This window comes from Panthera leo, chromosome C1 (genome assembly GCF_018350215.1).
Source record: "Panthera leo isolate Ple1 chromosome C1, P.leo_Ple1_pat1.1, whole genome shotgun sequence".
In the NCBI taxonomy this organism is placed as follows: domain Eukaryota; kingdom Metazoa; phylum Chordata; class Mammalia; order Carnivora; family Felidae; genus Panthera; species Panthera leo.
In genome coordinates, this window is record NC_056686.1 from 42,660,710 (window position 1) to 42,801,888 (window position 141,179).

The 141,179-nt window shown below is 49.5% G+C and overlaps 3 protein-coding genes, 1 long non-coding RNA gene and 1 other non-coding gene across 16 annotated transcripts; 1 reads left to right on the plus strand and 4 right to left on the minus strand.

Annotated features, from left to right (window-relative positions):
• Positions 1-5,038: 5,038 nt before the first annotated feature.
• Positions 5,039-11,076, minus strand: CZIB (CXXC motif containing zinc binding protein). Of its 3 annotated transcripts, XM_042951364.1 has the most exons (8): positions 10,946-11,076; positions 10,674-10,757; positions 9,497-9,553; positions 9,048-9,129; positions 8,808-8,839; positions 6,953-7,030; positions 6,167-6,232; positions 5,039-5,301 (listed from the first exon to the last, which is right to left on the minus strand). In XM_042951364.1, the coding sequence occupies exons 1-8, from the start codon at positions 10,949-10,951 to the stop codon at positions 5,224-5,226; spliced, it is 483 nt and encodes a 160-aa protein (XP_042807298.1). In that variant the 5' UTR covers positions 10,952-11,076; the 3' UTR covers positions 5,039-5,223. The 3 variants fall into 3 exon arrangements, with proteins under 3 accessions (XP_042807298.1, XP_042807299.1, XP_042807300.1); XM_042951365.1 differs by lacking the exon at positions 10,946-11,076 and having other exon boundaries at positions 9,497-9,606; positions 10,674-10,758; XM_042951366.1 differs by lacking the exons at positions 10,674-10,757; positions 10,946-11,076 and adding an exon at positions 10,482-10,595.
• A 2,157-nt stretch (positions 11,077-13,233) lies between these two features.
• On the minus strand, positions 13,234-22,125 carry MAGOH (mago homolog, exon junction complex subunit). The gene is made up of 5 exons (XM_042951367.1): positions 21,947-22,125; positions 19,762-19,820; positions 19,026-19,136; positions 14,579-14,661; positions 13,234-13,468 (listed from the first exon to the last, which is right to left on the minus strand). Exons 1-5 carry the CDS (start codon positions 22,032-22,034, stop codon positions 13,369-13,371), a joined length of 441 nt encoding a protein of 146 aa, XP_042807301.1. The 5' UTR covers positions 22,035-22,125; the 3' UTR covers positions 13,234-13,368.
• Positions 22,126-22,351: 226 nt separating this feature from the next.
• Positions 22,352-29,382, plus strand: LOC122227116. Of its 3 annotated transcripts, XR_006205898.1 has the most exons (5): positions 22,352-22,424; positions 26,049-26,177; positions 28,307-28,391; positions 28,534-28,744; positions 29,295-29,382. It is a non-coding gene; the product is annotated as an uncharacterized LOC122227116 (long non-coding RNA). The 3 variants fall into 3 exon arrangements; XR_006205897.1 differs by lacking the exon at positions 22,352-22,424 and having other exon boundaries at positions 25,969-26,177; XR_006205899.1 differs by lacking the exons at positions 22,352-22,424; positions 28,307-28,391 and having other exon boundaries at positions 25,969-26,177.
• TRNAK-CUU lies at positions 25,760-25,832 on the minus strand. Its single transcript has one exon. It is a non-coding gene; the product is annotated as a tRNA-Lys (tRNA).
• A 509-nt stretch (positions 29,383-29,891) lies between the features above and the next one.
• Positions 29,892-105,696, minus strand: LRP8 (LDL receptor related protein 8). Of its 8 annotated transcripts, none has more exons than XM_042951356.1 (20): positions 105,585-105,696; positions 104,691-104,810; positions 70,673-70,795; positions 62,955-63,083; positions 59,437-59,832; positions 58,397-58,519; positions 55,446-55,484; positions 53,851-53,970; positions 53,640-53,765; positions 50,426-50,600; positions 47,907-48,134; positions 44,993-45,111; positions 44,599-44,738; positions 43,038-43,179; positions 41,400-41,552; positions 40,303-40,527; positions 38,101-38,169; positions 34,036-34,208; positions 32,829-33,005; positions 29,892-30,554 (listed from the first exon to the last, which is right to left on the minus strand). In XM_042951356.1, the coding sequence occupies exons 1-20, from the start codon at positions 105,694-105,696 to the stop codon at positions 30,516-30,518; spliced, it is 2,928 nt and encodes a 975-aa protein (XP_042807290.1). In that variant the 3' UTR covers positions 29,892-30,515. The 8 variants fall into 8 exon arrangements, with proteins under 8 accessions (XP_042807290.1, XP_042807289.1, XP_042807294.1 ...); XM_042951355.1 differs by lacking the exon at positions 55,446-55,484 and adding an exon at positions 57,496-57,618; XM_042951360.1 differs by lacking the exons at positions 55,446-55,484; positions 59,437-59,832 and adding an exon at positions 57,496-57,618.
• Positions 105,697-141,179: the final 35,483 nt, after the last annotated feature.

The following is a 141,179-nucleotide window of genomic DNA, read 5'->3' on the forward strand; positions in this document are numbered from 1 at the left end:
GTGTCTTGAGGGCTATATCATCATCCCCATGTTCAACACAATGCGTGGCATCTGAGCCTTTGTAGTCCGTGGAACAGCAAGATGGTCACTGTAGGTAGAGGTTCTGAGCTGGGCAAGAGAGAGTGGACAACAGTGCTTACAGTTCAGTATGCCGAAGGTACTGAAGCAGCCTCTCCATACTAACTCCAAGCAAATCAGAAGAGTGGCAACAACCCAGCGAGAGCCCAGGTTTTTCAGGGGAGCTAGCTCATTGAATTACATTGGTTGCAAATTCATTTTCCTCTTCAGTTATTGTTAAAACTTTGTTATTAGGATATTTCAGAAGAGAAACAAGTCTTTGGTTTTCTCACCGATTAGCCTTGACAGTTGACAGTTCAACTCCGTATATTTGTCTGTAGTAGTGATTCTTAAGGTTGTAAAATTCCTAGTATTGTCTAGCCCAGTAATTCCTGCCTGGATGCATCAAAATAGAAATTCTGATACGATAAATCTGGTCTTGTGTTAAGTTAGAGGCCTGAATCCTCATAGTCTTTTCTTGAAAGCCTCCAGGGATTGGGAGCTCATGAAGTAAAATGTATCACATTCCAATTCTGGATAGACATTAGGAGAATCTCCTTTATATTGAACTGAAATCCCCCTGAAACTCTACACTTGGTGCTAGTTTGCCCCTATGGAGTATAATTTGTCTTTGCACTTTTCCATATGTCAGTCCTTCAGCTCTGTAGAGGCTGATCACCTCTGCCCCTTCCCCCCAACCCCCTTCCTAATGTTTTCTCCTAGAGAAACCTCTCCTGTTCTCACACTATACCTCACAGGAATGATCTCCAGGCCTACTGAGTTTTGTTTGTAATTGCATTAAAGTGCAGAGCGCCAAATGAGACAGTTCACTACAGCATGGACTAACCAATCAGGGGCTGAGAGAGGGCCTGCTCTCATCCTATTTCTTGCCATTATTTCTTTTGATCTAGCCTGTGATCACTTTTAATTCACAGTGAATTTGCAGTTGTCATAGGGTGAGCTTATTATGATTAACCCAAAGCCAGGTCTTTTCTCACCTGTAACTCAGCCCATGTCTGCTATAAATCTAAGTAATTGGCTTTTATAAGCAACAGCTGGTGTTTGTCTTGTCTTGTTAGATTGTGTCTTTCCAGTCCAAACCAATTCTTTCTAAGCAGGAAGCGATAGGCTCAGAAGAGGGAGCTGTAGCAGCAGTACAGTACTTGGGGAACTAGGGCAAGGTTGGCTATCTACTGCTGTTTCCCAGTTTAGGGAGCAGCTCCATGTGGGTACTTAGTCATTAGAGAACAGCCCAGACTGTCTGCATTTCTTTATCGTTTATTTACTTATTGAAAGAGCATCTGCGCGTGTGAGAGCAGGGGAGGGGCAGAGAGAGAGAATCCCAAGCAGGCTCTGTGCTGTCAGCACAAAGCCCAACAAGGGGCTTAGTCTCTCAAACTGTGAGATCATGACCTGAGCTGAAATCAAGAGTCCAGACACTTAACCGACTGAGCCACCCAGGTGTCCTAGACTGTCTGCATTTCTAACAAAATTGGAACTGCCTCCATTTCTTCCTGTGTGCTGTGCCCCCGACATTGCGCTGAACATGTTGCCTTCATTATCTCATTTAGTCCCTGCAGCGGCCCAGAGCACATCCTGCTATGAAATCTCTTCTAGTGATACTGGTGATCTAGAAACGTCAGATTCATCTCAGGTTTTAGCCCAGAGATTCTAATTCAGTGGGAATGACGTGGGGCCAGGAAATTTACCCTTTTCAAGTAATCCCAGTGATCCAATGCATATGTATGTTTGGCAGTGACTATTTTAATTAGTGGCTTAGTTACTTGGCTCTTGAACAAGACAGCGTGGGTCTGATTCATCTTTCTCCCTCTAGAGCTTGCTGCAGCAGAAACCCTCAGGGAAGATGGCCGAATGAAAATTCAGATGCATGGTAAGTGTCAGGAGAGTGAAGATATCCAGTGTTGTGGGTCCTGAGCTTTCTGAAGGCCAGCCAGGTAGGCAGCCTTCTCTGGAGCTCTAATGGCTAATGAGGGAAAGGGCTCAGTCCAGGGGAACTTGGCTCACACAGGAATGAGGACAGCATTGTGAGATGATCACCAGGCTGCCTAGCCAGGCAGAGATTCTGGGTGACTCTGCCCTTTCTGGGAAACAACAGAAATGACTGTTGTACACGAGGATGCAGCCTAATGTTACCCAACCTTCATCTCATTGCTATTCAGAAAAAGCCAAGTGTTTACACACACATGCCTACTTTAAAAAAATGCTACTGGATAAAGATGGTTACCTTTTAAACAGCTGTTCAGGGATCATGTAAGAGCATACTGAGGACCTTTGCAGAATGTCCAAATTAAGATGGTAGGGAACTTAGGCCTCAAATGGTCCCCACATCTGGCTGCTTTAACTTCCACTACCTGGACAGGAGACCACAGTCCTGGAGTGTGGGGCCAGGAACTAACTTTCCTGGTGGTGATGAGGGGCAGGCCTCAGACATGCTGCCACCATTTTGACTAATCTTATTGAGCAACAGAATGTCAGAGGTCAAAGTGCCCTTTTCTTTTAGATGGCGAAAATGGGGTCCTGAGAGGAAACGTACTTGCCCAGGGTTTACAGTAAGCAAGACACTGAGCCCAGGATTCTTCTTCTACCCAGCATAATGCTGTATCAAAGCACCCAAGAGAACTAACCTTGGAATAGACTTATATGCCAGTGAAATAACGTCCCAGTTTCATTTAATGGGCAAATGTAAACAATTGCCCCAGCACCACTTATTGGCAAGTTAATAATTTCCAAACTGGCAATACCATCTGTCTTAAACCATGCAGTTTTCATACATGCAGGGGTCTGTCTACTGTTCCACTGTTCTATTTGTATATCACAATATACAAATACTATATCATGGAGGCTAACTGCCATTGCTTTATAACTACATCATGGTATCTGGTAGAGGGAGTATCCCACCTGCGTCATATCATGGATTTCAGAATTTACATTCTGTTAAAGTTGAGATTACAACAAGAACTTTATAGATACATTTGTTGAGAAGGATCTTTATAATTTCAAGTTTTCCTATCCATCAATAATAGTATAGGTCTCCATTTAGGCTTTAACACCTTTCAGCAAAGTTTGGTAATTTTCTCTAATATCATGGTGGCTTAACTGCCATTGCTTTGTAACTACATCGTGGTATCTGGTAGAGGGAGTCTCCCACCTGTGTCATATCATGGATTTCAGAATTAATTTACATTCTGTTAAAAAAAAAGTTGAGATTTCCATAAGAACTTTATAGATACATTTGTTGAGAAGGATCTTTACAATTTCAAGTTTTCCTATCAATCAACAATAGCATAGGTCTCTATTTAGGCTTTAGCACCTTTCAGCAAAGTTTAATAATTTCGTCCAATAAGGTCATAAACATTTTTGATAGATTTAGTTCCTAGTTACTTTTGGAGGTATTTTTTGTTGTTACTATTATAAATGGCACTTTTTTCTTGAATTAGATTTTGCATATTGCCATCGTACTGAAATGCATTTGGTTTCTGGGTATTGATCATAATTCCAGTACCTGTTCATGCTTTTGGATTTTCTAAGTGGAAAATCACAATCTGTGAAAATGAGTTGTTTCTTCCTTTTCGAGACTTACCCTTATTTTCTTTTTGCTGTCAGATCTCAAGCACAAGGAAGAGTAGCAGTGATCAAGGGGATCCACATCTTACCATGACCTTGCATGGAATACTTCACACATTTCCTTTGCTCTAGGTTTTCTGTAGATCTCCTTTGTGAGATGAGGGTAGTTCCTTTCTACTTGTGGTCTGCTAAGAGTTTCTATGGTTTGTTGTTTCTGTTGAATCGGCGTTAAATTTTACTGAATATTTTTTCTGCATCTGTTGGCATAATCTATTTTTCCTTTAATCTGTTAGTGATCATTTGGTTTCTTCTACCTCCCTGAGAAATGAGAAAATAATCTAAAATATAAAGAAAACATTGAGATCCTTTTAGTGTTTGTTTTTATGAGCAAACACACACTGGATATTACAGAGGCCAAAACCTAGAAAGGCTGCTTACTCAGGCTTCTTCCACTTATTTGCTTTCATGCCAGGCAGTAGACTTGGACCCTGTGGGTGACACACTTCATAGACCTGCTGAGGGAGGGCCAAAGAAGCCCTGCTTTATCAGGTACAAAAAAAGAGGTCCAGGGGCCAGGAACCAGAACCTGGAGGAAACATGATGTATGTGCCATACTAGAGAATGGACAAGGTAGGAATCTCTTCACCACCCTTGGATACAGCCAGCTTTACGTGAACTCTGAGGTAGTGCCCCCCACAACTGGTCTGGAAGTAGGCAGGCTCTTCCCCTAAGGGCCTCTCAGAAATTGCAGTAATTTTTATTCCAAAGAATTCCTGGTTTCAGCAGAACACTAGAGCAATAAGGTCACACAGCAGGTTTTCCAGATGGTGGATTTACCAGTGTGAAGGCATGAGCATGTCCTCCTGACCTTACTGTGCACTGAACTCCTCTTTCTACTCTGCAGGGGGATCTTCAGACCTCCACAGGGCTGCATGACCACACAGTGACAACCCAGGACCAGCAGGAGCTGTAGGGAGCACAGAGGCTGACTTAGCAGAAAGAAGAACTTTCATACTGACTCCCCTGATGGGAGAGGATTGCCCCATCACAGCAAGTGGGCACAGACCTGATGACTGTCTGGCAGGAATTTTACAGAGCAGATTCATGCCAGGACTGAAGTGTTGACTCCAAAGTCCCTACCAGCCCTGGAACATGACGTGACACCAGCTAGAGATGCCTGGATTTACCTGAGAGCAAGGTGGTCAGTGCAGTGTTTTGGTTCAGGACGTAGGTCCTCTGGGTTGACCTGCCCCCTCCCCAAGAGCTGGAGAGCCCTGAGAAGTACAGAATGGATCCTGTGCTGTGGGAATGTGCCAGGAAGCAATCAGAGACTCCCAACATGAACTGTCATTTGTGGAGGGAGTGGCTGTTACCTGACTCTGTCTTCATGCACCAGTGTAGCACAAACAGCGGCTTTATTGGTGATGCTTGGGAAGCTGTGGCAGAGCCCAGCATGCAGGCTGTGAGGGCTCAGACAGCTTCCAGCAGACAGGGGATGAGGGGATTAGCCTCAGTGGGCTCTGCTGCTTGGGGCACATTGTCCCTTCTCAGTTCTTTGAGGCAAGTGTGCAGGAAGAGGGTTCAGCACTTCACAAACTGGTGGGTGACCTCGTAGATTCCCACAGATTCCTGAGCTTTTTCGTCATAGTCAGTCCAGTCCTGTGGGGGAAAATGGCCGTTATTAGCCTCATGAGATGGGACAGTGTGCACAGTGGTCATGAACTGGGACTTGAAACATGTATGACCCAGAACAGAGCCAGACTGCGTTTTGGGCAAGTCACTTAACTTCTCTGAGTCTCAGTTCTATTTAAAAAAAAGAAAAAGGGGGGGGGGGGGGGACAGTAGCAGATCTCCATCTTGAAAGAATCAAATGAGGTAACACATGTAAAAGTATTCAGCATAGTACTGGGTGCATATAAGAGCTCAGTAAATTTCAGTTACTGTTGTTATTAGGTGCTATGCAAACTGAAGTTTCTGTTCTTTTGAAGCCTGACCACAAGGCCTATGTAAGACAGTAATGTGGCCAGTAATACAGTTGATTCTTGTTATTCATGGTAGTTACAATCTACATAATCACTACAAACACTGAATTAGCAAACAGTGAACCACTATTCCCAGGGAAAATATAAAGTTAGGTTCTCAGAAGCATCTGATCATTTTCTTCAATCAATATATAACCTTGTTTTGGGTAGGTTTTTGTTAAAAAAAAAAAAAACAAAAAAAACCCACCTTATTTAATATATATAGTTGATTCATTAATATTGAACTCCTAGCTGACAGCACTGTTACTCCTGCCTAAACAAAGCTGATCTAACATGCATTTTCTCCATTAGGCACACCCCAGACTTCTTGCTTGTGGAACACTAGACAGCACTTTAGCACTACACTTGGGGCCATTTTAAACACCAAAATCATCAGCAAAAAAAATGTGGAGTCAGCTTTGTATTGATGGTCTTTGTTCACCAGAAGGGTAATTCCCACCAGGTACCCTCCAGCACCCTGCAAGACCCCCCAAGTCCTGTACCTTCTCCTGAAGATTAATATCACTGAAGACCGTCCCGGATTCCACGCCCTCGGCAGCAAACCCAGCCTATAGGTGACAGGACGGCAGCTGTTAGTCTGGGGAAAGGAGGCACCAGTCTGGCATGTGAGGCCTGGCCAGGGAAATGGCTCTCTTCCCACCACCCTTGGGATAGGAGGACAGAGACGCAGTGGGGGCACCTGCTCTGGAATAACTACTGCACTTCCAGGGCCTGGCAGCTGCCCCAGGAGTATAGTAGTTCCTCCAAACTAGAGCCTTGGACCAGAGGCAGGAGGTGGGGGGTAAACCTTTCCATTACCCAATTTTCTGAGATCCTAGGCATGTCACTCCCCTATCTGGACCTGAGTCGTATTGTTTATGAAATGGGGATGACAAGACTGTCTCATCTCCCTGCCTCACAGATTTGTTGTGAGGTCAAAATGCTGCACAACTAAAGTGGGATAAGCACTGGCTCTGGAGTCTGACAGACCTGGGTTCAAATAACAGTACCAGTGTTTATGAACTCTGTCACCCTGGGCAAGTTGCAAAATCTGAAATTCTTTCCTTGTCTGAAAAATAGGGTGAATAACTTCACAAGGTCACTGTGAGGATTAAACGAAGTAACACGTAAAAGTGACCAGCCATCATATGGTAGGCACTTAATAAATAACAATTATTATTCTGAGAAGGAAGTCCTAGTCCATGGTCTCTGCATGAAGCAGAGTTCTGTTGTCACTTTCTATATGTCCCCCCGCCAAAGATACAGGTTCCCTGGGAAGATACACACACCTGAGGCTGGAAATCAACTGGTTCAAGGCCCCGACACTCAAACTCTACAATTGTCTTGAACTTCTCATTGTCTTCAGCCTAGAAAGGAAGTGTGTTGAGGGGGCAGGCCCAACTGGGCCCTTAGGATGATCCCACTGCCCCTGCTCTTCCTGCCAAGTGGGCCCAACTGCCCTTGTGAGCCCAGAATGGGACTCAGGAGCAACCCATTCCCTTCCGGAAGAAGTCTGCACTGGTCACCTGCTCCCTGTGAGACCTTCTTGTACACAGATGCTGTAGAAGAAACACTGTGGGTTCTAGAGTCAGCCTGCCTGGATATGAGCTCAGACAGAGCTCTGCCTTCTGCCTCTCTTCCCATCTAAGATGGTCAGACTGGGCTGAAGAAACCACTGCAGGTTTGTTGTGAGAATCTGAACTATGTGTAAAGTGCCCAGCTATAGTCCCTGACTATGCTCAATAAATGATAAAATTCTCAAAAAATATGAACAAGAATGTTAAGCTATAAAGTCTCCAGATCTTCCAAATGGCCCAGTACACTTAACTGCAGCCTTTTGCTAACCATCTGCCATGCTGTGAGACAGGAGGCTTGGAGGGGTGCCCGGGGGGACACAGTTAAGTGTCTGACTTTTGATTTCAGCTCAGGTCATGATCTCACGGTTTGTGAGTTCAAGCCCCTCATTGGGCTCTGCACTGACAGTGCAGAGCCTGCTTGGGATTCTCTCTCCTTCTCCCTCTCTCTGCCCCTCCCCTGTTCATGTTCTCTCTTTCAAAATAAATAAACTGTAAAAAAAAAAAAGCCTTTGAAATGGAATTTTCACATGAAGGGGGCACCCTGAGAGGGGTGGGTTAGTGAGGAAACTCATGCCTACCTCACCCATGGGCTCAGAGATGCCAGGCACCACACCCACACATTCAATCACATTGTGTCATTCACTATAAAATCTATACATTAACCATGTGCCTAGCACTGATAAGACACTCTGTTGGCTCTGGTTTGTTTTTGTTTGTTAATCTGTCTCTTCCACTACATTATCAATTACTTGGAAGCAAATCCTCATGACTTCTCCCTTAAACTTCAGGAAAAAGCTGAGAATTTGGCAAAAATCAGACATGTTTCAAAAATATTAAACAAGGGAGGGGCACCTGGGTAGCTCAGCCTGTCAAGCATCTGACTTTGGCTCAGGTCATGATCTCATGGTTCATGAGTTTGAGCCCCACCTTGGGCTCTGTGCTGACAGCTTGGAGTCTTGGAGCCTGCTTCAGATTACGTGTCTTCCTCCCTCCCTCTACCCCTCCCCCACACATGGTCCCTCTCAAAAATAAACATTAAAAAAAATTTTTTTTAAATACTAAATAAGGGATAGATGAATACAAATAACTACCTTTTAAACAGAGACCCAAAGCACATACTCCCTCCCTCCCCTTTAGACTACTTTGTTAACACAGTAATGTATAACTAGTTATAACGTCAATATCAAGGATGGGATGCACCAAAGGACTGTCCCACCCATGGTTTCAGAGAAGGCTCACTAGTCCCCCAGGGTAGACAAAGTGCTCTCAATGATGGAAACTGAGTGGCCAGGTTGGGTCAGATGTACACTGAGATCCACAGCCTAGTGCTTATAAAGAAAACACTGTAATAGCCTGTTCATGAATCTCTTTCCTACCAAGCACTCAGCCAGTATATCGTGAATAGACGACTAATACCATGACAGACTGAGTGAATGAGTGAACAAGTATATGAATGAATGTCCCATGGCAAGTCACTCTGGTACAGACAGAACTCTAGAACCCAGGCCTCTTAGCTTCCAGCTTAGATTTAATCCCACCACACCTGCCACCACAGCAGGAAACTTACATTGTAAGATTTGATGGTGCTGCTCAAAATCTCTGAAACATAAGAGAAGACAAAAGTTGACGAGTCCATACCCTGGCCCTGTCCAGGTGCCCAGATGTGGCTCTGGGAAAAAGAGTCTGCTGCAATCGCTTGGGCACCTCAGGCCTGGGTCCACCCACAGTAACATGAGCTTGCCTTTGGTCTGGTACCAGGAAGATATGGGCCTGGTTGGGGGAGCTCAGGATTCACAACCTGACCTACCGATGGAGTTTTCCCTTGCACACAGCTTGCACTTCTGGACCATGGAGGCGCTGCCACGACCTCCCTTCAGTGCCACACTGTCCTGGCAAGGGTAAAAAGAACCTCTAGTCAAATATCAATTAGTTGTAAAGGTCTCAAAGAGACGCATTCCTACCACTTATTAGCTAAAGAGACCAAGATCGAGAGAGGGAGAGCCACCTGCTACAACAAGAATCCTGGGGAGGCTTTTTGAGACTGAGAAAAAGACTCTTTTCGGTTTTGAGCTCTGCCTCACATCCCAAAGAAGCCTGGTCTTCCCAGTGTTGATCACACTAGTGCCTGCCCTCCCAAACTACAGAAAGTAGGGTGCAAAGACCTGCGAGATTAGGGCCACAGGTTCTCTCCCTAAATCCCTGCCCAGAGGCATATGTGTGTTTGTGTTTGGGTATGGTGGTAGGGGGAGTAGTTACCATCAGCCGAATATATTGCCACTTCTCTGAAATCTCACCACAGTTGCCACATTTCATCTTGGGGGAGGAAAAAGAAGATCAGTAAAATAGCTGGTTCAGCTGGGCAGACACTAAAGGAAGGGTAAGAACAGTGAGAGGTGGGCATGCTCAACCTACCCTCTTGTCCACAGTCTCACCTCATCCTTACAACTGGCCCCACCAAGGATGTAATTGAATTTCTCTCCGGGCAAAGAACAGGTCAAGTGTTTTTTGTGCTGGCATGCACCTGTCCTAGAAGCACCCAGTCTAGCTGGAAATTCAAGGCTAATATAGTACAGAAATGGCTTCAACAGCCCTCACCCCCATCCCCCCATTAGGTCTGGAGCTTTCCTTGTGTTCTCACAGGCCTTGTAGGTTCCTAGTAAAAGTACTCGTCACTCTGTCGTTACTCTATTTCTCTGTCTCCTTAACTAGACTGTGTGCTTTTTGAAGCAGAAGGGCATCAATTCCTCAAATAAGCTCTGGTACTCGGGTTTCAAAGTATTTGGTAATAAAGGTGCCAACAAAGCTTCCTGAAAGAGACAGAGCTTTTGCCAGGTTCTGAAGGATGCTGGGATTTAGACAACGAGGGAAATAAAGCAGAAGTTCTGAGATCTGGCAGAGTGAAGGACCTCAAACTGCTCAGGTAAGAGGGGGGCCTCTGTAGACCCAGTCACCAGAGTACCAGATTCACCAGTATAGGGTAGAGAAGGAAGGGGGAAGCCACGCACAAAATTAAAACGCTTTCACGATAAAGCCTAATCAACAAACAAAACAGCGAAATTCTCCTCCTTACTAAATAACCCCAAGCCCTCTTCAGGTAGCCTTTCGGTGTTTACACAACATGAAATATTTCACGGAGAGAAAATTACAAAAGGAACTCCAAAAGACTACCAATTAAGAATTAACCAATACATTTTAAAAAAAGAACAAAATTCTATCCAGGAAAATAACATTTAATGGCTACATATTTCCGATCTTGCTGGACACAAAGCTCCCGTTGGACCGGCAATTCGGGACTGGAAAACTATCCTGGGGATGGGCCTGTGGCGCCCCGCCCCCTTCCGGAGTCGCTCCGGGGCCCGGAACCTCACCGCGCCTACGGGCTCCACGATGCTCCTCCCTTCTCCCGCCTAGGGCCCCTCCCATCAAGCCGTACCTTAAGGTACCACCGGAAGTCCTCGCCCAAGGGCCGGAGGTTGGTGACATTCTCCAGCGTGGCTTTGAGCTGCAGCGCAATTTTCTGTGAGGGAGGGCCACCGCAATTGCAACAACGGCGCCTGCGCAGCCCTATCTAGCCCCAGTCCCTCCCCTCCCGGTACGAGCCTCCCCGCTCCTTCTCAGTGCGGGCCCACTTCTCTCATTCCCTCCTGGCACAAGCTCCCGCCACCTTCCCGTCCCTGTCCCGGCGGCAGTCCGCCCTCGCCTTACCCCCATACTGGCCCGGCTCGGCCCGACCAGGCCCGGCACTGGCTGCGGCCGCTACTTTCCGGCCCGTCGTAAACGGTGGGCGCCGCTAGCGCACCCGGGTGCAGACCTCCGGCGTGCGTGGGGCGGAGCGGAGGGCGGGGTCTTCACGCGCCGTGGCTTCCGGGGCATGCCGGGCTTTTTCTTCGATCAGGTGGACCTGTGTAGGTGTCGTGAGTCCGCAATTAGCCTGAACTCAGACCCGCCGAATCCTTCCTCCAGCAGTCAGCAATTTGCTGATTGCCAATCTCGTGCCAGCACTATGCTAGTTTGAGGGATACCGTAGCAAACAAGATAGTCCCTACACGAAATTTCGGCCAGGGCTTTTTCCTGCTCCTCAGTTCTTTCCCGGCTCCTAACTAGTCTGGTCTCTCACCCAACAACCACTTGGTTCCTGCTTGCCTTTTGAGGCTTTTTAGATCACGTCAGTTCCCCTTGCCCACAGCCAGCTTCGCTGATTTTGGGGGATGGAGCCTTTCATCTCTAAACTGCTCTTTCCTCTTTTCCCCCGGAGACCTGCCTTCAGAAGGTTGCCCCGTGTACACATCTCTCACTGCAGTCTCCAAGAGGAGCCACTCCCTTTCAAGGGCTCTTCTTTGGGCTCCGTGTACATTTACTGAACCTTGCCTTAACTGTCCTCTTACCCAGGGCACATCTGAGACCATACAAAAGCTGTGAGTGTCCCAAGGAACAGCCCATTTGAGACCTAGAGCCTTTGGGGTTCTCATGGCCATTTAAAATTTGGAGTGACTGTGCTTGGCTACTTTACCACCAACTTGATTCATTGCCCTGGGGAACCCTTCTATAGTGGGGATATACACTGGAGTTAGGAGCCCTGATATCTCTGGTCCCAGATCTGCACCTAAGTTGCTGGCCCGTAATCTTTGAAGGAGGCACTGTGTGTGTTGGAGGAGGGTTCAGGGGGAGACACTGGCCTAGGAGTCAGAAGACTTGGGACCTGTCCCAAGCTGGCCTGTCTTAAGGGACCTGAGCTTATCCTAATCACTTCCCCTCAAATGAGATTTGTTAAGCCCAGCTCCTTTCAGCACCCACAATCTGTTCAACCAGCAAGGAAGCTTCCTTGGCTAAGGAAGCAGTGCGATTTAACATCAAGAAAACGTTCCTACAAATACACCTGCTGAACAAATTCCCACAGTATCCATATCAGTTAGGTATCAGTTGTTAATGGGTGTTGGTATTTCTGATTTTATTTATTTTTTTTAATTTTAACGTTTATTTATTTTTGAGACAGAGAGAGACAGAGCATGAACGGGGGAGGGTCAGAGAGAGAGGGAGACACAGAATCTGAAACAGGCTCCAGGCTCTGAGCAGTCAGCACAGAGCCCGACGCGGGGCTCGAACTCAGGGACAGTGAGATCATGACCTGAGCCGAAGTAGGCCGCTTAACCGACTGAGCCACCCAGGCGCCCCGGTATTTCTGATTTTAAAATGGATTATTGGAAAACTTTTCTGAGACCAGGCATTTTATCCCTTGTAATGTATTAAACCAAAATGTTTTCCTCCATACTGAAATACCTGCAGATGTATCTATAAAAGATGATTTAAAAAACCCCAACCTCAATTATATCTCAATAAAGCTGGAGGAAAAAAATACCACTTCACACCTAAAAAATTTAGCAATACTTCATTAATATAAAATATCCAGTGTTCAAATTTCCTCAATGATGTCAATTTTGTTTTTTGAATCATGACCCAAATAGGGTCAAATAGTGTACTAATTATGTGGTTTTTTTCTAATGTGTGTTTATTTTTGAGAGCGTGAGTGGGGGAGGGGCAGAGAGAGAGGGAGACAGAATCTGCAGCAGGCTCTAGGCTCTGAGCTGTCAGCACACAGCCCATCGCAGAGCTTGAACTCACAAGCCGTGAGATCATGACCTGAGCTGAAGTTGGATGCTTAACCAACTGAGCCACCCAGGTGCCCCAAATTATGTGCCTCTTAAATCATCTTTAATCTCCTTAAATCTGGTTCTCACCCCATCTCTATTTTATGTTTGCAATTTGTTTATTGAAAAAACCAGATCCTCTGCCCTGGAATTTCCTCTGGATATTGGTGATTGGATTTCTATTGTATTTGATAACTTTTTTCTCTATTCTCTTATTCCTATAAATTGTTAGTTGTATCTAGAGTTGATTAGATTTTTGGCCACACTTCACATATGATAGTAGTGTTTTAAAAAAATAACAGAAAAGTTCACATGCTCAGGTCTTTATGAAATAATAAAAAAACTGCATTTTGTTAATGTATTTATTAAAGACGTTTATAGTTTATAAAAAAAATATTGCCCTGATATACACAAAAATTTCCTGATAATGGTAATTAAAAATAGGTACTCCCAACCCCCCGTGTGTCCACACCAATATTCAATCTAGATTGGCTTAATCTTGAAGTGTAATCCAATAAGACTGAAGACCAAACACTTTAGGTCCTGGACAAGATAATAAAATACTCGTAGGCCTTCTGGATCCCTATAATGCAAGAGGAAAAATATGTTTAAAAAGCTGAAAAAACTGGCCAAAACACCCCATGCATTAAAAAACCCATATTATTTATGTACCAAGATATTCTTCATAAAGATATATACAAAATTAAAACTTTAAAAATAACCAAGTGTTATTGAAGGAAAAGGCTATGTGTTATATATTAAAATAGACTATTATGAGGTCATTTAAAATGTTAACGTTTTTAATAGGGAAATATTTATATTAAATGAAAAAAATCATGATTAAAATAGATTGTTGATCTCAAATATATTTTTTGTACTTTTTAAAATATAGTTTTTAATGCACAGAAAATAGACAAGAAATACTTCGAGATATAATGGTTGTTTAATTGGTAAGTTTATGCGTGATTTCCCCCTTATTTTTCTGTATTTTCTACAGTGAGCATGTATTACTTTCAGAATTAGGAAAACTTTTTAAAAAAGTAGTAGTACTAAGCAGGACCAAGAGGCTGAAGATTACTATGAAACAACTAGCTAAGAACAAGAGGACTGTCCAAGGGAAGACAGTTATGTGTGACATGTACTAAAAGTGAGGCATATATAATTCTAAATCCTCAAAACACAGGAGCCACAGAGGTTGCCAAATTCTAAGGGCTCTTTGTAGCATGCAAACTCATGTATTAACTCTATAATCTGCCCTACTGACAACATGATTTTTAAATTTGTATTCTAAACAGTTGCAAGTTTCACCATAGACTGTAAGATGTGCTAGTCTGAATGGCCAACACTGAGGAAGGTGTTCAGATCGATCCACTGACTGTACAGTTTATCTCAAGCTCCTTTTTGGTATATTTCATTTTCTGTTCTGGCCAGATTCCTACCTACTTTGGCTGCTCCTATGACATTACTCCATTCGTGTCACTGAGAAGCTGTATGTACCAATGACTGAATAAAACATCAAAAGCAACAGGAGCAAGCCCCTGAAAATAATGTGGAGTCTCTATGAGAACAAAGCTGACCCCTTCTGTATTGCATTTGTACAAGATCTTACCATGATGGTCCCAATTTGGTTAAGGCTTCTTATCAATCTGCTTTAAAACACACACATCTGGATATAAGGATCATGTACACTTACTTGGATTGATTGACATCGATAAGAGAACCAATTTTTGATGTTGTGAAAGAAATGTGTTCATCTCCAATGACAATTTCAAGCTCCTAGAAACATTTAAAAAAAACTAGGTCAAGCCAAGTTGGATTTTTCATCAACCCCGCAGAAGATGCATCATCTGTCAAGTCATACAAACTCGATGACAGATGGTCACATAAACAAGACCAGTTCACTCTGATCACTAAACTGTGCTGGATACTAGAAACAAAGAAATTAAATACTGGTTTCATCCTTGTATGCTCTTGGGTCTCAATTTCTAAATTTCCCAATTTCTAAATCTTTAAAAACTATCTACGGGGGAATGCTCACTGTGTGCTAGCTATTGTTCTTGGTGCTTGGGACAGATCAGCAAAACCAAACAAAGGTCTCTGCCCTTGTGGAATTTACAATCTAGTGAGCCCTACTTCTTTTTTCTTAAATTTTTCTATTTCTTTTGCTTTATAGTTTTCAATTATGAAAAGACTTCGAACAGAAAATATAGAAAACTATGAGACTGATGTTCTTAACACCCAGATGTGAAAATGTTAATAGTATGTCAAACTTGTGTCAGATTTTTTTTTTTTTAAAGAAATAAAACATTACACCTACAAAGTTTAGGTCCACCTCCCCATTCCATTCTCCTTCCTGCATCCCAGAAGTTGAGGCGTATTCTTTCCACTCATGTTTTTTGATTTGGTGGTATGTTTTTCCATTTTTACGTAAATGATCATACTATATGCATCTTTTTGCTTTTTTCATCAACACTGTTTTTGTATGTGACCTAGTTCATTAGTTTTAAATGCTTTAGAATATTCCAATCATAGCCCTATTGAAGCAGACTTAAATTCCCAATTTATTTTACTGTAACCAATGTGGCAAGAATATTCTTTCATGCATCTCCTTATATGTATGTGAAAATGTCTCTAGGAAAATTCCTAGAAGCAAGGTATAAGGTTTTTCAGTTTTGCCAGATACTATCAAATTATTTCCTAAAATGCCTGTACTGATGTTATTCCCACTACCATGTAAGATCTTTTTCTTTCTCATATCCTTTTTTTAATTACTTTATTTATTTTGAAGAGAGATCACATGCAGAGAGGGAGAGACAGAGACAGAAAGAATCCCAAGCAGGCCTGGCACTGTCAGTGCAGAGCCCAATGTAGGGCTTAATATACATTAAGGGCTGGATATAAAAACCCTTTACCAGATGTTTTGCAAACATCCTCCTTCAGTCTGTGGCCTTTCAACTTTATCATGATGTCTTAAAACAGAAGTTTTAACTTTAAAGAAGTCAAATTTATCAGTCTTTTCCCTTGAAGAATTTAAAATATTCCTGCTCTACTCAGAAATAAGAAGATTAAGTTTTCTTTTATGTTTTACAATCTTGCTTTGTTTCTATAAATGGTCTAACTTAAAAATATTCTGTAAACATACTGCAAATTGTACCGGTATAACTGTTAAACAATCCATCCTACTTCTATTAATTTGAAAGCTCACCTCTGTTGTACACTGTTCTGAGTTCCCATAATCTTCATGGGTTTGTTTCTGGGCTCTATTCGTTCCAATGGTTTACTGGCCAATTCTGAGGCAATACCACAGTACAAATGACTATACCTTTTCAAGAAATCTTTAAAATTATCTTGGTTACTCTTGTCCCTTTGATCTTCCATGAATTTTTTTTTAATGTTTATTTATTTTTGAGAGAGAGAAACAGAGTGTGAGAGGGGGAGAGGCAGAGAGGGAGACACAGAATTGGATATAGGCTCCAAGCTGTCAGCGCAGAGCCTGATGGGGGGCTCGAACCCATGAGCCATGAGATCATGACCTGAGCTGAAGTCAGACGCTCAACCAACTGAGCCAGGCACCCCTGATCTTCCATGAATTTAATGCTCTCTTAGGTCTTAGGAAAAATCCTGTTGTGATTTTGATTTGAATTGCAATGAATTTATAAATTATTATGATTTTTTGAATTTATAAATTTTAATGAAATTGATACAATATTGAATCTTTCCGTCCATAAAAATGATACATATTTTTGTCCTTCATAAAGCCCTTTCCCGTAAGTTTTATACATCTTGTTAAATTTACTAAGTTCTTTTTTTTTTTGTTTATTTGTGAGAGAAAGAGAGAGCGTGAGTGGGGGAGGGGCAGAGAGAGAGGGAGACAGAATCCAAAGCAGGCTCCAGGCTCCAAGCTGTCAGCACAGTGCCCAACGTGGGGTTCGAACCCATGAACCTTGAGATCATGACATGAGCCAAAGTCAGACGCTTAACCGACTGAGCCACCCAGATGCCCCCCAAGTTCTTTTTTAGAGAAAGCATGAGAGCATGCGAGCAGGAGGGCAGGGGCAGAGACAGAGGGGGCAGAGAGAACCCCAAGCAGGCTCTTTGCTGTCATCGTGAAGCCAGATGTGGGCTCTATCCCACAAACTGTGAGATCATGACCTAAGCTGACATCAAGAGTTAGGTGCTTAACTGAGCCAGCAAGTTTAAAAAAAGAAATTTTTAAAAAAATTTTTTTACTCCCAAGTTCTTTATAGCTTTTGCTGGGATGACAAATGGAATTTCGTCATAATTACCCTATCCGACAGGTTGTTGCTAGTGCCTAGAGTATGCCATGTCCTCTTCACAGGACTATTGTGATTGTTGAGTGAGTTAATAGAGCTGAAAATGTTACAAATGGTAAAGCAAAATGTGTACATATGATTCTACTGAGATCCTATGTACATAAATTAAAAATCAACTTTAGAAATTAACGTTAGAAAGTACTGAGGATTTTTTTTCACTCTTCCTCAAGAGCTGCCCATCATTTTGAGGTGATTTACAAATGAACTTATCTGGGTTTTTACATTAATTTAATAAATGTAATTATTACTGAGCTTTTACTACACACTAGTACTACTTTAGTCACTAGAGATACAGCAGTGAAAAAAAAATAGGCAAAATCCTTGTACTCAAGGAGCTTGTGTGGGTATATGTGTGTCTCTTGTAGTGGGGGAGGAAAAGGGATACATGACAGCAAACAAGACAATTTCAGACAGTAATAAATGCTAGGAGGAAAATAAACAGATCTTATTTTAAAAAAATGGGGAGGGACATTTTAGATTGGATGGATAGGCAAGACATCACTGAGGAAGTGATGTTTGAAGCCTGCAATAATAAAGACAGTCTTGGATAGAACATTCCAGATAGCATGTAGCAAATGTAAATGTCCTAAATTAAGAACAACCTAGTTGTGTCTTGAGGAACAGAAATTAGGTCAGTAAGGTCTGAACACAGTAAGAGATTGTGTGAATGGTCGAAGATAAGGCAGGAGTTTGGATTTTATTATTCATTTATTTACTTAATAAATGTTTATTCATTTTTGAGAGAGAGCGTAAGCAGTGGGTAGGGAGAGGGGGACACAGGATCTGAATTGGGTTCTGCACTAACAGCAGTGAGCCCGTGCAGGGTTCAAACTCACCAACTGTGAGATCACCACCTGAGCCGAAGTCAGAGCTCAACCAACTGAACCACCCAGGTACCCCTGGATTTTATTTATTTAAAAAAAAAAAAAAAAAAAAAAATTTTTTTTTTTAATGTTTATTATTTTGGGGAGAGAAAGAGAGACAGAGCATGAGCAAGGGAGGGGCAGAGAGAGGGAGACACAGAATCTTAAGCAGGCTCCAGGCCCTGAGCTGCCAGTACAGAGCCCCACACAGGGCTTGAACTCACAAACCGTGAGACCATGACCTGAACCGAAGTCGGACGCTCAACCGACTGAGCCACCCGGGTGCCCCCCGTGGATTTTATTTTAAATGGAATGAAGGTAGTGGCGAATTTAAAATTAGTGGAATACATACATTTACATTTTAAAAGATTAGTCTGGCTTCAGGATGGAAAAATGGGCTATACAGGACAAGAAACAAAGAAATCAGTTAGACGTCTGGATTAGGAAGGGAGCAGCTGAGGCAGAGAGAAATAGCTTTCCTATTAACACAGTCAAATATGACACTGGCTTTTATTTTAATTACCATAAGTCTTCAGAATAAATGTATAAGCCATGAATTTAAACACACATACTTAGTTTGCTGAAATAGCCATGTTCTATTTATCTTTGTATCTTCACACTGCTTTGTCCATAGTCGTTACTCAGTAAGTGAGGTGGGCAGTGAAAACTCTGAGAAGGGCTGTGGGGAGAGTTACATGGAGAAATCCAGGGCTGGGCTCTAGGTGGTCAGAAACACCACTTGCTATCTCTGTATCCTCCCTGTGGGATTACTGCCTCCTTAAGACAAAGTGCTGGTAATCTGCTTTGTGTTGGGTTCCGTAACACACACACACACACACACACACACACACACACACACACACACAACACAGCTTCAATGTCATATGCAGAGCACCTTATTTGTAAGATTTCTGCAATACAGGATAGTTGCTAAAACACTCACCTGCCGGCCTACTCGGTCAGGAGGAGGCCACAAAGCATCATCCTCTTTGGTAATTTCACTGTCATCAATTATTCTCTTCAGTTCCTCCATTACACTTTTATGTACATAAGCCTGAAAGCAAATTGAAAAATGGAATTTAAGTTGCAAGTGTTCTGACTCAGATAGTGATGAAAGATTAGGCTTACAATCAGTTAAACAAAATCGTGTGTAAAATACCAAGTGCCATGCCTGGCATCTAACATGTGTTCAATGATGTTAATAAGTAGCAGATTCAGAGTTTAAACCAACATTTGCAAGACTTTAAATGATTACCAGTAATTGATTCAGCACTGTGAAAGAAAATATAAACTAAAAGAAGATGTGAGAAAAACTTTAGGTGTCTATAGATATATCTACGCTTCTCTATTCTTTTTTTTTTTTTAGTTTTTTTTTTTTTTTTAACGTTTATTTATTTTGGGGACAGAGAGAGACAGAGCATGAACAGGGGAGGGGCAGAGAGAGAGGGAGACACAGAATCTGAAACAGGCTCCAGGCTCTGAGCCATCAGCCCAGAGCCCGACGCGGGGCTCGAACTCACAGACTGCGAGATCGTGACCTGGGCTGAAGTCGGACGCTTAACCGACTGAGCCACCCAGGTGCCCCTCTCTATTCTTTTTCAATACTACTCCCAGAAAGAACAAAAATAAGACAAAAGGCTAAACTGCAGTGAACGAAAGGCTCTCAGAAGGCTCATTACCTCTTTTCTGATCATGACGTCATTTTTGTAATTGCTGTTGTTGGCATATCTCAATTTCCCTGCGAGGAGTAAAAAACATTCAATGTATAATAAAAACATATGAATAAAGCATCATTAGCTCACCCAGACTATCACCTGTTGCTTAAAATGTATACCAGCTTTCCCTTCAGTGTCTAACAGATTTACTATTTATATTTTTGGGGTTCCAACAATAGCAGTCTTTTCAGTTCTTCACTTTAGGCTATTAGATAGCCTCAAAGCCAAAAGTACTGCTGACACTGAATTATAATTCTTGCAAAGGCGGCTCACGTGTGGTAAAAGAACAAAAGCAAATCCTATCTCTGCAAATTAATGTCCTCAGCTGAAAACAGGGATAATAATTGGTAATTTCCTTGCACACAGGGCCTCCTGAGGCTCAAATGAGTTGAAAGCAGCCTGAAAACTGTAAAATGCTGTTTACGTATATTGATGTGACCATGCAACATTCTGATCTACTCCCGTGATGGAAAAGTTGTGATTTTATTATTGAGCATATTTGGCATATAAGGCCCTCTGTGTATATGTGCATCCCAAAGACTAATCGGGTATATGGTGGGTATGAAGGTTTTGTTTTGTTTTTACCTATAGAATAGAAGGCACACATGTAAAAAGAGCCAAATTAATTGATGCCTCACTGCCTTGTCTCTCTTTTGGTTCAGTTCATTCTCCATACAGTAGACAAAGTGATGAAGTAACAGACCAATCTAAATAGGCTACTCTGGTACTGACAATAGTTTCTCACTGCCTTCTTGATAAAATCCAAATTCTTCAACATGGCAAACTGCTAAACTGAGCCCCTGCCTGCCTTTCAGGCTCACTCCTGCAACAGCCCTCTCTTACATAGCTGGAGTTAATCACACTACTTGGTTTCTGCTTGGAACATCCCATGCTCTTTTTGGTTTTCAGCCTCTATGATGTCAATGCTGTCCAAATGCCTTGACTCATCTGCCTAACCAACTCCTACACAGTACTCAAGACTAAACTCCTCCTTTCATCAAGTCATTGTATGCCGGAAGCTTCCTCTGACTCTCAGGCTAGGTTAGGTGCCTTCTTTCTGTTCCAGAGTCCGATCTGTTTCTACCACAGCACCCAAAACACTGTCTTGTCATTGTTTGTTTACAGCTGGGGTTTGTCTGATTCATCTTTGTGCCCCCCTTTAGTGGGAGTTTTCTTTCATTTTTGATTCCTTTTCCTTCACCACGGTGGCCCTTCTCCCAAATCCTATCAAACAGCAACGTCCTATTGGTTCTGCCTCCAATAGTATCCTAAATCCTTCTGTCCACTTTTACTAGCACCCTAGTCCCAACCAACATCCTTTTGTCTGGAACACGTAACTGTCTCCTAATAAGTACCCGTTCCCACTCCTGCCCATAAGTAGAATGCTTTTTCAGGAAAAGATCACAACTCTTCTCTCCTTAAATCTTTCCAACTGCTTCTTGCTGCACTTAGAATAAAATCCAAACTCTTTACCATGGCCTATAAAGACCTACATGGTGTGCCCCAGGCTACTTATCTGACACTGTCTCCTGCTCTTCTTTCCAGAGCTCTCTACTCTTCAGCCATACTAGCCACCTGAAACATGCCTAGCTCATTCATGCCCTGCAGCCTTAACACTTGTTACTCCCTCTGTCCAGAACTGCTCATTCTTCCTGAGCTTCACAAGGCTGGCTCCTTCCTGTCAATCAGAGTTCGGTTTAAATATTACCTTTTCAGAGAGCACGCCAGTGGCTATCCCGCTTAGAAGCAGCCCACCAGCAATTATTCCATCATTTTACGTTCTGACCACTCTGTCACTATCTGGAGTCTCTTTTAGGATATCTCTCCCAGCACCAGAATACAAGTTCCACGAGAGGAAGCTTGTCTGTCATTCACTCCTATATCCCAGAATGTGAAAGAGAGCCTGGCAAAGTAGGCACTCAATCAATGTTTGCTGAATGAAGCATTCTGGGCAAAAATGTCACCAAACAGAAGTCCCTGCATATGGAAAGAACCAGCGGAGCGGACACAGGAGTGATCCTTTCAGATCCGAGCCGCAGGCAACAGTCCCTTCCTTTTCTAGCTCCTCGCACGTTCCGGAACCCCGGCCTCCCCATTCGCCCGACCCCAGGCCCAGTCCTCGCTCCCGGGGGCCAGAGGCCTCTCTTACCGTCTGGTCGGAACTCAAACTCCAGGAACTCGTGGCCGAACTTGCCCTTGTGACCCACGTAGTAACGCAGATAAAAGTCACTCTCCATGGCTCGCAAGGAAGCAACCAAACTTTACCCGCAAACCTCACCGCCACTGTTTGCGCCCAGCACTGACGTTTACCAGGGCGCGCGGAAGTGACGTAAAGGCAACACGGTCCGCCTTAGCGCAGCGCCTCGGTCGCCCCCCAATCCCGGAAGTGGGGGCAAGTCTGGCCAGTTCCCCAGCGGAAACAAGGCTTCTTCCACCTGCCCCGCCTCCTCGACCAGAGGCGGGAACGAGGCTGGGGCTCGCTTTCCAGGGTTTTCTTAACGCCTCAGGCCAGTAGCAGCTCCAGTGCCTCTGGGTTTCCTTGGAAGGTGGGGGCGTTGTTTCGATTTCGGGCTGAGCATCCCGAGTGCTGCGCCCTTCCAGGCTGCGCCCTTCCAGCTTCGACTTGTGTGAGTCGAACAATCTATTCACCATCTCTGGATCTAGGTCTCAGTAGTAAAACGTGGTTAAACGACCTGACTCCCTAGAATTCACACAATGGTACATGTGTCAAAAGTTGGCTCCAACTGAACTTTACTGTTCACAGACCAGTTCAAGAAAACCGTTCCCAGAGACGCTTTTCCAGAATCCAGGGTGGAGATTGCCATTTCCCTGGAACTAACTTACCTCCCATTTTATCTCTTAATACTTTTTATTTCTTTTTCCCTTTCCCTTTCTACCTCACTGGCCTCTAGAGAAGGTGCTGTGAGTAGAACTTTAATTTGAATATTTGATCTCCTACTCTTGTTTTCTATACATTTTTTACCCAGCAGTGATTCTCAACCCTGGCCGCGCAATGGAGTCATTTGGGAGCATCTAAAAAATACTGATGCCTGAGCCCCACCCCAAACCAATTAATCAAGCTCTCTCACGGTAGACATTGGTGTTTTTTTTGTTTTTTGTTTTTTGTTTTTGTTTTTTTGTTTTTGTTTTTTTTTTTTTTTTTTTTTTTTTTTTTTTTTTTTTTTTTTTTTTTTTTGCAAAGCACCCCAGATAAGCCATGTCTGAAGACAAATGCCCAAAAGGCCCTTGTCTCTTCAGGTCAAAGTGGTTGACCTCAGTGAAAGTTTTCCGGCTGTGGAAAAATTTTCCTCCGTGAGTAGGTAAAGGACAATCAAAATCCTAATTATTAGAAGCCTGCTTAGGCTCATCTAAGTTCCAGCCAGAGAAGGTAATGAAATCGGTTCTAGAGACAGTGCTGAGATGGCATCATTCTTGGGACCTGGCTACTATAACTGTATACTATTCTGTATTCAGGTAGGGGTGTCTGATTCTCATTCCCAGTCTTACCATTACTCCCTTTCTTCCTGAAAAAAATAATCGGCAGCCGAGTATAGAGTGCGTGGGATGGGGAAAAATCACTGGAGGCTTGTGTTAATGACTGTGATTCACTGTGACTGAAGGTGAACTGATTAACTTTTTGGACCTCAAGTTTATTTTTTAAATAAGCAAAATAATGTTTTACATCTGGCAGGACTGTTGTAAGGATAGGAAACAATATTCTGGAAACTGGTAAAATACTTTGCAAACTGTAAATTGCTATAAAACCATAAGGCATTTTTTTAAAAAACACTGGATATGGGTGGTAACAAGGGAATTGTATGAAAAAGAGACGGGCTCCGTTTTGACAGCTCAGAGCCTGGAGCCTGCTTCAAATTCTGTGTCTCCCTCTCTCTCTGCCCCTCCCTCCCCTGCTCACACTCTGTCTCTCTCTCAAAAATAAACATCTTTAAAAAAATTTTTTAAGGGGCGCCTGGGTGGCTCAGTCGGTGTCTGACTTCAGCTCAGGGAATGGTCTCACAGTCCGTGAATTCAAGCCCCGCGTTGGGCTCTGTGCTAACAGCTCAGAGCCTGGAGCCTGCTTCCGATTCTGTGTCTCCCTCTCTCTGGCCTTCCCCTGCTCACACTCTGTCTCTGTCTCTCTCTCAAATATAAATAAACATTTAAAAAAAAATTTTTTTAAATAAAATTTTTTTTAAAAAGGCGAGGAGCACCTGGATGGCTCAGTCGGTTAAGCAACTGACTTCGGTTCAGGTAATGATCTTGCAGTGAGTTCAAGCCCCAAATCTGGCTCTGTGCTGACAGCTAAGAGCCTGGGGCCTGCTTCTGATTCTGTGTCTCCTCTCTGTCCCCTCCCCTGCTCATGCTCTGTCTTTCTTTCTCTCAAAAATAAACAAATATTAAAAAAAATTTTTTTTAAAGAGAAGGGAATCACCAGGTATTAAGCACCTAATAAATGTGAACCCTTTAATAAGTGCTTGTTCTTTGCATCCTCACAACAATCTTGAGGTGGTAATTGAAATTAAGTATATAGAAACATCAGGTAATCACCATGAGGTTATTTTCCAAGAGTGAAATTATAAAAATTATAGTGTAACTGCTGAATCCAGGCATCTGCAGATGTGGTAAATAACAAAAGTTTTGAGAAAATTTAAAGGACACTGGACTCCAGTCAGGCTGTAAAGTGATCCAGGTTTGGGGGCATGAGACAACATGGTGTAGCTCAAAGAATAGGGTCTGTGTATTTGATGTGCCTGAATTCAGCATGATTCACTGAGCATTTACTGTGCTATGTGCTGGGAATACAACAGTGAGCAAGACAGACCTTTATAGAACTTGCAGACGAGGCAATTAAGGAGCATACGAGTGATTATTATGTAGAGATAAAGGTTACAAATAGGGGAAACACAGAATACTATGGAAGCACATAGGATGGCTCCTAATCCAGTCTAGGGGCTTAAGGGCTGCCTTCCTGAAGGAAATGTTGCACACAGAGGGCCCAGAACTGTGTGGTTAGAATACAGAATGAGGTTGTGTATATAGTAATGAGGTTGGAGACGGGGCAGAAGACAAGTGGCTTACAAGCCATATTAAGGAGTGTGAGCTACAACCCAAAGGTATTGGATTTTAATGCAAGGGAAACCGAGGAAGAGCTTTAAGCAGCGAAGTAGAAAGGGTGGTGGTGATGCAACCTATTCCATTCTAGAAAAAAATCACCCTGGCTGCAATATTGTAGATTGGAAAATGGAAAGAATTAGAAATATGAACTTCAGATAAGTAGTTGTTAATCTACGATCATGATTACCCAAGATAATGGTGACCTGTACTCAGGTAGTGGCAATGGAGATAATAAAAGCGGATGGATTTGAGACAGAATACCATAACGGAAAGGGTGAAGGAGAAGATGTGGCCAGAGAAAAACCAGGAATATGCTGTCATGTGAGCCAAAATAAGAGTGATCCAAGGAGTGTCAGCAGTGTTAAATACCGCTTCCAGGTCAAGGGAGATAAAGACTGAAAGTATTTATAAGATTTATAATCAAGGAGGTCCTGGGTGACCTTGGTAAAAGCAACCTCAGTGGCTTGGAAGCAGAGGTGGGGCAGAAGTATTGGTATGCAAACAGGCAAATTTGCTGTGGAAGCCTAACCCTAGGAGTTGGGTCTAAGAGAATGGAGAAAGGTTTGTGGAGGAATGGTCCTAAAAGGAATATCAAGGACAAACAGGAGTTAGCCAGATGAAGAGGCAGAGAAGGAAAATCTAGGCAGAGAACGCCATGTGTCCAGAAGGGCTACATGTGCTACGTGTACTTTGGGGATACTAAATGTAACGGTGTGACTTCAGGCAGTTCCTTCACCTATTTCCTCATCTATAAAATTGGAATGATAATATTGATAGTATTTATCTCACAGGACTTAAAATCATTTTTAAATGTATTTTTTATTTTTATTTTTTAAAGTAGGCACCATGCCCAACATGGGGCTTGAACTCACGACCCTGAAATTAAGAGTCTCATGCTCTACCAACTGAGCCAGCCAGGCAGCCCGATCTCACAAGATTGTTGAAGTCTAAAATAATTTGTGTAGAATACCGGGTACACATTAGGGACTCAATCAATGATAGTTCACCGCCCGCCCCCCCGATTAAAGCATCACCATGAAACAATACTTTCAGATTTTAAAAAATGAATTTAATCTCTCTCTAGAAACAGTGCACCCATTTTACAAATGTTCACATTTGGTTTTTCGTTCACCAAGATGATGTCAGTACAGCTAGTGAGATGCAGCACACCACCCTTTGCTTCTGGAACAGAAACCAGACTGCAAAGGGCACTGGGCACAGAAGCTAATGGGACTCGGAATGACAAGACAAAAAGAGCAGTAACGGTTAGTGTGACCCAACATTCTAACATGCCTGTTACATCAAATATGGTCATTCGAGGGTGGGGGGCGGGGGTGGGGGGGAAGACAAACAAGGATAATTCATTTGGGTACAATGTGATGCAATCTGCAAACCAGTACTTCACCCCCAAATTAACAACGGCTGTATAGAACAAAATGCTATTTTAAAACACATGGTTTGTACAGGTATGTTTTCTCTTGTAGTTTTTGTAAAAAAGTATCAAAACCTTCATGTCTTTAAATATATATATATACATATACAGGTGGCTTTTTTAAAATTACTTTTTATAGCACAAAGTGTTTGCAAATGCAGAGGGTTTCTGCTGATTCTTGACTATGCACATGGTGCATAGCCTGAATGAACAGAGCTTCCTGATTTCTTATATTAACTGAAAATTTGAAGCTGTAATTCCTCCACCTCTAAGTTCTCTGTGTCCTGAAAATCCCCAATACCCTAAAAAATACAGCGTGAGAAGACTCCGATACTCTATCTTCATGCATTGATGGGAAAGGAAGTTATTTACTCTGAATGTTTAATTGCTAACACATTTAAATTCTGTGAAATAAAGAGTGTGTGGCTGGAGTTAGGGAGAGGAGTGAGGCTCACATTCCTGTGCTCTCTCCCGACTCCCACCAGCGCCTGACTAGACAGTGCTCGGGGTTCCCTCTGCAGACTACACATCTCCAAAATTTCATTTTCTCACTGTTGAGAAAAATCTCAGAGGCTCTTGACAACATGGAATGCTTCTGTGACAATTCCATTGCCCTTATATTCAAAAAAAGTCAACTCGAACGTATGAAATGCAGTCACTATTTCCCTTTGGCCACTGGAAAGCTTGAGGCTAAAGACTGTCCTGTCGGCAAAGTGCTGGAGATGCATCCTGATGAATTTTCCATGATGCACTTGGTGCCTCGTACACAATAAATGTCTTAGAAATGTTTGCATAATTGAATCAGAAATTAAACATAAGTATTCTATAAAGTGCTTACGTTGAACCTGTCTTTCCATCCAGCCTCATTTCTTGCTAAGTCCCCCTTGAACCTTTTGCTCTTTATGATGAATTACATGCAGCTCTGTAAAGTCCCCGTGCTGTTTCATGCCCTTGTGTCTCCTCTGCCCGAAGCAGCCTGGACACCCCTATTTAGTTTTCAAGACTTAGCGCAAGGTCACTTCTACAATGCCCTTCTTGACCCCATTCCTCATCTCCTTGTGTAGAAGTGACCTCTCTCTCCTTTGTGCCTTAATAATACTCTGGAAAGAATCTATTCTTTTTGTTTCCGCATGACTTACTCTATTGTTACCGTGAACTCCTCCGTAAGGACAGAAAACATCTGCTTGACCTGTACATCTGCAGTGCCTGGCACTTAGTTGGTACCTAGCAAATGGTTTCAGTGAATGAATATACTGCAATCACAGAGAAAACTGGAAGGACCGATAGTACTTATTGCCATAAACTGAATTCCCATCTCATCTTGAGGTTAAAGGTCACGTCAACCTATTTTATAAATAATCATGCTATCAAGAGTAAATAAATAAAATTTTCGTTTTCTGTTTCTGGAAGGCTCTTTCTGCCAGTGTCTTCATAATTCCTCTGGAAAGATAGGCCATAAGATAGGTAGCAGGTTTGGTATAATATTCAGGCAGTTCAAAGTGGTCTCTTGGAGAAGGAAAAGGCCTGGGACCAGTTTCTTTTAAACAAAGAAGAAATTGTCTGATAAATCTTCTACCCGCCTGGCATTATCTCTAGGCTTCCTTCCAGCTCTAAAATCCAATGACTCTATGATCTGGGTATTGGCTGTAGATACATGGTAGCACTGGGGCAAAAGGCAACAGAAACGCAACTACACCTCAGAATGAGGCTCAGAAGCCTCCAAGACTAGAGAGGGAGGACGGACATGACCTCCTCAGACTTCATCTTATTGACTACCATCCCACACGTGAGGATTCTGCAACTTGTCTTCTGTAGGTTGCTCCCATGGGCGTCTCTTTCAAACTGCACTTGTAACATATTCAGGAAACATGGATGTCTCTGAGAAAGTTGTGTTTCGCCATCATTTTGAAGTCTCAGGCTGAGCCATCCTGACTTTTCTCATTTTTTTTTGTGTGTGTGAAGACCAGGCTCTGACTGAAACTACGCATCATTTCCCCAGGAAATTGTTTCTTTGGAGGCAGGCTATCGAACAAGTTGCTTGTTTTGTGTAAGTCTCAATATTTCTTGTCATTTTTATTCAGTCAAAAATAATTTTACTTTTCATTCTTGAAAGAGTAGTAGTGACTAATTAAGCTCCATAGGAGTTGGCCACCTGTTTTTAAAATCCTATTTGGTATTGGTCATTCTAGGTCCAGTGCCTCTCAATGAATATTTCAGGACTATCAACACATGCTTATCATGAGGAAATTGCTTGTTTATGCAGAGCATGGTGCCGACGCTCCAGAACACAGCTGTTTTTGTCAGAAGTTAGGAGACCGTGAGTGACGTGGAGAAAGGTCCTAGGAACAGGGTTCTAGAACTCCAGAGTGCCTGCCTGGAAATTTGAAGGGTATCACGCTGGTAAGACATCCAAACTTCACTGAGTTGGGGGCAGCTGGGGGTGGGTGGTGTCAGAATTTGCTTACGTGTCTTGTTCCTGGCTGTCTGGTGGGAGTGACGTGGCAGAACAGCAGAGTTAAAAGATCAGACCTTGGATAAGAGAGCCAGTGGGGACAGAATTCCTCTGGGACTATAGGATTATGTTTTCAATGGTAGACCCCGCAAAGAGAAAAGAGCATTTCTCCCGCCTCTCCCAAGGCCCAGGAAAAACAAAAGTGTCCATGATGAAAAAAAAAAAAAAAATCTATACATATACCCAGAGTTTTTCCTTTTATTTACAAAGCAGTAAACCAAATCCCTGTTTGAACATATACATCCAATATACTATAATGTGGTGTATGCCATGTCTCCCTCAGTAGGACTTCAAGTTTGGCCACTTTCATCGATATGAACACATGATGGTAGCAAACCTATGTTGTATTCCCCACCTAAAGGAAATGGTAGAGAGTAAAGGAAGGGAGAAATAGAGATGTAACAAAACCTATTCCATTGTCCTTATCCTTGCTCACAGCATATCTCAGAGGCTGAGCATATCTCGGTGCCTGCACCAGTCTCTACAGTAAACTTGGGCTGTTCTAGAAATGCCTCCACTTAGCTCTCTACAAGAAAGGATGGCAGTAGGAGTGCTTCAGAGGAAACATAATGAAGTCAACCCAAGCATCCTGAAGGAAAATGCAGTTACTTGAAACGCTGAGCTTTACAACAAGGAGTAGCCGAGGTTCAGGCATGTTCTCATGTGAGCTCATGAGACCTCCTGGCGCCGTGCAAAGCCTGTGCACTGGCCTCAGTCACAGAAGAGAAAGCCCAAGTGGGAGTCACGGCAGCCACAGGTGAACTGCAAGGCCTTTCATGACTGACTGGGGTCCTAGAAATTGCCAGAGGTGGAAAAGATCTGCTTCTCCCACCACATGTTTGCCCAAACCATGGCATCTGTTTTTTGAGCCAAATTTCCAAAGGCTTCTCTGAAAACCACAGATACCCCTCTGTGGACTGTTTTACAATATACTTATCGTTATGTACTTGAACAACAGCCACAGGTGCGCCTCTTCTCTACAGATTTCTCTCTCTCACACACATACACATATAAACGTAAATGCACACAGAGTCTGTATGGTGGGCCAATCATACCAAAAATAAATACTCTCGTGTCTCTAAATTATTTATAGAACTAATCTTCTTTTTGAAATATGTTAATAAATAATCTAAATGGGGGAGGGAGTTGAAGTATTTTTTTCTTCTTCTTCGTCTTTTTTTTTTTACTTATGTTGATGGATAGCCACAAAGCATAATCATTTTATATGCCAAAAAAAAAAAAAAAAAATCAAACCCCAAACTCCAAAACCTAAAAAATCCCCCCCAAACCAAATACCCTCTGTAAATATAGTTTTAAAATGATGAGTAAGCTACTGGACCGTCAGCCCCATTTGGTTATGTACATCATGTTAGTCACTCAGCAGTAGCCATTCCATGAACTCCTCATGGGTAGTGCAACCAGTTAAAAAGTGTATAAAACATTATACATATAAAAACTCTCACATCCTTTGGATGTTTGCAGTTCATCATAACTTTGTGGTTACCTTTCTGCAACATAAATTAAAAAAAAAATTACACATACACACACTCACTCACACAGACCCATATACAGAAAACCCTTTCATCCAGGCATACACCATCCAGAGAGTGTAGTGCATGGGACCGAATTCCATGAGGCACGAAGGGAGTGGTCCCATCCTCAGGGCAGTCCATCATCTTCAAGGCTTAATGCCACTCGCTGGGGAGACAGAGCAAAGAAATCACCATTAGACCCACAGGAGCTATTTATTGAGTGCCCACAAAGCACCAGACATTCTATTACTTTATAGGCATTAGCTCACATAATCTTCATACTACCCCAAGAGACAGGTTTGTCATATTTATTTTATAGATGAGGAAACTGAGACTCGATGAGCTTTAACAACATTTGTCCTGGATCACATAGCACATGGGTGAACTAAAATTTGAACTCAGATCTGTATGAATCCAGAGTTGTAGCTTTTGCCTCTTTGTAAAGGATCCCTGCAGAGATCTCAACTTCCTCGGTCCTTCCTTATAGGATTTTAGATTTGTTCAGCTTCAGTGGCTTAGCTTTGGCAAATGTTTAATCCCAGGCCATTAGCCGCTTGTCTCTAGCTTGTGAGTCACAATTAGGAAGGCAATCTGTCGCACCCCTCCTGATTATACAGAATCAGAATGTGATACAAGTTGATTACATTCAATTCCTTTTTCCCTCAACCTTACTTTCTAGTCATTAGATAGACTAGACTTAGCTAGACTAGTCTAGCTAGACTTACCTGCCCACAAATGGCTGACTGTACTGGACTGAACCCATTAGCCCCTGAGGTGGTCTATTCCATTGGAACAGTGGACAGTGGACTTAACTTCTTTCCTATACTGACATGAAATCTGTTTCTTTAAATATTCTGATGTTCCCTGATTCTCTTAGACCCAGAGGGTTCTATACAGACAACCTTTGAAATATGAGGATAGTGTTTGAGTTCTCTTCCTTTCCTTCTGAGTGTTTTCTCCTCTGGGTTACACATCAAGCTTTCCCCAACTGGGCCTGATGTAATCCTGCTTGCCACTCTTCCATTTCCTGGATACACTCCTTGGGCAGACCCCAGTGTTTTGCTATCTTTCTCATAGCTAAGTGAATTTGGGCTAACCACTTCACCCCTCAGAGCCTTGGTTTTCTCATCTGTCAGATGGGAATAACAGGACTTACCACATAGAGTCGTTGAGAAAGCAGATGAGGTAATGTCTATAGAGTGCTTAATACAGTAACACACATGAGGTCTAGAGTATTCTAGACCAACTTGACCAGCAGAATAAAATAGAACCAGACTAGCATTTCCCATCTCTGGACAGCCTACAGACGATCAAAAGTGACCCCCCTGCCTTTCAGATCATCTTTGGGCTTTGCAAGAATACCATGGCCTTGCTCTACTAGCACTGACACTTGAGACTCTCTTCTGGTCCTGTTATCCTCCCACTCTCTCCAAGACAGATCTCTAGGCCAAAGGTAGGTCCCAGAAGTGATGGTGGAGTAAGACAAGGACAGGGGGGAGAACGGGTTGTTGAGGATACTGAACAAGATTCCAGGCCATCTGCCCCATGATGTAAGTGGAAAGAGCACCGACTGTTGTGTACATACAGACTGGAGTTTTTATCCTGGTCCTTCTGCTTCTTAGTTGTGACCCTAGGCCAGTTATTCAGATTCTCTGACTCTCAGTTTCCTCATCTGCAAAATGCAGCTAATCACATCAACTTTATAAAGTTACTGTGAAGACAATACAAGGAAGTGTATGTAAAACAGAGTAGTGTCTGACACACAGGAGGTCTCACTAAATATCTCCTATTTCTCTGCAACTGGCAAGAGCTTATTCCTCAGGCCCTCGAGGCATCAGGAATAGCTCCTCCAGAGTGGTTATTTGTTCTACACATCTACTTTACGCGTGTAGAGTGCTTTATAACTCACAAAGCTCTCTCGCGTGAGCTGTCTCACCCAAACACTATGAATTTAGGAGGCAGACAGAATGGGGGTTATCATTCCAATTTTACAAATAGAAGTGAGCAGAGAGAAGTGACTGAGACCACAAGGCTACAGAGCAGTGACACTGGGAGCCACCTCCTCAGGCTAAGCTCAACGCTTCGTCCACTGTGTCCCCCACCCCCGCCCAAGTCTTTAAAACTTGGTCAAACACCTGTTTGTGTGATTGGCCAAGGGGAAGGCTCAAGGCCATCTGCTGACCCTCCTCACTTGCTCAACTTCATTTCCCATGTCTCCCTTATGAATAATGTACAATGCACACTGCCCTGCCCCATACTTGATGATTTCTTCCACACACCCTTTCCTTGGTCAGCAACGAGCTCATCTTTCCTCTGCCCCGACACCCAGCTTACAATCTGCAGCCTTCCAGGACCAGAAAGCCGCCTGGGATTGGCTGCACCTGCCTAAGCTCACGCCCTCACTCACCAGCCCCTCAGACTCAAAGTGGCACTGCCCTACCTTGCACTTGACGACAGGCAGCTCGGAAAGAGGGTTCTTCGGGAGTTGGTGCAGCTGTGACCTTGGTTCCCCCGGCAAGACAAAAAGCTCCTTGAGGGCAGGGGCTGGGTCTTCCAGTTCTCTGGTCTCCCCAAGACAGGGCTCTGCCCACAGTGGGTGATCAAAGCTGCTGATCGCCTGACAGGGGGATGGACTGGATGACCTATGAGGTCACACTCAGCCCCCTGACTCTGCTATACAACCATGACATCTGCTCCAGACACTTTGCGGTCCTTGCTCCCCCAACAAGCCATGCCCTATTGTACCCCTCAGCGTTTGCACATGCTTCTTTCTGGAATGCCATTTTTCTCCTCCTCTCGCTGGATAATTGCTATTAACCTTTCAAGGACACAGATCATCTGTCACAGCCTCTGTGAGGCATTCCCTGCCTGATCTCCCAAACTGAATGAATAGCTCCCCTGTTGGTGTTTCCATAGCATTTGTTCAGCAAATATGTACTGGGAGCCACCTAATTCTGTGCTAGGCACCAGGGAAACAGATTAATCAGACAATCCGGCCCTCAAGGAGTTCCCGGTCTAGTGGGGAGACCAATGTGCAAAAAGACAAGTTGACTACAGTGTGACAGGTGCTGTGATGGACAGAGGCTGTGGGAGAACAAAGAAACCAGGGAAAGCTTCCTGGAAGAGAGACTCCTGAGCTCCACCGTGGCATGACACACACAGCCGTACAATAATAAGTGACTCTCTCTCACCCCCCACCAGCAACTTGGAAGAGAGTAGGTTTCTTTCTTACTTGTGAACACGTCACATCCAGTGTGGTGCTTGGCTCACGGCCAGCATACAGTGTTTGCTGAAACAAATACATTTGAATTGCACGGCCACAGTTACCCTTCCAGGCCAAAGGTTCTGAAAATGTACTCAGCAGAAAGACATTTGGCTTCTTTACCCTAAGGAAGAGCCTCTAGCTACAAGGTGGCCCTTATACACTTCTACCCCAAACACCTGTCCCAGCATTTCTGTGTCCCCAGGGCCTAGAGGAGTGCCTGGCACATGGTAGGTTCTTGATAAAGTTGGAAGGAAGGAAGGAAGGAAGGAAGGAAGGAAGGAAGGAAGGAAGGAAAGGAAGGGGAGGAAGGAGGGGTGAGGAAGGGGGGAAGAGAGGGAAGGATGGAAGGAAGGAAGGAATTCTTCCAGCAAGGGATACTTACTGCAGGATAGACATGGCCGATCTGAGCAGTCCTCCCTATGTGGAGCTCATCTTCTTCTTCTTCTTCTGTTGTTTTCCTGTACACTGGGTTGTCAAAATTCATGCTTTTGGTGTTCTTCCGCTTCCAGTTTCTCCAGATCAGGTAGCCACTCATGCACAGCAGGGCTATTACCGCTGGAGGAAGGGACACATTACACTGAACTTGCAGAGGCTCTAGCCCACTGCTCAGACGTCAGTACACTTCTCGCCGCCTCTCTAACTTTCCTGCCCCTTGTTCCTCAGGCTGTTGTGCTGTGTTCTTCTTCTGCTGCTTGGAAGCCCTTCTCCTATCTCTTCCTTTATTAACTGCTCATCCCTTGAGATTCAGCTCAAATGTGAAGTCTTCTCAACTTCTCAAGGAAGAGTCAGTTGCTCTCTCATATGTGTTCTGAGCCTACGGTACTATACTTTATATACCTGTACCCCCAACTAGATTGCGCTCTTTGTGGGCAGGGACTGTGTCTTCTTTATCTCTCTATGCCTGGTGCCTTGCTCAGCAACATGTACTGAGTGAATGAGTGAATTTCTTCACCACACCATTGTCCTAATGCTGCTGCTTCCTTGGATTTCTCTGAGAAAACCATTCTCTCCTCCAATGGAGGGTGGATGGTGGGGGTGGGGTGTTTCTTCCCAAAGCTGGGACTCTGCAAGAAGAGAAGCATCTCTAGAGGGGGACACAGCGGGAAAACACAAGCTCTGAGTTGGAATCGATGAATATATTAATGAGTAAAGGAGGAAGTTCTCAAACAGAGCTGGGCAAAACGGGCGCAAGCAGCTTCATAAGAGAGTAGACAATCATCATGAGCATTCAAGTGGAGGCTGATGACAGCATCCAGGATGCTAGAGAGGGGGTTTTTACTTCAGTTAGACTGTAATAATCAAGACCCATTAAAGATAGGAACAAGGCAAGGATACCTGTTACCATTGCTAGTATTTATTATTCCAGAGACCTATCTATGCAGTAAGAACAAAGAATTGAAGGGTACACACAGGGGAAAGGGGGAATACCAAACTTATCAGTTTTGTATGCTTAGAAGATCTTAGAAAACCAGATGAAAAACTATTATAAATAATTTTAGTTCATCAACAGTTCATATAAGGGGTGCTGGGGTGACTCAGTTAAACATCCAGCTCCTGGTTTTGGCTCAGGTCATGGTCTCATGTCTCATGGGATCAAACCCTGGGCTTGAGATTTTCTCTCTCTCTCTACCTCTCCCTCGCTCATGCTCTCTCTCTCTCTCAAAATGAATAAAGATTTTTTTTTTAATTTTTTTTTTTTAACGTTTATTTATTTTTGAGACAGAGAGAGACAGAGCATGAATGGGGGAGGGTCAGAGAGAGGGAGACACAGAACCTGAAACAGGCTCCGGGCTCTGAGCTGTCAGCACAGGGGCCCGATGCGGGGCTCGAACTCACGGACCGCGAGATCGTGACCTGAGCCGAAGTCGGCGCTCAACCGACTGAGCCACCCAGGCGCCCCAAAGATTTTTAAAAAATTAACAAAAAGTCAATAGCTTTCTTATTAATTAGCAATAACCAATTCGAAAATGGAATGGAAGAAGAACAGAACACATTCACAGCAGCCCAACAAAAACCATAAAATACCTGGAATAACCTAGCAGGAAATGTGCAACTCCTATATGATCTACAAAATTTTATAAAAGGACACAAAAGACTCAAATAAATAGGGAGATGTGTTAAGTTCCTGGATGGGAAGCTTCAATATTGTAAAAACATGAATTCTCCCCATATCAATTTATATATCCAAAGCATACAATTCCACCATAGTTTTTGTAAAGATGATTCTAAAGTTCATCTAGAAGAGAAGTTGGAAAAAACAGCTAAGAAAATATTGCAAGAATAATGATGCCCTATTAGAAGCTAAAGCACAGCACGGAGTTGTTCTTCTGGTATGTAGGAACAGAGAATAAAGAGGCTAGCAGCAGATCAAAGTCTAGAGAGCCATGTAGTTTAATATAAAGATGACAGTTCAAGTCAGAAGGATGAATTATTCAATAAGGGTCTTGGGAAAACTAAACAGGCCTATAGAAAAAAAAAAATAGTTCAGTCTCTACCTCACACCATACTCTATAATAAATTCCAAATAGATTGCTATCTAAATATAAAACAATGTTTAGCAGAAGAATGTATAGGGAGATATTTTAATAATTTATAGTGAGGCAGACCTTCCTATGTAAAACACAAAACCCGGAAGTCATAACACAAACGATGAACAGATCTGATACTTAAAATTTTTAAGTTTATGCATGGCAAAAGATACCATGAACACATTTATAAATCAAGAGGCAGTATGGGAGAAAATATTTGTCACATATATTACAAAGGTTTAATATTCATCATGTATAAATATTTCTACAAATAAGTAAGAATAAGAACCAGAACCAACAGAAAAACAAGACTGTGAATAAGCAATTCATTAAGGATGAAATATAAATGGCCATTAAGCTTATGAAAAGATACTCTACCTCATAGGGAAATATCAGGGAAAGAATATTCATCTTTAACCTCTCAGATGAGCAGAAATTAAAAATATTAATCATATCAGAGTGTATTGTATCAGGGAAGGCGCATATACAAGCCCTTCTATAGAACAGAATATGTCAGGAAAGGGCTTGATTTCTCTTTCACTAAGCGACGTTCAGAGTATTTTCCACTCACTCTACTCCAAATTGGCCTGAAGTAGTCTCTCCATCATCTTTAGTGTTGAAGACTTTCAAGGCCAATTCAAATGGCATCTTCTCCAGAAGGACCATCCCCTCTCCTCTGCCGGGCATCCCGCTTCTATTACAGCACATTGTGATACGTGTTAACACCTCTCTTGTATCACTTTTTATGACTAAGTCTGACTACAGACCGAAAGCTCTTAAAGTCTTTTTTATCTTTTTCTTCCCTGGGTCCTTGGCACTTGGCACAGTCCCTTGCCCAGAGTAGAAGTTTTTAAAACTTTCACTCACTAGCTCACCACCATACTGAGGACTCCCAGGATAAATGGGCAAAGTCCCTGTCCTTGAGGTGCTTGTGGGCAAGCCAGGGAGATCAACTTGCGAATGGACAGTTGCAATTCAAAGATCCCACCAAGAGATGAGACTGGTATAAGACACGGCATATTCAGGATGCTATGTGAACAGCGGGAGGCGAGAGAATAAATCGGCCTCCGTGGTTCTCCGTGAGGTTTAAATGTTATATTTTGGCCATATCGAACTTCTAGTTCCAAACCCACTCTCTCCCCTCCCCACGCTATTTCCCGGTGCTGGTTTTACTTCATGCTGTTATCACTGCTCAGGTTGCTCTGGATTCTTCTTCATTTGGCTGACTCAGCTCACATTATCATTTCCACTAGGAAACCTTCCCTACCGATTCCAAGTTAAGCACTTCTTCAGCACTTCCAATGGACCACATATGGCTTTGTTTTAGGACTTCCCCTGACATAATCAAAATTATCTGTTATGTGTATCTCTCCGACAAGACTAAACTTTTGGAGGACGAGAACCATGTTTTAGTCATTTTTAATCACCTTCCTTCCACCTCACAGAGGCTGGTACCTCGCAGCTGCTTGATAAAAGTTTGTTGAAAACCAAACAGAAAGAAAGCAAAATAGCATGATCTACTAAAGGAATGGCAAGCAGCTCTCCTCATTCATTCAACAAATACTTTATTTCCTACCACGTGCCAGCCACTGCGAGCAGCTGGGGAGAGTGGCGAGCAAGAGAAGCTCCAGCCCTGTCCCCATGGAGCCTATGGTCTGCCTTCACATGGCTGGCATGCAGAGTGTGAATAGTGGGGAGCAGGGGTGCACTGGGGGCTGCCTGGGGTCAGGTCCTGAGGGGCCTTGTGTGCCAAGCTAAGAAACTAAATTATAGGACTGGGAAGTGGGTGGGAAGGCTGCCGGGACAGAAAAAGTCAATGAGACAGGTCCGTGTGCTAAGTGCTTGGCCTTTCTAGTGCTTTTCCCCAGACCCCGAGCATCAGTTCTCTCTTTTCCACAGTAACTCGGGGCCACACTCACCCATGGGCACGATGATCCCAATGACAGCAGCAGTGACTGTTGAGCCCATCTTGCCACCTTCATTCCCATCTGCAAAACACAAATGTGCAGAACGATGCTCTGTCACCCAAGTCCTTGCTGGCCTCACGCTGTAAGAATTGCCCAACTGCTTCCTGCCCTCATTCCAAAGCGATGATCCTGGCTAATGCCGAACAATGCAGTCTTTCCAGATCCTATCAAAACTCCCTTGAGGTGAGCAGGACAGAGGTTATCTCCCTTTCACACATGGGGAAACAGAGTCTTACTGGGGTTCTAGGGACTCAAGAGAGAGTGACTGTCCAGCAGAGCTGGGACCCAAACCCAGGACTTGTGCCCCAAGTCTGTTACCCTTTCCACAGTATCACAGTATAGGAAGCTGGGGGGTGTGCCTGGCAGAGTGAGCACTTAGGTCTCCATGTTGCAGACTGACTGGGGCAACTGCCTTTGCCAGCCGGTATCTGTTCCTTGGTCTCTGTTGTTTCGGTGGTCTGTTTGTCCATCTGCATTGCCAGCTTATTTTCAATAAGGAATTAAATTGGGATGCGACATAACATAGTGGAATCAACGGCACAGACTCCTGGGTTTGGGCAGGTTACCTACTTGTGTGGGCAAGTTACCTACCTCCTCTGGATGCTGCGAAGATTAAGTGAGAGAATTCATGTAGAATCCTTACTTAGCACAATGCCTGGCACAGCCTTGCCTGGTTCAAAGTGGGTGGGGGGCGGGGTGGGGGTGTTTCGAGGCCTAAATAAGGTATATAAAAGCACGTTCTAAACTGAAAAGGGCTAGAAAATGTACTGTATTTTTAAATTTTTTTTTACGTTTATTTATTTTTGGGACAGAGAGAGACAGAGCATGAACGGGGGAGGGGCAGAGAGAGAGGGAGACACAGAATCGGAAGCAGGCACCAGGCTCTGAGCCATCAGCCCAGAGCCCGACGCGGGGCTCGAACTCACGGACCGCGAGATCGTGACCTGAGCTGAAGTCGGACGCTCAACCGACTGAGCCACCCAGGCGCCCCTGTACTGTATTTTTAAAGTATGCTGTGCCATCTTTTCCACTCTTAAAACTGTCTTCATGATAACATCTCTATAGCACTTTTTAGTTTACAAAGCAGTTTTTTCGGATCCACTGACGGCCGTCTGAGGTGTGAAGAGGGCCTTCACCAGCTACACTCGCTCCAAGAGGGCAGACGATTGTTCCGGCAATGGCCCGGATGCCACCCTCGCAGCACACCCGTTTCTCCAAGTTACTCTAAGGCAACCTAAGTGTTACGGGGAGAAAAGAGGGGGTAGCACTGCTTGGAAGGGCTGCCACCCCCTTGCTGCACATGAGCAAGCGCCCGGCGGCCACAGCAAATCCAGAGCGGCGTGAAGCCAGTGGGGAGACTCTCTGCTCGGAGGCTGTGCCCCAGGTGACAGGAACTGGAATTCACCCAGGTGTCACGTGCCTCTCCAAACTTCAAGATGAGTGCTCTGCTCTGGAAACCCAGCTTCTGCTGGCAAAATGGGTCCGATGAGAAAGGTGCTGCCGAGCCGCCTGGCTTCCGGGCCACGTGTGGGATGAGAATTTAAAAGATGGTTTATCTTAAATGAACTCCCCCTGGCAGGTGACTCAATTAAAAAGGTATTTGCTGGCCAATGAGACAGAACATTTCTAGCAGTGACAATTACTGCTCCCAATGATTTAATAAGTGCTAAACTTACTTATTTTCATGCCAGGGTTTGGAAAGAGGCACAAGCAGGCCATAGTTATGGATATTACTATCTGGGGAACCTGCCGAGAGGGCTAAGAACCGAGACCAGAGCTTCTGAGGTTTCCAAATCTGGGGGACACCCCCTCATACACGTCAGTAACGCATGAAACACACACCCAGTGACAGAAGAGACTGTGTACGTGAGCACTTCTGTTTACACCGCCTTCTTTGTCTGTCCTAGTGGTCTTGTGAAGCATGTAGGGTAAGGGTAATTATTCTTCCCACTTTGTAGGTGAGGAAACTGAGGCTCAGAGATAGGAAGTGGCTTCTTGCAAGACCCTCTACAAGTTAGTGGCACCTAAGACTTTTAAATTGTAGGTGGGCACCTCCACCTGCTTCCTCAGCGAGGTCCAATATTCTGTTCTGATATGATCTCGTCTTCCCACATATCGCCCCATCATGAAAGAACACAGAACTCATTTACTTACAGTGCTGGGAGTGGTTGCTGGTCGCAGGGCTTGGGGTAGATGGTCTGATGCTTGGAGCCCTGGGGACACTAACTGAGCTGGGGACCACAGCTGCCAGGCTTGGTGTCTCTGTGCTGTGGTTCTGGGAGGTGAGGCTGTGGACGGTGGTCCCAGGGGCTCTTGCGGTGTCGGCTAGTGTCCTCGTTGTGGTAGGAGCTAACATCGTAGTTGAGGTAGATTGAGGTGCTGGAGGGGAAACACCGTGGAGGTCACTTGGACAGAGAGTTTTTGTTGCTTTATGTCTAACTTTTTGCCTCTATGAATTATACTTATGAACTCATCCTCATGGCTCAGCTCAAATGCCACTTCTGGGAAGCCTTCCCTAAACCTCCTGAATGGACTATGACCTTTTCTTTAGCTGAATCCCAAGCACTTTGGGTTTATACTGCACACTGATTTGATGAAGACAAGTCATTAAAGCAAGACTATAGAATTAGGTGTGGGAAGACCACTGTAAAAGATTGGGAGTAGGGGAAATCACACAAATCTACAAGGATCTTACATGCATATTATTACCCTGCTAGGTCGAAATTCTCACTCCACTTTAAACAAAGTGGAACATGGAAATCCCAAATGATGCAGCAGATTTATGTTCAAACAAAAGGCCTTGGCCCTGTGTCAACACTGAACGATGAATATAAACTTGTATGGTCAAAGTCATGACTATTAGTCTCAATCGTATCACAAAAGGGCTTCTTTTTGTGTTAAGTTCTAGGTGAGGAAGAGGCAAGCTCAGAGTCACCTGCATATAAACAGTAACTGAAGCCATAGGGGTCAAGGGTTCTTAATTTCAGGTCTTTAAGGGGTTCCAGAAACCCCCTGAAACTGAATTTAAAATGTCGTATGTATACGTGCATTTTTCTTGGAAGTAAGAGGAGAAAGCCTCAGACGGACCCTGGGGAAAACCAGCATACAAGGAAGGTAAAGAAGAGACAATAAGTAGCCAGAAAAGACAGAGGAAAACCAGGAGCATATGTCATCCCAGAAGCCCATGGAGGGTGTCAGCAGGAGGGGGTCTCGCACTGCCAGGGGCCAGCCCTCCTGGTAGGTCTGCTTACCTCGGTAGCACCTCTTCATGTCTGGGCCCAGCCACATTGTGTCAGGACAGGCACATGTGTACTTGGGAGAGGGGCTGGAGATCTGAGGAGCAGGAAGGCACAGGTACTCACAGCCTCCATTGGGCTGGGCACTCAGCTCACAGGCATCTGCAGCTAATGGCACAGAGACAGAGACAGAGTTGGAGCAAAGGTAAGGCATGCCAGTTCCTCCCTTCTCCTGAGGATGAGCCCCTTCCCACTCAGCTTGATCAAAAAGCTTTCTCTCCTTTTACTGGACACCTTCCAGCAGTGTGTCTGGTGTTTTACCCCCACACTTTCATTCAATCCTGATGACAACTCAGAGAGGTGGGTGTACGCCCCAGACTGACAGATAAAAGACACCCAGTTTCAAAGAGAAAAAAATCGTCTAAGTTATAACTCTAGGGATTTTAGAGATAGGATTTAAACTGAGGTCTATCAGGGTGCCTGGGTGCCTCAGTAGGTTGAGCGTCCGACTTTGGCTTAGGTCCTGATCTCGCGGTTTGTGGGTTCGAGCCCCGTGTCGGGCTGTGCCGACAGCTCAGAGCCTGGAGTCTGCTTCGGATTCTGTGTCTCCCTCTCTCTCTCTCTCTCTCTGTCCCTCACCCACTCATGCCCTCTGTCTCTTTCTCTCAAAAATGAATAAACATTAAAAAAAAATTTTTTAAATAAATAAATAAACTGAAGTCTGTCAAATTCCAAAGCCTGTTTCCCCCCTCTGCCACATGCCACGTCTATTTCTTTTTCTTCTTTTTAAATGTTTTATTTATTTATTTTTGAGGGAGAGTGTGTGTACAAGCGGGGGAGGGGCAGAGAGAGAGAGAGAGAGAGAGAGAGAGAGAGAGAGAGAGACAGAATCTGAAGCAGGCTCCAGGCTCCGAGCTGTCAGCAGAGAGCCCGATTCAGGGCTTGACCTCACAAACCGTGAGATCATGCACGGTCTGAAGCCGAAATTGGATGCTTAACCCGACTGAACCACCCAGGCGTCCCATGTCTATTTCTTACTTAAATTTCTAGGTCTAGAATCAGGCACCAAGCTTATCTCCTTTCCCCACTGTGCCTTCCCACTGTCACCTGGCACCCACACCTCAGTTACAGTTAGACTTAGTACTATATCCTAGTGATAGAGGATGGGACAACCTAGTAGCAGGATTCCTGGCTTCTATTCCCAACGAACAAGCTGGACTGCTATGGCCCTAGGATACGTTAGCTCACACTACTGCAAAATGGGTACACATAATAAATGAAAAGCAATGTGTTCCTTCATGGCATAAGGAGCTCTTGAAATCAGATAGACCTGAGTTTGGGTTTCAGTTGTGCCACCCGCTAAAATTATTTTGCCTCTCTGAGCCAGTTTCCTCCGTTGTTAAATGAGAAAAGTAATACCTGTTCTTTGTAGGCAAAAATAGGGCTTTATATATTTTTTATGCCCAGCCTTATTTCACCAAGAGCTGAAGGAAATGAGAGAAAATATGTAACAGCAAAGTACTCTACCAATGAGAGGGACTGTTGCTATATCTTTTGGGTGTGCTGAGACATTACATTACATGAACATGAATGCAGCCTACCTAGGGGAGGGAGAGGACAAGGGCAGGGGACCTGGGACCAGGGAAGGCTCACCTCTTGGCTGCTTCAGCTCATGGAAGATGACAATGTCATGTGGGTTATTGAGGTTCTCAGCTAGGATGGAGATTTCCAGGCCATTGAGCCGATTTGCACTGAAAATGGCCTCATTCTCCAGGTCTGTCCAGAACACCTTGTCCTGTAGGGTACAGATGCAGAGGATGGGAGGCTAGAGCGTAAGTCTGAGGGCCTGGCCCCAAATCACAGTCACAAGAACTGCTCTGCCATCTCCCCTGAGCTCTCCTGCCCACAGATTCGCAGGGGGACACTCAGCCTCTAGTGTGTGGCATATACTCTGGTTCCCTTCTGTCACAGAGGGCTATTTGTTGATTCTGGGCCTTGGCCTGGAGACTGCTCATTAATGCTGAGCTAGGTCTGCTTCCTGGAGTCCAGAAGAAACTGAAGGTTGGGTCTTTACAGCTGTTACCATTACTGGGGCCTGGGACCAAGATTGGAGGGGATGTATGAGCTGCTGAGGACTTATTCCCTGCAAGGCTGTCCTACGGCTTCTGGTTATACACACATACACATCCAGTGCTTAGTTCATATAAGACTACAGGTGCATCTATAGGCAAATCCATATTTATAGGTATAACCATGCAGCCTCATGCACAGATCTGGACACATACCCCTATGTTCATCTACACACACAAAGGCACGCTTGTACCTACATAAACACTTAACTAAGTATTGGTATACATATTTACATATTCACAAGCATGAGCACATAGAGAAAGGCACAATTTTAAGTGGATGCATTCATATACGTATGCACATACACCATACATGTACATGCCACATATATACACAAGCACATACATGTCTGAACACACCTGTCTTTCGAAGCAGGGGCTGGACTTGAAGGTGGGGCTTTGCCCACAATTTCAGAGCAGTGCTGAGTGAGGTCACTCCAAGCAGATATTGCCAATCCCCACCATAGACCAGTGTCCCCTTGCTTTCCCTCCCCTTGGTGGCAGAATTAGTTTAGGGGAAGAAATAGGTGTGTGAGACCTTGGTTGGTTCTGGCTTCCTCGTTCCCCGAGGAGAAAGGTTGTTAGGGTCAGAACACAGGTTCAGGAGGGTCTTGACTCTTCACCCTCTGGGGAGCTTTGTGAGGGCCGAGATGGTGTCCGACTCACTTCTGTGACCCCAGGGCCCAGCAAAGGTCAGTGAAAGTGTGCTGAACTGAACAGCACCTCTCAGGCTATTTCTAACAGTAGGTTTTATGGAAATGTATATTCCTTCTTCCCTCTCTCCCTTTATTGGGTACTTCTGTATATGGGGGTTACAGTGCCAGGTGCTGAGGGTACAGAGAGGAAACACACATGGTCTAGCAACTTACCCATGAGAAGGGCTCTGAAAGAGGTCTTGGGAAGGGAGCACAGGACAAGAGGCTGCGAGGCCTTTGTCTGCAGGGAGGTCACACATTGTGTACACATTTGGCTTCCCTATCCCTTTGTCTCCATTTAGATAAGTCTCAGAGAGCTGATCGGTTTGAGTAAGCCTTTTCTAGGCTTCAGTTTCCTGATAGGGCCACGTCTCCTGTCACGGGGCTCACCTCAAACACAGCTATCCCAAAAGGGTGGCTCAGGAAGTCAGGGGAGGAAATCAGCATCTTTCTGTTGCCTCCGCTGAGGTCAATGCTGGAGAGTTGGTGCAGCTTGGAGTCTACCCAGTATAAGCGCTGGTTCAGCAAATCTTGGGGAGGAGAAAGGGGACAGAGGATGGGGTCTTGAGTTTGGGACCCCAACCAGGATCTCTGCTCCTCTGTGCCCTCTTCCCTACCCATATTTCTGGGCCTGGCCTCAGACTGAGGCCAGCCTGGGGCAACCGTCAGGAAATACAGGCACTGGCACTATTAGCGGGTACAGAAACAAAACCCATGGAGCTCCAGACGGTGGTCAGGATCAGGTAGTAGGACAGGCCCCCAATCCAGGGAAGGCAGGGCTCACCCAGGGTGATTCCATTGGGCCACTCAATGTTGTCTGACACCAGCGTTTGCCGGTCTACACCATTGAGCCCAGACTTCTCGATCTTGGCCTGGTACCCCCAGTCAGACCAATACATGAACCTAGAAGAAAGAAGAACTCAATTGTGCTTGTTGTCAGGGGACAGGGTTAGGGCTGTCTATGTCACGGCACTCAATGACCCACTGAATGTTGAAGATTGCACGTGATGGGAACTGGGAAGGGCTCTGAAATCCACTGGAACCATCATCAAATCTAACAGGTAGCAGATGCGTTAGCTTCCCCTCATCTGAGAGCCTGGGGAAGTCTGTATTCACGGAGAGCTCATCTGGCCTCCGTTGCACCCCTGTGAGCCCCTTTCTCCTTCTGGCAGCTCTAACCAGAGTCCAAGAGGCCAAAGCGAAAAAGGCCCTTGTCAACCCTCTCTTACTTTCCTGGTGTGCAGAGGAGAAAGTGGACAGCTTACCCAGGGTCACACAGCTAGAACTCTGTCCAGGGTTTCTCTCTCTTCTTTCTTGAACATTTATTGAGTACCTACTCTGTGCTGTTTATGGAGTACCTACTTGTGTGGCAGGCACTGAGCTGAGTGGTTTCACCTCACATACTTACAAATGCAGTCACTGCCCCTCTAATCCAGTCCCCACAGAGCAGGCAAATGAGCCTTCAAAAATGTAAACAAGTTGTCACTCTCCAGTTTTTAAACTTTACGGCAGCTTCTCCTATTGCCCTTAAAATAAAACCCCAAATCCTTACCACAGCTGACAGAGCTCTGCATCATCAGGCCCCTGCCTACCTCTTTGATTGTCTCTTCTGCCATCATCCCCACCCCTCCAAACCCCACACCTCCCCACGGGGCTCCTTAGTTCCTCCAGGGCAGGAACTAAGTTTCTTTGTCAGACAGGCCATCACAGAGCCTCGGGCCTCCTCCACTCTTCCCCTGGTTACTTCTCAGTTACACATCTCTTCAGTACAAAACCTTTCTCTGTGAGTAGGCTTACCCTGTTATTATCTCTCAAAGCACAGGATCTTTCCTTCCTAGCACTTACCCAATCAGTTTATTTATGTACACATTTGAGTAGTTTGGTGTATTTCACTGTCTATTTTCCTCACTAGTCTATAAGCTCCACTGAGGGCAGGCTCGTCTGTCTTGTGCCTCATTGTGTACCCGGCAGGTGGCTCATGCGTGATACAGAACAAGCTCTTATTTAATATTTGCTGAATAAAGTAAAGTTTTCATTATTAGTTCCATTTTATAGATGAGTAAATTGTGGCTCAGAGGGGCTGACTTACCTCGGATCATACTGCTCATGAGCAGTGGAACCAGCCTTCACATTTAAATACAAACTCAAGTGGAACTCGAGAGCCTGTGTGCTTAATTCTCCCCAAAACTGCCTTTGCTGAAACCAGGTGTCAAGCCAAGGCCGACTCTGGGCTCAGGGGGCTGAGTGGTTGCCCTGGATATTTTCTGTCAGCCACTTTGGATTCGCTCTTCACTCATCCCCGTTCTGCTCTGTACACCAAAAAACTGACCCATGTGCGAACCACATCAGTGGGCCTGGCTCCCTAGCCTCCTGGCTTCCAGGTGCATTCGGCAAAATATTTGAGCAGAGGGAGGGAGACACTGAGATCAGGATATTTTTTCTGGACTCCTCTCTACAAAGTTGCCTCCAGCTGGCTACTGCTCTGAAGGTGACCCTCTTTCCTTCCTGGACCAAGTACTCCTCCCTGCTCCTGCCCCTCAGTGCACTGTTAGGGACAGTGCATTAGATCTCATCCATGCCTCTGTAAAATAATTCCCTTGTTAAGCCCTCCTCAAATGATCTTAATTTGAGTATGCGGTGGGTTTCCTGCTGGGACCCTGACAGATCCATAATGGGCCGGAGATGAGCTAGGTATAACTATGTCGGGGGGAAGCATACAGGGAGCAGGGCTGAAGTGGGGGCTACGTGAGACAGCTGAGCATCTATAGGGTGCCTGGTCCTGTGTGGGGTCCACCTATGCGTGTTCATTAAATGGTGGCTGTCAAGTCACTGCCCGGGGCCTCACACATTCTCTCAAGTGGCCACCCTGGCCCCCAGCTGTCCTCACTGGAAGAAGAGGATTTTCTTATCCCTGTTTAACAATTAAGGAATCAGTAATTGGAAGAAGCTAGCGATCCTTGTAAACTTAATATGACACAGCTGCCGAAAACCATGCCCTCTCAGGACATCCCCACTGAGGAAGGGAGGGAGGAGGCCTGCTCTGCTCAGAATCTCTACCCCCAAAAGGGAGGTGTGGCCAGATCAGGGCAGCCTGGGTGGTGAGGGGCCCAGGGCACTCTGGGCACAGGGGTGGGCAGCCTGGAGCAGAGCAGAGCCAGTGATCTTGGTCCTCCTGTCTTGCTGGCTGTCATGCAGGGTAGGGAGTAGACATGTTTGATGTAACTCCAGAGGCCAATGCAGAAAGTCAAAGTTAGGCAGATTTGGGAATGTGAGAAAAGATCCGAAACACTCTAGTGGGCAGAGCTGTCTTGAAATGAAACAGCCCCAGTGGGAAACCCTGTTCCTGGGAGCAAGGGAGCAGACACCAGATGCCCACCTGTGGCATGCAGCAGCCTGAGGAAAGACTTCCCGCCCCAGGAGCTTCTACTAGGCAATCTCTGGAGCCCGATTCTGCTCTGAAATGCTCTGATTCTATGATATGATGGGCAAGCAGTGGAGTCCAGGAGAAACCTGGGACTGATGCCCAAGGAACCCCTGGTCAGGGGTTAATAGTCTGAGGGACCCACACGGGCTTTCTTCCCTTGGGATGCCTGAGCGGCTCAGGGCCGTCCAAAGTCTTCAAGAAAGCTCTTGTGACAGACACACCAGGACTCAGTGCCACTGGTGGGGGAATGGGAAGTCTGGGTGGGGACACTCACCCTCTCAGGGGGTCGACCGCGATGGCCCGGGGTTCACTGAGGTCACGGCTGAAGAGAGTACATCGGCGGCTTCCATCAATTGTGGCCACTGAGATGGTCTTGTTGCCCGAGTCAGTCCAGTAGATGTGCTTGTGGACCCAGTCCACCGCCAGGCCCTCTGGAGAGTGCAGCTGCTTGTCAATGAGGACCTCCTGCTCTGCCAGGTCGCTGGCCTTGTCCATGTAGGCGCTAGGAGCAACCAGAGCTAGCCGTGGGGCAGGTGTTCCAGCCACGGGTCCATCTGGAGCTGCCTGGGTGCCCTCTCCCTCTCTCAATTCCCTCTAGGCCATGGCAGTGGATTTGAGAGGAACTTGGCTACTTCCTATTCAACACATTTCCTGGGCCACCAAGGCAAGCCTACGGGCTTGAGTCAGCCACAGCCTCTGGGCTGGAGGAGCTCAGGTTAGTGGGGGACGGGAATTTACAGACAGGTAATTACAGTGCAATGTGACTACGGAAAGCATCAGAGACTAGAGCAGCAGAGAAATGGAGACTCCATTATCCTGGAGGGCTGCAGAAGGCTCTGTAGTTGAGTCCTGAAAGACTAGTTCGCTAGGAGCGCAAGGAACAGAAAGCAGAAGGAATAGCATGTTCAAGTGCCCAGAGGTATGTGTTCTGGAATAGTGAGGTATTCGGTGGGGGTAGAGCTGAGTATGTGGGATACAGACTGGAAGTACATGTAGGCAGGGGCCACAACCTGACAGGCTCTGTAGGCCATGCTAAGCAGTGAGGATTTTATTCTGGAGGGAGTAATTGAAAAGGTCAGAGGACATGGCCAGAGAGGCATGTTAGATCACTGTGGCACTGATGCACTGGAAAGGGAGGGAGTGAAGGCGGGGAGACTGGCTAGGAGGCCATTACAGCAGCCGGGTGAGACATGAAGAGTCTGCAGAAAGGCTGTGCCAGTGAGAATGGAGAATAGGGGCTGAGAACACAGTAGACACTCAAGAGGCAACACTAACAGGACTCTCTGTCTCCCAAATGCTGTTCTTCCCAAGGCTCTCTTCTCCCCCATGTCCTCTCTCTAGTTAATTAGTTCCATAGTGCCCACTGCCACCCAGAACTCTGGCTCTCCCATTGTGACAACTCTCTTAAGCTCCAGACTATAAAGGCAGATGGCTCCTCTCAGATGTCCCATGGACACCTGGAACTCATGTCCAAAACTGCCCACCCCATTCCCCTCCCCTCAGCCATCCTGAATGGGCAACCCCCCCGACCCCATCCTCCTCTACTGCTAAGATCTCAGAGAATGGCATCACTGCCCACAAAACCTTCCAAGCCAGAAACTGGAAACCCCCAGAATAGGTAGTCTGTCATCAAATCCTGCCTCTTCCAGGCATAACTGTTGGACAGGCACGGCTCTAGCTGCTTCTGTGTGTGTGAAGTGAGTATGTGTCTGTATGTTGGGGGTGTGGTAGGCATCAAATTGTCTGTGAGTAGGAACTGATAGATCTGCCTCCATCCATCCATCCATCCATCCATCCATCCATCCATCCAATCGTTCTTTCAACAGTCTACCCCATGCCTGGTCATCAGCAGTTCTGCCATGTGGATCTCAGGACAAAGGACATGACGTCTAAAGGGGAGCCCAGGCATGCAGGGAGGCAGGCTTGTGGTATTTGAGAAAGACCTATGAGAGGACCTCCTCATGTTGTGTGAGGACTTCTGGAGAGCCAAAGTCCACTGACTATGGCATCAGACTGGGGGTAGTGCCAGCCAGGAAGGGTTCCCTGATGCCCCATATTGGATAAGAGGCCCCCCTCTGTACTTTTCTCTCAAGATCACCACAAGAGACGTCACTATGTTATGGGTATGATCCTCCAGGCAGGACCAGGTTGAAGTCATCTTTGACTGAGTCAACCTCAGTCATCCCCAGAATCCAACACACAGATACACGAGTTGCTTTTAAAAGTCCTCACCAGGGGCGCCTGGGTGGCTCAGTCAGTTAAGGGTCCTACTTCAGCTCAGGTCATGATCTTGCAGTCTGTGAGTTCGAGCCCCATGTTGAGCTCTGTGCGGTCAGCTCAGAGCCTGGACCCTGCTTCGAATTCTGTGTCCGCCCCCCCTCTTTGCACTTCCCTGCTTGCATTCTGTCTGTCTCTCTCAAAAATAAATAAACATTAAAAAAAAAAAAAAGTCCTCACCAAAGTCAGAAAGTCTTCCTTTCTGCCCCAGTGGAACATTTCTTGTGTCTTGCTCTGCCCCACCAGGCCACCAGAGGTCAGTCAGGCCCAGGTGCCTGGGGCTCTGAGCTGTTCTCCCAACAGAGCTCTCAGCCCAGGCCAGCCCAGGCCAGCCCAGGAGAAGAAGGTCTGGCAGCTCCGTATCCATGGTGATCGCATGTCCTTTCCCAAGTCCCAGTCCGTCCTGAGGGATACTCAAGGTGGGGGTGGGCAGGGCACAGAGGCTACCATTCCTCTCCCCCTCTCAGGCCCCCCACTCCTGCCCAGGCCTGGCTACAGGACACCGGCACTGCTCACCTGTAGATCTTGCGGTAGGAGAGGTCACACCAGTAGATGCGATTGGTGGCAACTTCCACATCCAGCGCCACGACATTCTTGAGCATGGGGATGAGGCGGGAGTAGTCCCGCTTCACCAGATCGATCCTCCGCACTTCATGCCGGTTAGTGAAGATCAGGGACGGGCTTCTGCCGGCTGCCGTGCAGGAAGGTTGAGAGAAACGGTCAGTGCAAAAGGCAGGGAACTGCCACTCGATGGCTTGGGTGAGGCCTAATTTTCCTATAAAATGGGGCGAGGGGTGCAATTCCTACCTCACAGCTCAGAGGAGCAGATGAAATATAGGTATGAAGAGCATAGGTACAAAGTACCATGTATAACAGAAGGATTTTCCTTCTCTTTATTAGACACAAACCCCCCCCCCAAATCTTCTATGACTGCCCACTTCGTTAGGCTCACACTGAAGGCCTTCTGTGGTGTGACCCCGAGCTCCCCTTCCAGCCTCATCAATCACCCCCTAACACACCTTGATTCCAGCCACCAGACCACCCGTCATTACCGAGCCATGGCCGAGTTTGGCCACCTCGGGCCTTTGCTAAAGTGGTCCCCTCTACCTAGCACGCGCTGCTCCCCAACTCCCCTGTGTAGGGCCCCACTGCAATAGTTCAAGGGGCAACATGAGCATTAAGTGTTCTAGAAAGAAGACTGAGGCTACAGTGTGAGGACAGACGTCAGAACTAGGGGGAGAGTTGGAAGAGGTGAGACTCGGGGAGGTCATCGTGAGTCTTCAGTTTAGGCACAGTGTGTGTGGGGACGTGGCAAGAGATGAAGCTTCAGCGGTTGCCGGGGGCCAGATTTCGAAGAGTCCTGTGAGCTGGGTGTAGAGTTTGTACTTTATTCTGAGCCGGAGTGTTATGGCACAGATCATATACGTGCAACAGAGACAACACATGACAGCCCGTGCACACACAAAACCCACTTTTAGATTTAGGATTATATTTTAGGAAGCTCGCTAGTGACCCAGACATTACTGGCTACTCAGTGTGAGGACCGCTGTGCCACAGGCCTGTTAGGACTAGCACCTAACTCTGGCTGCCACTTCTCCAGCCTGTTTTTAGATGTATCCGGCCACTCTCAGGTACCAGCACTGTCTGAGCGGCAACACGTGTCCCTGGAGTTGCCTGGGCCTTCTGTGTTTCAGCTGACACTTCTGCAGGCCACCCGGTCCCTGTCACTGTGCATCTGTGCCAAGCTGATATGTTCCCTGGGGGCAGGGCAGGACTGGCATGGAGCCACATGGGGCCTGGGCCCGTGACCCATGTGTGGATGGAGCAGGGTGGGAGTGAGAGGGAGGGTGCGGTACTGAAAGAGAGCGCAGAAAAACAGGACTCCAGGTGCAGGAAGGAGAAAGAAGGAAAGCCAACCTCAAGGACCTGCCATCGACTGTGCGATTTTCCTCATCCCAAAACGAGAGCAGGGACACTATGCTGCGGAAGGCAGGAGCGGGCTTACGAGGTTATCTTGAGGTGATTTTTACTGAGAGCTGCATCCGTGACAGGAATCCAGTGTGCTGATGATCTGAGTTTTGTGTGACTGCACTTGAGATGCTCATTTCCGGGGGTCTGTGATTACGCGGCAGTTGGGTGGCGTTGCCACTGTACGTATACAATTCAGGGTGTGGGTTACGTGCATCCCACGTGGGGTGAGAACAGGCCACACGTTACGTGTGATGTGATGTGCGTGTTGCATACTGTGCAGTTGGGGTGGTATGTTTTTGGGTTTGCTGACTCCAGGTCCATTACTGTGGCTGCTGTGGTGTTACAGTCTCTACACCGTGCATCGTATTAGTGCATCTGAACTCCAGACTCCTGTGTCCAACTGTCTCCTCACAACCTCTGCTTAGATGTCTAAGCAGTTTTCTTATACTTAACATGCTGAAATCAGTCTAATATTCCCCCGAACCTGCTTCTCTCACCGTCTTTCCCAGCTCTGTAAATAGCAGTCCTGTTTTCCCAGTTGTTTGGCCAAAAACCTCAGCGTCATCTTTGACTCTTTTTTTCTCTCACGTCCCACATTCGATTGGTAAGTCCTGTCGTTCCAAAGAAACCCGGACCTTCAAAGTATGTCCAGTCTGTCTGCTTCTCGTTATTTGCACTGCAACATCCTGGTCCAAGCCACGCTCACCTCTCTTCTGGGTTATGGCAAAACCCACTTACATGGTTTCCCTGCTTCTTCCCTTGCCCCCTACAGTGTCCTCCTAGCACGGCAGCCAGAGGAAGCCTGTGAAAGTGTAAGGCACACCGTGTCCCTCCTCGACTCAAACCCCTCAAAAGTTTCCCCCAGACTTGGACTGAAATCAAGAGTCAGCCCTTACAACGGTCTAGAAGGCCTTTGTGATGTGCCCCGAGTCACCTCTCCAAATTTATCCCCTATGCTCCCTGCTCTACCTGCACTGGCTTCCATGCTGTTATCTGAACACACCAGGCGTGCTCCTGAATTAGGGCCTTTGCACTTTCTGTTCCTTCGGCCTGAAATGCAGTTCCTGCAGATACATGCATGGCTCCTTCCTTCACCTGCTCCAGGTCTTGACTCAAATGTCACCTCCTCATGAAGCAGAGGGCGTCCCTGACCACTCTACCTGAAACTGTAACCCACTGCCCTCCTGGGCCTCCCTCCCCCCTTCCCCACTTCGTATTTCTCTTTCACTGGTAGCCCCATCTGTCACGCACTGTATTTACTTATCAGATTTCTTGTCTGTCTCACTCACTAGGATGTAAGTCCCATGAGGGCAGACAGGGATCTGTGTCTGTTTTGCTTCCTGCCAAATCCCCAATGCCTACAAGAATGTTAGGTGTTCACTATAAAGAATGGAATAGGATGGATTCAGCTGGCTGAGCTGACCCACGGGTAGCTCTGCCCAGGTCATGCTCTTTATGTGGACTACCCGTGTTGTGTGTGTAGTCTGCATGGTCCAGCTGGGGTCTATACGTCGTGAGTGGTGCATGTGCAGTCTCTGTGGGCTACACTGGGTGGCTCTGTGCGGGGTCTGTGTGGGTGTTAGTGTGGAATGCGTTGTGTGGATGACGTATACTTACAGTCTGAGCACTGTGTGTCACCTGCTTTCTGTGTGTGTATATGCACATGTGTACCCATCTGCTCCTCACAAATGTGCAAGCACATTGCTTTCCGTATCCTCGCAGAGCTGCCCTCTTGTCCCCCACCTTAGGGTGCCCATACCGACGGCCTTGCAGTTCTTGGTCAGCGTGTCCATCTCGTAACCCGGGTGGCACTCGCACTTAAAGTAGCCTTTGTAATTGACACAGATCTGGCTGCAGGCGTCTGGATCCTTACACTCGTCGATGTCTGTGGGGAGGAGCCCAGGTCAGAACTGGCAGGAGGATCTGCCTCCGCTTGGTGGGGGGGGGGGTGGGTGACAGGAGGGTCTCACCGCCACAGGTCTTCTGGTCCAGGAGCTGGTAGCCTGCTGGGCACGTGCACTCAAAGCCAATCTTGAGGTCAGTGCAGATGTGGGAGCAGCCGCCATTGTTGTGCAGACACTCGTTCAGCCCTGGGGAAGGGACACAGGCTCCTGAGGGTCCAGGAGCCCAGGCTAGGGTGGGGGCAGGACAGGGGTAGGGCCTAGAGCTGAAGCAGAGACTCAGGGCAGCGGGACTCCCACAGAACCAGGATGCTCTCCAACCTCACTGAGCCTCAGTCTCAAGAACCGGGTGACTAGGGAAGAGGAGGCTCAGAGAGGGGGCAGGTCCTTGGTCAAGGCCAGACACAAAGACAGGGACAAAGTGGAAGCAGAACGCAGGTCCTTTGCCTCCCAGACCAGAGCTCTGTCTACCAGAGGCAGCTTGGCTGCCTGAGTTCTTTCCTTTCACAAACATGTTTCTTACAAATCCTTCTTCCTTGTGACCTCATCGTACATGGACCACATCCAACTCTCAAGATACCCCAAGAACCCCTTCTGAAATGCCCTTGCTTAAATATCTCCAGCCTCATGGAGCCCACTTTCCTCCTAGGTAGCTGGTTCCACCTGGAACAGACCATTATAAAGCTCCTCCTCACTGGACTGGCCTTCCTGAAGCTTCTGCTTCCACTCCAGCTCTACTGGGTGGGATTGGCCAGAGTCTGACGGCTCCCTCAGAATCTCCTTTAAAGTGCTAATTTGTGGGGGTGCCTGGTGGCTCAGTCGGTTAAGTGTCTGACTTAAGCTCAGGTCATGAACTCACGGTTTGTGAGTTCAAGCCCCATGTTGGGCTCTGTGCTGACAGCTCAGAGCCTGGAGCCTGCTTTGGATTCTGTGTCTCCCTCTCTCTGTTCCTCCCCATTCTCACTTTGTGTGTGTGTCTCTCTCTCAATAAAGATTAAAAAAAATTTTAAGTGCTAATTTCTGGTGCCCTGCCATTCAAGTGCCTTCTTCTGGACACATTCCTTCTGTCCATGTCCCTCCCTGGACAGGGCCCAGTAGTCTGCCGTCCAGAGGGAGTCTGAACAACAAAGGCTGCCCCTACTGAGCTTGTGGTTATCTAAGACCCCAGGCTTTTTCTACATAGAGCTGCTGCTTGGTCAGTTCTCTCCCACCATGAAATACAATAGATTATTTCCACCTGCTCTCCTCTCAGCACCCGTCCCTCTTCCTACACTTAGCCACAGGCCTGGTCCCAGGAATACCAACTGCTACAAAGGGTGAAGGGATGCCAGGAGGTTACCTGGTCTCCTCGTCCTCCACCCCCTCATCCCCTCTGGCAGAATCCTAGAGGACGTCAAGGAGGCCAGGACCAGGGCTCACCATGTTCTCATAGCATCTTCTGAGCTTTGGAATCCCAGAAGGTGAATTCTGCAAGCCAAGAGAAGGTGCCATGCCACCCTTCTACCCACCAGGCTCGTGCACTGCCGCTCCAGCCAAGCCAAGCAGAGCTGAGCCCGCCATGGCCATGCACATGGCTGGTCTGAGCTGCCCACCCCAGGCCATGCACAGCTGTGGGTGCCCCCGCTCCAGCCTGAGCCATGCTTAGGGAATAGGGACCCCTTTACCCCTGGGCCTCCTCCTGTTTCCCGGGGACGTTGGTGGAACTGAAAGAACAAGATGACAGCAACCCCATGACTGGAGGATCTCGGGGTGACTCAGCCAGGCCCAGCCCTGGGAAGGCCCAGCCCAGTGGGGTGGGCGGTACCATGGCGGCTTTGGGGTGGTCTGTGTGGGGATCCACCCCCGGGAATCCTCTGTCATTCCAAACCTTCCCTGCCCTCTCCCATACCGTATTATCCCCCCAGTGCTGTCCATCCATCTGCTCACCACTCACCCACTGCCTCATCCATGCCCCCACTTGCTGCCCCCCTCTCCCTCTCTAGGAAGCTCCAGGTAGCAGCAACTTAACAGCTGTATTTACGGAGCACTTGCCAGACTGGCATGTGTCGGATGGCCCGGAAAAGGGAAAGCTCAAAGTGGCTCAGGCTTCTATGAAAGAGGAAAGCACAGAGTCCTCCAGGGCCGAGGTGCCTGGGGGAAAGAGAACGGGTCGTGGGTCCGGACTCTGTGGCCCCTGCTCTGGAAAAGCCAGAGCCGAGGCAGAGGCTGAAGGGCATGTCTGGGCCTTCCCAATTCTATCTAGCCTGGAGGCGATTGATTCTGCTGGGGGCCTGCAGGGGAGGAGGGCTGGTGGTCCAGAGGCCTGAGCGGCATCTGAGGCCCAGCAGGGAAGGAAGGGGCAGTGTCACCTTCCCCAGCACGTGCGCCTACCTGCATGCTCACACACACCAGCTCATGTGCAAAGGCACCGACAGGCCCATGGAATCCACAGACACATTCACACAGATGCGGGGACACGCAGAGACACGAGATGCGGTTCCCTTGCCTCACTCAGAGGAGGAGCCACGGACACAGATACTGGGCTCTCACCAGCACAGAGACACAAATACATGCGTACACACTTCTCTCAGGTATGTCATGCAAAAGACCAGAAAGAAGAGATTTAGTTGGTTAGTGTCCCTGGTGAACTCCAAATCTGGGCGGGGTGGGGGGTTAGGCTCCGTTGCTCCCACTTCTCTATCCTCTTTTCCCTAGGCTTCTTCTGGAACTCTACCCGGCAGGGCCCTTGGCGGAGGGGTGGGGGCAGGAGGGCCCGAGAGGAGAATCTGTCCTGCAAGCTTAGGTGGAGCCTGAGTGACCTTCACCCAACCACTCTTCCATTCAAAATCAAGTTTTAAATCTCAAAAAGGAGTGGAAATATGCCACTCCTGGGGAGTTCTAGAGAATGGAACCCCCCTGAGTGCCCAGGATGGGAGGTGCTGGGTAGAAATGAGTCTGCCAGGAAGGAAGGGTCCGATCTAGGCTCTGTCCTCCCAGGAACTCTCTGTTCAAACCCCTGACCTTGGCAATAAACCCTCCTGGAGCCCACATTGGGTTTCCAGCATGTTCAGTGGGATGTTCACTTCACCTACAGCCCAGACCCTCCTGTTCTTTTTCGCCTGGAACACACCCTGACAGCTGTAGTTATTAGGACTATTGCCTCATTCTGCCCCTCACTCACGCCCAGCCTGTTAAGTCTTGTCTCCCAGATTGTCTGAGCTCCTCCTCGGGGTCAGGTTGGTGCCACCTTCTGCTGATAGGTCTGCCTTATCCTCACCCCAGGCCTGGACTGAGCCAGGTGGCCCTGGGATCCACTTCAGTTGGCCACCTGCCTGCTGTCCCCTACCTCTCCCTCTGCAGGGGGCTGGCTGGGAGGCCTCAGAGGCCAGGGCCCTGGCTAAGTCAGGAGGGCAGAATTACTGAGGAAGAAAGTTTCAGAGTGAGCACATACTCAGAGGTCTGAACGCGGAAGGAGTGAGGAGGAGAGTCCGAGTTTGTGAGAGGAAGCATAATTGAGCATCCGGATTGGAAAGAAAAGGCAGTTCGATTTGTAGAGATGCAGAACGAGGCCCCAAAGGCAAAGAGCCCCGTCTGAGGCCACAGGACAGCCCACGAGTCCAGAGAGGGTGAGAACAGAACGTGTGCAGTATGGCAGGCACGGGCCTCCACCGGGATGCCAGGAGGGGGTGGGGGTGGGGGGTTAGTCCAGCATCCAGAAGTAGACAGGTACTGTACCACACTCTTTCAGAGGCTCATCCGACCAGTCCTGGCAGTCCCTTTGAGCATCACACACTTTCCCGCCGTCCACGCACTCGCCACTCTTACACTGAAATCTGCGGGGACCCTCACATGTTGACTCTGTCGGGCCGGACAAGAGAGTGGACAGGATCTGTGAGACCTTGGGCAGGGAGGGCTGGGCTGGGCCAGGTCCCTGGGAGGTGAGCAGAGCTCCAGCCCCAGTCCTCCTCGTCTCTACAGGGCCCAGGACAGACAGTTGAATACAGGGCTGGTGGGAGCTCTGTTCATAGAAGTACAGGACCCCAGGGATAATCAGGACGCCTAAGCGTCATCTAGCTGGGCAGGGCCAGAAGGTGGCGGTGTCTGCACCTGATCTGGCAGTGCTGGGGCCCTGAGAGGGAAAAATGGGAGCCCTGTGGAGATCCTGGGGGCTAGACTGACCATCTGAAGGAGACCTGTGCCCTAGAGACTCTGCATCGGGGAGGCTGCCTCACTGCCCAACCCTTTATCCATTTCCCCAGATGACCCAGGGTCAGGGTCCCAGAGAGTCATCTGAGAATTAAGGAGGCTCCCAGCAGGGGACTGAGCTTCTTCTCACTCTGGGAAGGAGGAGGCTTGGGTGTGGACAAATGGTGGGGGCTGGACTTCCTGCAGTGTCTTTTCACATCCCCCTAGGCCTCTTTCAGCTTTTTGCCAAGTCCTTTAAAATCTGGTTCTGGGGCCAGTAGGCCTCCAGGGAGTAAATCTGGGTAATTTAGGGGGCAAGGGATGCTCCAAGGGAAGACACAGCTCAGGGACCGAGGGGAGATCTCTCCAAACTCTGCTCTCTCTGGAGCCTGGGAATGCTCAGGCCTCTTCTTCGAGGAGGATGTTCCCCTTTGCCTCCAACTCCACGCACCCTGCAAGCAGCCAGCTTCGTCACTCCCGTCCAGACAGTCCTGTTCCTGGTTGCAGCGCTTGATTGTAGGGACACACGTCCCATCCCCACACTGGAACTCATCCCCACGGCAGGTCCCCAGTGCTGCCAGGAGAGGGCAAGGAAGGAGCGTTAGGGCCAACATGGGGTTGGAAAAGCTCTCCTCCCCCAGCCCCAGCCCCCATCCACCCCTGGCAAGAACAGAACCGGTGGCTGAGCTTGGGAGTCCTGACAGGACACCTGGCCAAGGCACTTCCAGTATACAGATGGGGAGACTGAAGCTCAGAGAGGGGGAAGGCCTCACCCAGGATCACACAGCACTCTGACTGGCAGAGCCAGTCTAAAACTCAGGTCTCCTGTTTTCCCATCCACTGCCTCTCCCCAGGGCCACCCATCTACAGCCAACACGTGGCCTTTTTTTGAGTGTTGGTGTTCATTGGTTAATGACTTCATCCCTTCAGCAAACCCTTCCTGAGTGCCCACTGCATGCGGGGCACTATGTGGGGTGTGGGGAACCCAGAAGCTACTGAGAGGCTCTCCATCCTCTAGGAGCTCAAGGGTGCCGAGGTGGGGGTGGGGGCTGAGGAATGCACAGACGACATCACAGAGTCGACCACGCTGTAGGATAGGGTGGTTCAGGGTAGCCCAGGGGGAAAGACCTAGCCCAGCTGGGAGGATTGAGGCCTTGAAGGACAAGCAAGCCCAGCAGGTAAGGAGGGTTGGGGGAGCTCCTGAGTGTATCAAGGTCTCGGGCATTGGAGCCAGCGGGCAGGGAAGGGCAGGGGTGGGAGGCATGACAGGAAGGGCAAGACCAGAGAAGACCCTTGGCCTGTGGGGTTAGACCTGAGCCGCGCACCTTTAGAGCCTTGGGGACCTCAAACAAGACTCCACCTTCCCCAAGCCCACGCCCCACCGTAACCCAGGTAACCCGGGCGGGCGGGGCAGGCGCCCCGGAGGCCCGCACTTCTGGCCGGCCGGAAGGGGGCGGCGGGGCCGCGCAGTACGGGGGGGCGGGGGCTTACGGCAGTCGGCCTCGTCCGACTTGTCCTTGCAGTCGCGGTCGCCGTCGCAGCGCCAGCCCAGGTGCACGCACTCGCCGCTGCGGCAGGCGAACTGGGCGGCCGCGGCGCAGGAGGCGGGCGCGGCGGTGGCCCCGGGGCCCGCACGGCCGCACAGCTCGGCCGCCTCGTCCGAGCGGTCCTCGCAGTCGAACTGACGGTCGCAGACCCAGCGCTCGGGGATGCAGGCGCCGCCACCGCCGCCACCACCGCCCCCGCAGCGGAACTCGCGGGGCCCGCAGGCCGGGTCGGCGCAGCCGCGCTCGTCGCTGCCGTCGCCACAGTCGTCGTCGCCGTCGCACACGAACACGGCGGCCAGGCAGGAGCGGTTGCTGCACTGGAACTCGTGCGGGGCGCACACTGCGCGGGACAGAGAGCCGGGTCGGCCCGGCGCCCCGGCCCCTCCGGCCCGGCTGCAGGGGCCCTGACCCTCGCCCACCGGCCGCATGCGCTCTGCGGGGCCCGACGGTGGACGTGCCGTCAGGGACTGCACAGGGGCTTCCAATCCGGGGCCATGCAGGGGGGTCTTGGGCAGCACGCTTGCCCTCCCTTGAGCCTCCGTAGCCTCACTGGGAGCAAGAATTCCCGTCCCGCCTCCAGCATGGCGGTGGGGCTAGGAGCGCTTCCGCGGCAGGGCACTGCCTGTCTTGAAGGGCCTTGTGATGTTCCTAGGAAATACCTAACGTGACACTGACCTTTCCCAGGTAACGAGGTCTGGAGCTGTTTCCTAACAGCACAGCTCCAGGCCCCTTCCCCCCCACCCCCCTCCCTGGCCCGCACTATCCCAGTTAAGTCCCCTGGCCTGGCATCCAAGGTCACTGGCACGGAACCACTGCTCTACCCCAACACCTCACTCCTGCACACACCGTGGCTTCAGCCATACTAGACTATCTGCCCACCTGCTCACCTCCAGGTCTTTGCCCAACCTATTCCATCTGCTGGGTGCTCACCTCTTGCCCACCACCGTCTCAATTTCACAATGAGGAGTTCTCATCGTTCAGGGGCCCCAGTTCCACCTCTTTCACAACACACTTTGGCTCTCCTACTTGGGAAGCCTCCCCCCACCTCTGCTTTCCTTTCGGGCGCCCTTCACAGCATGCTCAAGTGTCTGGGCCTGATGACCTTCTCTGTCTCCCTTGTGACAACCGCATGGACAGGTTCTGAGACTGACCCAGCTTCATCCTGAGGGCCTGGCACAGAGCTCCGGGCAGTGCACGGTGTGGAGCGGATGGATGCTGGACCAGCCCAGGTGTGAGGGGTAACTAAGGGATGTGTAGTAGTTAAGGGCATAGGTCACTGGCCCTGCCTGGGGCCCTGGGCTTCCTCTCTCTGGTGAACTGCTCGGTTCAGAGCCTGGGAGGGCCTTGGAGACCACCAGCCCAACCACTAGTTTACCGATGGGGAAACTGAGGCCCAGAGAGGAGCAACTTGCCCAGGGTCGCACAGAACCAAAACTCAGGTTTGGGGCTCTTCTCTCCTGTTCTGACCCCTCTCAGCTTTCTGGTTTTCTCCTCTTTTCCTGGAGTGTAAGCTGTTTTCCGAGCAGCGACCTCTTCACCTTTGCCTACTTCATTCCTTACACAGAGGCCATGAAAAGGCGTGGGGACCCAGGTGGGACATGAATGCAGTGGCTATGGCCTTGGGTAATGTGGTGGTGGCAGCAGCACCAGATCTCTCCACATGGGGGCGCCAAGAGTCTGTTTTAATTTTCTGATAGAAAAACGTCATTTTTCATTGTTATTGGACATAAAATAGAATGATGTCTTCAGTTTCACAATGTAGGCTGCTCCTCATGTGTTGCTGACAGCTCTATCAAGTTTCTGACAGTTGCTTTTTTCCCCCCTTCTGGGCTTTTGGGATGTTGGGGCACTGGTGGGAAAAGCACACATTACCTTGTGGTGTCTGCCCCTCAAGATTACTCAGATGCCTAGATTAGCTCCCTTCTTTCCTGCCAGACTCAGCTTGCACATGTCTGGGGGGGAAGGACTCACTAAGTTTAGCGTTCTGGAAAGATGTGCTTCTTTATACTGAGTTCTCCCTGAGGTTCAAAGCTGACAGCAATATCGAGAGCCATATTCTCAGATCTGCATCCAGAGACCCCACTCCCAGCACTCACAAATGGAAGCAGCTCTGAGGGAGGAGAGAAGGAGAATTCTTCCTCTGCCCAGGTGGTTGGGAGCTATAGCAGAGACACTCAGTGAGACCTTCTAACCCCTCCCCCACCCCCCCATCTCCCTCCCAAGATGTGCCCTAGTTAGAGATACTCCCACCCTGTGCAACAGGGGCTGATGGCCCTTAGAGCTGGGGAAACATCTGATTATGGGTGGGTAAGGAGGGAAGTGGATTTTCATTGGCCAGCGAAGCTCCGCAAAATCATCACAGCTGAAGAAACAGGCCAATGCCATCACCAGGGCTTTGAAACTGCTGGCCCCAGCCAGGATCTCCCCCCCATACCCAGATGCTTCCTGCTTCAGACACCTCAGAACTCCAGACTTGGAATCTAGAATGCTGTGACTCAAAAGGCTCCAGAGAGCTGGCATTTCCTCTGGGCTAGGGAGGATGGAGAGGATGTAAATATAGAGGCTGGTGGAGGAAGTGGGGTAGGAGGCAGTGGTGGGTAAGTGCCTGGCAAAACCCCCCATAATACTGCAAACCGCCCCTATCTCAGCCCAGCCTTGCAGCCTCGTTATCGACAGCCAGTCTGTCTCCCCTATTAATCATGAGCTCCCAGAGGGAGGAGCGTGTAGGATTCACCTCATCATCCTTTCAGAGCCTGGCTCCAGGCCTGGCACACAGGAGGTGTCCATCGAATGGAAACAAGCATAGCCCCACTGGCCCAGGACCTGCTGGCCTGCTCCCTGGGAAGGAGATAATCCTGTGTTTGAAGCTCAGTGATGTGGAACTACCCCAATGACCACTTCCATCTGTCCCTGCCGAGGCTGCTGGGGATGTCTTCCCTGCCCTGTGACATTCGAGCTCACCAGTCTGAGATTTCAGCATCAGACGTCCTTCACACTTCAGGAGTCTACCCCTCCCCCCGGCACCACCAGTGCCCTGGCCCAGGCGGCCACCATTACTTGCCACGTCCCGGCTCTGGCCCCCTGCCCTCGCTCGGAGGTTGGTGGAGACGGATGGAATGGATGAGCAGATGTCAGATATGGTAGAAGTACTCCTGGGCTTGGCTATCGAGAGCTGGATTTGAATGTCAGTTCCATCACTCAGCCTCGGGTGCTTTTCCTCACTTGTCTGAGCCTCAGTTTCCTCACCCGTAAAATGGGAATGATCATGGCTGCTCGTGAGGTGGTTGTGAGGATGAAAGCAGGAAATGTCTCTCCAGAGCGCCTGGCCATTACTAGTGTCCTGATCGTTACCCTTTGCTCTCCACCCACTGAGCCCCGGAGAGAAGGCCCCTCCCAGAAGTGGCTGCTGCTCCCCAGTGCTGCCTGACCCCCTTGTAGACCCCGCGACCTAACCCAACTCACAGGTGGCACAGCCGGCCTCGTCCGCTCCGCTTTCACAGTCCTTCTCCCCATCGCAGCGCCACGAGGCGGGCACACACTTGTGGCTGGCAGGTCCACAGCTCAGCTTCTCTGCAGGACACACCTGTTTGGCTGTGGAGACAGACACAAGGGCATGGCTTAGTCAAGGGGGACACAGGGCATGGCGCCAACCAGTCCTACCGCCCGACTCCGGCCACCTGGCCTGAGCCCCTGGGAATCCATCAGGGCCCTCCTGCCCAAGGTCCCGGTTTCTTCATCTGAGAAGCAGCCACTGTCTGCCCCTGAGACCCTCCGAATCCTACATCCGATCCCACCACTCCCTGTCTAACGCCCTTTCGCGGGCCCCTGGCCCCTGGCACTCAAGCCTCCCTGACTGCCTCACCAGCCCCACCTCCCTCCCTCCAAACCTCCCCTTTCAGCTCCAGCAACGCAAAGCTGCACGCTTCTCTGTCATCTCCCCTCTGTGTGCCCTGGGGTGAAATATACTCCAATTTAGCCTCGGTTTGGCTTCCAGATCAGTGACTCGGCGACCTGAACCTGTGGATTTGGAGGGCTCACCAAAGCCCCAAGAGCTCCCTCGGTGCAGCCCACCCCCTCCTGGCTGCTCTCCCAGCAGTGGTGCCGAGCCCGCTGTTGCGATCAGTGCTGTGCGGCAGGGCCCAGCGGGACCACACAGCTATAATTACTGCAGCCGCAATCAGAGGCTGACTCAATCAGGGGCCTGAAGCCCCAGGGTTGATTCTCAATTTGGAAGAAAGAATGAGAACCCTGATCAGGGCTGGGGACGGCTCTCATCCTGAGCGTCCCAGGATGAGCCACGTGACAGACCCAGCTGTGGTAGATGCATTTCGGACCTCCGTGGCTGGCTCCCTACTACCTTCCAGGGTGTAAACTCAGTCGTCTCTAGGATGTGCCAGGCACCGAGCTAGGCACTCATTTCATCTTCACAAAAACCCAGCAGGGCGAGGATTATGTCGAGGCCTCCAGCTCGGAGGTCGAGTGCATGGGCTCCGGAACCTGGCATGTTGGGCATGGATTCAGTCACTCACTGGCTATGTGACCTTGGTCAACAGTCCTCACCTCGGTGCCAATAGATTGGGGCGGATACTATTCCCTGGCCCATAGGATTGTTATGACTCCCAAGTTAATGTCTGTAAGGCACTTAGAAGCACGCTCGGCCCAGTGCTCACTTATGATTATGCACTCTCCTCCAAATGAACAGAGGAGCACTTGTCTCTTCACTCAGCGAGTATCTATTGGGTACTGCTGTGTACCAGACATGGTGGTAAGCCCTGGGTGCTAGTCACACAGCTGGTAAGAACTGAGCGGGGACTCAAAGTCAGCTGTGTCCGATGCCGGGCACTTGGCACAGTCCACTGCACCTGCAGGCAGAGGTCACTCTTGCCTCCCCCTTCAACTTCGCTCTCTCATCCCTGACCAGGTCCTCTTTCTCTGCTTCCATAGCAGGGAGGAAATGGCACAAGAGATGGAGAAAAGGGCAGATAAGATGGGAGAGGGGGCAGCTGTTTGAGGAAGGGACCCCAGACACTACTATACCAAGGGACAGGAGTACTTTGGACCCCAGAGTTATCCCTAGGAATAGATGTCATGAAATACGAGGCACCCTGCTGGGAACACAGGATTCACAGGATTCATTTTATGGAAATTCCACTTCCCAAATAACTGCTGCATAGAGCCCTAGAGAGCGCTGACACTCAGATCTTCTACAAAGACTGCCTTGCAGGGCGCCTGGCTGGCTCAGTCAGTTAAGCGCCCAACTTCGGCTCAAGTCATGATCTCGCGGTCCATGGGTTCCCGCGTCGGCTCTGACAGCTCAGAGCCTGGAGCCTGCTTCGGATTCTGTGTCTCCCTCTCTCTCTGCCCCTCCGCCACTCCTTCTCTGTCTCTGTCTCTGTCTCTCTCTCTCAGAAATAAATAAACATTAAAAAAAAAAAAAAAAGACATTCTGCAAAGGCTGCCTTGGGGCAGGGTGTAGGGTGGTGAAGGAGGTCTGGCAGCTGGGAGGTGGGGCCCTTCCGGAGCACCTCTATTACCCCTGCACTGTAGGACCCCAGTACACACAAGAGGGAGCTGAAGCCGACCAGTGTTTCCCAGATTCCTGACTGTAGGGTGGGGTGTGGGGGCTGTGGGAAAAGCAGGTTCCTGGGCCTGGCTCAACTTAGGCTGAATCCAGACTTTGAGGGCAGAGCCCAGGAATCTGCGTTTCAGTAACGCTCTTCAACCCCTGGTGATTCCCATGCACCCCATTTGAGAACCACTGGGTTAACATTCTGCAAGTCTAAAAGATATAGGATATGTTATCCGTTTTAAATTCACTCCTATAAAAGCGATAGAAGCATTCTGTATGCGTGCAAGCTCCCGAGAGAGCAATGAGACAGAGGGACGAGGTGACCGTTTACCCCTGAGCCAGGCCTCAGGAAACAGAACTTCACGTGGAGCTGGAAGGAAGCCATATTTACTGAGCACCCATGGTGTGCCAGGCTACTTCATTTTTTCATTTCACCCTCACCCTCCCAGATGAGCAGACCCTGCAGGATAGAGGTGCCAGCTCCAAGGGCGCCATTCACAAAGATCTTCATAGCAGCACCCCTGGGGTAGAGCAGGGCAGCAGGCCTTCAGGTAAGCACTCCATTCTGCAGATGAGGAAACGGGCTCAGAGAGACCAAAGAACTGGCACAAAGATGCACAGCAGGTGAGAGGCAGAGGCAGAGAGGCTTCTGACTGAAGCCTGCCCTTTCCATCAAAGCCTGCACGCCCCCGTGGATGGAAAGGTAGACTGAACCAGCCCCAAACTCTACACCCAAAAGCCCAGGTGACTGAAATGGCCCTTGACCGTCCTCCCTACCTCTCGGGGCCTGGTTCTGCATACCCTGGTGCAGCAGGCAGCCGCTTGAACTTTTAATGAATATTTATATAGTTAATTGCATAACCTTTCAGCAAGGACAATGATTAAACAATCCGTCTGCTTCCTTTCTTTATAATTAATAAGACATTTGCTGTGTCCTTAAATAGACAGCTCTAATTATAGGCTCCGGAAGATTCAGCAGTGCCTGACACCAGCCCTCGTACCCTCAAAGAGGGTACCGTCCTGGAATGCTAGGACCCAAGAGGTCACATCGAGGAACACCCACTATAGTGACAGCAGTCAGAGACCCAGCGAAGGGAGGGACCTGCCTAGGCTACTGAATATCAGGTATTCCAACCACCTCTCTCTCCTAGAACCTCACCGTCTCTGTTGTAATGCAGCTCTTCCCCGAAGCTAGCAGGCGAACCTCACTTTCCAGGCTCCTGGGTCAGGCCTCCTCACTGCCTAGCCCCGGAAGGCTGGTCTGGGCTGGCGTACAATATCCCCTTATGAGGCGAGTGCTCTTACCACCTCCATTTTACAGACGAGGAGAGCAGAGCCCGGAGAGGGTACGTCGTTGGCTCAGAGTCTTGTGGAGAGGAGGCAGAGATGGACTTTGAGCCCAGGTCTCTTACCTCCAGACACACTGCTTAACTTACTGCACTTAACCACTGCCCGTGAGAAAAGCAGACCCCATTGGTCCCCACCAGCACCTCTGGGCTGGAGAGGGATCACCAGAGGAAGGAGGCTCCCTGGGCCTTTCCTCAGGTGGGGACCGCAACATGGCCACCTATTGTCCACTTTCGGGATAACTGAAGCCAGAGTTCCCCCCCACCCCACCCCAGGCAGCACAGTGCAGGACAAGGAGCATGAATGTGTTTTGGAGTCGTGCACACCTAGGTCCAAAACCATCTATTAACATGAAGCAGGCCAGCAAGTCACTTAACCTCTCTGTACCAAGGTTCGACCTGAAAATAGGGTAACATAATCCCCTAGAGTTGGTAGATGGTTTAAATGAGGAAACATGGAAATCTCTACACTCAGAGCCTGGAACAAACTCAGAAACCAGTTGCCCCTGTTTAATGAAAGGCAAACGCACGGTGCTGGGAGGGCCCCGGTCTCGTTCCTGGGGGTGCACATCATCAGAGTCCACATGGCCCACCACGATGACGCGCTCTACCCAAACGCCTCTCTCTGAGAAAGATGCCCCGAGGAATGCCTTGGCTTGCTGTCAAGTGTCCCAGAGGTTCTGAGAGGCAGGAGGAAGAACCCCACCATCTCTCAGATACCAGGAATCCTCCAAAGCCGGCAAGGGCGTGAAATTGCATGCTGGAGTGGCTGTAGGCATTATCAATTCCCAGAGAATCCTGCCCCAGAAATCCAATCCATTTTAATTTATGAGTTCACAAATTAATAAAAAGAGAAATGTCTGTCGAATAAAAGAATGAAGGTGTTTGATGGCCGCTTAGTGAGCGAGACGTCTGTGGTGTCAGGTCATGTGAGGCTTAGGGGCAGATGACCTCCAGATGGGGATGGGCAGCTTTAGGAGGGCCAGGGACTAAGGGGGTGGAGGTGGTCACACCCAGCTCCTTCCCATGGGCTCAAGTGAAGTCCTTCTAGCTGGTCAGCCTCTAACTGGCTAGGTGATCTCCAAAAACCTCCAGGCCTCCACTTACTGATCTATGGTAGGAAAGTATACTTGGTTCATCAGTAAGGTCCCCCTTCCAGTGGAAAGGTTCTAAGACGATGAACAAAATCCCATTTTCAGTGATCAGTACCCAAAGTTGCAACTCACTCACCTTGGACCAACCTCCCCACCCCTACCCTGTACCCCTCCCATCATGTGCCTGGAGATGGGTGAGAAGCTGTCTCCAATCAAGTGAGCTATAATTAGAGCTAAAATGCTACTTTCATTAGGCAAATGTCCCAGGCTTTCCTACTGTGACTCTTGGCCGTATCTGATAGACACAAAACCCAGAACCAGAAGGAAGGAGAGCCAGGAGAAATCCCAGCCAGCTAAGGGCAGATGACATAGTGGGGGAACACAAGAACATGGGGACCTGCTCCCAAATGCCTTTCCCTCTCTATGCAAACCTCCTACTTATTCTAAAATGTGAAATTGGTATATGTGGGAGAGAGAGAGACTGGGATCAAGATGCAGTAATAAAAGCACTGCCATTTACTCCAGCACTGATGCTTTGCCACATTTTTTTCATTTCATCCGTGTAACCCCATAAGGCAGGTGCCATCACTCCATTTTACAGATGAGTAAACTGAGCCGTAGGGAGACTGGCCAACCTGCCTGAGGTCTCACAGGACCTGGACCCAAATATATCACACAACCAAACCCACTATACTTTACTATTGCCTGGAATCTTTCTTTGAGCTGGCATAGTCCTTAGGAACCTGGTAGGCTATAGAGGCGAATCTGGTAGGCTGTGGAGGTTGCTATGGCAACACCAGTTAAATGAGCAGTGGGTCAGCTACCAAGTTCCCCATTTGGTGGGGAGGCAGTGAGCAAGCCTGCTACCAGGTCCCGCTGCCCCCAATTCTGCCTGTCCCTTGAAGTCCCACTCTGGCCCACCTCCTCCAGGCAGCCCTCCTTATCCACAGGCCTTGCCTGCCCCTGACCAATGTAACTTGGCACAAGAAGTGGGATCCTGGGCCTTGTGCCCCGGCTGGGACAAAGAAGGTGCTAGGAGTCCAGGAATCTTAGATCATGGTCTTTGGAATTATGAGATGTTAGAAACTGAGGCCCGAAGAGGGATGGGAAAGTGTGCAGGATCTCACAGCAAATTCACTGGGAGAGCCCAGAGGAGAGCTGGGGCTCCCAACTCCCAGGGTGCAGCCTTGAGTCCTGCTCCCACGGGCACTCCGTTAAGCCTGAGAGCCTGACGAGCCCACTCGTCTTCTATCACAGAAGGCCGACCAGCCACAAGCAACCTGTGCGTCCTGGAAGCAAAGCCCCCAACTTCTCTGGGCCTCTAGTTATTCAACTGTGGGTACAAAGCAGACCTGGGAGGCAGGAGGGGGGAGGCTGGAGAGCCCCTGCCAAGGGATAGGAAGGCAGCAACTGCTACAGGGAGAAAGCCAGAGGGAAACGTGGGGCAGGGCAGGGAGGAGAGGGAGGGCGAGAGGGAGGATGAGGAGAGGGGCAGGCAGAGGAGGGAGGCGGTCCAAGAGAGTAGGGGTGGAGAGGGCTCCGGAGATAGGGTAAGGGAAGATGAAAATGGACACTCACACAAGGAGGCAGAGACACAGGGAGAAGGGGGAGCCTAGCTCTCAGGCAGCAGGACAGACCCCAGTAATAACGGTGATGAAGCTCCCCCCATCCCCCTGCTGCCTCCTTCGTCCATGGTGACTGCTGGAGTGGGTTGGGATGGCCCAACTGGCTGACTACAGTCCCCCTGCAAAGCCCCCTGTGGCCACAGCCCCTTCCCCACACACACACTCCCAGCCATATGCAACTCTGCCCCTTGTTAGCCAGGCAGCCTCCGGCAAGTGGCCAAACCCATCCTGGCCTCAGTTTCCTTCTCTCTAAACGGGGATCCGAGACTGCGCTGAAGAGGAGAGTCACAGTGGGCGTGGCTAGGCTTTGTTCCTTCTGCAGCTCAGGAGGAAGCTCAGGACAAGCTCCAGAACAGGTTGGCCACGTGGGGAGTACGAAAAGGATAGGGCGGATGGCCTGGCCAGGGAAGGCAGAGGCAGCCGCGCAAGGAAACAAGGGAGCCTCCTATCTTGGGCCAGGGTTGCTCTTGCTCTCCCTTTCTCTCTCCCTTTCTCTCTCTCTCTCATGAGGAGACCGCTAGCTCTGTTGCTAAGAGACGAGGAAACTCAGTTATCACCAGCCACAGCCCTAGACAGGGACAGGACGCAGGCCTCCACTGTCCCCACCTCTGCATCTGGGGCAGATGTGACCCCTAAGGAGTGTGACTTGGGTGTTCACCAGCCCTACCCTCCTCCACGTGCTCCCCGCTCCCAACCTTTTGTCTCAGTTTTACTCTGCTGAGGCTCTGCCTCAGGACCCCTGGGTCCTTCCCCGCCCCCTTCTCATCTCCTTTTTAATTTAACAAATGTCACGGAATGACCTGCCGGGTGTGAGTTTGCTTTGAGGATTAGGGCCTGGAAAAGAAATCACGGAGAGACAAAGCCCTGAGTGTGGGAGGCGGGCCTGGCGCTTGGCTCTGGCCCTCTGCCTCACCCCTGGTTGCCCCTGCTGCCACCCAGCCTGCCATGGAGGCCAGGGCTCCTGGGTTCAGCCAGCTCAGGGCAGAAGAAAGAGCAGAGGCCTCAAAGTCCTGGCTGGGTAGTCTTGCAAAAGTCTCTCAACCTCTCTGAGCCTCAGTGTCCTCTTTTGCAAAGGCTGCTGCGAGGAGAAGATGAATTAATGCACACTAAGCGCCTAGCACACAGTAAACATGTTATAGGCTCCTGCTGTTACCAGTACTGCTAGAATTATGATCAGAGCCCTCCAGAAAAATTGTGTGTGTGTGTGTGTGTGTGTGGCAGAGAGCCCCCGAGGATATGCTCTGGGTGCTTCTGGGCAGAAGGGCTGTTTCTAGCTCCTGATGCTCCAGGAGCAGGGCTCAACCTGCAAGAGGCCTGTGAGGAAGTTACCAGAAACTAGCACTGGATACACCTGGCTTTTTGCCAGGGGCCCCCCAAGGGTGTGGCAGAAGGTCGGTGTGGAGTTGTGTCTGACAGATTGCCTCACTTGAACCTCCCAACCTCCCAGCAAGGAAGCTCTGATGAGGAAGCTGAGCCCCGCCCCCCTCTCCAACCCCAACCCTCCCCACATGCAGCCCCCTCCCTCAGCCCTAGGGCCAGGACTCACTGCACGTGGTCTCTGCCTCATCGGAGCCATCGGGACACTCCTCCTCGCCATCACACTTCCACCTCTCCGGGATGCAGTGGCCATTGCCACAGGTGAAGTCGCTGTCCGCACAGGTCTTCTTGGCTGCGGGGCAAGGAAAAGAGCGTGAGGGGCCTGGTGGGCACAGGTTTTTTCAGGATACAGTCAAGTGGCACTGGGGTGCCCAGGATGTGCTCTGTCTGAAAGCAGGACCCTATGACCTCCCACCACCCCACCAGGCCACGGAGTGCCTCGCCTACCAAGAGAGGACAGGAGAGAAATGCTTAGTCATTCCCCAGGCGTCTGCTGAGCACCAGGTGGAGGCAGGTGACACCTGGCCCTGCCTGCAAGTTCAGGAGCTCAGGTCCAACAAGGGTGACAGGACCCATCCACCAAGGGACTGCCTGTTCCCCTGTCATATTCCTCTTCCCCCGAAGTCCAGTTCCACTGCCACCACCTCCAGGAAGTTTTCCCCCATCGCCGATGGCAGTTACAGTCACCCCTTTAGCCATTTCTCAGTCCCTTTACTGGCCTGTCCTGCTTCCCCCAACCAGGCCCCTCTGGAAGCACCAGGGAGCTGTTGCTAATGAATCCTAAAAGCAAATGATTACTCTGAGACAAGATTAATGAGGTATGTTCTGTTTGGAGTGATGAAAAGAGCATCTACTGGGTAAGAGACCCAAATCAGTCTCCTAAGAGTAAGAGGCACTTAGACACTCTGGAAGGGAGGCTCCACATGGGGGTCTGAATCCCGGCTCTGCCTCTCTCCATCTGTACGACCTTAGGGGTGTTACCTAACCTCTGAGCCTCTGTTTTCTTAATGGGAAGAAGAAAACAAAAAGGCTCTGAGGAGGAGTGACAAGCTACAATGTGTGAAGCATATGGAAAGAGACCCTGGCACAGAAGGTGCAGTAAGCAGCAACTACTGCTGTTTTTATGGTTTCAGCCTTAGTTCGAACAAGCTAAGGAAACAGGTGTTCCATGCCCTCGCAGGGAACTTATGTAGCAGGCTGAGATCTCACAGCTGGTAACAAAACTGGGATAAGAAGGCAGGAACATGGTTTGCCTTCCTCCCTGATGGAACTGGCCTGATGTTCCTCCAGGGTAGGGATGCTGTCATATTCAGCACAGGACCCAACTCAGGGTTGATCTCAGTGGGGACAATGAACTGTATGGGAACATGGCTCCCACACCTCCAGGGCCGGGACTCACCTGCTCCCAGGGACGCTTCTTCCCAGTGACCAGCGTTGAATTATGTAAATCCTCCCACGGGCCCTCTGGCTGCCTCTGGGGCCATGCAACTGCTCTGCCTGGCCTGAACAGCCTGGCAGGGATTTGGGGACAGACCCTGGGTCTCCTGAATCCATTGTATTTCTGCCTTTCAGTGGAATCCTTGCAGGACATCTGCATTCTGAGATGAATTTTTTTTTCACCCTTTCTTTAGAAGAATACCTCTGTCTGTTCAGGGCTAGCAGAAACTCGAGGAATCAGTCTACCTATAGATTGGGCGGAGGAGTGGGGTCTGAGGCCCAGAGAGGGAAAGGGGCTGGCCCAGGGAAACATAGCAAGGCAGGGATCAGAACCACCTCTCCTGGGGCATCTGGGTGGCTCAGTCGGTTAAGTGTCCAAGTTTGTCTCAGGTCACGATCTCATGGTTCATGAGTTCAAGCCCCACACTGGATTCTGCACTGACAGCTCAGAGCCTGGAGCCTGCTTCAGATTCTGTTGCTCTCTCTCTCTCACGCTCTCTCTCTCTCACGCTCTCTCTCTCTCTCTCTGCCCCTCCCCCTGCTTGTGCGTGTGTGTGCGCTCTCTCTCTCCCCTCCCAAATAAATAAACATTTTTAAAAATTAAAAAAAAGAAAAAAGATGGGGCGCCTGGGCAGCTCAGTGGGTTGAGCATCTGACTTTGGCTCAGGTCATGATCTCACAGCTCGTGGGTTCAAGCCCCGCGTCGGGCTCTGTGCTGACAGCTTGGAGCCTGGAGCCTGCTTCCGATTCTGTGTCTCCCTCTCTCTCTGCCCCTCGCCTGCTCACACTCTCTCTCTCTCTCTCTCTCAAAAATAAATAATAAACATTAAAAATTTTTTAAAAAGTTAAAAAAAAAAAGAAAAAAAGAAAGCACCACCTCTCCTGCCTCCCAGTCCGGATCCCCAAGCAGCCCTCCCTGAGCCCCGCACCGAGGAGCTATTGTGGGTAATAGATACCAACACCACGGCCTGAAATAAATACAATTACAAACCACAGCACGTGGGGCATTTTGTAACATGAACACCAGAACATCCCTTCCACAAGAAGCTCAGCGTCCACAGAAGAGAAGAAATGTATATACCAATGTCTCCCTCATCCTGTTCAAACCTTCTCCAAGTGCATTCTGTGTGCCAGTCTCTGTGCTGAGGAAATCTTGACACAGAAGTGTTAAGTACATGCCCAAGGTCACATCTGAGTGGGAGCAGGGCCACAATTTCACTTCAGTCAGATACCCCTCTACCTTACCATGGCTCCCCCCAAAAAAACACTCAGCAGCATCAGATTTGGAAGAAAAGCCTCAAACTAGGTGGGAAAAATCCCATGGCAGCTTTGGCTTGGCATTCAGTGAGACTGCCTCTGTGCCAGGCTCTGCACTGAGCACACAGAAGAGAAATCAGCCCAACCTGCCCCCCGGAAACTCAGTGTGGGTGAAGAACGGGCAGAACCCAAAAGAGCAAGGTCAGCTTGATGGAGAAGGTGATAAAGGGGCTCTGTCACTGGCCTGGACCAGCCAGACACTATCCAAAGACCCTTTCCTCCCTCCTTGCTGGGAGCCTGGGAGCGAGCTTGGCCTCCCACGGTGTGCCAAGCCCTGAAGGCACCTGGCAAGGAGACCAGGGCAGCCAAAACACCATCATAGTCCTGAAGGGCGGCCTTGAGACCAAACAGGCTCAGGAAGGAAGTGGCAGCCTCAGGAATGGATGAGTCCTGGCATGTTCTGGAGAACAGATTTGTTCACTGTCCTGACTGGTTTGGACATTTTTCACCTTGGTGCTCTGGCCCGGCACCTTTCACCCAATATCCCAGTGACTCCTCGAATCTATCCTGGTAGTGCTGTTAATCCCATTTTACAGAAGAGGAACCTGAGGCTCAAAGAGGTGAGGGTGGTAGGTGGCAGAAGTGGGATTTTAATTCCATGAGCTAAAGCTTGAGCTCTTTCCACAGGCTCTTTCTAAGGTCCTCAGGCTCAGAGGACCCCAGAAGAGCAAATGCAGTATGATCAGTGAAATAAATAGCTCTCGGGTCCCTGGGGCCACAGGACAAGGCAATGAGGCAGATCAGGCACACAGATGAAGTGTTCCCTTGGAATGTGCCCAAAAGTGTATGCCAGAATAACTGTGGGCCTGCGACAATCTATCTCTGCTAATGGACCACCCTGGGGAAACTGAGGCAGCATGACCACTTTCAGGTTGGGGACCAGACTAAATGCCCTAGTGGGCCACATCTGTAACCACATGGAAAGATTTGGAACAAGAGCTGAGACTGAATGCTGGCATGGCCCCCTCCTCTCTGGGTGACCTTGGGCAAGTTCCTTCCCTCTCTGGGCAAGTGGGGGGTGGGGAGGGTGGCTTTCCCATGAAGCACTGCTACAAGAACAAAAGGCAAAAAAGGCTCTCCCAGGGGATCCCAGCAAGCATCCCAGTGTTGGGTCATTCAGTGTAATGAGCCCGACAGTCCCTCGTCAAGAGGCTACATCAGCCCTGCCAAGGCATGCCCGTCAGAGCAAGCCATGCCAGACCCCCATTCCTAGCCTTGGCTCCAACTCCCAGGGTGATTCCCCAGCTGGGCTTGAGGCTGTGGCTCCCTGTTTCCAGGGATTTATTTCCTTCCATGCCAGTCTGCCCCTTGGACAATGCCCACCTCTGTGAGCCCCTGTACTCCACAACCCAGGAGCTGTACATAGTCATCCAGGGTCTGCGACATCATAATCTGGTGCCATGGCAACAGATGGGCCGCCACAAAGGATTTGGGATTCCAGAGGGTGGCGGGGAGGAGCTGACCCCAGGGCAGAGTTGGGGAGAATGGGAAATCCAGGACAAAGGAGGGAGGCGTTGCTACTTATAACAAGAACACAGGCAGAGGAAAGCATCAGACAGTCCATGGTCAGACAAACTACTCTGCTACTTGGGCTGTGTCACCTTTTGCAAGTTACACAACTTCTCTGAGCCCACATTCGTAGCTAATATCCTTGCTTTGCCAAACACACAAGGCTGGGGGAAGCAAATGGGCTGAGGATGGTATCAGAACATTATAACTGAAAAGCGCAAAGGTGCAAGTTTGAGGCGTGGGAAGTCAGCAGCCCCAGCTGCTGCGTGTGTGCGACATCGGGTCCATCAGTCACATAGGGCCTGCCTCCTCATTTGGAAATGGAGGTGTGGTGCTGACTGAATCTTAAGTCCTGCTCAACACCCAGAGTCTATGATCTTGTGCAATTATTATGATCACGCAGCGCCTCCCAGCTTCCCCACCCCCGGAGGCCTCCTTCCCTGAGACAATAAGATCCTTCCCTCTGCTGTTCCCCACCCACGCTCATCCAGCAGCCCCAGTGCAGACAGGGGGCTTCAAAACAAAGATCGGTCAGGGCTGCCAGGTGGAGCTGCTTGGTGTGGATTCCTCTTGGCGATCAGTGCTCTGTCCAGGCAGAGCCCAGGGTCTCCAAGGTCCCTCCCTCTACAACTCTCCCATTCTGTAAGGCAGAAAACCAAGGCCCAGAGAGAGGTGGCTACTCAAGGTCACAGCACATGTTTGTGGGAAGGCTGCACTTGAGCCCTGATGTATTCTGACTCTGTGGCCAGGAAGCCAGGGGGTGGGTCACCTGACCCAGCCCAGGCATTAAAGACTTCCCGAAGGAGGGGACTATGTTCAAGGAAGAGGAGTCGGCTAAACCACCCAAACCACGGGAGTGAGGAGACCGACAAAGGGCATTCCAGGAGGTGGGATAACGGCCTGGGGTGTGGGGGAGCCAGCAGAATGGCAATCTGGTGCAGGAGAGGAGGCAAGTGGCAAGGGACCTGGGAGCTCTACCATGCCGGCACCAAGCTGCCCCTCAGAGGCCCAGCACAGGGGCTTTACTTTCTCTGAGCTCACCCAGCCTCTGCTGAGCACAGGGGCTACTGCTTCGCAGCGCACAAAACCCATGGCTCCAAACTGCCTGGGCTTCCTTCAGGATTTGGTGAGACTGTGCGAGATGGATGACTGGCCCCTGGCAGAGGAAGAGAGAGGCAAAGGGGCGGGAGAGCAGGGGCAGCCATCCACCCAGATGTTTGTGAGAAGACTTGCTATTTTCCCCCTTGGAGATGCATGACCCCCACTGGCTTACTGAAGGTCCTGAGAAGGCCTGCAGATATCAGAATGACTTTGTTTCCTCCCACACTTCCCAAACCTGGTTAGCCAAGGGACATCCTTTGCAGGTGCCACTGTCTATTAATTTTCCAAGAAACAAATGGGCCAATAAACGACACCCGAGGGCATACTGCTGCAGTGCCAGCCCCTCACCCTGCAGATAAGAAGATGAGGCCCAGGGAGGGGAAGGACTGGCCTATGGTCACACAGCAGAGGCTGGTACCCAGGCTTCTGTCTCTGGGCCAGCTCCACCAAGCCATGAAAAAAAGGAGAAGGTATTCACAGACACTTGGCCGAAGCTACGGGAAGTCCTCAGAGCGGGGGCCTACCTGTGCAGAGAAGAGCAGGAAAGGGGGGATTGGGACCAGGCCACATGGGACAGGTTGATGAGAGAGATGTCAGGGATACTGGCCCTCAGGTTTCTGCAGACAGGCTGTGGGCCCCAGGGAATATTCTCTGAGGGCAGAGCAGAGACCCATAGGCAAGGTGGATTCCAGCTCAACACGATTGCTGAGGCACTTGGGTCAGTCCCTTCCCCTCCCACGGCACAGAGGGACTGATCTGTCCCCATTTCCTCTCCCAGGCCTGGACCAACACCGGATAGCTTGGCTCCGGCCCTGCAGCCCAGCCCTAAGGCAGCTGGGCCCCCTTGTACCCGGGTCGGGGAGATGAAAGGGCTGCTCCCCCCACAGTTACACTACTGCAGAGCTCGCCAGGCCCCAGCATTGCCAAGACAACCGCTGCCAGCAGAATGAAGATCCGGGGTGGGGGCAGGGGGCGTGCCAGCCCGCCCCTGGCCTACTAACCTGGCAGGCAGATTTAAATGACAGCCCAGGAAGCTACTATTAAACTGTCACCCCAGTCAACGGCACGACAGACCCGGAGTGTTCTCCGGCTGCAGCAACAACACAGCAGGAGTGAGAGGGGGAGGAGACGGTGGCCCAGAGCAACCTGCACCCCCTCCCGGGAGGCCCCTGTCTGCCTGCCCAGTCACCCGCTGGCCAGAGCCACCCTCTCGGGCTGTGGCGAGTCCTGGCACGGAGCTGCAGCACAGCACAGGGCCTGGAAAACTTTATTTTGAGGCACAGGAACCCTTTTACCAAGTGAAACCCCAACATATAAAACAGACAAAAATGGAGGTGCAGTACTTACTGGAAAGAGGGCGAGGGGAGACCCCATCGGCTGTTTCCCCATCATCCCCTGGGCTCATAGCCCATCCCCAGCAGCACTGGGTTCAAACCCCAACCCCTCCCCGGATGTGTGATGCTCCTAAGAACCCTCTGTTTAAAGACTCCATGGGTCTAGGTGCCTGGCTGTCTCAGTCTGTACAGCATGATTCTTGATCACGGGGTCTTAAGTTCGAGCCCCATGTTGGGTGCAGAGATTACTTAAAACTAAAATCTTAAAAAAAATAAAGATCCCATGGGTCTAATCTAACATTTAGAACAGCTTCCATGGATTTAAGATTGTAACTCTCTAGGGAGCCAAGGTTCTAAGCACATTGTGATCTGCTCACGCTCAGCCCCGTGACGGGACTCCAGGACAGTTATAGCATGAGTCACGCAGGTCCATAAGCTGTGGATGGCCTCCAATTCCATCCTTGCAAGGCACTGTGTCTCTCAATCCAAGCGTCCACACGCTGACAATCAGACTCAAGGCTCTAGGCGGTGCTGGAAAGGCAAATGGTTCCCACAGTGTCCCAACACCCACGAAGCGTGGTGGGCGGGGCTTGGCTCCCAGCTTTGTGCTGCCCAGCAGGCTCCAGGGCCTGGGGCCACCACCATCCATCAGCAGGTGACATCTGAGTGCGGTTCTCCCCCCCACCCTCTCATCCCACCTGGGGAGAAAGAGGAAATGAAGCAGCAGCAGGTGCTGGGGGGGCCCGGAGGGGCGGGCATGTGAAAGGTTTGAAGGAAAAAATGAAAGAATGGAGCAGTGAGCCTCAGAGGATCGCTCTCTGGTGAGGGCATCTTTGCATTTAAATTGGGCAGTTTCCCTTAAGATTTTCCAGGTTCTCTCCTCCTCTTCCAACTCACTACACGAAGAGGCTGCACATTTCTTAACCGGTCCAGATCATAAGACAAAACCAAAATACAAGGTATGGAAATGAGGTGTAGAAGGTTGGGAGGTTGGAGGTGAGACTGGATGAGAGGCAGCCACAGAGAGGTCTTCTTGGAGGAGGTGATTCCCCAGCAGGAAGGGCAGCTGAGGGATGGCTGAGGGGAATGCAGGACCGGTGGAGTATCCCACGGTTGACTGGCCAAGGACACAGACGTTCCTCATGAGCTGCCCACACTACCTTGTTTTAAAATGGAGAGACAGGGTCTCCATACTACCCTCAGCTGGGGGTCCTTGGAGGGGCATGCCATCCACTAGGTGAGGATGGAGAGGGAGCTCCAGATCGGGAGAGGGGCTAGAGCAAGACTTCCTGGCCAGACTTGAACCCTAGCCCCTTCTTCCCCAGTCCAGGGCTCTTGCCTCAACATCCTTAGCCCAGGTGTTCACCTGGATGCACACCAGTGCTTCCCCATCATTTCCTTCATCTCAGTGATCACCCCACACAGGGTCTGGAGCCAAGTGGGTGCTCAGAGAATATCTATGGCCCCACTCCTCTGATGGGCCATGTGACCTCTTCCCACTCTGCACGTCAGTTTCCTTTGTGAACAAATCTTTAAGGACACCCTCCAGCTGAAATTCTGGGCCAGTGACTCTATGACATAGGTGTTGCTGCCCCTCCAAAAGGATCACCTGGGACTTCCCACAGCCGAGTCCCTCCTCTGGGCCCCAGCACATCAGAGCTGCTCTCAGAAGCTGCCGGCCACCCCGGCCCCACCGTCACCAAGGGAGGTCCAAGCCCTAGCTGGGGTATGTGGGACTCCCTGTCGCCACGGGGAAGATGAGCGTCTCCGAGGGACAGACGACAAAGGGGTCTAACTGTCACAGTGATTTGTGGACACAGGAGGTATTGAGCCAGTGACAGCTGTAGGGGGTGGCGGAAGATGGGGGTGGGGGAGAGGGGAAGGGGATCTGCAGGGGTCCCTGGCTGGTGCCTGCAAAAGGACCAAACATTATAAGAGAGGTGCTGCTTAGATGATAAGGTGGCACTCAGCTCAGGCCCCAAGCCCTGGCTGGTCCCACCCTGGATTTGGGCCACCCACTTGGCACTGGGATTTTAGGGCCCAAGGAAACAGCTGGAGGGAAACTCATGGCACCCTCAGAACAGAAGCCTCCAGAGGGCAGGGGGTGTGGCTGGGAAAGCCTCTATGACCACCAGACAGAGTCCTGCCTGGCTCCCAGCAGCATACTGTCCCTCCAGTCAGATGGGAAGCAGAGAGCTGGCCCCCGTGGGGACTCAGCCTCCTCTGACCAGAGGACTTTCCTGTCTAACCCCAGCCAAGCCACCTGAGCCGGGGATGCACAGTTCTGCCTCCCTTGGGCAGACTTTGGAGCCTGCCAGGGACACCCACCTTCTGGGCCCTGTTCTCCTGGCACCAGCGCCCTGGTAGAAAGAGAAGCAGTTCTTCTGCCTCTTCCTCTGCGGGTGAAGAAAAGGCTCCAGATCCCACTCCAGCCAGGCTCGGCCCCCAACAAGCTGGGTGGCACCCGACAGACTGCTCTGGGCTCCACTACCTCTAGCCACTTCGATTTTAAGTAGGAAACCTAGGGTTCCCCAGGGCAGAACTCTGCAGCCAGGGGTAAGGAAGCCAAGCCAGAGGGGGTCGGAGAACACACAATGGGCAGGCACCGCCTCAGGCAACAGCCTGCGTTGGGCTTGCTGGTGGTCAGGGAGTGAATGATGGAGTGGAGACCCCTGCCTGTCTGGGAGGGGGGCAGTCGCTCCACCCACCCCACAGGCAGTCAGGGCCCTGCCCCTGCAGCAGTGTTGATGCAGCACCCTCTGCCTAGCAGGCAGTGGCTGAACACACTGGGAAGCAGTCCTGGCTAAGTGGAAATGCAAATGCTTTTGCCAATTAGGCTGCTAGGAGAAGTACTGCCCAGGAGGTCCCCCACTGGGCCATCCTGGTGACCAATGGGCAGCACATCTCCCGTCTCTGGCCTGGGGGTCCTGGCTGTATTATGTGACCTTGCCTACTCAGTGCCTTCTCTCTTCCTCCATGACATGGCTGGATTGGATAAGAGGATCTCTACGTGCTTTCCTTCAGAGGTATGGTGTTATCCACCACAAGGCCCAGAACAAGGCTGATAGATAAAGGGAACTGTGGCTCTGTCCTCAGGCCCCCTAAGTCCACTCCTGTGGCTCCAGATGGGGGGCGATAAAACCAGAGCCAGTAGCCATTGTCCTGCTGAAGGCCTCTCTGTAATCTGAAAGCCATCTTTCTTTCCTTGTCCTGCCAGGTTCCCATCTGCCCCAGGAGATGACCAAGTGTCTCAGTAGGGTCCTCACGGACACCTCAAGCTATACTGCTAGCTGCTCTGGCCCATCCCTGGCTCCCATGGGCTTCCACATGCACTCAAAGGTCATGGGCAAAACCGTGGGCTTCCCTCTGGCTACCTTTACTCGTGCAGCTCCACCAGGCAGGAGGTGCTTCTTCCGTCTCCACCCGGCAAACTCTCCCCACTCCTCAGCACTAGCTCAAGCATCTGCGGTTGATGGGGTCTGACAATGCCCTCCACCTCCAATAAGGCAGAAAGGAGGGGAGGCCCAGCCTGGGGTGCCAAGGGAAAGCATTCACAAACTCCATTCCCACAGGCTGCTTATCTGGCTGCCGTATTTTTGGCAGGCTAGATCTGGGCAGTGCCCGGGGCACGCCCTTCCAGGCTGCACCCACCTTGGCAGTCAGTGACGAGTTGAAGATCTGCAGTCCTGCTGGACAGCATTCATTTCCCGGTTGGGGCTCTGGGGAGGCCTCCCCTCCACCAGACTGGAGCAAAGTAAGCTCAGTATGTCATCCCAACGGCTCGGTCGGCCAATGACACATGGCTCAGGTACCACCATGAAGTCAGTCTCAGGGAGATGCAGACCCTTCATGTCTCATGGTAGCTGGGCCCTTAGCTACAGGAAGGCCCTTCACAGGGCTTCTCTGGGGGAGCCCCACAAACCCAGGCCTGGGTTGGGGGTGTGGGGAGGAGCCTCTGAGTGGTCTGGGCCTTGGAGTCCTGGGCACACTTCTCCAGGCTTCCCTGGACCTCTGCAGTGACCTTGGAAAAATCCCTTATACTTCCTGTGCCTCAGTTTCCCCATCTAGACATGGGAGGAGAAAGAAGTCAGGCTTTCCATGTGTGTCATTCATGGGCCTGCCTTGGGTACTCCGCCAGGTCAAGAGTGGAAGGGACAGATGAACGGCTCTCTAGGCATGTGGGCAGGGCTGAGTGTTACAAGCCCAGTGTAATCAGCACCTGATTCCAGGAGAGGTGGCAGGAGTGCTGCTGCGTGACGGGGACAGCAGAGGATGTACGAGGTTCTGGCTAGGTGCTCCATGTGGGGAGGGGAAGGACCTTGAAAGTAGGGGCCACAGAGGAGCTCTGAGAGGAGGAACTGCGGGCTATTCAGGAGACAAGGAGATGTCTGGCTGGAAACTCAGCAGAGCCCAAAGGAAATCTGCAGAACTGGGATCCTGAATGGATGTGGTGTTGACGGCAGGTTCAAGATCCCTGCCTCCCACCCCCCAGCTCCTGCACCTGGCTCTTCACAGCAGCTCTAGAGGATGGGCAGTAGGGGAGGGGGGCATCACTCTCTTTGAGAGATGAGGAAGTAAAACCCTTGAGAGGCAATGGATTGTCCCAAGGTCACAGGGCTTGAGAAGGATCAGAACCCAGTTGTCTTATCCCTAATGCTCTACAAAGAAATTGAGGGTGGTGAGGGTGCTGTGCGGCCTCAGACAGCCATCTCCCCTTGCTGAGTCTCAGTGCCCCAGCTGAAAACAAGGACATTGAACTTGGGAGTCTCAGCTCTCACCAGCACCTCCTCTCCTGCAAGTGGGGGCTGCTGGTGGGGCAGAGGGGATAACTGGAAGCCCAGAGCTGGACCTCAAAGAAGAGGTGATTTTGGCCGGCAGCAGTGGCGGCTGGGGAAGCCCACCCTGAGAAATCTTGTTTCATCCAGAAGTAAAAGGTAGATTCTAAAAGCAGATGGAGAAGACGGTTTCCTTTTTGGCTTTTTGGTGCATCTGGAAGGAAATGGGGTCCACTCTCTGAAGCCCTTCAACATCCCTGGGGTTGGGGCCAGCAGGAAGTGGGAAAGTGCAAGCCACAACCCTGCCCGGCAGCAGGTTCCTGGGACAGATGACTCCAGGGTCCCTGAGCTCCCTCATCACACTGACCACCTTGGCTGCTTACATCTGCTTCAACTCCAGCCGGCAGCCGGTCTGCAGCTACACTAACAGCAAGCGACTTGGTGTCCTGGAACTGCTGGTGTGACTACAGGTGAGTTACTTAACCTTCCAGAGCCTTAGTTCCCTCACCTATAAAATGGGGCTAACAATCAATAACATCATGGGAGGCACAAATCATGGGAGACTGTAGATGTTGAACTTATGGTGAACAGTACAGCCCACAAAGGCACTGGAGCTCTTGTTAATGATTGTTTTCTTACCATCACCTCCACACCACTTTTCCTTGCTGAGAGTTTGGAGGAGAGCTCAGTTGCTTTCCTGCTGGAAGGGGAGAGGGCTCAGGACAATTAGACAAGGGGAGAACATTCTGGGTCCCCTGAGGTGCCGGGAGGGGGCAGTGGGAGATGGGGTGGGGGGGTAGGTAGGCTCAGAAGGAGCCAACAAGGACTACAGGCAGAACATACCTGGAAGTCAAGTCCTGGAGGCCATCTGGTCCAACCCTTACCTTTTATAATTGGGGAAACTGAGATCAGAGGGGGCCTACACTAGCCTCCCAAGGCAGCCCCAGCAAAGCAATTACACTCTTGCCCAAGACACAGACATGGAGCAGAATGCAGTTTAAGAGGCTCACAGAATCATAAAATAGCCTTAGAATCACTGCATAGAAACTTCAATTCAAGGAGATGACCTTAGAATCTGAAAACACACAGTTTATAAGTACTTAAAACCAAATGGCCCAATGTTAGAGCTGTGGATGCACAGAATCTGTCCAACTTTGAAATCACAGAGAGAAATCTTAAACTCACAGAGAACAGAACCCTAGAAGGTTCTAATCCAGGCTCCAGGAGTGGCAAAAGCCTGCCCCTTCCCCCCACCAGTGCAGGAATCCTCTGTTCCCAGTGCTGACATATGGCCATTCTGCCCTCTTGAATGCTCTCAGCAACAGGGGACTCAGTCAGCGGTGCCCGCTGGAGGCTGGACATGTTCCTTCCTCTTGAACAGAGAGGGAAATAAGTTCTCAACAGGAGATCCCCACCTTGTACAAATGGGTTTTTCACCCCTCCTTGTTCTTTGGCTCTGGTCAGAAAGATTCCTAGGGAAGTGGAAAGGAGCCAAGAGCTGCCACAAAATGACTTTAACCACCAGACAGGCTGGTAATAGGTTTCGGTGGGAAAAAAGGAAGGAGAGGGGCGATTAATTCCAGCTTGCTATGTGATAAAGAAAATTAAGGCATAATACTGAGGAGGGAGCAGTTCTATTAACCTGCATGGAATACCAATGACTTCGGTCTTCTCAAAATTGCTAGAAATAAAGAGAAAACCCCAAAAGAGAATGTGATTGTGGCCCAGGGCTCATCTGGATTAGGCTGTTTGTTTGCCCTGGCACCCTAATGATGGGAATGAGGGAAAATTCCCCGTTTCCTGGGAGACGGCCGTGCCTGAGTCGGGGAGGAAAGGCAGGCCCACGCGTTGCCACTGGACCGCTTGGCAAAGAGCTCAGGGCAGAGGGGGTCCCCAGGCACCCTCCAGGGACAGCTCAGTGCAAAGGCCCTCAGGGCCTCTCCTTGTCCAGCACACTCCCTTGGTCTTGTGTTCTGGGGGGGGACCAAGGGAGGGCCAACCTTCTGATGACCCCCCCATTCTAACTGGAAAGTCTTAGATCTCTACTGCTGGAAGCCAAAAGAATTAAACAGGGGGCCTACTGTACCAGGTGTCCTGCCAGCTGCCAGCAAGCCCTGCAGTTTGGTAAGACCCTCAGAGTTGGCCATGTCTCAGGGTGCTGGTCCTGCAGAGCTGGGGCTCAGGGCCCTGAGACCACCTACATATCTGAGGCCAGCCGCCTGCCTGAGGGGCAGGCAGCATGGGCAGAGTTAATAGTCATGGGCCACAGCTCAGTGCCTCCAGTCAGTGGCCCAGCAGGGCAGCTGTGAGGCCTCTGAGCCAGATCTGGGCAGAAGGAGGTAGACGGGGCTACAGGAGACAAGGGTAAAGAGGGAGCGGGGCAGGTGCCCAGCAGATCCTCACGCCCCAGTGGTGCCCTGGCCCAGACCTTGGTCACGTTTGCCACTTCTCAGAACCCCTCACCCTGAGATTCTGAGCCAGCATGGTAACTCGAACAAGATAGATCCCAGCACAGCTTAGGTGAAAGGAGAGCCACTTCTGAAACAGCCTACTCTGGGAGCATCCCCCCCTGCCCTGTGACTTCCACTCACGTCTGCCTTTCCTTCAAGTAGACATATTCTCCTAGCACAGAGGTTTGGCAGATGCTGGTCCGTTGCCCACTGTGGCCCTCCTCCCACCAGGAGCAGGTTAAGGAACCAGGGCTCAAATCCTGGCTTTCTCCCCTTAGTAGCTGGCAGGTAACTTGACCTCTCAGAGCCTATGTTTTCCTCGTGCAAAATTGTGATGGTGAATTCTGACTTGCAGGGTAGTTGGACGTGAGCTATGTCTATCAGTTGGGGCCTGGCACTTAGAAGATATTCAGAATATTCTAATATTCCAGAAAATAGAGATTAGAAAATGTTCGCTGGTGGAACTTCCAACTTTTCTCAGTTGCTCCCCCACTCCATAGTAGGCCCTCAAAAAGTTCTTGTTACAGTTATTAAAGGACATCAGGAGGCCTGGCCTCTTGTCCTGGGCCTCTTGGTTCTTCCTTATTTGGTTTTTCCATGTATATGTAGAAGGGCTATTCCTTGGAAAGCTGCATAGGGGAGGGGGGCTGGAAGGTGTTCCGCTGCCCATCTCTGGCTGAATCATGAGCCTGTCCAAGGTCGAGCCCATGTGAGGCTGGGAGGCCAGAGTGTCCTGTAGGCACATCCTCCTCATTCTCTGGGAGTCCCCTCCTCTACCATGAAGTCCAGGACCCCACCTCCTGGCCTTCTCTTTAGGGCACCCGGGGGACAAGTGTCAGGGCCACTTCTGGGCCAAACTCTCATCTGTCCACTGTACCTTGGGGTTTACAAAGCCCTTTGCATACACTTCCTCATTTAGTTCTTACAAATACCCTGTGAGGCTCAAAGATGGATGGGCCCAGGTCACACAGCTATATATCTGCCCAGTGTTCTGCCCTGACACCACCACCCTGGGCCCAGTGGCCTAACTGCCTCCTCCACAAAATGAGAAGGACACAGGGTCTGCAATGCAAGTCCTGACCTTGTCTCCCCACCAACCCAAGCAACCCTGAGAAATGGGGGCGGTATTCTCTCAAGAACATATCCGAGCCACCATGAAAATCTAACAGCATAAGAGATGCCAAAGGCAAGAAACACTGGCCAGTGGAGCAGAAAGAGCACAGCCCAGGAAGCCCCAGAGCCTGAGCTCCAGTCCTGGCCCTTCCACACTTTGGCTCTGTGCTTGGGCAGGCCTGGGTCTCCCCATCTGTCAAAGATGAGACAGGAATCCCTCCCTGCCTGCCCTCTGCAGGCCAGCTGTGCAGTTGCCAAACCTACCCTCCTCCCACCTGTGCACAGCGTACCTGTCTGTGATCACCACTTCAGCCAGGAGGGGTTGAGAGGCTGCCCCCTCTCTGTACCCAGCTCAGCTTGACCCATGCCCCCAAAAGCTAGGCCTGCAGTGTGTTCAGGCAGGCGTGCTGACCCTCGGTGCATGTCCACAGCGTGTGTTCTTGCACACGAACACACATGCCCACAGAGGCACACACGGCCCACTTGCATGCTCAGATGTGCACCGTGTGCCAAATATACTCTGACGCACAAGCCACACGGTGCACGTTCCACAGCACACGGACCACATACCCACACATGCGCAGGTGGCTTAGTATGACATTCACACAGTACAGACAAATATGCATAGATTTTCCTGCCTCTCTCGTGACAGCCAGATGGTGGGATTCTCCCACAGGGCTACCATTTAATGCTCTAATTAATTTAAAAAAATTCTAGGTACGCGGAGTCTGGGTTTGTTCCAATGTCCCAGGCAGGGCACAGTGCAAAGCCAAGGAGGGAAGCAGGGCATAGGGGGAGGGACTGTGGGGCCAGGGAGTGGGAGAGGCTCCCACTAAACTCAGGAGAGGCTATGCCCTTACCTTGAGGGTTGATAACCTAGCCTAGAAAGGGGGGTTGGGCTCAAGAGCCATCTGCGCAGACGTGGGCCTGATCCTGGTTCCAAGAGTGCCCCACAACCCAGGATAGGAAGACACCCCTTCACGGCCTCCTGGCAGGGCTGTCTGGCCTCAGCAGACGGGGAGCTGGTCCCTGTGGAGGATACTGGGCTCCTGTCAAATTGCACTGCAGTTCTGGGGCTCACATCCAGATCCGAATTCACTCTTTAGGGGCCCTACTGTGTGACTTCAAGGCTCTATGGGAGGAAACAAAACACAGAGCCACCGCAGTCTGTGGTGTGAGATGGATGAGGTGGAGATGATGGGCAGGTCCAGAGGGACTTGCAATGCTCCCTGCCCTCCTGCTTACATGCCTCCAGGGACGGGGTGCTCGCCACATCTCCAGTAGCCTTCTCTGATTGGCCCAGAGTCCATCCTCTCCCAGTGAGTCCTGGCTGTTCTCTGGGCTACAAGGCCCAGGTGGTTCAGGCTGGCAGAAGCCGTACAGCGTGCGTCCCCAGGCCTTTCCTCTGACTTTCCCAGGGGCACATTCTTTGCTGCTGAGTGTTTGGGAAAACGCAGCAATAAATTTACCACTTCACTTATGAATAATTTGCTGTCAGGAGCTCTGCGTAAGCAGAGAACTGAATTAACGAGGCTTAATTAACATTAATGTTGTGACAGATCTCAACCCTAGTCGGAAATCCCCCACCCTCGCAGCCCAGGCCCTCGCCTGCTGCTTCTGGGCCCATGTGGGAGGTGACAGGCCCAGGGAGGGTTCTGGGAGCTGCTGACGGACCTGATGGGGGCGGAAGGGGGCTGCCTCTTTCCCAGGATTAGGAGGGATTTGGGAGCTGGGGGCTGGAGGCTTGCAGGAGATCAGCACAGGAAGCCAGGAGCCTCTGCAATTCCAATTCCAAAGGAGCTTTCAGGTTAAGTCCTTCGTCCCTGCCTGGCACAGTGGCATGGGCCTCAGAGTCTGAGCGGCCAGGGCTCGAATTTGCCACTCACATGCTGACTCACCCCACCCCTCTGTTAGCAGAGGGCCAGGGGTCTCGGGGGATTCATGAGGTCACTCATAGAGAACAGAGGTGTTCTGGGATCTTCATTCCTGCCATCCCAACCTGAGCGTGAGAGCGAACGTGCTCATCATCTCATCTAATCTTCCCATAGTCCTTTGAGCAAAGGACTGCTATAACCTCACTGTACAAATGAAGAACCCAAGGCCAGCTTTGGGCAGCGATCTGAGAGGGGCAGTGATCTGCCCAAGGTCACACAGATAGTCAACAGGAGTGAGGACCATAGCCACCCACTACACTCCCTGGAGAGCAACTGAGGATCCAAAGAGCCAAGGTGAGGGGCAAGTGCAGGCCACAGAGGCCATGCTGGGGTGGGCACAGGGCCCGGCAGCCATGTTTGTGGAATCAATCTATGAATGATGGGGAAAGGGGAGGAGTGTGTCCCACCAGAAGGGCCCACGTACCTGTTTCTCAACCGCGAAGATTTATTAAGCTGCCCTCTGAGCGCCCAGCCTGTGACAGGCTCTGGAAAGAGATAAATGCAGTGGAAGGTACCCACCCTCTCTCGGGATTGGTACCACAGTCTACCCTTGGCTTTCCCCCAGGGCACCCGGCTGCGGTCTGGCACAAGGTGAACACACCATAATTTATCATTAATGATTGCCATTATTAATATTAATGGGGAGGACACTTCGACTAGAACCAACTTTAAGGACCAGCAGGAAGCCCAGCTCCCATCCACTACCCTGCCTTCCAGGGTGCTGGCCATGACCCCACATGCATCCCAGGTCACTGACCAGGAAGGGCCATGGTAAGATCTTTAGGCTCCAGCCTGGTCTCCAGGTGGGGATGGGCTCTGGGTCTCGGGAACCCACGTCTCTCCTGAAGTACCGGCCAGTTAAAGTTTCAGTGTTAAGGATCTGATTGTGAATAGTATGGGGAGGAAGGCAAGGATGGAGGCTGGGCCAGGGGCAGATCTGCCTCCAGAGTGTGACCCCTCCTCAGCCCTGCCAAGCCCCACATACCCCTAAACTCTGCCACAACACCCTGCTCCGGGAGGTCTTCCTGGCCCACCCAGCCACCCCTCACCTCCTGACTCACACATCAGCCACATGACCTTGAGGAAGCCGCTCACTGTCTTCTGCCTCATTTCTCTCCTCTGTAAGACGGGGGATAAAACACGACCTATCTTAAGGGGCTGATGTGAGGATCCAATGAGATACCACCTGGCACTGAGTAAAGGTCAATAAATGATAGATGTGATTACTGATAACCCAGAGATTAGTGCAGTGGAGACCCAGCTCTGTCAGGTGCCAATGAGGAGCTAGGTGGGCTTGGGGGTGTCTCTGGTCTACAAGACTGCTCTAAGGCAGCAGGATCATCAAGGGGGCTCTGTATGGCCCCTGTAACAGAACTGGGAGCCGTGAGGCCTCTCAGGACAGAATCAGAAAGAACTTTGTTTCTGGAAATAGAAAGAATTGCTGTATGAGGAGGTTTCCATCCCAGGAGGTATGCAAGCAGAGGATCCATCCATTTATTTAACAAGCATTCACTAGACCCTGCCTCTGTCCTGGGCCCTGTGTTGGGCATTGGCTGGAGGGGGGAGGGGAAGGGGGTGCTAGAAAAGAGAGCATGAGACCTAATGCTGCCTGGAGAAACCCACATTCCAAAAAGGGATGCTGAAGGTGCCGAACCGACCCTGGAGCGGGCCTGTCCACCCTGTCAGAGCCTAGAGGAGAACCAAAAGGTCTTTTGCCATGAAGAAGGCTTGGGAAACCCCTGGGCAGCTCAAAGAGGGGCTGAGCTCTGGTCCTGCAGATGTGAGGCTGGACCCCACCTGCTCTGAGCCCCCCATGGCCCCAGAATCCCAAAGTCATCCAGGTGCCCATGTTCTCCTTGCCCTGGTCCACACTGACCACAGCTCAGCCCCAGCCCCCAGAGCACCCGCCCAGCCCGACACCCAGTGAGGGGTGGGTAAGAGGTGTCCTTGGGGGGAGGGCCCTGCGGCACAGGGTATGGAGAAGGGAGGAGTGGCTGACTCTGCTTGGGCAGGAGCAAGGGCATGATCAGTCCCAGGCAGGTGACAGGCTCACCCCACTGCCCATTTTCCTGCCCAGCAGCATCCACGCCCCCCTACCACCGTGGTTCCCGGGGAGCGGGTTCCAAGGAGCCAGCAGCCAGACCACCAGCTGCTGCCCCCTCCCCATACAAACCCTGGCCACAAAGCACCCTCTCCCCCAGCTCTGCCCGCCTGCGGTGACAGCCTCTTGGCACTAGCTCTCCCCTTCCCTCCATCTGTCAGGAATTGGTGCAGACAGACTGTGAGAACCACAAGAGGAAGCAGCGGCTCTGTTTGGACCCCTCCCCCTCCCCCTGCCTCCCCAGCGCTCTCCCCCTACCCCCGAACCCCATGGCCTTCCTCTTTCCCCCTCCTCCCTGTGTCTTCCTTTCCCTTCCATCTGTCTCCATCTTTTCCTATTGATGAAGACATTGACAAAGTGGGAGTGGGAGGGGAGAGGACCGTCCAGCCAGTGACCCCCACACAGCATGGCCACTCACTTCTTTTCAGCCCTTCATCCTGTGGGGTTGTGGGCTCGGCGTCTCCAGCTGTACAACTGGCGCAGTAAATCCTGCCAGGCCCACCTCCCAGGGGACACTAGGAGCCCCGAGGCAACACGTGGAAAGGGCTTTGTAAACTGTAGAGCCTTGTGCAAGTGTTTGGTGTCCCCAGCTTCTTCCTATTTAATGTGGGAATGCTCATCTTGGGAGTAGCGAGGCCAGAATGGGACATAAAAAAAAAAAAAAAAAATGGGAAAATGCCTTGAAGAATATAAATGACAGCAGGAAGGCAAGTCAGGGTCATCAAGGTAACGATCCTCACCAGACTACTGTGAAGTAAGCGAGGAAGAGCTGGGGAGGCAGGCTCGGAGAGAGCAGTCACAAAGCTATGTTAGAGTCAGGAACAGAACAATGGTCATGCCACCCGGCCCTGTTCACACCAGCACCCCATCCAAGATGCCCCAGCTCCTCCAGACCTTCCAAGGGGGCTCTCTTTCTCCTCCAGTCCTCCCCAAACATGGGAACACTCAGCCTTTTCCTTGATCTCAAGTGAGCCCCGCCCAACTGGCAGCAGAACCCGCAAGCAATGGGGCCGCCCTGCCGCAGACCTGGAGGGGGTTCGCAGGGTGCAGGTAGCTTGGGGCTTTTAGTTGTAAAACCAGGACGCTGGTGAGCAAACCATCACCCTGGATGGGAGTAAGCTCTTGGCAGCTTCCAACTGCTGGGCAAATGCAGGCATGGGTATTTCCCCTAAAAAGAGAGCAAAACCCATGCCCACTCCTACCCCATGAAGTCCCCAGGGGCCAAATGTTTGTGGAATTGTTCCTTCCAGAAAGGAAGTTCTGGTCTAGCCATAGTCTCATGGCCCTGCAGGGCCATATCTGACCCCAGCCACAGCACAGATGTGCCTGAGAGAAAGGGGAAGTATCTTGGGCCCTCTGCCCCTTTCATAGCCAAAGTAACTTGAGGTTCAGAGAAGTGAAGCTGATTACTTGAGGTCACACATTGAGTTAGGCAGCCAACACTCAGAAGACAGGGCCTGCTTTCCATCTACAGATCCATCTCCCGGGTCCTGGCAGGGTACTGGCACAGAACACCCCTTTGGTGAACACTGGAGCTCAGACTCTCAGAAACACCGATGCCCCACACATACAACGTGAGGGGTACAAACAGCTGGCAGGGGCACTGGGCATATGCAAAGCCAGAGAGCACCCCATGCCTTCTTCTTCCCTTCTTTCCTCCTCCTCAGGCTCTGGCCAGGTCCCCCTGCCCCATCCCCCTGAGGCCTGTGGTCTGGTGTCAACCAGACTCTTGATCAGACCATCCCGGTGCAGAGTGGCAAGGACAGACAGAAACACAGGGATGGACAGCCCAGAGGAGGCCCAGACCCACCTGGGGCTGGAGGGAAAATGTCCCTGGAATCAGTGACTCTTGAGGTAAAGAGCAGTTGGACAAGCAGAGAACCTTCCAGGCAGAGGGAACTATATATAAGAGTACGATGCCCTGTGATATTGCTCCTCATTCTGGGTACTGCTGGAGCACAGAGCCATGGCATTTGGGGGGCAAGTAGATGGTGAGGTCTGGGGCTGCAGAGAAGCCAGGTGCATGTCTTAAAGGGCCCTGAATGTCAGTCAAGCAGACTTGATCCTCTGGGTGGTAGACGTCACTGTAGGATGCTGAGCAAGGACGGGACAAAGCCCTGCATGCTTGACAGCATTTGGCTGCTGAGCAGAGAACAGTTTGGAGGAGAAGAACAGATTTAGGTTGTCACTGCTGTACTGGTCTAGGGACAGCGCAGTGGGATGGGGAAAGGCCCTGGACTGGCAGGGCAGGGGAGGAATCTAAGGACTTAGCGACCCTTAGCAGTGAGGGGACAGGGGTGGTGCTGACCCCTAGGTTCCTAACCGAGGCTGGAGTGGTGTCCACGCTGTGAACTAGTTCCAGGGGCAGAAGAGGCCCACCATAGCCCGGGGTGCTTATGGGCTGGGTTGCAGGTCACTGTGGGGTCTGGGAACTGCTGCCCTGCTAACTAGGAGACCAAGATGTCTGTAGAGATGTCACTTTACATCTAGGCATGGCACACCTGTCTTCACTCTCCACTTCCCTGGGAAGCAGGTCACAGTCACAGGAGGTGGCCAGCACTTACAGAGCCCAAGAGTGTGCAGCCTGCCAGGCACCAAGAAGCAGTGGCCCAAGAGGGGAATGGGCCTTACCTCAGGTCTCATAACATGTCAGCCGTCACGGCTGGGAAGGGACGCTGAGCAGGCTTGGGGGGTGAAGGGGTGAGGCAGTCTCTTGGAGCAGAGGCCTCAGAAATAGAGCTGATCACAGGCGGCAGGGCTTGTCTTATTGAAAAGGAAGATAGATTTTCTAACAGGAAGAGCTATCCAGGAACAGAAGAAGCTATCTGGTCAATTAGTGTGCTCCCTGTCCCCGGAGGTATTCAGGCAGAAGTTGGACATCCCCCACTCCAACCTCCAGGGCTGCTGAAAGAATCCCTGCATCGGCATGGGGTGGGAAGGCTCCTTGGGCCAAATGAGGCTGCAGGTCTAGCCCCAGGAGCCACAGCTCACTCATTCATTCACCGAACATACATTCACCAAGGCCTGCTCTGTGCCAGGCTGGGGACAGCGGGTACCAGCAGTGGGCAGAGCAGAACCAGAGAAACCTCTCTCAACCTCCTCTACCCCTACCTGGAGCAGAGGTGGTGCAGCTGGAGCTGGGCAGGGGACAGAGAATGGAGGCCCTGGCTGCCCATGCTCCATGTCTTGGGTCTGCGCCCTCCCCGCTAACAGACCAAGCACCCTTATCTTCCTGGGCACATCTGGAGCACAGGGCCAAGGGCTGGGCAGGGTCAGACACAACGCAGCCTCCTCCTGCGCCCCACCCCTCCCAGAGGTCTCTGAGGCTCTGGACTCATTTCCTAATGAAGTCCCTGGAAGGACTCTTCCTAATTAAATTAGGACAGTAAGTTCTGGCCTGGGGCCACCGGGAAGTAGCGGGGACAAAGGAGCCTTTTTGGGGGCTCCCTGGCTCCTCCCATTCCATACCACAGCACAGCAGCCCGGCACAGGAGGGGATTCCTGAAAGACCGACAGGAGACGGGAGCTCAGAGCAGGAGGTCAACATAAACCTAGCAAGTCTTGAACTGAGCATTGACCACTCTTCGTGTTCCCCCTAAATTAACTCACACAGTCCTCCAACCACTCTGTGGGGTAGGGATCGATGGCTCCATTTTACAGATGAGATGAGGGCTCACAGAGGTGAAGTAACTTGCCCAGGGTCCCCCAGCTAGGAAGAAGTGAAGTACGGACTCGCCCCCAGGCCGCCTGGCTCAAGGCCCTGCTCTTATCTGTGTCACAGTGGAGCCTCTCACGGATGACACAACTCACGCACGCAGGAGCCATCAGAGGTAGGAGGGCCTGAGGAGTCTTCACATCCGTGGCTCCCACCTAGTTGCACAGCATGCAGAGGTCTTGGTTAGGCCTGGGCCATGCCAGGGAATCTGAATTTCACAAGCTGCCCACAGGAACTCAAACTCCAGATCCAACCCTAACTCTCTCCCAGTACAGATGGGGAGACTGAGGCCCAGGGAAGGGCAGAGACTTGCCCAGATCACTCAGCAAGTCAGTGACAAGGAGAGGTTCCCTGGTTCCTGGTGTGGTGGCACTGAGAGCCTGGGGGGACTGGCTCTCAACAGGGTTCAGTTGACTGATGGAGCCCTCCACTCCCAGGACAGAATCTGCAAGCGTGGGCAAGGCCAAAGGCCAGGGAGGGGGAGGCCGAGGGTCTGGGAGAGGAGGTGGCAAAGAGAACAGGAACTGTAACCACACAGGCTGGCAGACCCCTGTGCTGTGGTACGGCCCAGCTCCTGGCTCTGTGGGACCCAGTGAGGTTTCAGGTGCTGTGCAAAGGCCAGGGACTACTTACTGCTCACTGTACAGAAGTCTGAGGTTCAGGTTCAAGGGACTTGCACCAGGGCCCCCAACCAGGATGTGGAAGAACTACAGGGGAAACCCAGGTCTGGCTGACACTGGGTCAGGAGGCATGCTTGTTCCCGCACCCTTGAGAAGCAGGCAGCTGTGGCAGGCAGGGAAAGGGAAGGGGAAGGGGAGAGGAGACCATCACCCATGTAGCTGATATGAAGTCTGTTCTGGCTAGCTCACAGGTATTAAAGAATCAGTCTAGTCACACTCAGCAGGAAAACAGACAGAAACTCCCAAGTGGTTGTAGTATGTTTTCTATGGTTTAGGCCACGTCCCCTGTGGGAGGGGTTGGATGTCACAGCCCCTGCTCTGGAACTCCGGGGCCTCAGGAAGGGGCAGCTCCTTGCGACCCCCACACCGTGGGCTTGGCCATGACAGACTCCAGCTCCTGTGAACAACCTGGTTCTTAGGGGAAAGCAAAAGATACCCAGAGAATTGGGTCTGAGAGGGATGCCCTACTCCTAATGAGCAGAGACCCCAAGAGAGGCAGGGACCTGCCAATGTCACTCGGCAAGGTAGGAGCTGGGGTGGGGCAGAGGTGGACCTGTCATCTGGGTCAGAGTTTATATCAACCTCAGCCTTCGGGGTGGGGGTAGGTAGGGGCCAGACAGAGGGCTGCAGGCTGGGGCTTAGCGGGGAGAGGCTGCTGTGGCGTGGCAGGGGGCAGGCTGGGAACAGAGACTGCTGGCGCCTATCCAGCTACAAATAATTCTCTGCCACAAACACCCAGTGGGGGACTTTGGCCTTGGCTTGGCTCGGCTGTCTTGGCGGGCGTGGGAGGAAGAACGTCACCCTGACCCCGCAGGCTTCGTATATCCAGAAGGGTCACCTCCCTCCCAGTGCACACCCCCTCCTGGAGCACGCACACCTATGTGTGTTGGTGCACATGGCTGAGAGAGGGCTCTGTGGCTGATAGGGGCAGCAGGTGGCAGTTCGGGGTCCAGGAAGTAAAGGAGGGAGGGACAAGCGCTGGCTGAATGTCCCTGGATTCGGGCCACCAGGAAAGCCCACCCTTGGCCTCCAGCTATTCACTCGAGCAGCTTAACCTGGCCCTGACGGGGCCTTCCTGCCTCTCATCAGCTGCCAACTCTCTGATGTTAACCTGGCCTTGTCGGTGAACTCAGGCCCTCTCTGGATAACTAACCATGCCAGGCTCTCTAGTTAACCAGTTCTCCTGGGCCCCTCTGCTTGGCCAGCTCCCTCAGACCATGCCGGAAGCAGTCGCCCTGGGGCCCCCAAAGCAGATGGGAGCAGAGTGGCCGGGTTCCTCCAGACCCTCCCAATCCGAGAAGCTGCTACACTTCCAGGCAGCCGAGTTCTCCCAACTGGCCAGTTGACCTACATCTCTCCCGCTACCATTCCAGGAGCTGCCCCTCTTGTGTCCTTGCTGGATGAGGAGGGAAACTGCTGACAGTCCCTCTGCTTGGCCGTTCCCTCGGCAGGGATCACAGGCTAGGGAAGGGGAACAGAGATGCTCAATTTCAGGGCCAGGTTCTGAGCAGGACATCAGCCCACACACCTCTGAGACGTGGGCTTATTATCCTGTTTCACAGACCGAGGGATCTAAAGCTCAGAATAGAAGACCCACACCAGGGACCCCAGCTAGTCACAGGGCCCGTGGGTCTGTTTTTGTCCATTCCGCCACTATACCCAGCACAATCATGGGCACAGGAAAAAGGGCAGAAGGGAAAGTGGCCCGAGGAGCCTGGGCCTCGGGGCTGAGTTCTGGAAGGAGATCCTACGAAGTCCACTACCCTCTGTCTGCCTGCCCAGAATCCACCCACCAAGCCAGCAATGCTCCTACTAACCCTTCCCAGGCAGTAAGGAGCTCAAAGGCCATAGGTCCCCCACCCCCAGGCCAGGACCGACCCTGAGCCAGCTCCAGGGAGGAGGAGTCTGCTCAGACTGCTGTTTGCAGGGCAGGTGGAGCAAGGAACAATGAGTAAGGGGAAATAAGTTCAGAGAGGGAGAGACACTGGCCCAAGGTTACTCAGCAAGTTACAGGCCGATACAGAACAACGATTACAATGATGTGGGAATGGATTCTACAAATATCTGGAGAAGAATGAAGACTGGTTTTGTTCCCTTTTGTTTTCTTTGGTGGGGGTAGGGAGTCCTTGAGGCCAGAACATCGTTGTCCTTTCTCCTTGCTTTGCTTTGCGTGGCCCAGATCTGGCTACTTTGTCTGACCCACGGGGCGGAGATCAGGGGGCCCTGTGCTCAAGGAGGTCCTGCGGGCTGCCTGCCTGGCCGGGAAGGGCTGTGGAGATTTAGGGGTGTGGCAGTGAGGTGGGAAAGCGTCACCTCGAGAGAGCACCATGGTAAGGATGGAAATGGATGTGCTCGGCAATGTCTTTCCTAAGAATTCATCTTAAGGACGAATGCACAAAGGTATACATACAGTACAAGGATGCGTATCCCAGGGCTGTGGACAACAGGACAAAAAACAGAAGCAACTAAACACACGTCTATCAATAGGAGACTGTATAGTTAAGTTATGGAAGATTCCTGCATTGGATGACTGACTAGCCCTGGGAAACAATGATATGACTCTACTGTTATTGACAAAGAAAGTCATGCTTGACGTGGGGAGAAAACAATTAGCATTAACACAGCCTCATTTTTGTTAAAAGAAAAAAAATGCGTGTGTTCATGCACACCCGCTCACAAGCAGAGAAAATCCTCTGGGAGGAGATGCTGCTTACGTGACGGTATAACCGAGGCTGACCGTCACCTTCTTCTTTTTGCTTCTCTGTATTGCTTGTGTTTTTCTTGAAATTACAAGTAGAAAATTACTTTTATATAATCAAAGTAATTTCCACTGGAAAGATAAATAAAATCAACTGAGTTGAGGGGCGCCTGGGTGGCTCAGTCGGTTGAGTGTCTGACTTTGGCTGGGATAGTGATCTCACGGTTCGTGAGTTTGAGCCCCACGTTGGGCTGTGTGCTGACAGCTCAGAGCTGGAGGCTGCCTCAGATTCTGTCTCTCCCTCTCTCTCTGCCCCTCCCCTGTTTGTGCTTGGTCTCTCTCTGTCTCTCAAAAATGAATAAACGTTAAAAAAACAAAGTTTTTTAAAAAAGAAAGAAATAGTCTCCAGAGTGTCTGGGATAAAGTTCCTTGTGGCACCTCAAGGTCAGTGACCAGGGGAGGATGTTGGCCACATGACCATTCCCACAGACCCAGACTGGTAGTTCCCAGAGAGGCTTTGGGCTGTCTGTTCTGCCATGTTCCAAGGGGCAGGTTACATGTAGAGGGCATGAGTGGTCACAGGAACTGGGAGCCTCACATCCCTGCCTCTCCTGGGGGACTCTCCCAGTCACCACAGGGCATCCTGAGGTGCCTGATGTGTGCTGGGCTCTATACCCCCAAAGCGGCTAGCTTGTGGGCATCTGGGCTGGGCCCTGCTAGGGACACAGAGGTCACACCGGGTGCAGCAGGTGAAGAACTCACAGGGCCCCTTCCTGAACCACTCGGGCTGAGGGGCTATTCCTGGGGTCTGTGACATTCAGCAGCTTATGAGAGGCGCCAGACAATCATGGCTGGGGATTAAAATTGCCGCTCAGGGGCCCAGCTCATGCTTGAGGGCACCCGGGGGCCAGAGCCGCTCAGGAGGGAGCCAGTATACCCACTGGTAGGGGCTGGCAAGCGGGATGCCTGGGGTGCGTGGGAAGGAAGCAAGGCCCCCCAGGCCACCCTCGCTGTTGTGACTGGGATGTGTGAGCGCATATGGCTTCCCTTCACTTGTGATAGACTGCAGCCGGACAGGCGTGGCCCAGTCCTGCCACTGACCAGCCGGGCTGCCCGGAGCAAGTGACCTCATCTCCTGCAGCCTCAGCTCTTGCCTTTGTGAAGTGCAGTGATGATCCTTTACGGTACTGGCTGTGGGAGGTCTTGCATGAGAAAGTCCTCAGCAGCAAGCACACTCATTAACTCCTATTATAATTAACATGATTTTAGATGAGCAATTCAGGGGCAGGTAAGGCCCAGGGTGGGAGCCCCTAGCCGCTTCTTGTGCAGAAGTCCATGCCCAGCCCTCATCCTGAGAACACCTTGTTCCCTGATCCAGCAGGGAAGAGAGAGGGCAGGGATGGCAGGGGGAGGGGGGAGCATGGCTGTCTTGATTCAAGTCCAGCCCAGGGAGTGAGGTCACCCTGGTTCTGAGAATGGGTCCCTGATGACATCTAGGGCCGATTTCTGGACACCAGGGCTTTGGTTTCAGTTTCTGAAGCCTAGGGCTGGAAAAGCACCCAAGTCTGCAGGGTGGGCACTAAGAAGCCCACACGCACATGCAAGGAGGCAGTCCAGGCCCTGTGTGACTGCCAATAAGCCACCGGCACTCTCTGGGCTTCAAGTGACCCAGCTCCCTTCCTGGTCCTCAAGGGCCCCCCATCTGACCAGTATCAGCTTCTCACCCTCAAAAGTAGGTGACGTTTCCTCGATCATGTTTATTCATTCACATGCCATCCTCCAAATACTTCCCCTGTGCCAGACCCTGTGGGTCACCTCAAATTGCTCAGACACTCCCTCGTAACCTGGACTTCCTATGAGGGGCTATGACAAGGGTGCACAAAGCCATGAGCATCCAGACACAGAAGAGGTTAAAAAGCTGGGGAAGGCTTCACGGAGGTGGCCATGAGCTAGGTGTTGAGGGATGGGTGGTCATCAGGGAAGTACGTGCAAAGACCTAGGATCAGGGACTTGCATGGGAAGTTCAGAGAAATGAAGACCACACTCTGATGTCTCGATGGATGGTCCTGATGACTTGGGCTCTTGAACTTTCCTGGAGGAAACATCTTTCCACTCATAGAGCAATGCACCTGTATCAGTGGCAATTTGCCAGGTCCTCAGTTTCCCTATCCGTACAGGTGGAACAGTAATCTCCACCTCACAGGCAATGGCCAAGAGAGGCCTTGGAAACTGTGGAGGGTCACACCTGTGGGAGGCTGCACAAGGAGCACCGTATGTTGATGCTCCATGGGCGTCTCCAGAGAAGAGTCCCTGCCAGGCTAGAAACCTGCAGCCTGGGACATCGCTGCTACTAACCCACTTCCTCTACATCCTCTGAGCCCCAGGCTCTCTCACCCCCACAAGAGCAGAAGAGTCCTTGGGAGAGGAAGAGTCTGAGGAAGCGTCCAGGCTCCAGACCAGATGGACTCGAATCAAATCCTGGCTCCACCACTTCAGCCTCATGACGTTGCCAAGTCACTTCTCTTTGGGCCTCAGTTTCACCATCTTTAAAATGGGAATAATAAGAAAATAGCCCTCACAGGGTTGTGAGTAGCAAAGCTAACGAATGCAAATTGCCCAACGCGGTGCCAGGCATGGGTTAAGTGGCCAAAGTCTGTTATGTGTAATTCCCTCTAGGGAACTACTTCTTTCAGAATCCCTAGTGCCCAGCATGAGGGTGGCAGAACAGACAATGTAGAGGAGGATCTGAGACTGAGGGAAGAACAAGGACATGTTGTAGGAGCTCAGGAACAGGAGAGCTGGAGGACAAGGGGTCAGGGAAGGCAACCTGGCCAGGGGTGGCCTCTCCACCAGGCCTTCAAAGACTCAGTGATCTGGATATGCAAGATCTCGGAAGAGGGGGCAGGTGTTACCAGCGCTGCTTAGAAGTGGGGCCCCAGGTCTGGCTTCCTGGGGGCGGAGCTGGCCCAGGGCTCTGACTACTAACCCTGGAGCCAGGAGAGCTGGATTCCATTTGGTTATATGGCTTGAGGGGGTACAATCCGGTCCTACACTCTCCTGCTCCCTATCCTCTCCCCAGGGGGCATCTCTCTGGCTTCACCTGCTGCTGGTATTTCCCCAGGGTGGGAAAAACTGTCAAGCCAGCTGCCCAATGACAACTAGGGAGGATGGAGCCAACCAACCCTGAGGGCTACTGCCCCTGGGGGGTGGAGGGCGGGAGGGGGTTGCAGTCTTGAGAAAGCGGAGGGGCTCACAGAGCACAACTCTGTCCAGGGAGGGCCTGTGGAAAGACCCTGAGGGAGAGTCTTCAGCAAACGCTCCCAAGGCTCACAGGGGCTGGCCCTGGGGGCACAAGCCTGGATCTAGAAGACAGGGAAGCTTGGGGCCTGCTGGGCGGAGCTATGGGGGCTGTAGGGTTTCCTTCCTTTAGCAGGCACAGCCAGGAGGAAAGGAATACAGGCCAGACAGGACGGAAACCAGCTTCGGGACCAACACAGGGCCTGAGGGCAGCCATCCTCTGCCTCTCCCAGGGCCCCAGGCCACTCACCCACTGAGACCAATCAGGCCTGTTTGGCTCATTTCTTCCCTCAACCCCTCCTTGGGTACCTTTCTGCCACATCCAGGTCCATTTAAATGGCCTTGGCACCACATCCACCATTACCGGGAAGCCCACTGGCTGAGGCAATCCCCAGTGCAGGAACCTTCCGACATCTTGCTAAGCAAATGGAGGCAGGGGAAGCAGGGGGCTCTTGGGTGACCTGCAGTGAGGTTCCTAGAGACTCAGCGAAGCTCCTCCCTCCGAGAACCATCACACCTATTACCATTCATTGAACACCTGCTGCTCATCAGGCACATTGCCTCATTGGCACACAATCCTCAGAATATCTTTGGGAAGGAGAGACTATCGTCACTCCCAAGGCCTATCAAACAAAGGTCCCAGCTGGGATAGAAAACTATGTGTGTCTGATTTAGGGCCCCACTGAGTTACGATTTCAACACAGCTCCCTAAGTCCCTTCTCACTCTCTTCACTCCTGTATCTTGGCCTTGGGAATAGAGGGTAGCAGGGAGGGCTTCCTGGAGGAGGGGACACCCGCACTGAATCTTCTAAGATGGCAATAAGAAGGTAGCCAGGTGAGGGAGCAGAAAGAGCGACCCAGGCAGAGGAAATGACAAGCACAAAGGCCTGGAGGTGAGAAGCAGCAGGAAGGCCAGAGTGAGAGAGAAGCTACAGCTCAGTGTTGCGGGCTCAAAGGAAGAGGCTGGAGGGGAGTGGCAACAGGAGCCAGTCACAGAGAGCCAAATGCAGAGAGGTCTAAGCTGACTTTATCCTGTGGGTATGTGGGAGCCTCAGGAAGGCTGTGAATGGTGGCGTTGCCTGGTCACATGGAGGTCGCAGTTCAGAGGGGAGTAATACTGTCTCTCTGATGAGTCCATCCAAAAAGGGGATGAAGCAGGGCCTAGGGTCTGGGGTGTGAGACCATGGCCAAGGCCAGGCAGCCCTCTGAAGGCCAGATGCTGGCTGCAAGGCCCAGCTGGGAGCTGTGGCCGAGCTTTAATTATTTACAAGGCTGCTTCCCAGCAAGCCTCCGTGCTCCTGCAGCCTGGCCTTGCCCAGCTAATGAACTCTCAGCCATGGGAGACCTCACTGCGGCCATTTGTTATTAAACCTAGGATGGAGGGCTGATGGGGGCTGGGAGTACAAGGGCAAGCTGAAGAAGCATGAACAAGGTGGAAGAATTTGAGCACAAAACCAGTCTACCTGTACACGCAGCCCGGCCCCAAGGAGGAGCACAGAGCTGCGGGCATGAGGGAGGGGGTGGGCGGAGGCTTGATGTCACCTCAAGGGAGGAAATGGAGATCTGGGAGGTCCTGCCTGAGGTCATCAGCTGGTGCTTGGGGCAGCACAGGTGCCATAGTTGGCCGCCTGCATTCACACCCCAGCAATTTCACTTAAACATCAAATACCCATGGGCCAGTTACTTAACTGCTCTGTTCCTTTGTAAAATGGGGCTAATGCAGGTACTTCAGAGACTTGCCCCATTTTACAGAACCGAGGATAATGAGGTGACGCATGTGGAATCTCGGCACAACGCCTGGGCCAATGCAAGGGCGCGGTAAGTGTTCACTGTTGCTGCTGTTACTCCGGGAGCAAAGGGCTGGCCAGAGACCAGAACCCCCGTCTCTGTCCCCAGACACTAAAGAGCAACAGGAAACTGAGGCCAAGGAGCCAACTGGCCTACGTGACCCAGGTCCACAGTCGGGGATCCCACCTCACTTTGCCTGCCTGGGCCGCCTCTGGGCTTCCTTGAGCATAGTCCTCAGGCTTCCAGCCTTTTCCTCCGCTTTGAAGCTCTTCTGAGCTAGGAGCTGAAGCCCCACGAGCGCTTCACTTCCCCATCCTCCCGGCTCTACCAGTGTCTCCGGTAAGTGCCAAGTCCCACCCACTGTGGATGAAGATCAGGACTTAGAAGGCCTTGGTCTGAGTTCTTGCTCTAACCCTGAGGAGCTGTGTGACTTTCCGGGGCGGGGCGGGGCGGGGCGGTCGTTTCACCTCTCTGAACTCTTGTTTCCTCCTCCACAACATGGGGACCGCACCACCTATTTTTAAATGGTAAGCCTTGAGCGAGTGATATTAGTTACCATCTTTCAAGGCCTGGCTTAGCTGTCTCCTCCTCCAGGAAGTCTTCCTTGGCCTCCTCAATGTAAAAGCTTCCTCCCTCCAGCCTCCATCGGGTATTGGTAGTCGCGGGCTGCATCCTGGCCCCGTTGGGAGCTTGCACTCATTCTGCCTCACACAGACTTCACTGACAGAGGGCAACACCCATTTTGCAGGCCCAGAGAGGTCCAGAGGTAGGGTGGCTCAGGCTCTCTCACAGGATAGAAGGGTTGGAGTGACAAAGAGGGGGTCAGGTATAAGGCAGAGAGACTGCTCAGGGAGGAGCCAACAGACTTGAGGGGAGGGTACTTCAAGGAAATGCAGGTTGGGCAGGCGGCCCACAGTGGGGGTAACTCCCCACATGAGGAAGCAAGGAATGACGAAAGACCATTTTTGAACACGTAGCGCGACACAGCTGGGTCATCTTTTTGGGTCCTTCTGCACCACACTCCCCACTGCAGCAGGCAGTACTCCTAAGCTAGGAGGCACGTGGACATCCTGACCAAGTTCTGTCACTCTCAGCTGTGTGACCTTGGGCAAATCACTCAACTTCTCTGAGACAGCATCCCTATCTCTACAAACGGGGATGACAAGAAAAACCCGCACAAGACTGTTGTTGTACAGAGCCAGGGAGATAAGGTAAAACCAACCCAGACTCACAGTTTCCCTTTCCTTGCCTCATCCTTGGCACTCCCGCTCTAAGGGGAACCACAGAACAACTCCCAGGGAGGACACTCACTGCAATATTTTACTCCAGCCCTACCATTTTCATTGTTTCAATAGCCCTGGGAAATAAATGGTGAGGGTTATGACTGGGCTAAGAATTAAATTCAAGCTCTTACTTAGCAGCTCAATAGCTCAACTTAATCTCTCAGTGCCTCAGTTTCTTTAGTCTGTAAAACAGGGCTGTTCAGAAGATTAAAGGAGCTTATGCAAGATAAGCACTTACCACGGTGCGGGCACACAGCTAATGAATGGTCAGCACATGTTAGTCTCGTTACTTCCAATTACACGAAGAGAACTGGTGTTCAAATACAGGGCAAGAACGATTAGTCCGAGTGGTCAGGTGAGAAGATAGAGACAGGACGGGAAGGGCCAAAACACAGAACCAACTCTGGGTTGGGTCTGAGAATGAATCCAGAGGCCGACTGGCAAACCCATGATAAAACAAACAAACAAACAAACAAACAAACAAACACAAAAGCCTCAAGGACTCAACACAGTGTCGGTCCAGGTGTCCCTCTACCCATCCTGCCACTGTGTGGTGCTGTGGATCTGTCCACCTGTTGCCCTCCTGCAGAGCCTATGGGCCTCCCTGGCCTGCAGGAGTGGGCCTGTTGTCCAAAGTGCCCCAGTGCTGGCACAGAGCAGGCATTCAGTAACGATGAATAATGACCACCTGCGTCTGTTTCTAAAGAGCCCTGTTTTTCTGTTCCTGGAAATACACTCCTTCACGGTAACTGCCGGCGAACTCACTTCTGTCCCACAAACACCCCAGGAAAGAACTTGCAAAGCTGTAGCGCCCAAGGGTACAAACACCACACTCAGCAAAGAAGGCCCGCCACGTGCACACGGCCACCACGGAGGGTTCACGCGCAGCCTCGCAATCCTCGGGCCCTCTCCAGGAAGCAAACCGTTCCTCCCGGCCCCCTCCTTCCTAGTCTGCCCCATGACTCATGCCCGAGCCGGGCTGGCAGTAGAGCCCAGGGTGGCACAAAAAACTCTCCACCGTGACTAGGCAGAAAAGAAGCGGGAGCCAGCGCCAGGGCCTTGCCAGCTCTAGCAACCCAAGAGATGCATGCGGAGGTGTGGCCGGGGCGGGGCCGGGGCAGGGCCCCTGCACCCTGGGCGCCAGAAAACTGCACACCCTCCGGCTCCACGATTGGCCGCTCCGGCCACGGGGGCCTATGGGGTGGTCCTCGCCTAGCCAATCAGGGGCCCCGGGGAGCCCATTCATTCACAAAAAACCAGCAAGGAAAGGAGCCTGGCGAAGCCCGGAATTGCCTGGAACTTTGAAACACCGGTGCGTTCCGTGGGGCCGACGCAGGAGTCCAGGAGTACCCGATCGCAGGAAGCTAGACGCGTACAGGGACGGTCCCGTTCCGGCCCAGCAACCCGGGCGTGGCGCGCCATCCTCCTGGGCCACACCGACTGGGGCTCCGCCCCCGACCTCATTAGGACACGCTGGACGCCCAGCTCACGCTGGGTCGCCAAGGGCCACCCAATCCTAAGGAAGGCGGCGCCTGGGCAGCTTCCTGGCAGTGAGATCCACGCAGGTGGCCCAGCGGCGGCTGCAGCCACGTGTGCGTTGAGCAAGGAGCCCCCCGCCCCCGCCCCGGTGCCTTCCTCCCCCGCCGGCCACTCACGGCAGTCGTCCTCGTCGCTGTTGTCCGAGCAGTCGTCGTCCTCGTCGCACCTCCACACGGAGGGGATGCAGCGCTCATTCCGGCACCGGAATTGGTCTTCTTCGCACTCTTTGACCGGCCCTGCGCGGGGAAGATGGGGGCGTGAGCAGGGTGGCGGATAGCGCAGTCCTGGCTGGGGGTAGGGGTCTACTGGGGTGCAGGAGAGGGGGCGATGATGGAGCCAACGACCTCGGGAGGCCTTGGGCACCCTCGATCCGGAAGGAGGGGAATGGTAACGGGATGGCGGGCTACTCCGTGGCACGACGAGGCCAAGCACACTGTCCGTGTCACACGATTTGACTATACCCCCCATTTAGAACACTCACTCGCACTCACGGCCCATAGCCAGAGATCTACGCAGACATGGCCCACAGGGAGCCCCCGAACACGCCGCGACGCAAGCACTGGGCGCTGCGGGCACATCCCCCTCGCACGCAGCCCCTCTTTCTCCGCGGCGCGCAGGGGTCGCCGGAAACGCATTGTCAAGCGGGGAAGTCTCCCGGCTCAGCTCTCACCGCCGCCGCGAGGCGTGCGTGTCAAATAAACCCCACTGGCGAGATTCACGCAGCCCACCCAAAATCATCAATGACCACCCCTAACCTGCAAAGTTCCCGGCCCGCCTGGCCCCCACGGGGCCCATCCCCCAGGAGCAGGTGCCAGAGGGCAGAGCCAACAACACCGGGAGCCGCGGGGGAGGGGGTCGAGGGCAAATTGAAGGATAACTGGGTCCCGAAAAGCCTAACCCACCCAGGCCCGGGCTCGGGGCCCCAGCGCAACCCGCATCCCGGTCCCCGGGCCGCGCTTTGTTGGCGGCTCCGGCGGCTCAGAGCCCGGCCAGGGACCAGCCTCACGCACCTTCGCCGCCGCGCTGTGGATCTGCCGCCGCCGCGAGATGCTGGAGCTGCAGCAGCAGCAGCAACAGCAGCAGCGCCAGCGGCCGGAGCGCGCCCCGCTCGGGGCGGCCCATGGCGGGCCCCGGGCTCCGGCCGCCGCGCCCCGCGCACCCCGTGCGGCTGCCGCCGCCGCGCCTCAGCCCGCCGAGTCCTTGCCGCGGCGCCGGGGCTGCCGCTGCCCCCGCCGCCGCCGCCGCCGCTGCCGCCCGCCCCGGCTCCTCGGCTGCATTTCAAGCAGGTTCCGTGACGCTCGGCGGCGGGGCGGGCTCAGGCTGGGCGCGCGGCCCCGGCCCTGGGCGGCCGCCGCCGGCGCGCGCGCCCCCTCCCGCGGCCGCCTCCGCCCCACGCTCCTCCCGCCGCCGCCGCCTCTCCCTCCTCCCTCCTGTCCTTGGTCCACTCCTCCCTCGGCTGGCTCGCGGTGACCCTGCTGAGGGCCCGCTGGCGAGTGGGAGCCGCAGACGCTGGAATGAGCCGGGCAAGGCCCCTGCCCCAGAGGTAGCAGACAGGCCAGGGAAAGCAGCACTGGCTGCCTGGAGGAGGTGACAGGCTGATAGATAGGAGGCTGAGGGGTGAGTAAGAAAGAGTGAACCTGGGCTGGATGGGAGATGATGTTCCCTGGTGCACAGGCCTGTGCAGTGTGCACATGGGACAGAGGTGGTGGTGGTGGGTCAGGGTCTCCATACCAAGACGTGTGAGATCAGGAGAAGCTGGGGGAGCTGGACTGGACCTAAGCACGCCTCATCCGCTCCCACCCAGATATGATGCATGTGTGGAACTGGTTAATGTGCCCATGTACCTCTGTGCATATTACATGCTCATGTGACCGTGGCTGAGGATGTGAGGCAGGTGGCTTCAGTCTGGCACACGGACTTTATGCATTCATCCTTTTCAGCATTCTCCATGGCACCAGGCAAAGGGGCAATCGGGGGGACCTGCAGGGACAACACCAAATTCTTTGCTATGATGGACAAGGGAGGGGACTGTGGCGCTCCACAAAAGGAATGTGTTATCCCTGCCTATAGGGGACACACACCCAGGGCCTCTGTCCACCCTCTGTATGAAGGAGAAGTCTCTGGAGGGTCCTAGTCCCATCTCACCCATGCCAGGGTGCAGAGAACAGACTGGGAACTAGATTTTAGCTGCCTGCTGGTAAGTGAGGTCGAGCCCACACAACCTTCTTTGGAAAATAAGGTTTGAGGGCATTGGCCACTAAAAGAGACAGACTGACAGGTGTCTAGGCCCAGCAGAAATCCCCCCCCTTCCATCTCCCCCTGCCCCTTCTCCTCCATGACAGAGGGGCAGAAGAGGGAGCTTCAGGAGCTGTTAGTCCCAGGCCTGGAAGCCACTGTCTCATCAGCAGCCCTATTACTGAGCCATATTCCTTCCCACAGGGGGCAGCCCCTTGGCAATGGCTGTGGCCACCTCATAGGAGAGGGGCACAGACTCCAGAGAGCCCAGCAAGTGCTCTTGCCATTACCCCTTTTATCCTTTGTTCATTCAGTCACTTAACAACTATATCCCAGCCCTGCTCTGTGCCAACGCTTTCCTGGGCCTAGGGGCGACAAGGTGAATCAGACATGGTACCAGTCCTGGTGAAGTCCCTGACTGGTGGGGAGACAGGCCATTAACACACAATGAAATGCATGCACACTTTCCACAAAAACTTATGGAGCACCTACTCTGTGCCCGGCATTATCTGAGGCCCAGGGATACAGTGTAGAAATAGAGGAGGTCTCTCTTTGTTCTCCTGCAGCTTACATCTTCCTTGGGAGAGGAAAACACAAAGGCAAGAAAACAAAAAAGATAATTTCAGATCATCATACCTACTATGAAAAAAAAATAAAACACGGTGATGTGAGAGTGATGGGAAATAACAAGTAAACAGAGAAGGCATCTCTGAGGAGGTGACATTTCCCTGAATGGCAAGAAGGATGCTCTAGATTGAATGTGTGTGTCCTTCCAAAATTCATATGTTGAAACTTAGTGTCCAGTGCAAGGGTATTTGGAGGTGGGTCTTTTGGGAGACAATTAGAACGTGAATAGAATTAGTGCCCTTATAAAAGAAGCCTCAGAGGGATCTCTGGGCCCTTCTGCCATGTGAGGACACTGTGAGAAGACAGTCATCTGTGAACTAGGGAGTGGGCTCTCATCAGATACCAAATCCGCTGGTGTCTTGATCTTTCGGTGCCTTGATCTGGGACATTCAGCCTCCAGACCTGTGAGACTTGAATTTCTGTTGTTTATAAGCCACCCAGTCTATTATGGTATTTTGTTACGGCAGCCCAAATGGACTAAATGCCCAACAACATGAAGACCAGGTGGAAGGGCATTCCTGGCAAAAGGAACAGCATGACAGGGCTGGAACCTGCTGGTGAGGAGAAGGTGGGTGCATCAGGTGAGGTCAGAGGGAGTCAGGAAGGCTCTGATCACATGAGGGCTTTGTAGGTCACAGCAAGGAGTTTGGGTTTTATTCCCAGCATGGTGATGCCTGCTGTGACAACAGGATGCCTGGGACTATGGAGCCCAGGATGGAGTCCCTCGTGTAGCCCAGACTGACCTCTCCAAGTCAGCGGCTCCTCCTCCACTCTGTGATCTTAAGAAAGTCAGTCCCCATTGTTAAGCCTCAGTTTCTCATCTGAGAAATGGGGGAGATGGGGAATTTCCAAGATAGATTCTAGTTTTAAGATTATTGTGTGGTTTGCAGTTTAGAGGCAGCAAGGTTAGAGAGGTTAAGAGCATGGGCTCTGGGTTAGACTGCCTGGGTTTAAATCTGTTCATTCCCGGGGCACCTGGGTGGCTCAGTCGGTTAAGCGGCCGACTTCGGCTCAGGTCATGATCTCACGGTCCGTGAGTTCGAGCCCCGCGTCGGGCTCTGTGCTGACAGCTCAGAGCCTGGAGCCTGTTTCAGATTCTGTGTCTCCCTCTCTCTGACCCTTCCCCGTTCATGCTCTGTCTCTCTCTGTCTCAAAAATAAATAAACGTTAAAAAAAAATTAAAAAATTAAATCTGTTCATTCCCTTCCTAGCTATGTGACCTTGGGCAACTCACTTAACCTCTGTAGCTCAGTGTCTTCCTCTAAAATGGGAATGATGACAGAACTCATCTCACAGGGTTGTGAGGATTATATTAGATGAGATTATGTATGCACAGGATGAAGTATACAGTTGGTGCATATTAACCATTATTTATGTTACTATAATTCAAACACAACTCCCTTTTCAAAAACCCCCAGTGACTTCCCAACACTCAAAGAATAAAGATTGAGCCCAGGCATTCACTGACTTCCCCTCCCAAGGGAGATCTTTGTTCATATGGTCTCCCCCAGATCCAGTGGCCAAGATGGGCAGCTCCTTGTTTCTCAACAGCCCACATCAGAGGTTTTCTAGGCTCCCCTCAGTCCACAGCCAACTTGGGCCACTTCCCTCTCTCCCTAGTCAGCCTGTGACCTCCCTGAGGACAGGAAGCAACTCTCCTGAACTTCTGGGTCTCTGGCATGGGGCACATTTGACCAATATTTGTTTCTGCCTTGCTGAAGTTTTCTGTACCCCCAGGAGGACTATGTCATACTCATCCTTATTTTCAGAGGATAAGTACAAGGCCTGCCGCACAACTAGCATTTGATAAATGATGCTTAAATACTCGAGAAGGTTAACAGGTAAACCATATCAAGTAATGATAACAGCTAATTCTTACAGTACACTTGCTGGGGGCAAGCACCACCGAAGTGCTTTAAATGCTTTAACTCATTTAGTCCTTATAATATCCCCCCTGAGGCAGGTTGTGTGTTTATCCCACTTTGCAGATGAGCACACTAAGGAATGGGGAGGTCACACAGCTAGTAGATGACAGAGCCAACATTTGAACCCAGGTGGCAGAACTGGGAAGTTTTCAGGGCACGTAAGTTGGCTAATTCCGGGGAGGGGCAGTGAGTTTGCCACGAGAAAGAAACAAATGTCATTCCACCTGCTGTCAGCACGTCACTCTGCCCTGCCCAAGCCTCCATGTTCTGCCTCCAGAACTGCTGGGGCCCAGCAGCTCACCCGATGCACGCTCCACTCCCTCACCTTGGCCCCACAAGAACTGGAGCTTTTGCCAGTCTGTACCCTCTGCCTAGAACACTCTTGCACTGTCTGACTTCTATTTCATCCTTTGAGCCTGAGCTCAAATGCCTCCTCCTCTGGGAAGCCTTCCAGCCTCACCCAGAAAGGTCACAGCCAGAGCCTAAAAGGCTTTCTGCATATATCTCCCCAGACTTCCTTGACTGGACTTGTGCTAGGTGAGGCACAGATGAGCAAGACTAAGTCCCTGCCTTTGAGGATCTCTGGTCTGGGGGCAGACAGTGCCAGTGCAGGGTAATAACCCCTGGTGGGGCTGCTTAGGGGGGTCAGATTCCCATGCCCAGGTACCCAAGGCTATGTCACCCAGCCAGCCAGGGTAACAAACCAACGACCTGAGATAATCACAGCTGAGCTGTAAGGGCAGCAGAGCTCTCCCACTGTCCATGGCCTTCAGTTTACAGAAGTCTAGCCCAAGTCTTTCCCGCTGTACTGTGAGCTAATTGCTAATTTCTCTTTGCCACTTTTCTCTGTATTTTTTCCTCTTACTCTCTCTGGCTAGACAGAATATCTTCATTCCTGTAAAAAAGGTATTCTCATTCATTACGTGTACTTATATAGGTCCAAACTGCCAAGGTTTAAATCACTTGCTAACTGTGTGACCCAGGGCAAGTTATTTGAGCTCTCTGTGCCTCAGTGTTCTTATCTATAAAATGGGGATGACAATGTTATCTAATAGTATTAGTTATCTATGACTGCATAACAAAATACACCAAAACTTAGCAACTTAAAGCAACAATAAATATTTATTATTTCTCACAGTGTCTATGGGCCGAGAATTTGGAAGCAGCTTAGTTGGGTCACAATGTTAGTGGTGCTGTGGCCTTCTGAAGGTTTAACTGGGGCTGGAGGGTCTGGGTTGTCTCACTCACATGGCTGGCAAGTTCTTGTTGGCTTTGACAGTATGACTCAGTTTTTCACCACATGGATTTCTCCACAGGACTGCTTGAGTGCTCTTACAACATGGCGGCCAGTTTCTCCCACAGTTACCCATTCAAGAGAGACAGAGAAAGCAAGGAGAAAGTCATAATGTCTTTTTATGATCTAACTGTGGAAGTTGTACTGCATCATTTCTGCAATATCTTACTGGTTACCCAGGTCAGCTCTCGTCCATGTGGGAAGGGACCATAAAGCAGCATACCAGCCAGAAGACATAAATCACCGTGAGCCTCTTGGAGACTGGTTGCCACACTCATAGAATTGCCATCTCATAGAATTTGTGAGGATGAACGAAGTTAGTATACATAAAGTGCTCAGAAGAGTTTTCGATACATAGCACACCCTGTATAAGTGTTGGTATTGTTGTTGTTTCTGTGAGTTAAGAGTACAGAGTAAGCCTCCATAACGATTATCTACAGTTACCATGAACATCATTGCTATTAGCTGCAAGGACCCCTTCATGACACAGATGGAGACACCCAGCAACTGAGAGGATGAAGGCGTTTCACTTTTTCATAGCAGACCACAGGCAGAGCAGGACCAACCCCACCTTGGTTTCTTGCCTCCTGGCTATGTACTCTCAGAAGAGCTGGAGTTTTTTTAGTAATCTCTACACCCAGTGGGGCTTGAACTCAGAACCTCAAGATAAAGAGTCACATGCTCTTCCAACTGAGCCAGCCCCCCCATATTTGCTCTTTTATGATTGGCTTGTTTCACTTACAGTGTCTTCGTGTTCATCCATGTTGTAGTGTACTATAGAACTTCCTTCCTTTATAAAGCTGAGCAATATTCCATTGTGTGTGTATTTCACATTTTGTTTATGTATTTATCCATTGATAAATAAATAAGCCCATTGCCACTTGGGTTGCTTCCATCTCTTGGCTCTTGTGAATAATTCTGCTATGAATATGGGTGTACAAATATCTCTTCAAGATCCTGCTTTCAGTTATTTTGGGTATATACCCAGGAGTGGAGTTGCTAGATCATATAATGATTCTATTTTTAATTTTCTGAAGCACTTCGCTGTTTTCCACAGTGACTGCACCATTTTATATTTTCACCAACATGGCACAAGGGCTCCAATTTCTCAACATCCTCACCAACACTTGCTATTTTCTGCTTTTGCTCTTACTTTTTTGACAGTAGTCATTCTAAGGGTACGAGGTAGTATCTCACTGTGGTTTTGATTTGCATTTCCTTGATGATTAGTGATGTTGAGGATCATCTCATGTGCTTCTTAGCTATTTATACATTTTCTTAGGAAAAATGTCCATTCGAGTTCTTGGCCCATTTTTTAAATCAAGTTGTTTGGTCTTGTTGTTGTTGAATTGTAGGAATTCTTTATATATTCTGGATATTAGCCCCTTATTGTATACATGATTTGCAAAGGTTTTCTCCCATCCCATGGGTAGCTTATTCACTCTGTTGATTGTGTCCTTTGATGCACAACTCTTATTTTTAATATAGCCCAATATGTCTATTTTTCCTTTGTTGCCTATACTTTGGGTGGCATATCTTGGGAGGATTTTTATGTGATCACAACAAAATAAATGCTATTCCCAGTGTGCCATGATGAATTTTTTTCCTGCACAACTTTGTGTCTTTCCTGGAATTAATAATTGATTCTTTTTATTTTTATTGTTTTATTCTTTGCTTAATTTTCTATGTATTCATCCCTTATTCATCCCCAAACTCTCCCTCAATTTGTGTAAATCTCCTCTTAACACAATCACCCATATTAAGGACTCACTGACTCGTGTGGAGGAAGTCCCTGCAGATCTCTGACGACTCTATCTGGACGGGTGGACGGCAGGGCCAGCTGCTCAGCTCTCGTCCTGGACTTTCCCTTCACGGTCACCTGGAGGTTTCTCTGCACTTTTCTCTTATGTCAAATCCCTTGCTTCCCACATCCCACATCTTCCTCTTTTTTTTTTTTTTAACTTTTTTACATTTATTTATTTTTGAGAGACAGAGTGAGACAAAGTGAGAGTGGGGAAGTGGCAAGAGAGGGAGACACAGGACTGGAAGCAGGCTCCAGGCTCTGAGCTGTCAGCACAGAGCCTGACACGGGGCTCCAACCCACAGACCGTGAGATCATGACCTGAGCTGAAGTCGGACGCTCAACCGACTGAGCCACCCAGGCGCCCCCCCACATCTTCCTCTTTTTATACTCACATCTGGATTGGGGGGAACACCTACCCACAGCTTTCTAGAAGGAGGTATTTGAGGTATATTTTTGGAGGCCTTGTATTTCTAAAAGTGCCTCACATTTACTCAATAGCATAACTAGGTATTGAATTCTAAGTTGGAAATCATTTTCCTTCTGAGTTGTGAAGGCTTGCTCCAGTGTCTTCTAGTTTCTGTCGAAAAGTTCAATGTCATTCTGTTTCATCATTTTTTATCGGAGCCCTACTCTTTCTCTCTGGAAGCTTTTAGTCTCCTGTGTCCTCAGTGTGTCTTGGGGTAAAATCTATTTCCATTCATTGTGCCGGGCACGCAGTAGGTCACCTCGTTCTGGAAATTCATCTTCAATCTGGAAAAAATTTTCTGGAACTACCTCTATAATGATTTCCTCGCCTCCACTTTCTCTTTTGTTGTTGTTTTTTCTTCTCTTTCTGACTCTCTTTAATTATTTCAATATTGGCCCTCTGGACTGGTCTTCTACATTCTTTTATTTTTATTTTTATTTATTTATATTTTTTAAGTAATCTCCACACCCAACGTGGGGCTTGAACTCACAACCCTGAGACCAAAAGTTGTAGGCTTTACCGACTCAGCCAGCCAGGCACTTTTCTACATTCTTTATATATATATATATATATATATATATATATATATATATATATATATATATTTTTTTTTTTTTTTTTTTTTTAATTTTTTTTTTTATTTTTTTTTTATTTTTTTTCCACCTCTTTTTGTTCTCCATTCTGGAAAATTTCTTCAATGCCCTACAGAGTTGCTTTTTTTTTTCCTTTTTCTCAGCACATTTCCAAGAGCTCCTTATTTGTTCTCTGACCACTGCTTTTGCATAGTATCTTGTCTTTTTTTTTTTTTTATGGATGCAGTATTTTTTTTTTTGAGGATGTTAATGTTAACAATGTTTGTTGTTGTTGTTTTTGTTAAAGTGTTTATCACTATGCATAGTCTCTGCTTCCTCCAAGTTAATTTTTTTCTGACTGTTGAAAAGGTAGGTTATAAATTGGGAGGATGTATTGAAGGACACATAACAAAAAAAAGCATTACTACTCAGAATCCATAATGAATTCTTACAAGTTAATAAGAGAAGACAGCAACTCAATTAAAAAAAAAAAAAGAAAAAGAAAAAAAGAAAAAAAATAGGGGCACCTGGGTGGCTCAGTGGGTTAAGCGTTTGACTTCAGCTCAGGTCATGATCTCATGGTTTGTGGGTTCGAGCCCCGCGTCAGGCTCTGTGCTGACAGCTCAGAGCCTGGATCCTGCTTCAGATTCTGTGTCTCCCTCTCTCTCTCTGCCCCTCCCTCTCTCAGTGCTCTCTCTCTCTCTCTATCTCAAAAATAAACATACAGTAGCAAAAACTTCAAAACCAAGCTGGTGTCTTTAAGCAGGAAAATGAATTAATAAACTGTGCTATCTCCATATAATGAAACCCCACACAGCAGTGGAAATGAATCAGATCTAACCGCAGCCAACTATGTGAAGGAATCTTAGAAACATAACACTGAGTGAGAAAAGCTTGTCACAGAAGACTCCATGCAACACGATCCAACACTTTTAAGGTTCAAACACAAGCAAAAATAAACTATGTTGTTTAGGTTTTCATACATATGTGGTATGTAATACAAGTATTTTGGTTTTCGGGTTTTTTTTTTTATTGCGGAAACGATTCATGCAAAATTCTAGATAGCAGTTTCTTCTGTAGGGAAGGCAAGGGAATGGGGAAAGGACAAAGCCCACGTATTAGTCATGCTCTCATGGTTTTATTGGGTTCAAAGGTTTTCATGATTATGCTTCATATCCAGGGTGGTCAGACATCCGGTATTCCCAGATTTACACCTGTTGTCCCAACATAATTATTCATCACAATGTAATAGGGTATCTGTGGCTGCAATGTAATAGGGTATCTGTGGTTTGGCCTGGGCATTCTTCTGAACCAGTCTGGGTATCTGTCCTTGGGACCTCGGATGAACCCCTCTGGCCACTCTGACCTCCCTACGCCTTGGTCCTCACCCCCCATCCTACCCCAGGTCCCACTCTGCCCTCTTCTCCACCTGTCACTCAGTATGGGATGGTCCTCTAGAGGTCCCTAAAATTTCACTCACAGTACAGGGCCACCCAGGATCAATGACACCCCCTCTGTGCCAGGCTCTATGCTGAGCAATGGTGGGGACCCAACTTGGCCCTGCCCTTGAGGAGCTGTCAAGGTTCAGGTGGACAGGGAGACTGTGACAGTCCAGCACACCATGGTAGTGACATAGCCTGGGGTGTGGCCCAGCAAGGGTGCAAACATAGCCCAACCCAGGGACCCAGGGAACTGTGGGGAGCTGGGTGGGACAAGTGGGGAAGAGTGGTCTCAGCAGAGAAAACAACATGTAGAGAGCAGTGGTGGAAAAGAGCCAGCGGGACTCAGAAAAGGCAGTTCACACAGGTCAATCTGTGCGGAGCACAGGGCACAGGGCAGCACAGGGGCAGGAAGCAAGCCTGCAAAGGAGACCTCCTGGGGGCCTTGAATGCCGAGCCTGGGACCTGGTCCATATCCTGAGGGTGGGGAGAAGGCACTGAAAGAATCGGTGAGGCTCAGAGAACTATGAAGTCAGGAAGAGTTGTATCAAATGAGGTTAAGGAGAAAACTGGAGAGAGTCAGAGGCACAGAAGGAGACAAAGCAATAAAGAGATTTTACTATTCTGCTAGGTCTTGGAAGCCCACCCCAGCCCAGGCTCCCCTCCTGCATCCCTTGTGGCCACCCACACACCCATGCTGACACGCTCTGCCGAGGTGACACACTCTGCAGAAATGCTCAGTGGTCTTGTGTGCGAGCCCTGGGTTCCCATCCCAGCCTTGCCAAGTTCTACCTGTGTAACCTTGGGCAGTGACTCAGTCTCACTGTGACTCCGGTTTCCTACTCTGTAAAATGAGGGTGAAGAACGTATCTACCTCATGGAGGCTTAATGGAATCATAAAGGGGCTGGAACATGGTAAACTCTCAATGGGCGTGAGCCATCCCTGTTCATGGAGCAGAGGCAGTCGACTGCAGAGACAAGACTTGTGGGCCAGGACTCAGCACAGCACCAGGATATACACCCAGATGCAAGGACTTTGGCGTGTCACTGCTGTACCCTTTGCAACTAGAGCAGTGACTTGTTCAGTGAATAGATGAATGAAATTTCAGGACTCCAAGGTGCCCCCCTTAGAAATAAAGCCTAAAAGTCTCTCCCTGTCCTTGCCTGGAGTGGGGGTGGGGGGTGGAATGTGTATAATGATGCAAAGTGCATTCCCTGAAGCCCAATCCCCCCACCTACAGTTTCCAGTTCCTTTTGGACCCTCACCGCACCCCTGTTGGCGAAGTATCACTGCCTCTCCAGATGAGGACACTGGGGCTCTAAAAAGTGTGTCGCCTGCCCAAGGCCACGCAGTCAAGGACCAAGCTCAAGACTTCTGGCTCTCATTGCTCCACAGCTGTCTGAATATAGAATCCCAAAACATCAGAGCTGAGAGACCTTGAGAGAGGACATCTTGGATGTGGTTTTTTAGTCGTAGAATTCTTTCTTCAAGAAAAATCTGGGGGCACCGGAGCACCTGGGTGGCTCAGTTGGTTAAGCGTCTGACTTCAGCTCAGGTCATGATCTCATGACTCATGGGTTTGTGCTCTGCTTCAGGCTCGGTGCTGGCAGCTCAGAGCCTGGAGCCTGTTTCGGATTCTGTGTCTCCCTCTCTTGCTGCCCCTCTCCTGCTCATGCTCTGTCTGTCTGTCTCTCTCTCTCTCTCTCAAAAATAAATAAACATTAAAAAAAATCTGGGGGCACCTGGATGGCTCAGTCGGTAGAGCATGCAACCCTTGATTTCAGGGTTGTGAGTTCGAGCCCCACGTTGGGCATAGAGCCTACTTAAAAAAAAAAAGAAAGAAAGAAAGAAAGAAAGAAAAATCTGTGTGAAACCTCCAGATCTGAAATCTATCGAAGAACATATTAGTCATGCTAGTCTGGGCTCTACTAAGGTAGCAAATAAACCCCGAAATCTCAATGGGGTAACACCATAAAAGTTTATTTCTTGCTCACACAACTACAATGTGGGTCAGTGGCTCTCCTGAGCATCTCTTTTCCACATGACAACTCAGGAATCAGGTTCCTTCCACATTATAGTGCCACTGTATATAATGTGACTTCACTGCGCTGCCATGTAGGAGGTAAGGGAAAAAGCAAAGAGTGCCATACTAGCAGTTTTCTAGCTGGGCCTGGGAGCAGCATACATTACCTCTGCCAACACCCTTTTCAAAAAACCCCAGCTGCTGGCTTTTGTCACCTTGGGCAAGACCGCAAGAAATGCAGTCTTCCTGGGCACCCAGGAGGAAGAAGTAAGTCTGGCGAGCCCGTGGTGACACCGCGTGCTTCTGTTGCAGGGCAAAGAGGAATCCCAGGGGCCCGTAGCTGGCATCGCTCCACCCAAGCCGCCTCCCCAATGGGGACCATAGTCTGAAAGTCTCCACTTGTGTCCAGCAGCTGGAGAGGCTGCGGCCCAGAGAGGGGCAGGATTTATTTGTCCAGCCTCACTCTGGGAGTCCCCACTCTCCTGGGGGGAGAGCCCAGCGCCCAGGCTTCTTCTAAAGCTGCTCTCTGCTCTGGCTGTTTGGCTGAATTAAAGGCAATCAGCCTGGTGTTGAGGTTTCCTACCTTTGAACTTTTTCTGCTGTCATCTCTTAAACCCTCGTGCCAGGTCCAGCGGTCGTCTCGCAGCACCTGGGACAGCCTGAGACACTCGACTCCTTCAGATCAGGGGTTGTAAGAGCCTGGGGTTGAACCTGCCAGGGATGCTGCCTCCACCTGGTAACTGGGCCACCGCCTGTTAGGACCCGGAAGTGGGGCTGGGAGACTAGGTAACAGGAGCCGCTGCTGTTCCACTGATGCCTAAGGTGTTGAGGCCCAGAGCCCCTATCCTGGCATGTCCAGGAGGTGGCTTCCCAGAGCCAGAAAGGCCACACTGCTCCCTAGCAAAATCTACCCAGATCCAAAGAAAGACGCCCCCCCACCCAGAGGTCTCCCTGCCTCTGCTGCTCCTGTGGATGGCAGGTGAGGGCTCCGGGGACCCAGCACCGGCCTCGGGGCCCAGGGACCAGGAGCTCCCTCAGGAAAGATGGCCCATTTCTGCACCAGTGGTGTCACTTTGGGCAAGTCCCTTCACCTCTCTAAGCCTCCGTTTCCACACCTTTAACGTGAGTAGGACGATCCCACCTGTCAGAGGTGTCAAGGAGGCTTGAGATGTCAGTGCTGTCAGGGCCAGGACCAGGGGGAGGCCTTGGAGGCCCCTGGGGTGAAGTTGTCCCCGTTTGGCCTTGTGTTCGGCAAATGCTGCTAAGCGTTTGTTCTTACTATTTAAAGACAAGATTGCCGTGGGTGCCCGAAGCAACAGCTGGGGCCTGGTCTGGGGGCAGCAGCTTGCTGGGCCCGAAGTGGTCTGAAAGCACAGCGGCCAGAAGAAAACAGGAGCCAGGAATCAGCCCAAGAGGACCCCTCCCTCCCAGGACCCTCCACCCAGGAGCCCAACACACACATCATTTATCTTCCTCTCCAGGCCTGAGCTCCAGCCGGAGGTGGCGGCCTGGTTTCCCAGGCCCCGCTACGTGGCCTCCAGCCTGTCTCCGAGGAGATGTCCTCTCAGCCTCGGGCCAGAGCCGGCCAGCCCCCCTGGGGAATGACTTCAGTGTGTGTGCACGTCAGCACATCCATGTGTGATCCCACCGCTGGGTGGCGGTGCGTGTTTCTGCATGATTGTATACTGGCGTGTGTGGGAGTGTAGAGGCTATTTCTGCAGGTTCTGTGGGGGTAGCTGCGTCCCCATGTGCTTGGACGTGTGCTGTGAGCGTGAACACGTGGGTGTGCGGGAGGATGTGTACATTCACAGATGTTACCCTGTTGCTTGCTTGAGTGTAAGCATGTGCACGGGTGCCTTGGTTAGGGGGTCACAGGTGTATGCATGTGCCTTTGGCAGTTGGGGTTTAGGTGCCTGGGTGTACCCTATGGAAGAGAGCTGTTGTACGTTTCTGTGTGGCTGCATGTTTCTGAGGGCGTTGCTGTGTGTTAGGAGGGGCTTATGTGCTTGTGTAAAACTCTTAGGTACATAGACCAGAGTTTTGAGACAGACACACAGTCATGATGGCGTGTGATGGGGGCATGACAGAGGCTGTGAGGGCCATGGGATTCCAGAGGAAGGTGGGACAGACTCTGCTCACAGGGAAAAGAAAGTCTTTCCAGAGGAGGAGGCTTCAGGCAGAGGGAATAGTTCAAACAGAGGCTCAAGCTTGGAAAGGGCATGTTGGAACAATGTCGTAAAAGTGTCTTCACTTAAGAGGATCTGGAGGAGGCAGGATACAGGACAGGAGAAGGCAAAGGATGTGATCTTGCCTCCCATGGGGCCCCCTGTAGGGTTACAGGCCAGGTTCAGGGAACTGAGTGGAGGGGGAAGCCCCAGGATGGAAAACAGGAGGCAAATGCCTCCTTCCTGCATCAGCTGGGCCAGCCTGGCCTCGGGTTTCCAGGGAGATGGGTGGCATCTCTCCTGCACTGTTCTCAGCCTGTTAACTCTCTGTCCTGGTGGTTATGGCCTGTGTCCCCAGCCAGTGCCTGGGGAGGAGTAATGGCAGTCAGAACAGTCTGGGACAGGAATCCCCGGGGCCTGTGTCCATAGCCTGTATGGGTTTAGGGTCCAGCATGTGATCATGCATGGTGCTCTATGTTCATAGGGTAGTGGGGCAAAGGGGCTGGGCACAGGCTGCAAGGTGGCAGCCTCCACTCACCAGCTGCAAACCCGGGGAAGGAATGGAAGAAGCCCAAAGTGCCAAAGCCCAAACTGTGGCCCCAGCCCTCTGCCCTGCTGGTCTCCCTGCCCCTTCCCAGAGACCCTCTCCTAAACCCAGTCCCTCATCGGAAACCCCTTCATGGCGGTTGCCCCAGCTACAGGAAGTCACATGTTTCCCATCTCGAGAATCCTCTCACACTTGCACTGTGACCTTGGGCAGGTTTCAGTGTCTCCCAGCTTCGGTGGGTTCATTTTTCACCACACGAGCTCGTTGCTAGTAAGAGTCCCTGACTTGTGGGGCGCCTGGGTGGCTCAGTCGGTTAAGCGGCCGACTTCGGCTCAGGTCATGATCTCGCGGTCCGTGAGTTCGAGCCCCGCGTCGGGCTCTGTGCTGACAGCTCAGAGCCTGGAGCCTGTTTCAGATTCTGTGTCTCCCTCTCTCTGACCCTCCCCCATTCATGCTCTGTCTCTCTCTGTCTCAAAAATAAATAAACGTTAAAAAAAAAAAATTAAAAAAAAAAAAAGAGTCCCTGACTTGTGTGTTGATGACTAGCACTTATGAAGCACCTGCTGTGTGCCAGGCTCTTTCCAAGCACTTTACCTGTATTAAGTGAATCCTCCCACCAGCCCTGTAAGTGGTATACTGTTCCCTTTTGCCCCTCCACCCCAGGGCAGAAGAGGTCTCACATCATAGGGCCACATGAGGAACAAATGAGATCACAGAAGAAACTTACTTTGCACTGGGGACCTGATAAGTGCTACATACGTATTTGTTGTTACTATGACTCCCAGAACCTCAAAATTTACAAAACACCAGGACCCCCCTTGTGCCCCTCTAGGAACAGGGAATAGGCATTATTATTATTACCATTTTTTCGGTGTTCATTTCATTCATTCATTCATCAGCCCACCACGCATCCAATGACCAGGCCTGGGCCAGGAACCCTGGGAACCATGAGACAAGAGCCTGGGGTCCCTAACTTGACTCAGGCGTAGAGAACCCACCAGCTTCCAGGACTGGTGTGGCCTGTAGGGACTGGAGAATGTGACTCACTCCAGTGGATTGTTTTCCTGGCAGAGGGGGGACCCACAGAGGCTGGATCTGATTTTTCAAAAAAAGTGAAAAAATCTAGATTTTTGTGCGAAATTCCCTGATCTTTTATATTTTAAGTGTTGCCAATGAATTTGATTAAAACAAACAGGAACATAGACTACTGTACAGGCTGTGTCCTGCTCATGGAATGTTCGGACCCTCTGGGAAATTGAGGCCCAGAGATGTAAGGAAGCCTGCGCAAGGTCCCACAGGTGGGGGCAGAGCTGGAAATCTTGAGTCTGCATCCCCTTCACCAGGTCCAGAACATGCAGAATTGGTGGGCTTTGGTCATCGGCCCTCCAGTTGTGATCGGCCACCTGAAAGATGCCACCAAGACCCAAAAGGTAGAACCCCAAGCAGTGGGAAGGACAGGCTGCCCGGCTCTCAAGTCACATTAAGAAAAGTGATGTCATTAAAAATTTTAAAAATCAATCCACGTTATGGCCCCTCCCGCTTCCGGCTTGCACACCTGTGCTGGTGTGTGCAGCGTTGGCAAGGGCAGGACTGGGAACAGCACTGGGAGCCATAGGAATTCCAGCTTCCTGGTCCCCTGACAATATCTGACTAGCGGGTGGGTGTCCAGAAGCTGGGGGCATCATGGTAGCCAGGGCAGGGAGGGCCCAGCTGATTAGACAGTGGCCAAAATTCTTGGACCCCAGTAAATAATGTGTTTGGTCCAATCCTTCAAGGACATAAATGTGACTTGGGCCAGTCCCATTTACCCTCTGGGCCTGGATTGTGGGGTTGATGGTTCCAGGGCTATGTGGTAGAGACAGAGCAAATGTGGCAGTCTCTTGGCTTTGCAGAGCCTCAGGCCCAGCTTGAGGAAGGGGACTCTGCTTCTGAGAAGGGGTACTTTGGGAGCCTGGGGCTGGGGCAAGGCTGCCCCTCAGCTCAGGCCTTCCTACACCGTGAGATACCTGGCTGGAAGGGAGCCCAGAGATAGCTTGCCCTCCCCTCCCCTCCCCTCCCCTCCACAGAGACACTGACGAGCATTCACTCTGCCTCTAACTGCACAATCTGGGACAGGCCACTCACCCCTCCCAGGCAGCCCATCCAGCGCTGAGCTGATCGTAAACACCTTTTCCATGGACCTTCTGCCTGGTTCCTTTCAGCAAGTAGCATGGTGGAGTGGAAAGCATAGCCCTCAGTTACTTAACCCCTCTGGGTCTCAGTTTCCCCATCTACAAATTGGGAATAATATCGCCTGCTTTGCTGTTTGTAAGGATCAAACACATCTAAAGCATCCATGCCTGGCACTTAGTAGGTGCTCAATCAGGACAGTTTCCTTCTCCCATGGGGCCGCATACCCAAAGCCTTCAGGAGCCAGGCACTTTGTGTCGGCTCAGCTTCACCCGCTGGGTTAATTTGCCTCTTCCACACTCAGCATGGCAGGCACTAGGTCAACAGTGCCGATCCAGTTTCTTGCCATTAACAGAAGGTGCTGTGGATCCCTGGAGTCCAGGCTGGAGCCTCCAGCCCCCTGTGCCTGGTTAGGCAGCCCTTTGGGTTGGGGCTTGCCAGGCAGACTAGGCTGGGGGCTGGCCAGGAGGACTGCAGTCTGACAGGCCATTCGCCAGACAGCCGGTCAGGCCCCAGCCTGGTCCTGGCCTCCTCTTCACTCTCCTGATTCCACCACGTGTCTCCCCCCATATTGCCCACTCCAGGCTAGGTGCCCACCTTCCCTCACCTGGCTAATTCCCCGGCCTCCTCACTCTTCTCTTTACTTCCACTCTTCTCTCCCCTAGTCCTTCCTCTCACTCAGCCAGAATGGTCTTTCTAAACCTGGATGGGACCTGTTGTTCCCCCAACTAACACCCTGCCATGGCTCCCACTACCCTCTAATTGTTGGTCTGGCATTCACGACCCTTCTCAGGTTAGGTCTTCCTTTCCCCACCTGGCCTCTTGAGGATCTCACTCCTGGAATCTTACATTCAGTAGCACCTTCTTACTTCCCCACCCCTTCACACCTCCAGGCCTTTGCATTTGCTGTGCTCCATTCTTTGTTTAACTAATCTCTGAGGCTACTGTTCAGAGGTGCTGCTTAGGCACAGAGATATGAAAGCAAACAAATAAGACAAGGACCCTCCCCTCAAATAGCTTGCATTAGTGAGAGAGCCAGAAAATTAACAAATAAGCAAATTTAAAGTGTATCAGATAGGGGGCATCTGGGTGGCTCTGTCAGTTAAGCATCTGACTTCAGCTCAGGTCATGATCTCATGGTCTGTGAGTTCAAGCCCTGTGTGGGGCTCTGTGTTGATAGCTCGGAGCCTGGAGCCTGCTTCAGATTCTATGTCTCCCTCTTTTCCCCTCCCCCACTCACACTCTGTCTCTCTCTGTCTCTCAAAAATGAATAAATGTTAAAAAAAAATTAAGTACATCATATGGCAATAAGGACTGGCCTCCAAAACAAAAGTAGGGAATGGGGAGGATGGGGACTAGATGTGTTCAGGCAGGGAGGATGCTGGAATTTCACACAGGGTGGCCATTGAAGATCTTGAGGGGCCCAGCTCAGGACCTTTCTACCTCAGGAGAAGCCCCTGTGCCTCGGAATCAGGAAGCTGAATCCAGGCCATTCCACCAGGGCTTCTTGGAAAAAGTGTCCTGATACTGACCTTGAAAGATGGGTGGTTACCATGCAGGTATGAGAGTCCCAATAGAAGACATTCTTGGTGGAGTCTGGGGATTAATTCTCCTGACCTTTTGGATCCCAGGAGGCAGCTCTGACCCCAAGTCGGGGCCTTGAACCTGAACTACTGGCTCAGGTACCTCACCCCCAAGAATGCCTTGACTCCCACCAGACCCCATTCTCCTGGATTAGGAACTGGGGCTGAGCCACCCAGGGAAAGCGTGTCAGGCCGGAACACAGCCTGAGCGAAAGCCTGGTGCCCAGGCTCTGCATGGCCTGCGGGGAAGTCAAGCGGACATGGTGGAGGGACAACCCTGCTAGCGCCCGCCGAAGGTGGCAAAGGAGAGTGGTTTGTGGCAAAGTCGCCACAACTCTGCGCATCACACTGACAGCTCAGAATCAGGCCGCCGTGGGGGCCCCTTGCCTGGTTCCTTTGCCATAATTCTGTCTGTGCTTAGGCAAACCGGGCCGTGGTGTTTCTTTGCTGCTGGGTTGTGCCTGAGGTCTTTGGGGATGGGGTAGTTCAGCTGCTATTTGCAGAAAGCCCCTGGGGCTTGGAAACCTGACCTAGAATATTTTCTTATTCCTGGGCTCGGACCAAGCTTACTGCCCCCATTTTACAGGTAGGGAGGGCAAGGCCCAAGGTTACGCAGTGACTCAGAATAGCAGAGAACCCAAGACTGCTGCATGTCAGGTGGAGCACTTTCCACGGCTTCAGCTAGCTCAGGATTTTGTCAACAAGGCCTCCAAGCCAAGAGGAGGACGTTCCCATCGCCTCACCCGTAGGGAAGTGTGGGGAGGGAGAGAAACTGTGGGGCAAGTGAAGAGCCCACGGGACCAGAGCCTGCTGGGAAACGGGACAATTGCTCAGAAATATGCATAATGGGGGTCAGGAGAAAGCAGAGGGTCCTTGCCCTCCCTCAGTCCCTGGCAGGCATCCTGTGCTAGGCAAAAACTTCCTACCATTTCCTCAGGGAATTTCATTATTACTTGAAATAAATATAAGTCTCAGTTTTTGAAGGGATATTAAAAAAATCATACCTATGGAAGCAATCTAGAAAGAAACCTTCACATGTGGTCACCTCTCAGGAGCTCTCCATCCCAGAGGTTCTGCAGACAATGGCTGAATTACCCCTGTCATTGGCACCAGGCCTGGAGTCTGAATCTGAACTCCAAGCCACTGGTTCATTCATTCATCTGTCCACCCAACAGTCATTCATTTAACATATATATTTTTTAATGTTTATTTATTTTTGAGACAGAGAGAAACAGAGCATGAACGGGGGAGGGTCAGAGAGAGAGGGAGACACAGAATCTGAAACAGGCTCCAGGCTCTGAGCCATCAGCACAGAGCCCGACGCGGGGCTCGAACCCACCGACCGCGAGATCATGACCTGAGCCAAAGTCGGACGCTTAACCGACTGAGCCACCCAGGCGCCCCAACAGTCAATATTTAACACGTGCTAGTGGCAGCTCTGTGCCAGGCACGGGGGTGTAGCGCTGAGTAAAGAGGCACATGTCCCGGCCCTTATGGAGTTGACAGACTGGTATAGAAAACAGTGTCATGGTTTGAAATGCTTTGAAAAGTGCGTCAGGTGAAACAGAGTGGGGGCACAGGAGCTGGCCTCTCTGACGGGGACCTCTGAGCAGACACCCAGTTAAAGGGAGGGAGGGCATTGGCACACACACAGGAAGAGTGTCCGGGCCCAGGGAACAGCCAATGCAAAGCCGTGTCTACACTGCCCACACTTCCAACTCAGTTCAGACAGGACGTTCCTGCCTTCCCCTCCCAGACCCCAGCCCTGTCACCACCAGCCGTGGTGGGTTCGGGTGGCATCCTTGTTGAAAATAAACATGGAGATCCATGGAGATCCCTCCTATTGTAAGGCCTGATTTTCCCACTATGTGACAGTCATACCTGGAGGAGTGCACGGGGTGACTTTAAAGGAGACGCATGAGCAGTTGTCTCCTTATTTTCACAGTAACGTATTTATTTTTGAATGTATTTAGGAAAAAAAACCAAGCACATCAAGCCTGGTATTATTGCCAAGGACATATGGCGAAAGGTTTTGTTTATTTCCATTCACAATGGAAAAATCCATAGAGAGAGAATGTTAACAACTGTTGAATCTTGGAGAAAGATGTAGGGTGTTCATTTTCTAGGCTTTCACCTTTTCTATGTAATCGAGGAATTTCAGAGTACAAAGTTGGTGGGGTGGAAATAAAACCAAGGAGAGCTTCCCCCTTTAAAATTGCCCCTGCCTTCTCTGTTGTCAGGAACAGAGCACAGCATTTGCAAGGGCAAGGTTGGGAGCCTGACTGCCTCAATGTGGCTTCTGCCTGTGGCCTTGAACCAGCTCTTTAACTTGCTGCAATCTCTCCACCTGAATAGTGAGGTAATAATAATACCCAGTACCTTGTTAGATTGTCTCGAGGTTCTGATGAGCCAATCGATGCGAGTCCTAAGAGTGTCGCCCCACTGGAGGCCGGTGCTCCATGAATGCTGGCTGTGCTACGGCTGGCCCCCTCCTCCGAGGACTCTTGGCAAAGCCATTGATGCAGGTCACGGTGGAAAACCACCTGATGCCTGGCCATGGCCTTGTACCGTGAAGGGCTTCACATCCTGCCTCCTCTTCTGTCTACACACTCACAGAGAGCCCAGCCAATTCGGCACAGAATGCATTTTAATAAATCAATCGGATTTATTGGTACTTCTATTGGGCTGTTAAGTTTTTATTTCAATTTTTAAAATTTAATAACACTGTTTTGTTTTCACTATTCATTTTTAAGATTAAAGTCTACGTGAAGCAAGTCATGCTGGTTTTCCATTTGCAGGAATAACGAAAAGTTTCCCTTTAACGTTTAAGAAGTGAGTCGATCTCTGAACTACTTTCACAATATTTCCCAAAACCAAAACCTGTTCTAAAATAAAAATCTTCTTGTAAAGACCCAGATTCAATTCTTGTAAAGCAAGTTTTTACAGAAAAGAGAACTGATTAAAGGAAAATGCTAGATTCTGGGCTCTGGTGATGTGGAGAGACCGATGGATGGACAATGGCTTTGCAGGGAACCAGTCTGATTAGCCAGCTTTGCCCAAGGAAGCAAGCAGGTCCAACAGGAAGGGAACCAGGCAACAAATCCCCACCTCTCTCACCTCCCACCCTCCCAGCTGCTGCTGCTGTTTCCCACCCGTGGAACCAACCAAAAGCCAGAGGGCAAGGGACCCTCAGTGATGCAGTGGGTGGAGCAGAGAGAAGGGCAGAGAGTGAATCTGCAGGGGCAAATGGAGATTTGTGCAGTTGCGGGTGAGAATTCTGCTGCGAACATTTAGCAGATTGGTGGAGAGAGCCAGGAGGCCTGGGTCAGACTGCCCACACTTCACACCTGCTGTGCAGTATAGGACAGTCCCTCCTCTCTGTCCACAGGGGTAGCAGACATTCCCCCCAGGAGTGCAGAGAAGCTGAAGTGAGTCAGTGCAGACTAGGGGTTATTGGGCACACAGTAGGCTTGCTGGTCAAACCAGAAGATCATCTGCCCTTTCTAAGAGAGGATCCAGCCCCTCCCATCTCCTCCCTGCTCCACAGGCCTGAGCCTGCTCTTCACAATCATTTAGGACAACCTAATGTCCTCGGCATAGCCATGGTCAGTCCTCCCCCTGCCAGTTTGTTTACACGGTCTCCTTGCTGTCTTAAATGCCACCACACCCCTTCTCACCTTGTCCACCCTGCTGCGTACAGACCAGGAGCTCGAGGCCCAGAAATGGAAGCAACTAGTCCAAAGCCACGAAGGCCAGTTGGTAGTTGAGTGGATATACAGGGGCCTGGTTGGCCAGGACATCAGCAGGGAGGCCCTTTCCCTGGCACTGGCCTGATTTCCTGGCCTGCCCACCCCCCCCCCCCACCCCAGGAGGCAGGGGAGTCCTGGTTGAGTTTCTGGCTGTCTATAATTTTCTAGCCTAATTAAACACCTGCAAATCCATTTGCTGCTAATGATATAGAGGGAGCCCCAGGGAATTTTGGAAGAAAACAATCATTCAAACTGAAAGAATAAATAAGTGCAGTTCTGCAGGAGTGTAGGTGCCAACGGGAGTTCCGGTGATTTCAACACCCCCCCCCCCCCCCACCATATCCAGCAGGCCACCCCTCCCCTCTCTTTTATGGATAAGTGATGGCCTTTTGGTCTTAAGTAAAGAGATTACAAAAGTATCTTCAAGGCCCCTCTTCCTCCCATGGCTTTCCTGGGCCCAGCAAGGAAAGCCCCAGTTCCAATCTCTGCCTGGGCAAACTGGCTGTGTGGCCTTGGGTGGATGTCTACCCTCTCGGGGTCCCAATCTTTCTCACCTGTATAAAGGAATAATGGTCTGTCTCCTGTTGTCCTCATCCTGCCAGCCCAGGAGATGGGAAAGCATGCAGACTCAGCCATTCTCATCTCTCTCCCCATCTTCTGACAGCCTACCATACTGTAGTCACACTCAACTTCCTGCCACTCCCCAAATATACCCCATGAGATGGAGAAGGTGTATCAGTCAGATTTTGCTGTGTAACAAGCCAGCTCCCAAATTCAGTAGTTGCTTTAAAACAATAAGCATTTACTGGTCATCCGGGCTGACCTGAGTCGGGATTCTCCTTCTGTGGCAGACTGATTACAAAATTGGCCCCAGTTCTTCATCCTTGCCCCCCCATCCCTGTCCTTTGCAATATGACTGTACAATTCATCCCATCAAGTGGGGGAGGTGGTTTTTTTACCCCATTAATCTGGCCTGGCCTTGTGACTTGCTTTGATGAATAGAAGGTGGTAGAAGTGATGATGGGCCAGTTCTGAGCTTTAAGGGGCCTTAAGGGGCCTTGCATGCTTCTGCTCCCTCGGGACCCCTGTCACTGCCGCCATGAGAACAACCTCGGCTAGCCTGCGGGGGACTGAAAGACACCATGGAGAGAGGCGCCAGCCATCTTGGCCCCGGCCAGCCTGGACCTGACAGCTCTGGTCATCCAGGACGACCGAAGGTCTCAGTTTGAGGTGTTTCACGGCAGGCAGGTCTTGTAGCGATGTACCTGGGACAGTTCCAGGTACATCAGCAAACCGGAATGGTTGGGTCCTCTACAACTGGCTCAGCAGGTGTCTGAGGTGGAGGAATAAGCCCGTCTGGGATTAGAAGCAGTCGCCAGCTGACGTGTAAATTGTAAATGCTTATCATTTGAAACCAACTGCTGAATTTGGGAGGTGATTTGTTATACAGCAAAATCTAATTGGAGGACCGTCTCCATTTCTGTGTGAAGAACTCAGAGCTGCTGCCCGTGCACGGCGCAACTGCAGGGGGAGCCAGTCACAGAGACTACCTTGTGAATGGCAGTGCTCGGAACTGTGCAGGACAGAGCCCCGGATAAACTCTTCAAGGCCCCGGTCAAATGTAACCTCCTCTGTGAAGCCTTCCTAGATTCCCCTGGATTTAATTTATTAGGGAAAAGGACTCTTTTGTGCTGAGAGAGTATAGGTCTTGGAGTCAGACAGGCCTGGTTCAAAGGCCCCACCCCTCACACCTCGGGCAAGTTACTTTAACCTCATTTGGAAAATTAGGATGACGCTAACTGTCATCCGCTGGGGTTGTCAGGCGGAGTGGCTGCGTGCCTGGTTCCCAGCGAACAGTGTGCGCTAAGCCAGGTTGTATCATGAAAGACTGAAGCACAAGCTTTTCTCTCTGACTCCGTTGCTGTTGCTCCCTCCCCGGGCTCTAAGAATTTCTTTTCTTCCAAAATACAATCACCTCCTCACTGGTCTCCTGGCCTCCAGGCTTGCTCTGTATTATGCATTGGAGCCAAAGGGTAGCATCTTGTTTTTTCGTACTTAACATGTTTTGGAGATCGATTCATATTAGTAATAACTACAGTCTACACATACTTACCATGTGCCAGGCACTGGTCTAAATGCCTTAAGACCCGTTTTTGTTGTTGTTGTTGTTCTGTTTTGTTTTGTTTTGTTTCACTCATGTACCCTCAGCATAACCTTTTGAGGTAGGTGGCATTATTATTACTGCTACTAATCCCACTTTAGAGATATGAAAACTGAGGCACCGACAGGCTAGGCAACTGGTTAGGTAACTGGCCCGAGGTCACACAGCCAATAAGCAGCAGAGCTGGGATTAGGACCTGGGCATTCTGACTGCAGAGTCCACGTTCTGAGGCACCACATTAATCCACTTTGGTAAACTTCAGGCAGTTTCATGAAATTCCATTATATCCAGACATGGTCGTTTATTTAACCAGCCTCCTCTCGATGGCCATTATTTGCCACTGCGAACAAGGCTGCCCTTGTATCTCTGTCATTTGTCTTTCTGGACATGTGGAAGTGTATCTGTTGGATTAATTCCTGGAAGTTGAATGGCTGGGTCATAGGGTATGTGCAGTTTTATATTTGATACATATCTCCAGATTGTCCTCCCAAGAACTGTAAGCATTTATACTATGGTCAACCATGCATGAGAAAGCTTGCTGCCCTACACTCTTACCAACATGGGACTTCACGAAAAATTTTGGTCTATGTCATCTAACAGGGGCAAATGGTAGCTTGATGTGGTTTTTATTGACATCTCTTGTGCTGTAATTGAGCGTGGACATCTTTTCATATGGTTAGAAGACATTTGTATGTTTATTCTTGAGCCATCTGCCCATGTCCTGTGCCCATTTTCCTTTCGGATTATTGATTAAAAATGGACCTGTGGTCTCATGTATACATAAATGCTTGGTTATTTTAATTTTATTTGTGGAAAATTTTTTCCAATCAGACATATTCAGTTTTAGAGGTCACGCTCATATTTTCTCCCAAGGATTCTGGGTTTGAATCATTTAGAGAAACTCCCAAACTCAGAATCACGAAAGAATTACCCATGTTTGCTTCAGCACTCTCACAGTTTTGTTTATTTACCTTTAAATCTTTGACCCATCCAAAATTAATGTTGGCATAAGTAGTGACATGTGGTTCCAAGCTGCTTTTTTCCAGTTACTTCAATATCATTTATTAAATAATCCATTTTTACCCACTCATTTGCAATGACATCTTTCTCAAATTAAAGTTTCATATGTGTTTGTGTCTAATCCTGGATTCTTTTTTATCATCTTCCCAGCTATTCTTTTTAGGATTTTTTTGTGGCATAATATAAATATAATAAAATACACAGATTTCAAGTGTTCAGTTCAATATATTTTGGAAATTGTATATATGTGTGACTACCACTCAGAATAAGACAGAACATTTCCATCATCCCAGAAGATTCCCTCATGCTGCGTCCTCGTCTCCACACCCACAGTGCAAGAGGCCACAACTTCGCATTTTTTTGCTGTGGAGCTGTTTTGCTTGTTCTAAAATGTCACATAAATGGAATTATATGGCATCCACATATTTATGTAAGCCTTCTTTCGTTCAACATAATGTTCTTGAAATGTATCCAAGTTGTTGTGGCTATCAATAGTTTGATCCTTTTTATTGCTGTGCTGTTCTATTATATGAATATTCCAGTTTGTTGAGCCAATCTCCTATCAATAGACACCGGGGCTATTTCTAGTTTGGGACTACTGTGACTAGAGCTGTTATGAACATTCTTATGAAATGTTTTTTATGAATATATTTTTTCATCTGTCTTCAATGGAATTGCTGAGTTGGAGAGTAGATATATATTTAGTTTTATGATAAGCTTTCAGACTTTTTTTCAAAAGTTGCTGTGCCATTTTGCTTTTTGACCAACAATATATAAGAATTTCAAGGGGGCCTGGCTAGCTCAGTCGGTAGAGCATGAGACTCTTGATCTTGGGATTGTGATTTCAGGTCCATCCTTGCTAATAGTTGGTGTTGCCACTTTTTAAAAATATGGGGATGTCTGAGTGGCTCAGTCAGTTGAACGTCCGATTCTTGATTTCAGCTCGGTTCATGATCTCAAGGTTCGTGAGTTAGAGCCCCACATTGGGCTCCCCACTGGTAGTGTGGAGCCTGCTTGAGATTCTCTCTCTCTCCCTCTCTTCTGCCCCTCCCCTGATTGCTCTCTTTCTCTCTCTCAAATATATAAATAAAACGTTTTTAAAAATTAAAAAATGTTAATTATTCTGGTGTGTGTGTAGTTGTATCTTATTGTGGTTTAATTTGCATTTCCATGATGACTAATGGTGTCAAGCCCTTCTTCATTTGCTTATTGGCCATTTGCATATCTTCCTTTGTGAAGTATCTGTTCAAAATTTTTGCTTATTTAAAAAATTGGGTTGTCTTTTTTATTATTGAGTTGTGAGAGTTCTTCATATTTCCCAGATACCAATCCTTTTTCATATATATATATATGTTTTGCAAATATTTTTTTTTTACCAATCTGTGGTTTGCCTATTCATTTTCTCAGTGATGTCTTTTGATGGCAGAAGCTTTTAATTCCAAGTCTAACGTCAGTTTTTCAGTTTATGGTGATTTTATGTCCTATTCAAGAAATCTTTGTTTACCTCTAAAGTACCCCAAAATATTCTGCTATGTTTTCTTCTAGAAGCTTTCGGATTTTGATGTTTCCATTTAGGTATATAATCCATATGAAACTAATGTTTGTGTGTGGTGTGAGTTTAGTATTTTCTCATGTGGTTATCCAGTTATTTGTTCCAATACCGCTTGTTTTTTTTTTTTTTTTTTTTTTTTAATTTTTTTTTTTTTATTATTTATTTTTGGGACAGAGAGAGACAGAGCACGAACGGGGGAGGGGCAGAGAGAGAGGGAGACACAGAATCGGAAACAGGCTCCAGGCTCCGAGCCGTCAGCCCAGAGCCTGACGCGGGGCTCGAACTCACGGACCGCGAGATCGTGACCTGGCTGAAGTCAGACGCTTAACCGACTGCGCCACCCAGGCGCCCCCCAATACCGCTTGTTAAAAAACAAGTTCCTGCCCCAATGAATTGTTTTGTGCCTGGATTGGAACTTATCTGAGCATATATGGAAAGTCTATTTGGATTTTCTTTAAAAAAAATATTTTTTCATGTTTATTTATTTTGAAGGAGAGAGAGAGCCTGAGCAGGGGAGGGGCAGAGAGGAGATACAGAATCTGAAGCGGGCTCCAGGCTCTGAGCTGTCAGCACAGAGGCTGAACCCGTGAGCCGTGAGATCATGACCTGAGCCGAAGTCGGATGCTTAACCGACTGAGCCACTCAGGCGCCCCTAGAAAAGTCTATTTGGATTTTCTATTCTGCTCCTTTGATATATTTGTCTATGCTTACATTGATACTGCATTGTCCTAATTACTATAGTTCTAAAGTGAGTCTTTAAGGCAGCCAGTATTAGTTCTTCAGACTTCTTCATTTTAATATTGTTTCAGTTATTCTAGGCTCTTAAATTCTCATATGAACTTTAGAATCGGTTTGTCAACCTCTTCAAAAAAGCCTACTGTGGTTATGATAGGGATTGTGCTGAATCTATCTGTCAATGTGTGGATAATCTTAATTATATCAGGTCTTCTAATCCATGGCGCTTGTCTCCATTTATTTCATTATTATTTAATTTCTTTTAGCCATATTTTGTAGCTTTTAGATATAGGCTTACACATATTTTATTAGACATATTCCTAGTATTTGATGTTTTCTGATGACAACATAAGTGGTATTTTTACAATTTCATTTTACAATTGTTTTTTTTTTTTGCTAACATACAGATATTAAGTTGATTTTTATCAGCTTCCCTCATACCTATAACCTTGTCAAATTTACTTGTTGGTTCTAGTAATTCTTTACAGGTCCCAAAGGGTTTTCTATGTAAACAATGTATCATTTGTGGATTCCAATAGTTTAACTTATTCCTTTCCAATCCTTATGCCTTTTATTGCTTTTTCTTGTTTTATTGCACTGCCTAAGACTTCCACTTCTATGTCAAATAGAAGTGGTGAGAGTAGACATCCTTGCCTCATTCCTGTACTTGGGAAAAACTTCATATTTCCCCTTTGCTGATAGTTTTTTATCATGAGTAGGTTTTGAATTTTGTCAAATGATTTTTCTGCATCTACTGGAATGGTCGTGTGAGTTTTTCTCCTTTATCAAATATATATTTGAAATGATTCACAAATATACATTTGAAATGATTCACATAATGTGAATCACATTAATTGATTTCTGAGTGTGAAACTAACCTTGCCTTTCTGGAACAAATCTCACTTGGTAATGATGTACTATTCTTTTAATACATTGCTCGAGTCTACTCATTAATATTTTATTAAGGATCTTCACATCTATATTCATTGTCTGCAGTTTCTTTTCTCCTAACATCTTTATCAAGCTTCTGTAGCAGGAATATGCTGGTCCCATAAAATAATTTGGGAAATGCCCATATTATTTTCTCCACAGATGATAAAATTCAACATTCACAGCTGATTTTAAAGCTCTATTTTCTGAAGGTGTTTGTATAGAGTTGGTGTTATTTCTTCTTTCAAAGTTTCATAAAATTCATGGGTGAAGCCCATATGCACTCTGAGTTTTCTTTGTGGGAAGGATTTTTACTACGAATTGTATTTCTTTAATAGATAGGGGCCTATTTAGGTTTTCTATCTCTTCTTTTGTCAGTTTTCCTAGAATTGCATTTTTAGAGACCTTCCTTGTCCGTTTCATCCAAGTTGTTGAGTTTTGCATAAACTTGTTTAGAATGTTCTCCAGCTATTCTTACATGTTTTTCATGTGACCTTTAGAATCTGTCCATTTTCCCATGACAAAGAGTGCTTTGAACTCAATTCTTCTATTTCCTGGGCACTCATATAGACTATATACGCTAGCCTTTCTTGTAAAAAAGGTGGTCATATGACAGAGCTCTAGCCAATGGCATGTGAGTGGAAGTGATGTGTACCACTTCTAAGACTGGCCCATAAAAATTTCCCATATTTAATCATTCATGTTTCTCTGCCAGTGTCAGGCAGATGAGCATAGTTACTTTGAAAACTATATGTTGAAAATAGCAGGGCCAAAAATTAAAGAAATCTGATTGAGAGAAAGACTCACACACACACACACACACACACACACACACACGCACACACACACACACACACAGATATCCACTGACCGGGAATATCTATTTTGGGCTTCATATAAACTAGAAATAAACACTTATCATTTTATAGCTATTATATACTTGGGTTTGTTTGTTAAAGCAATTGTTCTACACTAGTTAATATATACTACTAAGAACTCTATTTCTAATTTTATTGGAATCATTTCAAATATATATTTGATTTCTTTTCACTGTCTTCCTATCTAAGAACTGAGTATTTCTTTCCATTTATTCCTGTTTTGTTTTAGGCGTCCAGTAGCATTTAAATTTTTTTTGTAGAGATCTGGCATTTTTCTTATTAAATGTGGGGCTAGATATTTGATCTTTTTAATATTTATTTATTTATTTTGAGAGAGAGAGAGAGAGAGAGAGAGAAAGCAAGCGAGCAGCAGAGGGGCAGAGAGAGAGAGAGAGAATTCCAAACATGTTCTGCACTGTCAGTGCAGAGCTCAATGTGGGGTGTGATCCCATGAATGGTGAATCATGACCTGAACCCAAATCAAGAGTTGGATGCTTAACCAACTGAGTCACTCAGGTGCCCCAATATTTTATCTTTTATATCTTGTCTTCTTTGCTATTTTTGTAGATGGGATTTTTTCCTTTAATTATTTTTTATAATTCACTGTTCATGTATAAAAAAGTTATTAATTTTTATATTTTAATTTTATACCCAGTAATCTTACTGAGTTATCTTATTTGAAACAATTATTTCATTTTCTTGGGGTTTTCAAGTGTATAATCATAGCCTGCACAAAAACAATACTTTTGTCTCTTTCTTTCTGATATTATGCCCCCATTTCCTGTGAAATTATAGTGGCTCGTATCTCCAGAGTAATGGTAAACAAGCTTGGTGAGAGGGAACATCCTTGTCTTGCTTGTGAATTTATTGGGAATGCTTCAAGTTGTTCACCATTATACAAACCTATGGCTTTTGCCAAATATATTTTATCCTATTAAGGAAATATCCTTCTATTTCTATTTTATTGAGAGGTTTTTAAAAATCAGGAATTAATGTTGAATTTTGTCAAATTATTTTACAGCATCTATACAGAAAATAACATACTTTACTTCCTCTTTTGATCTACTAATGACGGCAGTTTATAATATTATATTCTTGATATTAATCTACATTAGTAGGTTTTCTAAAATTGAACCACTCACAGATTAGTTACAGACATGTGCTATTTTCTTAATATGCTCTGGATTCTAAACTATATTCCCCTATTAGGGTTCTCCAGAGTAATAGAACCAATAGGATGTGTGTCTGTTTGTATGTGTGTGTAGATGGAGATAGATATATAGGGATTTATTATAAAGAATTAGCTTATGCAGTTATGGAGACAGAAAGTCCAGAACTGGGAGAGCAGATAGTGTAGCTCCAGTCTGAAGGCCTGTGAATAGGACAGCTGATGATTTAAGTTTCAGTTCTAGTCTCAGTCTGAAGGCAGGAGATCAGTGTCTCATCTGGAAGACAGAGAGGAAGAATTCTCCCTTCCTCAGCCTCTGTTCTACTCAGGCCGTGAACAGATTGGGTGAGGCCCACTCACATTGGAGGGGGGTAACTTGCTTTACTCAGGCTACTGATTCAAATGTTAATCTCATCCAGAAATACCCTCATAGACACACCCAGAATAATGTTTGACCAAAATATCTGTGACCCAGTTTTAAGTTGACACATAAAAATAACTATCACATATCTTTTGTTCCCCAATTTTTTATTTAAATTCTAGTTAGTTAACATATAGTGTAATATTGCTTTCAGGAGTAGTATTCATCACTTACATACAACAACCAGTGCTCATCCCAACAAGTGCCCTCCTTAATACCAATCACCCATTTAGTCCATACCCCGCCCACCTCCCTCCATCAACCCTCAGTTTGTTCTCTATTGCTAAGAGTCTCTTATGGTTTGGGGTACCTGGGTGGCTCAGTCAATTAAGTGTCTGACTCTTTCTTTTTTAACTTTTTTTAAAGTTTATTTTGAGAGAGAGAGAGAGAGAGAGAGTAAATGGGGGAGGGGCAGAGAGAGAGGGAGAGAGAGAGAATCCCAAACAGGCTCTGCACTATCAGCATAGAGCTCTGATACAGGGCCTGAACTCACAAACCATGAGATCATGACCTGAGCTGAAATCAAGAGTCAGACACTTAACCAACTGAGCCACCCACCCCAAGTGTCCTATTCTTGATTTGGGCTCAGGTCATGATCTCACAACCTGTGGGATAGAGCCCCAGGTCAGGCTCTGTGCTGACAATGCAGAGCCTACTTGGGATTCTCTCTCTCCCTCTTCACTTCCCCTCCCCCACTCTCTCTCTCTCTTTCAGAAATAAACTTAAAAAAAGAGTCTTTTATGGTTTGCTTCCCTCTCTCTCTTCTCATATGGTCCTCTGTTTTGTTTCCTAAATTCCACATATGAGTGAAATCATATGGTATTTGTCTTTCTCTGACTGACTTATTTCACTTAGCATTATACATTCTAGCTCCATCCACATCATTACAAATCGCAAGGTTTCATTCTTTTTGATGGCTGAGTAATATTCCATTATAGATATTTCTTCTTTATCCATTCATCAGTTAATGGACAGTTAGGCTCTTTCCATAGTTTGGCTATTGTTGATAGTGCTGTTATAAACATCGGGGTGCATGTACCCCTTTGAATCTGTATTTTTGTATCCTTTGGGTAGATACCTAATAGTGCAATTGCTGGATTATAAGGTAGTTCTATTTTTAGCTTTTTGAGGACCCTTCATACCATTCTCCAGAGTGGCTGTACCAGTTTGCATTCCCACCAACAGTGCAAGAGGGTTCCCCTTTCTCAGCATCCTCACCAACACCTGTTGTTTACTGTGTTGTTAGCCATTCTGACAGGTGTGAGATGGTACCTCACTGTGGTTTTGATTTATATTTCCCTGATGATGAGTGATGTTGAGCATGTTTTCATATATCTGTTGGCCATCTGGATATCTTCTTTGGAAATGTGTCTATTCATGTCTTCTAACCATTTCTTCACTGGGTTGTTTTTTGGGTTTGGATTTGATAAGTTCTTTATAGATTTTGGATACTAATCCTTTATCAGATATGTCATTTGCAAATATCTTCTCTCATTCCATCAATTGCCTTTTAGTGAGGTTGATTGTTTCCTTCATTGTACAGAAGCTTTTTATCTTGATGAAGCCCCAATGGTTCATGTTTGCTATTTCCCTTGTCTTCAGTGACGTGTCTTAAAAGTTACTGTGGCCGAGGTCAAAGAAGTTGCTGCTTGTTTTCTCCTCTAGGATGTTGATGGTTTCCCATCTCACATTTAGGTCTTTCATTTGTTTTGAATTTATTTTGGTGTATGGTGTTAAGAAAGTGGTCCAGTTTCATTCTTCTGGATGTTACTGTTCAATTTCCCCAACACTATTTGTTGAAAAGACTGTCTTTTTTCCATTGAATATTCTTTCCTGCTTTATTGAAGATGAGTTGACCATATAGCTGTGGATCTATTTCTGGGTTTTCTATTCTGTTCCATTGATCTATGTGTCTGTGTTTGTGCCGGTACCCTACTGTCTTGATGACTATACCTTTATAATATAGCTTGAAGTCTGGAGTTTTTATGCTTCTGGTTTTGTTTTTCTTCTTTTTCAGGATTGCTTTGGCTATTCAGGGTCTTTTGTGGTTCCATACAAATTTTAGGATCATTTGTTCTAGCTCTGTGAAAAATGCTGGTGATATTTTGATAGCAATTGCATTAAATGTATAGATTGCTTTTAACCATCACAATTCTTAACACTCATTTTACTTAGGATAGTTGTACGCTCAGTATTTACATGAGACTGATTTATCGTTTTCTATTTTGTACTTTGCTGTGTTGTGTTATCAATGTTAAATTACCTTCATGAAAATAATTGGAAGTTCTCCTCCCTCTATGCTCCAGAACAGTTCACTTGGCATTGGTGGTACCTATTTCTTAGAGGCTTAGAAAAACCCACCTTTAAAACTTTTAGGGGTACCTGGCTGGCTCAGTCAGTAGAGAGTGCAACTCTTGATTTCAACATCATGAGTTTGAGCCCTACACTGGGCATAGCATTTACTTAAAAAATAAAATAGGGGCACCTGGGTGGCTCAGTCGGTTAAGTGTCCAACTTTGGCTCAGGTCATGATCTCACAGTTTGTGAGTTCGAGCCCCATGTCAGACTGTGCAGACGGCTCAGAGCCTGCTTTGGATTCTGTGTCTCCCTTTCTCTCTGCTCTCACCTGCTTGCACTCTGTCTGTCTGCCTCTCTCTCAAAAATAAATAAACATTAAAAAAATGTTTTAATAAAATAAAAATATTTTGAATAAATAAATAAGCAAATAAATAAATAATAAAACATTTAGAGGATGGTAGTTTTGGAGACTAGCTCTTTAACAATGTCCCTAGTTTATTCTGTGTTATTTGGTATTTTAAGATTTTCTTTCAAGAAAGGCAAATTTGATCTTATCTCACACCTGCTTAGACTATAACACCTTCAGTGACTGTATCTCAAGGTAACCTAATAGTTAATGAAGGAAGTTTCTCATTACAGAAACATTTTAGCTTAAAAAAATGATAAAGGAATAATAGAATCAGAGTATCTTTATTTTCCAAGCCCTAATGAAATGATGGATTAGGTCTCTGTTAATCAATGACTGCTAATATCACAAAATGACAACCAGGCATTTTATTCTTCCTGATGGAAGTTCACAATACTACCTATGAATTATTCTTTCTAGAAAATCAGTATGAAGATGATCAAGCCTCTACTTCTAATCATCAATTTACAGGAAATACAGGAGACAGAAGAGCATGTTAAATAATGTAACTGGAACACAAACAAGAAAAATCCAGATGGCAGGGGGAAGAAGTAGGAGAAACCCTCAGATTAAGAGATTTATGAGATCCAGTAATCTAATGCAATGTGTGAATCTTATTTGGATCTACATTCAAACCAACTGTTAAAATCATGAGACAACTGAGATTGGATATTTGACAATATTAAGGAATTCTGAGCAATATTTTAGGTGTTATAATGATACAATAATATAACAACTAAATAAATAAATATAAGCCTTCTGTAGTTTGCTCAGGCTGCCATAACAAAAGACCACATTGAGTGGGTAGTTTAAACAACAAAAATTTATTTTCTCACGGCCCTGGAGGTTAGAAGTCCAGGATCAAGGTACCAGCAGGATTGGTTTCTTCTGAGGACTCCCTCCTTGGCTCGTAGATGGCCATTTTCTCCCTGTGTTTCCTATCTTCCTCCTTTTGTGTATGTCTGTGTTCTAATCTCCTTTTATAAAGACAGCAGTCATAGCAGACTAGAACTACTGTGATGGCCTCAGTTTAAATTAATTACCCCTTTCAAGACCCTATTGCCAAATACAGTCACCTTCTGAGGTACTGGAAATTAGAGCTCCAACAGATGAATTTGGGGGGACATCAACCAACCCATAACAATTGTGATTATGTTTTTTTTTTTTTAAGAATCCTTACTTTTGAAGCTTTACACTAACATTTTAATGTATTAAATGATATGCCATCCAGGGTTTGCTTTTCAACAATCCAATTTGCCGAGGAGGGTGGCAGTGGAGGAAAAGTCAAACAAACTTGGCCATCAGCAAATAACTGTTGGGAGTTGAAAGATGGGTACATGGGGCTAATTATTCTATTCTCTGTATTGGTATATATATTTGAAATTATCTATAACAAAACTTTTTCAAAACACACTAACCTTCAGTGGCTTCCCATCACTTGCTGAGTGAACTCCAAATTTCTGACCCCAGTCTCTTTCATTCCCCCCTCCGCCTCCTCCCCACCCGCTTCGGCCTGCAGCTTCCACCAAACATAGCAGGCCGGTCCTCATCCTCCCACCTTTGTTCCTGTTTTTCCCCTTGCTCTTGATGTCCTTCCCCTGTTTTTCTTCTCCTCCAGGGTCCCCTCCTCCAGGAAGTCTTCCCTGATCTCCAGGCTGGGAAGTTTCCCTCCTCTGGGCTTCCCATGCCCATGTTTCCTGGTGCTAACCCACCTTTGTCGTGACCATGGGTTTCTTTCTCCCTTCTTCCTCTCCCCTCCACTCCCTGACCCCTCCTCACCCCACCCCCGTCTACATGAGGACACAGGACCCCTTCACCACACACGCATACACACACACACACACACACACACACACACACACACACACACAATGAGCTCCTTGAGGACTGGGACTCATCCCATTGTTTTCTGTGCCCAGGAAGCGATTAACAGCAGGGAGTGGGGGTGACTGGCAGTCACAGGCATTTCCTAGGGAGGTTGCCAGCCTCGTGATAACACAAGATGGTCTTACTTCAGCCCAAGGGCAGCTGCTGAGTGCTGGGGGTGACTTTTAAGGAACATGAGTCTGCGTAGGAGGGAAGAGGCTGTTCCCTGCCTCTGACAGGGAGATTCTGGCCAGGTGCCAAGGCCTGGTACCACTGGAATTCTGGTTTCCAGAAGGCTGTTCTCATAGACATGTGTGGAAAGTTTCCCAAGCCCCTCCTTTTCTCCTTGGGACCCTCTCCCAGTCTGTTCCCCTCTCCCTTGTACAGATGAGGAAACTGAGGCTCAGCAAAGAAATCACCTGCCCATTTTCTAGCTGTGTGTCCTTGGGCAGGGGCCTTAGCCCCTCTGAGCTTGGATGTCACCCTAAGTAGTCAGGATGAACAATAATGCCTGCTCCCTGATGACTGTCCCTCTCCCCAACAAGAATTAAAAGACCCATCCTGGATCAGT

Coding starts and splice junctions, on each gene's coding strand:
- CZIB (XM_042951364.1), bottom strand. Junction 8,840..9,047: donor TGCAAGGGAAAACTCCATCG/GTAGGTCAGGTT, acceptor CTTATGTTTCAG/AGATTTTGAGCAGCACCATC. Junction 6,233..6,952: donor CAGTTGATTTCCAGCCTCAG/GTGTGTGTATCT, acceptor TGTCACCTATAG/GCTGGGTTTGCTGCCGAGGG.
- LRP8 (XM_042951355.1), bottom strand. CDS start 105,696: ATGGGCCGCCCCGAGCGGGGCGCGCTCCGGCCGCTGGCGCTGCTGCTG. Junction 40,528..41,399: donor CATGAAGAGGTGCTACCGAG/GTAAGCAGACCT, acceptor TTTCCCCTCCAG/CACCTCAATCTACCTCAACT. Junction 33,006..34,035: donor TCGGCCATGTCTATCCTGCA/GTAAGTATCCCT, acceptor TCCCCCTGTCAG/GCGATCAGCAGCTTTGATCA.
- MAGOH (XM_042951367.1), bottom strand. CDS start 22,034: ATGGAGAGTGACTTTTATCTGCGTTACTACGTGGGTCACAAGGGCAAG. Junction 19,821..21,946: donor GTTTGAGTTCCGACCAGACG/GTAAGAGAGGCC, acceptor TACTCCTCGCAG/GGAAATTGAGATATGCCAAC. Junction 19,137..19,761: donor ACGTCATGATCAGAAAAGAG/GTAATGAGCCTT, acceptor ATTTGCTTTCAG/GCTTATGTACATAAAAGTGT.